Source organism: Sycon ciliatum, chromosome 11, assembly GCF_964019385.1.
Source record: "Sycon ciliatum chromosome 11, ocSycCili1.1, whole genome shotgun sequence".
Taxonomy (NCBI): Eukaryota; Metazoa; Porifera; class Calcarea; order Leucosolenida; family Sycettidae; genus Sycon; species Sycon ciliatum.
In genome coordinates this window covers 5,442,878-5,587,056 of record NC_088653.1, presented here as the reverse complement: position 1 = coordinate 5,587,056, position 144,179 = coordinate 5,442,878, and the positions used below count along the sequence as shown (strand labels likewise).

General features: G+C 46.3%; 3 protein-coding genes and 3 long non-coding RNA genes across 6 annotated transcripts; 2 read left to right on the top strand and 4 right to left on the bottom strand.

Annotated features, from left to right (window-relative positions):
- Nucleotides 1-43,823: 43,823 nt before the first annotated feature.
- On the bottom strand, nt 43,824-87,607 carry LOC135827299 (mucin-19-like). The gene is made up of 18 exons (XM_065339827.1): nt 87,383-87,607; nt 86,240-86,563; nt 79,182-79,399; nt 77,475-77,622; nt 74,305-74,586; nt 72,077-72,253; nt 71,522-71,593; nt 70,148-70,330; nt 68,214-68,426; nt 67,426-67,704; nt 66,698-66,994; nt 65,866-66,159; nt 61,592-61,900; nt 54,808-55,053; nt 54,285-54,455; nt 51,838-52,695; nt 49,573-49,714; nt 43,824-47,530 (listed from the first exon to the last, which is right to left on the bottom strand). The coding sequence occupies exons 1-18, from the start codon at nt 87,567-87,569 to the stop codon at nt 44,494-44,496; spliced, it is 7,437 nt and encodes a 2,478-aa protein (XP_065195899.1). The 5' UTR covers nt 87,570-87,607; the 3' UTR covers nt 43,824-44,493.
- A 1,152-nt stretch (nt 87,608-88,759) lies between these two features.
- On the bottom strand, nt 88,760-95,538 carry LOC135827023 (uncharacterized). The gene is made up of 5 exons (XM_065339543.1): nt 95,279-95,538; nt 93,359-93,420; nt 92,634-92,663; nt 89,544-89,813; nt 88,760-89,115 (listed from the first exon to the last, which is right to left on the bottom strand). Exons 2-5 carry the CDS (start codon nt 93,414-93,416, stop codon nt 88,760-88,762), a joined length of 714 nt encoding a protein of 237 aa, XP_065195615.1. The 5' UTR covers nt 93,417-93,420; nt 95,279-95,538.
- A 10,238-nt stretch (nt 95,539-105,776) lies between these two features.
- LOC135827021 (uncharacterized) lies at nt 105,777-107,820 on the bottom strand. Its single transcript, XM_065339542.1, has 2 exons — nt 107,814-107,820; nt 105,777-107,110 (listed from the first exon to the last, which is right to left on the bottom strand). Exons 1-2 carry the CDS (start codon nt 107,818-107,820, stop codon nt 105,777-105,779), a joined length of 1,341 nt encoding a protein of 446 aa, XP_065195614.1.
- A 7,499-nt stretch (nt 107,821-115,319) lies between these two features.
- Nucleotides 115,320-118,083, top strand: LOC135827324 (uncharacterized). The gene is made up of 2 exons (XR_010555391.1): nt 115,320-115,746; nt 117,612-118,083. It is a non-coding gene; the product is annotated as an uncharacterized LOC135827324 (long non-coding RNA).
- Nucleotides 118,084-119,416: 1,333 nt separating this feature from the next.
- On the bottom strand, nt 119,417-122,407 carry LOC135827473 (uncharacterized). The gene is made up of 2 exons (XR_010555461.1): nt 122,164-122,407; nt 119,417-120,142 (listed from the first exon to the last, which is right to left on the bottom strand). It is a non-coding gene; the product is annotated as an uncharacterized LOC135827473 (long non-coding RNA).
- A 204-nt stretch (nt 122,408-122,611) lies between these two features.
- On the top strand, nt 122,612-123,831 carry LOC135827302 (uncharacterized). The gene is made up of 3 exons (XR_010555379.1): nt 122,612-122,753; nt 123,412-123,485; nt 123,593-123,831. It is a non-coding gene; the product is annotated as an uncharacterized LOC135827302 (long non-coding RNA).
- Nucleotides 123,832-144,179: the final 20,348 nt, after the last annotated feature.

The following is a 144,179-nucleotide window of genomic DNA, read 5'->3' as shown; positions in this document are numbered from 1 at the left end:
CCTGGCCTGGCTTATTTCGTTTCGGCGCTGCTGAGACTTCCTTTCGCGGAATATTACTCAATATCGGCTGGTGAGTTGACCAGTTACCTTTGATTCTTTTGCTTGTGTTGACTCTTTCATTTACGAAAAGTGTGCTCATTTTGGGCGGAATGCAATAAATAATGGAAAAGCTGGCAGGATCTCTTTTCTAAATTTAGCTTTTCCGCTACCGAGGCCCCCTTTTACGGAATACTCGATGACAGGTGATCTCTGAGTTGACCGGTTTCCTTCGATTCATTTGCTTATGCTCACCCTTTCATTTACGGAAACGTGTGCTGATTTTATTCGGATTTAGATCCATTTTTATCTCTTTGCCCTTGTCTACAGTGTGCGAAGAACGCGAGTTCACCTTCTTGACGGTAAGGCTTATGTTAGATGTGTTGTCGAAATACTCATATTCATTGTACATTGGTACGTTACAAGTAAGGCACTGGTCAGTGGGATACTATCGTTGGCAGTTCCCAATCTGGAGGGAAAGGTTCAAGGACCCATTGACCGAGTTTGCAAAATAAATTCGCATATCAGGGAAAATCTCCATTGTGGAGAGGTTCAGTAAACTTGTATGATTAGATTTGTTTACTCGTCTGGGCTGTTTGATTTATTATTTGTGAGTTCCGCCGAGATTGCACTGCCCCAAATGAAGTTTCGTGCCGCCAAGGCAAGAATTACGATCCGCTGCAATCTGTTTGTAGTACCTGCAAGAATGTGCTGTACATGTATCGTACTTTCTCTGTTGCTGTTTCAGTTGCCGTCATGTTGCTAAAGAAACGTTCAGTAGAGAAGTTCTGCAAAACGAAAATTCGAACGAAGTTTCGCGACAGTCATTGCGAAAGTGTGTACGAATTTTTGCACAAGCTTTGCGTTCTGCACGTTTTCGTAGTTTGCGCGGGCCAAGTGCACGTACGCCATGACCCGATCTCACGAAAGTGTGTACGACTGTTCATTTCGCGTTCCCTGCAAGTTTCGCGTCCAAAGTTGCGAAAGTTCGTGCGAAGTTTCGCACTTCAGGACGTGGAACGACTGTTTGTACGCATTTTCGTTTTGCAGTACCTCTCTAGTGACTCATTTGTTTCATACGAGACGAGTCAATGAGTTGGTGTGGCTTAGAATCTTTCGCTGTAGAAGAAATCTATTCGTATGTCTATTGGAGAAATAATTGTATTCACTGGTTATAAAATAGGTTAAGACAAACTCACAGAATAAATACCATCGGTCCCTTGGTGTTCGTCCTAAAGAGGTTCGACTGGATATCATTCATATTCACCAAAAATGTGTACGATTCTATTATTATGGAGTGCCTTGTTTATCTCTCAGTACCTCCAACCATAGCCTTGCCCCTTTTATCCTCAGGATCAGTGTAGTTGTTGGAACGAGGTGTCGGACTCAGCAATGTATTTGTTTACATTTTAATACATGTTTATTGTTCCTCCTTTGCTGTGTTGTTTTAGAAAATCGTGGACTAACAGTTCGAAGTCATTGAACTACTTCCAACAGTTGTATCGACATCAACAGGGTTACGATTTCAGTGCAATATGGTGCAGGATGACCTTATCACGATAACCCATGATTATAAACCATTATAAACACAGAATCAACAAAAACATCTGCGACACGCACCTGGTTACATTTCTCAAATAAATCTGATCGAGGGTGGGGAAATCTGAAATATCTGAAAGGCAAGACAATTTTATGACAGAGTCATGAAATTCTGCTACAGCAACATGCACAGAATGACCTCCGTATAAAAAAGGTATCACCACGGTCCACCACTACTCACATGTATCCCCGCAGAAGGACATGTAAGTCCCATTTTCTGCAAGAAAAGGCTTGCACATCAATGCGTATAATACGGTATTGATATGATGTGAAGGCCATCATTTACATATGCCAACGCCAAGTTTGCCTTGCCCGCTGTGTACAAGCGACATGAGCAGGAGAAGCGTCGCCGCTACGAGGAACGGATCACCAACGTCGAGCACGCCTCCTTCTCACCAGTTGTCTTGTCCTGCACTGGAGGGTATGGCAAAGCTGCGACAGCACTCTATGCTCGGCTGGCATCGATGCTCGCCGACAAGAAGCAGGAGCCGTACGCTGCCACAATGTCCTACATCCGATGTAAGCTCAGCTTTGCCCTCATCCGTGCGACTGTTGCCAGTCTGCGAGGCCATCGGCACCGCGTGCCCTCAGATGCAAATGACTCGGCCCGATTTGCGGTTGCCATGAGCAGCATCGGTTAAAGCTCCCTCCCGGGGCTCCGTACTAGACTGTTTTCACAGCCATTTTTGCTCTCAGCCTTTTTTGCTCTCTCGACTGTTTTCACAGCCATTAATTTTTTGCTCTCTCGACTGTCTTCACAGCCATTTTTTGCTCGTTTTTCTTCCGGTGCTGTTGAGGTTGCACTCGTAATTGTGTTTATTTTGCCCCGGCGTATAAGAGCCTTGGCAGTTGTAAAAAAAAAATTCATGTTTTTATTTTTGCTTTCTGCTGCTCTCGATTATTTGAAATTTTTCCACGTATGTAGTTTTGATTTTTCAGCGGCTGGTTTTGCTGCTCTCGCTGATCTCACCATGTTGACTAATCTTCTCACACTCCATCACACTCTGGCTTCCTTTGCCATGGAGCCTACTGACAGTACAAGACAGTAGTTCGCCAACGTTAAAAAAAAAATCATTTACATATTGATAGGGCATTTCATTGATTGGTGACAGAAAAAACAGAAGAAATTATAGCAATAAAAACTGCTTTATGGCAGTTTTCTAAAAAAAGTTATTGTGTTCTAGTCCATGGACCCCGTCTAAAAAGTAAGAAATTAACGAAATGTGATAGCTGAAAATTAAAATTTCACACAAAACCTCACAATAATCACACACAGAATGAAAAGCAACATGTAGAAGACCTTTTCTCCTCGTGATCCTCTTTCCTATGCATGCATGTGGCCAATTGTTGGTGGAGTACAAGTTTAGTGTTGAAAGCAGCATTTCAAGTGTTGTGATAATTGTGAGGTTTTGTGTGAAATTTTAATTTTCAGCTATCGCATTTCGTTAATTTCTTACTTTTTAGGCGGGGTCCATGGACTAGAACACAATAACTTTTTTTAGAAAACTGCCATAAAGCAGTTTTTATTGCTATAATATGTGTGCGGCTGTGCCAAAGCCTAGAGTGTTCATTTGCGGCTGTGGCAGGGACTTCCGTCGGCCCAATGATCTAACTCGCCACAGGAAATACTGCAACTCCTGATGCAATCATTGCACGGAGCAATGGGCATCCAAAGGTCCAAAGGTGTATGTGTGTTGTGCATTGGTGGTCGATTCACATGGCTTTGCCAGTTGTGTTGATTATCTGGTGCAAGTCTTGATCTGTCTCATTCAGATCTTGTTCGCTATCGTTGCTATAAGAGAAAATCTGTGGGTGCACATCCAGTGCATTTGCAGACTTGCGTTCTTCTCTTGCGACGGGCGTATGCATGGTATGTGTGTGCGTGTGTGTGTGTGTGCGTGTGTGTGTGTGTGTGTATGCTTCTGTGATATGTGGATCAAGCAGTATACAGGGTATTCACGGGTATTCGCCTTGAGTGCATTTGCCGATAGTGTGACTTTCGTCGCAGAGAACTTTGCTCAGTCGGTCAGGCGACTCGGCCTTACGTTTCCTGAAGGCAATGTGTTCAGAACACAGTTACTTCAAGTATAAACAGCTATGAACAGTTAAGAAATGACAAATATTATGTGTAGTTCATGGACCATAATGTGAAACACTTTGAAATTTGAATGCAGAAGAATGAGGATAGTGGCGTCAAATGCTGCATGGATTCTGTTTGATATACTACTTTTTTTTCTCTTCCATGGAAAGGTGAGTTTATCATCGATCTTCATCTCGAAACTTCACACAAACCGAGAATGGAACTTGGACAACATGAAGGGGCCATGGGCATGGTGTGTTTAGTGGAGAACTATTCCGAAAACAGGGTGTCATTCGAACTTACTCAATTCAAATTTGAGTACATTTCGTGAATAACTTGCCTTGACATTCCGTCGTCTCCAAAGCAGTGAACTTCCCGAAAAAAATTAAAAGCCACGGCTCAACCTAAGGTAATGCGTGGTACGTATCAGAAACAACCAGCTTTCGCTCTGGAGATCCAGAATAGGCCTCGAAGCATAGCAAAAACAATTGAGAAAAAGAAGATGACGACGACGTTTCAATCACGCATCAAATTTCGCGGGTCGAGTGCAGCAATCCTCGGATCGTGAAATGTGTGGCGTGTCGCCTCCCGGTATTTTACGACTCCCTGGCGCCGGTATAGCTGGGTGGAATCAAGAGTACATGAAAACCAGAGTGTGCAGCTCGGATGGGTTGCTGTCAAGGCGAAATTCCGTGATTACATCATTTCATGTACACTTGGTGGAATGCACTGGACGTCTGACGCAGAAAGTCCACATTTATGTCACCTAGCAACACAATATTCTCACCGTCCAGCTGCTCGGTGGATGTAGCGAGCCGATTCCAAAACTCTACCGGCTCGGATGGGGGACGGTATATGCAACCAAACAAGGTACTATCAAGAGTCCATAACCCCTTTGGACTCTTGGTCCTATCTTTGCCTGTGCCAGCTGTAAGCCGCATAGTCCAGCGGCCCAAACTTCAAAAAAAATTCCGTTTCAGTCTCAAGCAGACAACCTGGGTTCTTCACTACGGCCTAAAGTATGTATACCTGACCTGGATTCCGCTTGTTGTCATCTTCAGAGTTAGGGCAGAAGCTCAGGAGAAGCCAATTTCTCCGCTCTCGTCGGCGATACTGCGCACCATCTGGGGGTGCACAATTCACGGAAAGGAGCGCCTTTTTCAAATTTTTGAAGATGACGACGACACCGGCAGGATACTCTTTGAAATGTAGAATTGCATTTTCGTTTGGTAGTTGCATAATAGTTGAGTTTCGCGCTGTTTGAGTGCCTCCTGCCCTCCGCTCACAGCATGGTAGACACCGACACCTTTTGACATGATGGAGGAAGAGGCTGTGAAGCTTCTTAGGCCTCGTCCTGGGAATGGCGTTGTATCGCGGGAATTTTGCTTGTACCATTGATTGATTTTGATTGATTTTATTTTACTTCGCAAGTTCAAACGGGTTCCTGGCCCAGTTATATGAAAGCGAAGGATAGAATTTGCCAAAATCCTAATGAGCAACAGCATAGGCAATATTATCATAGAAGTGGAGTACTATGCGAGCGAGAATACTGAGACGAAAGAAACATGTCAAACCTGACGAAACCCAACCTATTTCAGGCATACATAAGGAAGGCAGGCTAGCTTAAAATCTTGCAATCTGGATACGGTGCGCACCTCTCTAGGCAAACTGTTCCACAGCAATGCTCCTGCGGTGGCGAATCTCGTTTGGCCACACCGACTGCGAGCTGGCTGGCTGAGCAGACCATTGGCATGCTGATGGCGCGTACTTCTGCCGCTGCATGCTGCTGGTTTGAGAAGCTGGGCTAGAGCAAGGCTAGTGGAGTCATTTAGACAACGCCAGATGAAGATCAGGAGCTTTTGTTTGAAAAGTTCAGTGACGCGGTAAATCGAGTTGGCAGCCAGGAGGGGCTGCATCGCGGAACATGGCGGGCTGCCATCAATGCATCGGATCGCCCGGTTTTGCATGGCTTGCAGACGCTGAAGTTGGGTCACGCGGAGGGCTGCAGAGAAGCTGCAGGCACCATATATCATATCCGGCATGACAATAGCCTTTACATATACCTTGCGCGAGCTGCGGGAGAGGCATCGACGGGCTCGCCACAAGGCGCCTATCTTCCTCGCAACTTTGGTCACTATGGCGCTGACGTGTACATCCCAACTCAGGCGGTTGTCAAGAAAGACACCAAGATACCGCGCAGACTTCACTATCGGTAGAGAGGTATCGCAGCACACGATAGAGACCTCAGGCCCGGCATGTTGCGGTGAGATAGTCATTACCTGGCTTTTGGAGGCGTTTAAAATTAGGCCGCGTGACTTAAGCCATATGGCGAGATCAGTGACAGCTGAAGAGACGGATTTGGAGACTTCCCCAGCGGAAGCTTTTGAATCATACAGAGCAATGTCGTCTGCGAATTGCACGCTGGGTATTGGCGATGAGACCGATTTCACATCACGGGTGTAGACGTTAAAGAGAACAGGCCCCAAGACGGAGCCTTGGGGCACACCACAGGTGCAGTCAAGAGCACGACTTGTGGCCGAAGCGACTGTAACTTGCTGCCTGCGATCTGTCAGGTAATTCGCGAACCACTTCAGGGCGACACCAGAGATACCAACGTCAAAAAGGTCTTGGATGAGGATACCATGCCGGACTTTGTCAAAAGCCTTGGACATGTCGAGGAGGCACAGCCCAGTTACCAGACCACTGTCCTTCGCCTTCTGCAAGCTGTCCGTGAGAACACAGAGGGCATCCTCAGTGGAGCACTTCTTCCTGAAAGCAAACTGAGAATCAGGTAGGGCATTACTCAAGTCTAGATGGCGAACTAGCTGACGCTGCACCACTCTCTCCAACAGCTTTGAGACAACTGCGTTCAATGCATCGCAGGAAAAGCAAACCGGATTTACTTTGCAGAGTTGGGAAACTTTGTTTGAAGCTGCTAAATGCAGGCAGGACGAGCTATACCTTCTTGTGCGAGAGCCACTGCACCGAGGAGAGCGTCCGCGGATGGTACCACCGCAAGTGCTACAGTACATGCACTAACAAAACGTTGCTGGGTCGGCTGCCACTTGGACGTAGCCATGACTTTTCAAGCCATTCTGAATTGGAAGAGATACATGTATGTGATGATTGGACACCATGTACCAGCAAAGCGTAGAACAAGGAGAGATGTACAATGATTGAATCCACATCTGCAGACTTGTGCCTCATGACATGTGCATCTAGCAGAGTTGGAGAACAACGCAAGAATTTTGGCTTTCGCTCCAGAATGGCCCAGATTGCGTTGCAGCGGAAATCCACTATCAACGTCGGAGCATGCTACAGTGCCTTCACCCACCTGGCCACTATGCACCGGTACGAAGTGGCAAAGGGAGTGACCAGCCGTCGTCCTACGAAACACTTGACAGCCTGGTGCTGTATATACAGTCCGAGTTGAAGTCTGCAAGGGCCTTGCCCATGAAGCTTCTCACGGATAAGTACAATAACTGCAAACGGCACCAGCTTCGCCGACCATCACACTCCGCCTTAGTATCCAACTGTCATGCTGAAAAAGAAGATAATGATATACTTGGGGACCAGGTGAGTTCTTGGCATTGTTGAATGTGTAGACATAATTTGATCATGTTTTATTGTTTGGTCATGACCAAGGAAATCCAAATAACACATACGCTCAACTACAAGATCACATGACCGCATGTACACACCAGATCATGAGTCCAGACTCAACTCATGCACAGCAACTAAAAGCCGCTAAGTTCATTTCACACGCGCGCTCGGGAAACGGCACATGCTGCATGCATAACATAACACGATGCGCTACTATCATGAATGTCTGGGTGGCCAAGGAATGCCACAATGTGTATGTAGACGTGAACACTACAGTGCCTGACATCTACAACATAGGAATGTATTAAATGGAATGCAAGTGTTCATAGAGGTTGCGACTTCGGCGGTAATAGTCATGAAGTTGATTGCAAGTGTTCATGCTCATGTAATGTGGTAGTCTTCTTTGGTTGAATTACGTTCGTGGCTGTTACACGTATTATTACGACCAGCTTGGCTCTCGCGCTACTTCACACGGTACACATGTAGGTCAGAATAAATCAGGGCTTGTGGTACGAGTCAGAGTAATGTCCAAAGCTGACGTCAGTATTCTAGGCTGACTTTAAGCAAGAAGAGACAGAATTGTAAACTGGTTGTTTTCTAAACACAATTGTATTGCCCGTGATAACGCGGACATGCTTCCCTTTTTTTTTAAGGATCGAATTTCATTGGCATGTTTCATTTGCGTTTTGTGTTTGAACTGTGTGTTTCCTTCAGCAATTGACATGTATGGTAAGTGGTATGGGTATACAGGCGCACTCTTCACGGAGCAACCACTTGTCTGTGTCGTCTGCAAACGGTCCGATGGCCGGTAATACCCAGTCATTGCCGAACAGTCATACTAGTAACGTACCTGGCCCGACTCCAACCACCCCAGTCCAGCCGGTCGCCGCAGATTTCCTGCCCGCATCCACGTCCACTCCGCACCCCAGTGTCCGGCAAGAGAACGGGCCCAATGCCAGGAGTTACGACGGGCCCACTGCCAGGAATTACGATAGGCTCACTGCCAGGAGTTACGATAGGCCCGCTGCGATATCCGCTGGGCTTGTCCCCGCCAATGTCGTGTTGCCCACTCATTTCGGCTTCAAAGGATCCGCTACTCCGCCGCGTCAGGTGAACACCAGTGGATCAGTTTCATTTCTGGGTACTACATCAGCCTCCAGTACAGATGTGAGGGCTAGTACGGCTTTTACTACAACCTCGTGTGCGAGGCAACCAGTGGCGGCTGCGGTGTCTTCTACAGTGCCATCTCAACCACAGTCGCAGCAGGTTCTTGCTGATCTCTAGCGTGCTATGTGGTGTGTGAGTGTGTGCGCGCGCGGATGCGCACAGACAATGCCATGTGTTGTGCGGTGTGTGTGCGTGCGTGTGGGGTTTGTGTATGTGTGTGTGCGAGCGCGCGCGCACAGTGCCATGTGTTGTGCGGTGTGTGTGCGCGCGCGTGCGCGCGCATGCACACAATGCCATGATGAGGGTGAAGGCAGTTTCGACAGTGGATTGGACTGTAAGTCCGACTGTGAATCGGACAGTGAGTCTGAAAGCTAAGGATGGTGGACCGCACTATTGAAGTTTTTGAATTGATTTGAATTTGAATTGTACTTTTCAACTCTGCAGCAAATGACAAATACACTACTGCGCTATTATTTACAACATCTTCCATATCGCTCGTTTGCTAAGATCAGCTTATGATCGCTATCACTCTGCCGTTTTCCGGTGTCCTTTGCTTCGCTCGTGCTAGCTCTCTTCCGCTGGTGTTGTCGAGATAGTGTCCCAATAAATGAAATCCTCTCATACGAAAGATCCATGTTTGGGGGTGATTTTGGTCAAATTTTACAACAAATCAATCTGTGCCATCTCTAATCATCATCAATAGGAAATGAACGCTCGGCAAAGGGCAACCATGATCTACAAATCATCCAAACACAAGAACAAATTCACATCGACTGCACTAATTTTCAATAAAATATCGTATCACATGCTGCCAATTTCAATCAAGGAGTCGTAAAATAACGTAAAATAACGACTTCCGTAACGAAACCTAAAATTGGTTCTCCCCAGCTTATGCCCTAGTTCTGGACATGACAACAAGCCGTTTCGACATCCCTAGGACATGGTCTTTCCACCCATGCGAAGCTCAGGTTGTCTGCTTGAGACTGAAACGGGACTTGCAAAACAACGTCTTTTAGATTTGGGCCGCAGGACTATTATGTCTTTCGATCTCCGACACGTCACACCTGCTGTGTGGGAGGCGGTCAATGCAGACCTAGACTCAGTACCTTGGAACTCATTAATATCCTCAGACGTGGACAGTGCACTTAGTAACCTGCACAGTGTCCTGCAGACTGTGCTGTCCAAGTATGTTCCCCTTCATAGCTCCCGCAAACCAAATCGAACTCCCTCAACCCCAGGGTCTACACGCAGATATCATCCATGGGTTTCCACTGAACTACGCAAGGCTATCAAGTTGAAGCGTGACCTATTCAGCCTCTCCAAGAAATTCCCTACGGACTACAACCTATCAGCATATAAGGCACAGCGGAACCAGGTGAGACATCTCTCCCGCTGGTGCCACCGCCAGTACATTCGTTCAATCAAAACAACACTTACCTCAGGCAGCACTACGCTTCACCAGTTTGTCCGCAGTCAGCGATCGCACAAAGTAAAACCTGGCATCCCTGACATTGCAAGCCCTGATGGGCTGCTGGTGTCTGACAGCTTCCAAAAAGCAACCATCCTCAACAAGCAGTTTACCTCTGTCGCGGTGCCTGATGACCCACGTTTAGTAATACCCCCTCTCCAATATGACACTCGTCTTACTCGCCAATTCACCCGCGTTCATATCACATCAGCAGATGTTCGTAAAGCCATCTCAAACCTGAAATCTGGGAAAGCGCCAGGGCTAGACGGTATCACGAACAATATGATAAAGAAGCTAGCTCCTGCGATTTCTTTTCCACTTAGCCGCCGATTTAACCTCTCCTTTACCACAGGCAAGTTCCCTACTAACTGGAAACTGGCTAAAATTGTGCCTAATTACAAGTGCAAAGGCAGCAAATCTCAAGCTAGTAACTATCGCCCAATTTCCCTCCTGTCCTGTTTTTCCAAACTTTGCGAACGGCTCTTCTTCAATCAATTATATAATCATATTTCTCCTGCTCCGCGCAATCTGGGTTTCGTCGTGGTGACTCGACCGCTCTACAGCTCACCAAGCTGATCCAAAACATTGCCGACCATCGTCATATGGGGCGGAAAGTTGCCATGTGCTTTTTCGACCTCGAGAAAGCTTTCGACACCGTGTGGCACCGTGCATTACTTGCCAAACTTTCCAACGTTTTCGGTGTGTGTGTGACTCAGCGCTGGAGTGGATTACAGACTACCTATACGACAGAACGCAAGTTGTCTTTGTAGGTGGACTTCTCTCAGATGCTTCACCTGTTCTGTCCGGAGTGCCCCAGGGATCCATCCTAGGGCCCCTCCTTTACCTAGTGTATATGTTGGACTCAGTAGAGCGTCCAGCCCCTATATGATGTCCAACCCCTATATAGAGTCCATTGGTCCAAAATCCACTGTACAGTCCAAACTTGGAATCAACTGTGAGCTCAAAGTTTAGATGGACATCACTCTCTGTATAGAATCCAGCCAATTGGCTTCACCCCTATATAGAGTCCATTGGTCCAAAATCAACTGTACGGTGTCCAAACTTTGAAATCAACTATAAAGAGTTTTTATGTGGACAACACTCCCTGTATAAAGTCCAGCCAATTAGGCATCCCCTATCCAGAGTTCCAAATTAGACATAGGATCTGCTGTAAGCAGCGAATATTAACCAGAAAACGGTCTCTCCCTTTAATCCTTTACATCATTCACTTCTCAAGATAAAAAATAAGTATTGAGGCGCCACTGCAGCCACTACATTACACGAAAACCCTACAAACACCATCCTCAAATCAAGTGGTCTCTTCGCAGACGCTGCAAATTACAATATCTCAATCATGTAGTGTTGCAAAATTATTGTCCACCCACACACACACACATGCACACACCCACACAACGCCATGAAAATACCTAGAAAAAAACCAAGAATCGAAAAAGAATAATGGAGAGCCAAGGATTAATTATTTGTTTTCAAGTTATTGTGCGCGCGCGCGCGCGCGCACACACACACACACCTCAGACCTCAGACCTCAGACATGCCCATCGCGGGAGCGATGATAGCGAACAGCTATGTTAGACATAGCAACTTGTGCTGGGATTACACCATTCAACAGCTTGCAAGGCTGATGAATTGACCGCCACTATTTTTAGCCTGGTATCCACCACACAGCTGTTTGAAGTGACTTTTTCTGGCCAGTGAATCCCTATTTTTCATTTTTCCACACACACACACACACACACACACACACAAACTTATACAACGCCAAGAAAACACCAAGAAAAGAGTAGAGACACAATACACACGCAACTCCAACAGCCATGCAAACGTCCACCCATTTACACGTAAAGTCAAGAGGGATAACAAATAATTATACGAAACGAATGCATACGTGGGCGGATGCACGCACGTTTACATACATGTAGTAGTGTAAGAGAGTAACATAGTGCAGTAGTCAGCATAATACTAGCACATGCTGAGAGTGCAATAGCAAGCTTCACCATTGCTCATGGCCATGCAAATGTTCAGTAGCACTCAGTTCCACAAGCGTCTGAAGATCAGCACACCTGCAACAAATAGATTGCACAAGGATACGCTTATTACCGTAATGATGCATGGGAGCACACAACTACCAAGTTCTCAACGAATGTGATGCTCAATGAAAATCCATCCACTCAAAGACCTGTGAACAGGTGACGGTGGGGACAATAATCTATTAGTAATACGAGGAATAAGATCGTTTGTGCACACTCAAGACGCACAAACACACCACCATACATATAGTGTACACAGTGTTTCACTTCACTGCAACTAAATTGATATGAGATGATTTGAACAATCTGTACAGCGTTGCCGTCAGTCAGTCTTCCCCAAGATGGAAATGCAATGATTTGTTGTCACGAGGCAGTTTCACTGACACAATGTCATGTTTGTGACATCAAAACGGTTACTTCATGGAATACGAGTACATGTATTAGCTTGAGAAGCTTTTTCTTGTCATCGGCATACAAGAAATCCTCCTCCTACTACTACTAGTACACTGGCACTGCGTTTGTGGATCCTATTGTATTTGACATCATACTAGAGCCTACAACAGGAAGAGTGTCGTGGAGTTCACATAATTATCACAGGGATAAAAATACACTTCTCATGAAATAAAATAATAATAAGATGATAGCTAGACGATCGTATACGATTGATCTTGATGCAAAGTCCTTGCAGTCCTTGAGGACTATTACGAAGTGGTTGATTACTTTTAGGGCATTCATTCAAGCAACATCAAACAAAAGCGATACGCTCTTTGAAAATGTAAACAAATTCAAGCATAACGACAGAACAGCAGACCAATCGAAACGAGTATAAGCTTCCTTACCTCAGTCATCGTCCTGCCATGTAGTTGGACAGCCTTTTGATTTTGGACCAATGGACTCTATATAGGGTGCTGGGAGGAGGATTTCTTGTATGCCGATGACAAGAAAAAGCTTCTCAAGCTAATACATGTACTCGTATTCCATGAAGTAACCGTTTTGATGTAGTGCATGGACTCTATACTGAGTCCTACATATATAAATGATCTTCCCAGTCATGTTGAAGGTGTGTCCTTATTTGCTGACGATACTGCACTGCTCCGGTTCAATGAGTGTCTAGACAGGCTGCGAGACAGTCTCCAGCGCGGTATCAACGAAGTACATCAGTGGATGACTACCTGGACACTAAGACCTAATATCGCCAAGACTGAGATATTATTCCTGCTGAACTCAGAGCCAACCTATGCATTCACTCTTCCCGGATCCCTCACAGACCTCACAGTGGTAAAACAACATAAACATCTTGGTTTGGTCATTGACTCAGACTTATCGTTTAGTAGACATGTCGACTATATCTGTAGCAAAATCAGTAAAGCTGTTGGCTACCTCGTGTCTCACTGCTCCCACCTACCGCTTGAATGCATTCGCCTTTTTTATCATTGCTATATTCTCCCCATTTTTCTCTATTGCTCAACCGCCTGGTCATCCCTACTAAGTAAATCGTTAATGAGTACCCTGGAAGTCCACAATAAGAGGATACTCAAAGTCCTTTTCCGCAAACCATCATACTTTCCTTCTGCCGAGCTGTATGATATGTTTAACACCTTCCCTATCTCTAGTCAAGCGGATCGAAAACTGTGTATTGTTGTTCATTCTATTCGTCTTGACAAAGCCCCGCCACACTTGCGTAAATATAACTGGTTTCTTCCCACTCGTCCTACGCGCAATCCCTGCACTTTACCTAAAGCCCGAACCTCAGCTTATACCAGATCTCCGTTTTTTTGCTGCCTATTCTCTCTGGCTGGCCCTGCCTCTATCAGTAAAATCGTCTTGCACGCTAAAGGATTTCAAGGCCAACATGAAGCTCGTGTTCTAATAACTGCTAATTCTTCATCCAGATTTGTTTCTCTTTGCCTCCAGTAATGTGTAATATTTATTTATTTTTGCTTTGTTTTTGTTTACTGCCATGGCTGGCTACCGCCGCCCCCCCCCCCCCCCTCCCTCCATATTGGCCTATATTCTCTGGCCACGGAAAGGTGAAATAACTAAATAAATAAATAAATAAATAAATAAATAAATGACCATGAACAGTGCCGCATCGCTTCACTGTACACAATTGCAATGCATGTACCCTTTTTTTTGGATGGCTTTTTATTTTTTCGCCCTCCCTCATTGATTTCATCAAGAGTCCATAAACAAGAGTATGCAACTGTGATCTCTTTTCTATGGGCCAGATGCGCGGCGCGCTGCCTTCATTACATCATTCAGCTGCAGTCCGCGCATTGCGGAAAATCAAACACCGCACTTTCCCTCCAGTTTGAAATGAACTTTCGTACGGAACTGGAGTTCACGCGCCAGAATTCAGAGACCGCGTAGGTACTGGAACGAATCGAGCAAAAACGGATGGGCTCGTGCGAGAAATTGAGAGTTTGAATGCATGCTTTCAGAGCGTGATGAAGGCAAGTTACGTAATGAAGGCAGCTCGCCACGCACTGACCCATCACGGCAAGAATACATAACCCCCCAGAGTGTGCAACGCCTGATCCAGCTCTGCATAGGGTCTTGGTCGAGCGGAATCGGATCTTTGAGTCATAATACCGTACACATCTGAGGGGAACCCGGGGAGTCGCGGGTACTCTCGGATCAAAAACAATGGTGCCCTGCCTCGAGACCGGCCTTGCGCTGGTGTGGAGTGTACGCATGACATCAGAAGATCCGATTCCACTCGACCAAGCGGGAGGATGGCATCTGCACTGCGGGACCTCGAGGGCCCACCGACAAAGGGCCACCTGAACCTGGACGACAAGATCGATGATACAACCGTCCGGGAAGCTTTGAAGGCTAAACATCCAGAGAGCGCCCCCCTCGCCCCAGGGGCACTTCTGCAAGGCGAAATTCCGGCACCACCTCACCCGGTGCGGTTTGACGCTCTCACGCGCAAAGCCTTGAGGAAGGCGGTATTGAACACCCATGGTGCCGCTGGACCATCCAGCGTTGATGCTGTGAACTGGCGCTGGATGTGCACGAGCTTTGCTGATACATCCGATTCTCTGTGCGACTCACTAGCCCTGTGTGCACGTCGCCTAGCAATGAAATTCGTTGATCCGAATACCCAAGAGGCCTACCTAGCCTCGAGGCTAATCCCTCTCGACAAACACCCGGGCGTGAGGCCGATCGGCATAGGCGAGGTGCTTCGTCGTGTAGTGGGGAAGGCGATTCTTCACGTCATCAGCGCAGACATCCAGGAAGCTGCTGGTGGTTTGCAGCTGTGTGCCGGGCAGGATTTCGGTATTGAGGCCGCAATACACGCTATGCATGATGTGTGCTACCAGGAGGACACCCAGGGCATCATCATGGCTGATGCAACTAATGCGTTCAACAACATAAATCGCGCCGCCTGCCTACGAAATGTGCAGCACCTATGCGCCCTCGTTTGCCACAGTTGTAATCAACACCTACCGTCAGCCCAGCAATCTCTACGTGGATGGTGAATGTATTCATTGTTGGAGTAGGTTGCACTTTTTGAAGCTCCCGTAAATCTTTTTTGGTAGAGCCCAGCCGGCATCAGGCCGGACTGGAGGTAGTTTCCGTAGGGTAGCAGTAAGGTTTTTTAGTAGTGCTCGTAGAAATTGGTGACCTCCGCCATGCCTGGGGCCACCACGAGAACAAACACTCGCGCGACTGCCCTGAGTGATGAAGAGCTGAGGCTGATGGCGTCGTTGCCGGGCATTGAGGTATCTGTAGTAGAAATCCTGAAAACATTGGCCGCATTTGTCTCGGAATCGGCTGATCGGGAGACGCGCCTCAACAAACGGGTTGACGAGCTGTCAAGGCAGCTCAAAGATGTGAATGAAGAGTTAGTGTCTCTCCGAGAATCCGCCATTGCCTTGCGAAAAGCTACCCCAAGGCCAGTTCAAACACAGCAGGGTACGGGTGCGGATCAACCTTCGCGTAGGCGTACCAAAGCAGGCAGTGCGGGTACAGGTACTCGAAAGCATGACACCACGATGTCCCGTAGCGTCCCCAGCAACATTTCCCGTAGCGGTGACGAGTGTGAAGAGGATGGCAGCGTCCCCTGCAACATCTCCCGTAGCAGTGACGAGTGTGCAGGGGATGGCGACCAAGATGCCATCCCCACCAAGTCCCAGACAGATGTGACAGAATCCAAGCCAATCTTCCATGTTATTGAGGATGACTCATGGAAGCTTGTCTCCTCAGAACGACCCAAAAACAAGCGTGCTGTGGTGTATGTGGGCAATATCGCCACAGATAGCACTGAGAGCCACTTCAGGCAATTTATCAAAACCAGGAGTGAGTTTCTGGGCGCCTCCATTCCTGTCCACACCTGCAGTATATGGCTGTCAGAAAGTGGGCGTGCTTCCGCAAGAGTGACCATCGATGCCACTTCACTCTCCACAGTGACAGCGCCCAACTTCTGGCCAAGGCCCGTGTACTGCAGGCCATGGGGGTTCTTAGAAACCAGCTCTGAGGGCAGCACCAGCAGTCGCAGCCACAGCAGCAGAAACAGCACCTCTGCCAGTGTTCTGACTAAACAGCAACAACAGCAGCCGGGTTCAACGTCCTCCTCCTCCCCGCCGCCACCACCACCGCCGCCACCACCACCGGCAGACTTCATCTCCACTCCACTACACAGTGGCCAAAAACGGAGAAACTCCCACCTTTCCCCACCAGAGGCTGGAGACCTGAAGAGATCAAACGGATCTGCGCCACAACATGACCAGCATGATGCGCAGCCACCCCAGCAGGATGCCCAGTCCTCCCATGCCCAATGATGGATTCCAGACCTCTGCGACTGCTAGTGACTAATGCATTCAGCCTGAGCAACAAGATAGGTGCCCTGCAGCATACAATCCTGCAGTATAATGTAGACGTGGCAATAGCAACAGAAACGAAGCTCTGCTCAGATAATTCCTCCCATGAGTTGACCATCCCAGGATACTCACCCCCTATAAGGAAGGATCGAGATGCCCATGGTGGCGGTGTGGCAGTGTGGGCTAGGAGTGAACTATCCATTACCCACCACGACGATATAGATTGCCGTGATCACGAGCTCTTATGGATTTCCCTGGCAATGCACTCCGGAACAAAGATTGTTCTGGGTGCGCTCTACCGGCCTGGCTCTTGTGCAGAGACAGACACCAGCCTGATGGACTACCTAGACAACACTTTGGATGATGTCCGCCGTCTTGGCAGCAATGTGATAATTGCAGGGGACTTCAACGTGCATAATTCAGCCTGGCTACAGAGTAGCAAGACTACCCGAGCCGGTGAATGCCTGGAGGAAGTCTGCGCAGCACATCATCTTGTCCAGCATGTCACCCAGCCAACCCGCGGCAACAATACTCTCGATCTTATCATCTCCGATTTCTCACACCCCGTATGCACCACAGCCTATGCACCACTTGGACGATCTGATCATGCCGTTATCATTGCCGAGTTTCTCCAACAGCATCCACGACGCGAAGATCCTGCTGTTCGACAGGTTTGGAAATACGCCCTTGCTGACTGGCACCGCCTGAGAGCCTACCTCCGCAACATAGACTGGCCCGCCAAGATCCATGGTTGTGCGGAGCAGTCCTGTCAGCGCGTAACTGATGTCATCATGCATGGAATGAAACAGTTCATACCATCCAAAGAGCTTGTGGTGCACCAATCCAACCCTGTATGGTGGACACCGGACTGCTCTAATGCCAATCATGCCAAGGAGCGGGCATGGACGCTGTGGCGACGCAATCCCCGCAACGATAACCACAAGGTCCAGTACATCACAACTGTTAACCACGAAATGGAAGCGTGTCATGCAGCGCGATTAGCACATCAACGTAGAATTCGCAACAAGCTTACTGCAGGTTCCCTCCGGGACAAAGAGTGGTGGTCAACCATCAAGAGCGCAGCAGGCAAGGGACGTTGCTCTGACATCCCCCTGCTGACCAACCCTGCAGGACAAGAGTTCCACTCTTCTCGTGAGAAAGCCGAGTGCTTTGCAGCGCATTTTGCGAACAAGTGTAGCCTTGGCAATAACGACCTCTGTGCTGCTGACCTGCCTGACCTGCAACGACCTGCCTATGCCACGCTAAAGCACATTCACTTCCGCGCAGCAACGGTCAAACGGCACTTGGCGAACTTGGCTGTATCAAAAGCAACTGGACCGGATGGCATCTCTGCTCGTGTGCTCAAGATGTGCTCATCTGAACTTGCAGACCCACTGGCAAAGCTCTTCACCCTCTGCTTCTTAGCCGGTGTGCAACCCGGGGCATGGAAACTTGCCCATGTAGTCCCAGTTCACAAACGGTCCTCCAGATCTTTGGCATCTAACTACCGACCAATATCACTGCTAACGATCATGTCGAAAGTCATGGAGGGCATTGTAAACACGCAACTGGTTAACTACCTAGAGAAGCATGAGGTGTTGCCAAACAGCCAGTTTGGATTCCGACGTGGTAGAGGAACCGCAGATATCTTAACGGCTCTCCAACATGAATGGGTCCACACCATAAGTACTGGCGGTTGTGTCCAGGTCCTCGCCGTGGATATTGCCGGTGCGTTTGACCGGGTATCGCACACAGGAGTGCTGTACAAAGCAAAGCAGGCCGGCGTCGACGGACGCCTGCTTGTATGGCTACAGGACTACCTCACCAACCGAAACATCCGCGTTGTGGTTGGAGGCCAGACGTCAGATGCTCAACCCATCCAGGCTGGAGTCCCCCAAGGCAGCATCCTAGGACCCAGCCTCTTCCTTCTATACACCTGTGACATTGAACAATGTTTAACCCCAGGAACGCAGCTGAGCAGCTTTGCAGACGACACCACACTCTACAGCTTAGTACAGCCAACTGACGATCTCCAACAGTCCACCGCCTCCCTCCAAGGGTCCCTCAACAGTCTTGAGGAGTGGGGCCGCAAGTGGCGTATCTGTTTTGAGCCAGCCAAGACACAGCGCATGACTCTACATCGCAAGCACGTTCCCCCCTGCACTCCACCAATCACCTTTGGAGGTGAAGCACTCCAGGAGACAGATACCCTGAAGCTTCTGGGAGTCATGCTCGACCCCACTCTCTCCTACAGAGCGCACACTCGCAGTGTTGCACTGCGCGCCTCCCAAAGGCTGGGTTTCCTACGAAAGGCAGCACCCATCCTGGACGACCATGGTCGAGTGACGGTCTACAAGGGATTCGTGCGACCCCTACTTGAATATGCCCCACTGGCCTGGTCGAGCGCAGCCGCAACTAACATGGCCCAGCTGGACAAGGTTCAGCAACGTGCCCTGCATTTCCTGGGACCTGGAACCATCCTCCAAAGTCTTCAGCTTCGTCGGATGGTGGCAGCCCTGTCATACTTGTTCAAGCTGCACTACATTCCAGGGCCTCCCCAGGTAAAGGCCATGCTGCCACCAACCAAGCCCCCTGCCGTAGCTAGCATGTGCACACGGCAAACACGTCAGACGCACCATGCCTTTCAGCTGAAGTGGACACCCCCTCGCACAGCCCCTGACTACCTCCTGCGATCCTTCCCCTTCTTCGCCATCACACCCTGGAACAACCTGCCTGCGGACCTCCTGCTTCACGAGCCTCATTCAAGACGCCTCCAAACCTTCAAGGTCAACGTATGTAAGGATCTAATCCGAAAGAGATGGCTGTGGTCCACACAGTACCTGTGACGATGATATTGAGATTTGAGACCCATTTAGTATTTACCTCTCTACTACTACTTGCTTGTTATGATTACTGTCCTCTTTCTTCATTTTCCCTTCTGGTTTAGTCATTACACGTATTAATTTATATTATTTGGTGCAATACTAGCGCCCCTTTCTCGCACCAAATTATTATTTTTGCTACCTGACCATGCACCCCCCCCCTTTTTTTCGATGCCAGGTTGCAACGCTAACGCCGAGACCCCTGGTCGGTCGAGTTGCTCCCTGTACATCGGCACGTCGTCCCTACATCCCCTGTGTCTTGTCTTGTGTTTGTCTCCACATGTCTCTTTGTAGGGCTGTGTTCCCAATAAAAAAAAAAAAAAAAAAAAAAAAAAAATTCCAATGAGGGCACAACACAGGGCGACCCCATTGCGGTGCCGTTATATGCGATCGGCGTAGTCCCTCTCATCCGGGAGATCGTAACACCCGGCGCCTGCCAGCTATGGTATGCGGACGATTCGTCCGCAGGTGGCCGACTCGTTCCTCTCCGAACCTGGTGGGACAAACTGCACGACAGAGGGCCTGATTTCGGATACTTCCTCAACCCAGCAAAGTCCGTGCTCGTGGTGAAGCCTGGCGACTACGATGAAGCTGTCCAGCTGTTCGACGGCACAGGCATCCACATCACCGCCACAGGCAACCGCTACCTGGGTTCAGCCATAGGCACACCTGCGTTTGTCGAAGACTACGTACACGAGAAAGCCCGGGACTGGTGTGGGCAGGTCGAATCACTGACATCAACCGCCCTGCCTCAGCCACAAGCAGCTTTTTCTGCTTTCACCCGAGGCCTCTCCAGCCGCTGGTCTTTCCTCTGCCGGGTACTCGAAAGTGCGTCTGCTGGCCTTGCTTCACTGGAGCGGGTCATTGCCACGAAGCTCCTCCCAGCTCTCACAGGCCAGGAAATCAGCTCTGAGCTCCGCACCCTTTTCTCCTTCCCCTGCCGGAACGGAGGTCTAGGAATATTGTATCCCACCTCTCTGTCGCCCAGTACCAATCCTCGCGTGCCATCACTGCTCCTATGGTTGCCAACATCTTCACCCAGAGTTTCAACCTGGGAGACCCTTTGGCAGAGGTCGCCAGCCTGAAGGCCTCTAACCGCAAGGATGTGAAAGCAGCTGCCACGGAAGCCCTTCGCCAATTCACCGCCCGAGCCTCCTCTACCCTCCGGCACTCCATCAACCTTGGCAGTGAGGCGGGTGCGTCCAGCTGGCTCACATGTCGCCCCCTCAGTCGGCATGGGTTCAGCTTATTGAAGTGTGAATTTCGCGATGGTCTGGCATTGCGGTATGGCTGGCACCCGGCACGGCTCCCTTCTACTTGTGTCTGTGGTGCCACCTTCTCTGTTGAGCATGCTATCTCTTGCCCAACTGGTGGTTTCCCGACGCTTTGCCACAATGAGGTACGGGACATCATCGCTGGCCATCTGAAGAAGGTGGCACACAGCGTAGAAGTAGAGCCTCATCTCCAACCCCTCACCGGCGAGCTTTTCCGCTACCGGACGGCGTCCACCGAGGATCAGGCCCGACTGGATGTGGCGGCGAGTGGCGTGTGGGGAGGACGGTTTGAACGCGTTTATCTTGATGTACGGGTGTTTAACCCTTTTGCTCCTTCAAGCCGTTCCTCTTCTCTCGCTGCTCGCTACCAGAGCCATGAGCGCGAGAAGCGTCGCAGGTATGGTCAGAGGGTGCAAGAAGTTGAGCGAGCCTCCTTCGTGCCTATCGTATTCTCAGCCACAGGTGGAGCCGGTCGAGCTGCTTCGGCTCTTCTCAAGCGAATTGCAGCTCTGTCTGCAGAGAAATCCGGAGAGCCATACGCAATGGTGATGGCGTTGCTGCGTTGTCGTCTTGGTTTTGGTCTTCCGCGTGCCAGTGTTGCCTGCCTTCGCGGTGCCCGGCGAATGCGCCGCGTCAATGATCAGTCTGCTGTCCTCGCAAACGCGGAGGCTGCATTGATTTAACTTTCTTTGCAACTCCTGCAGTCTAGGTACTGAGCATCATTGTTATCTTCTGTGTGTGTGTGTGTGTGTGTGTGTGTGTGTGTGTGTGTGTGTGTGTGTGTGTATGTGTGTATGCGTGAGTCAACAGCTTTGATAAAGTTATTGTGTTTACAATTCCGCTCGACCAAGACCCTATGCAGAGCTGGATCGGCATTGCACACTCTGGGGAGTTATGTACTCTTGATATGGCCCGGCCATAACCACAGTTGCATACTCTTGTTTATGCACTCTTGATTTCGGCGTGGCCTTATGAATAATTATGCTAAAAAAATTCTTTAAAAAGATCTGTGACTATTGCGTACCGAACACTGGGGCTTGAGCACCTTTAGAAATGAAACATCGGAGTCATTTTAACTAACTCCTAAACTTCCAGTGCGTAGCTCTTGAGAGGAGAAGAAAGACATGCTGATGTGAAGAAATCCAAAAAAGAAACAAAAAGATCGTTACGCTACAAAACAATGTGAAAGAGCACCGGAGGTCCCAGAGGGGAAAATCCCATAATTATGAAGAGAAGAAGAGACAACATGTACTAAAATTTAGTATGTGTCTGTGAAGAGAGTACAATAAAATGGTCACTATTCAAAAAAATGTGTTTTACAGAAGCGCAGCAGCAAAAGTGGCGGGCAGCGCTTGAATTTGTTTTCCAGGGAGAGGCTAGGGCTGAATGACAGGGTAGCAGTATGACATGGACAGAAGAGGAGGGTAGATTCCAGGAATTTTGCATTCACCCTGCTACTAATAATGGAGCAGAAATAATGCACCGTGGTTTGTATTGCTATGGGAGAAATGTTCGACAGACTCAATGTACGAGTGTAATGCACAGCCTCATGCAAGCCACCCGCAGGGAGAGAGAGAGAGAGAGAGAGAGAGAGAGAGAGAGAGAGAGAGAGAGAGAGAGAGAGAGAGAGAGAGAGAGAGAGAGAGAGAGAGAGAGAGAGAGAGCGAGAGAGCGAGAGAGAGAGAGAGAGAGAGAGAGAGAGAGAAAGAGAGAGAGAGAGAGGAAGAGAGAGAGAGAGAGAGAGAGAGAGAGAGAGAGAGAGAGGGAGGGAGAGAGAGAGAGAGAGAGAGGGAGAGAGAGTGTGTGTGTGTGTGTGTGGGGGCGCACGCGCATGTGTTTGATTCTGCGTAAGCATGTTAGCATTGTCCAGGTTTGCATATAAGAATATTTTCACCAAGGGGTGTAGCGGTGTGTGCATGCGTTAGTGTCATGTATAGATAGAGAAATAGATCTCAGAGTAATCGTGCGAACATGCATTGTAAGGCAAAATCAGATATAACAATTGACAGTGCATGTAGTTCAGAAAAGATAGAGATTTGTTGCAATTGTGGACTTGGACAGTATTGCGGTATTCAATTTTGGCCAGGGGAGGGAACATTTTTGTATGATGGACGTAACGCTGGGTTCAAGTCTCTGCAAGGCCTTGTTGGGACTTGAACTCACTTGTTTGGCAAAATAGTAATCTTGTAGAAAGGTTCTGCACTGCTGCTGCTATGTCACTGATCCTATCGTGTCTGGAATCGTCGGTTTGTGACACCATTTGATATGTGTAGTTTTTCTAGTGAGTGTGAGCTTCTGCTTCTGCTGCTGCTGCTTCTGCAGATTAGACCCTCTCCAATCATATGTGTCCTATGTTGACAGGTCTTGGGATGGTAGGGGCCCATCGGCAACGCTGTTAATCCCCTCGTCTCCGTTGCTGCTGTCATTCACATGCGTCGGGTGGGAACAGTGCATAGACGATGTGACGTTCTGCTTACATCAGCCACCGTTTGATTCTGTTTCGTGGTTTGTGTAAGGGGCTTTGGTAATCGTTTTCAATGACCTATGCAGTCCACCATTCACCGGGCTGGTCATGTTCTACTCCGATGACATGCCATTGTTAGTGTGGGAATACTCGAGTCCAGTGCCATTGTTGGTGTAGGAATACTCGAGTCCAGTGCCATTGTTGGTGTAGGAATACTCCAGTCCAGTGCCATTGTTGGTGTGGGAAGACTCGAGTCCAGTGACATTGTTGGTGTGGGAATACTCGAGTCCAGTGCCATTGTTGGTGTGGGAATACTCGAGTCCAGTGACATTGTCAGGCGCTTCCAGTAATATATGCGATGAGGACTTGCCGGTTACTTTGTGTTTGCATGAAGAACCTTGCTAATATTGATCACTGCGTAAACTGTCGTCGTTAATTTGGCCCGCAGTCTTTGCGGAGCATGTAGTCAGGGTTTCGGGAGGCATTGCTGGATCAGGACTATCGCATGACTGTAAGCAGCCAGCGGTAGTGAGAGGCTTGGTCACATCAACGACTCCTTCCTTGCTGGTGGTCAAAACTGATGATGGAGAGGACTGACAAGTGAGGCTGCACGTGGTCACCGCAGAACACACGGAGGACTGCAGGACATCCGGCAGCTCAGAATACACCGCGTCACTATTGACCTGGCATGCGGAAAGTGCTTTGCCACTAACTACAGTCGCTGCACTGTTAACCTGAGTCTGGATATGATCATAGTCAATCGTGCCCTGGCCTAAGCCGTGCAGTGGGAGATAAAAACCATCGTCGGAGCCCGTCGCTCGCTGCTCTCCAGGCCCGAGTGAGCCCAACTGCGAGGGGCGAAATGATGCGGCGTCATATAGGTCCAGTCCTCTACTGTTTCCCGTCTCGTACTCGTTATCACCAATGAGGCCAATACAGTTAAATCTTACCCTGTCGGCAAAGTCACCAGCAGAGCAATTTTGCTGCTGCTGCTGCTGCTGCTGCTGCTGCGAGGATTCACCTGGAATTTCTCCATAGTGATCAGTGGAGCTGACAGAGTCTCCTGCTTTGGATTGTTGACCACCATTGTTTGTAAGCGCAGCATCGTAAAGGTCCAGGCCTCTTCTGCTTCCCTTCTCGTACTCATTATCACTTTGAGCCGAGTGGGCGAGGCCATCTAAGTTAAATCTTGTGCTGTCGGCAAAGTCACAAGCAGAGCAATCTTGCTGCTGCTGCGAGGGTTCGTCTAGAATTTCTCCATAGCAATCAGAGAATGTAGCATGGTCTCCTGCTTTGGATTGTTGACCACCATTGTTTGTGAGCGCAGCATCGTCAAGTTCCAGGCCTCTTCTGCTGCCCATCTCGTACTCATTATCACTTTGAGCCGAGTGGGCGAGGCCATCTAAGTTAAATCTTGTGCTGTTGGCAAAGTCACGAGCAGAGCAATCTTGCTGCAGCTGTGAGGGTTCGTCTAGAATTTCTCCATAGCAATCAGAGGAAGTGGCATGGTCTCCTGTTTTGGATTGTTGACCACCATTGTTTGTAAGCACAGCATCGTAAAGATCCAGGCCTCTTCTGCCGCTCATCTCATATTTATTATCACTTTGAACTGAGCAGGCGAGGCCAACTAAGTTAACCTATGTATCCAGCAGTGCAGTCTTGCTGTTGCTGCTGCTGCGAGGGTTCGTCTGGAATTTCTCCATAGCAATCAGCTGTTGAGGCATGGTCTCCTGCTTTGGATTGTTGACCACCATTGTTGGCGAGTGCTGAATCCACACACGAGTAATACAGCCCCGGCTCACCATCAGTAGTTTCATCTTCCTTTTCTGCTTCAGCGATCATTCCCACGTCACCACTTTCGTCTTCCAGATCCCAGCCACTCGCGTCGAGGGTGCTGTCAACGGTGTCGCTACGACTAATAATCTTCGGCCCGAGGGTTGATGCGCGGGACAGGCGCCTTGCCCATATCTTCCTTGCAATGTTGCTAAAGATCGTCATGCGACGATTGTCAGGTGGATGAGTGACCTCAGTATCTCCTTCATCGTACCGCTTCGTCGACGGCTGTGTGTCATTTTGGCCTGAGAAAGACTCTAAACCTCGGTCACCATCGGCGCACTCCACAGCCATTTTCTGCCAAGCAACAGCGCTAACAAATTATTCTGGCTGCAAGTCCTCCTCGCACTCCACACAGTGGCCAGGCATGCACCCACCTCCCACTGATGTGGGTCCGGTGTCATGGCATGAGGTATGTGAGTTGTTGACATCGGATGAGGAAATCGATATGCTTGAACAAGTGGGAACATCCGTGAATATGTAGCAATAGCTAGTGTCATTCATACTTTTCTGGCAGGTTGGATTTGAGCACTGGAAAGCGTGAAATAGTCTGTCACCAACAACTTCACTGATCTCATTCTGCATATCGTGCATATCATCATCGCCGATTTGGCCAATTGTACCTGCCTCGCCATTTCGAAGTTTTTTGGTAGTTTGTTTCCTTGGAGTGGATGCAGTGGGATGGCGCTGGTCAGTCACAACACTATCGCCTAATGTCGAGCAGGTTGCGTCGCTCTCACTAGTGCTGGTCATGCTGTTGGTACTGCCGGATCTGTTGGTGTTTGCGGCCACGGTGGAAAGTCGTTTGCGGCTTGGCAGATTCAAGCAATCAGGCGGTGAGTGTTGTTCTTCGGAAAGCCCATCAGCGAGTTGTAGAGTGTAGAATGTGGATGCACTGCCGCACTTGCTAGCTACGGACGTCACACAGCCGATGCTGCCCAAGCTGTCAGGCTGGATAAACGGATGCGACGAGTCAATGCTGTTCGTGCGATTCTTCTTGCGTGCCATGGCGAATTCGCCAATGTCATCCACTGCACTGCTAGTGATACTGATGGGCTGACTGATCTGTTCTTCAGACTCTCGACTTCCTGTCTCGTTCAGAAGAGACCAGTCATCAGCTAGTGTGGTGCGAGTAGTGGACTGTTGCAAATTACTTGATATCGTATCCATCGGCCTGGGCACACAAGAAAAACACAACACGGATATCAGCAACCTTACCAACCTCACCAACTTCACCAACATCATGAGCAACAACACGAACACCAGCACCAACAGCATCACCAGCACCATCAATGGCAGCAGCATGGAAGATAAGGTATAGAACAGATATGTTATACTACAGTCCATTCATAAAAAGATGGGCCCTGGCTCTGGCGAACTCCCGGGTTTGGTGATTTTTCGTACATGGTACAGTGACCCAAAATTTGAAACTTGAAAAGGTGTACTTAAAAAAAGTCCTTCAAGCGAGAACCGCAAAATGTACGGCTCCAAGTAAAGTGAACGGCCTGAATTTTCCCAATTCAGAGCTTTTGGAGCAAAACTTCCCGTTTTGGTTGTGAAACCAAAAAAAACTTTCAAGATGTTCGTAAAGAGCCTGAAGTGTGTCCTTTTTCATTTTTGTCTCAGAGGAAACTGTTTACTTATTTGAAATCTAGACATAGTAGTGAAGAGGTAGAGTCCCTTAACCAGGTATTGTCTGTCCGTGGTCGTCGCAACAATGTCAGATATAACTTGTCATTCCTGTTGGACTGTCTTCATGGTAGTGTCACCCCGAGAAGGATCCAGAGGCGGGTTCAGCGCTGTAAGCCGCATGACGTTGCAAGGATTGAGAAGGTATTGTTGCGTGATGAGATAGCAAGGGCGATGATGGATCGGGACAGGTTGTTGTCAAGTTAAATCCACTGTTCCTGTTCCTTTTCCCTTGCTTGTATTTCACCTGATGAGAAGGCTTGAAAGTATACTTGTGAAACCATAAACTTTCGAGATGTTTGTAAAGAGCCTGAAGTGTGTCCTTTTATGAGTATTATCGCATTTTTGTCTCAGAGGAAACTGTTTTGGTTTTGCTTAGGGTTTGTTTTTGGAAAAGTTTCCCCACTGTTATAAAATGCTATTAATTGTCAGCCAATTGACATTGGCTACACAGTGGCAGGTCCAGCATGTCAAGATTAATAGGCTGTCGAACAGCCGACGTCACGCTGCCTGAAAACTCGTAGTTACATGTCGCTGCAAGGCCAAGTGGTGACAAACAAAGGTCGCGTCACCTGCGCTTGTCATGATGCTGTAGCTGTGTTCACTGCATGCCGCTGCCACTGGAAACACGACGAGTGCCGGTGACGCGACTTTTGTTTGTCAACATTAGGCCAAGCACCTACGCGTGGTCATGAAGCAGTGTCGTCACACATCGATTGCCTACATTTGTATTTTTCTGTTTGGTGCAGCTGAGTGAGCAATGTTGATACGGAGGTCATTTCTCACTTTAGCTACCACCGGTACATGTTTCCACATGCCGTTTTTGTTGGTGTTTCCACCATGATGGCTTATGGCTATCCTTTAAAGCAAAAAACGAAAACTTCTTACCATGCTTTTGTCCGCACTGGTTTGTGACGACAAAAGACTAGTAGAGCGGTGATGGTGAGTACAGCGGCCATGCATGCGCCAAGCATACCTATCAGCCATATATGCCCACTGGACAGTTTACGTGGGTTGGACCTCTCTGCAGAGTTCAATACACACACACACACACACACACACACACATACGCGCAGACACGCACATGAAGATGCACAGACATGCAGCCACGCACATGAAGATGCACAGACATGCAGACACGCACATGAAGATGGACAGACATGCAGACACGCACATGAAGATGCACAGACATGCAGACACGCACATGAAGATGCACAGACATGCAGACACGCACATGAAGATGCACAAACACAAACAGTCACAGTTACTGACACAGGCACCGACACACACAAAACACACACACACACACACACACACACACATACGCACAAATAGGCACAGTCTCTGACACAGGCACCGTCATACACACAAAACACACACACACAAATACAATGAAAATTACACGAAAACTGGAGGTCCAAGTAATCACCGAGCTGCGATATTTGCACAATAAACGCTGGGTACAGAAGTTTAAGATTGGAGCAGCTGACGATGAAAGCGGCCAAAGCCGTCTCGGGGATCCCAACTTTCATCCCACCTTCAACGCAGCTTTCATCACACTTTACGTCACACCTTCCATCATGCATTTCTTCATACCTTTCTTCACACATTTCATCCCAAATTTCACACCTGTCATCCCAACTTTCATCACACCTTTCAACCCAACTTTCATCACACCTTCCATCACACCTTTCATCCAAACTTTCATCACACCTTCCATCACACCTTTCATCACACATTTCATCACCCCGTTCACCACACCTTTCTTCACACATTTCACCCAACTTTCAGTCCACCCTTCATCACACCTTTCATTCCACCCTTCATCCCACCTTTCATCCCAACTTCACTTTTCATTACATCTTTCATTACTCCTGTCATGACACCTTTCATCACGCCATTCATCCCACCTTTGACCACATCTCCCATCACACATTTAATTACCCCTGTCATCACATTTTTCATCACACTTTTCATCACACTTGGCAACCCACCTTTGATCTCACTTTTCAACCACCTTTCATCACACCTTCCATCACACCTGCTATTCCACATATCACAGCACCTTTCTTCTCACATTTCCTCCCAACTTTCATCATCACACATTTCATCAAGCCTTTGACCACTTTTCATCTCATCTTTCACGGCAGTTTTTATCCCACTTTCATCCCAGGTTTTATCACACATTTAATCAGGCCATTCATAACACCTTCAATCACACATTCAATCACAACTTTCATTACATCGTTCATTGCACCTTTCATCCCACTTTCATTCCACCGTTCATTCCACCTTTCATCACATCTTTCATCACACCTTTTATCATACCTTGCAACACACCTTTCAACGCACCTTGCATCCCACCTTTCATCCGAACTTTCATCCAACCTTTCATCCCACCTTTCATCTCACTTTTCACCACACCTTTCATCTCTCCTTTCATCCCACATTTCATTACATCTTTCATTCCACCTTCCATCGCACCTTTTATCATACCTTTCATAGCACATTTCCTCTCATCTTTTATTGAACCTTTCATCGAACCTTTCATTGAATCCTTCATCGAACCTTTCATCACACCTTTCATTCCATCTGTCATCGCAGCTTTCAGCTCACTTTCATCCCACCCTTCATCTCAGCTCTCATCAAACCTTTAATCGCAGGCAACCATCATCTCATCTTTCATTTTCCCTTTCTTTACACCTTTCATCACACCTTTTATCCAACCTTTCATCGCACCTTGCAGCACACCTTTCATCCCACCTTTCATCAAACCTTCCATCAAACTTTTCATTGCACCTTTCATCACACGTTTTCATCGCACATGTCTTTAAACACTTCTCATGACATGTTTCATCAAACATTTCATCACACCTTTCATTCAACCTTTCATCCCACAATTCAACTGATCTTTCACCCCACCTTTCATTCAACCTTTCATCCCACAATTCAACTGATCTTTCACCCCACCTTTCAAATTCATCCCACAATTCATCACACCTTTCTTCGAACCTTTTAAAGAACCTTTCATCATACCTTTCATTGTACACACTGTTCATCGCATTTGTCATCACACCTTTCATCCCACATTTCATCCCACATTTCATCCCAACTTCCATCCCACGCTTCTTATCATCATTCATCACAGCTTTCATCACACCTTTTATTGAACATTCCATTCCACCTTTCATCCTACCTGTTTCATCACACCTTTCATCACACCGTTCAGCACGCATTTAATCACACGCACGGCTTGCTAAGCTTGCAGAACAAAATTGTATGAGATTGATCAAGGTAGGAGATCATGGTGGACATGTTAACAGAGATTACGGCAGTGCACTATTAGCACCTACCACCATTGTTGAAGAGAGAATTGTCGTCTCCTGGAGGGCTGCTAACAACATCAGTCACTGACAACCCCGGGTTTTTGTTTATGCCAGTGGTATAAGCTGTGATGCTTGATTTCTGGCCAAGTTGTTTCGTCGTTACTGGAATCACTGCATCAACATGCAAAAGAAGAAAGACAAGCAAACTCGCGAGCTAATTTGAAAACTGCACAACACGAGAAAACCAAATTCCATACGCGTACCTTGCCTTCTCGTTCACGTAAGGTCTAAGACATTGGGGAAAATTTTCATGTTTCGGTATGAGTATGAGGGCAGTGTCATGGTATCTTGGTGGAAAGCGGTGGTATGGTATGCTAGAGTTGCTCAGTCTGGAAATCCTGATTGGCGTCGACAATGATTGCCCAGCACGGCAGGAGTTCCCGATGCTTGGTGACGTGAGCAGCACTACAAATTAACGGTTGTAATTAGGGAAGAAGTCTGCATTTCATGCCCAAAAAAAACATTTGGATGTGGCTGATACTCCAGTGCGGTTTTTACTCTCAGGCCCGTCGCACCGACTTTGGAGGTGGGGAGGCCATGGAAGGGAGGTGCGGGGTCCTCCCCCGGGAAAATTTCAAAAATTGAAGCTAATTGCAAGCATTTCCAGGTATTTGGTGCCATTTCAGTGTACGGTATCTACAATGAAAGTCTTTTTGATTCTGCAACAAACGAAGAAGACGCTACGATCGGGGACAAACATTACCCTCCCCGGGAAAAATTTCAAAAATTGAAGCCAATTGCAAGCATTTCCAGGCATTTGGTGGCATTTCAGTGTAACTGCGATGAAAGACTTTTTTCTGCAACAAACCACGATCGGGGACAAGGATTTGTCACGTTTGCGCTAAGCTGCGATCATGCATTGTGCTTTGTTGTAATGAACTCCAAAAAAAAAAAAAAAAAAAAAACCGGCCGAAAAAGTGGGGCGGCCTCAGCCGCCCCAGCGGCCCCGGCTGTGACGGCCTTGCAACAGCAGAAACTGTAAATTCACAATTGTTCCCTCCTTAACCCATTGAACGCTGACGGCGTCACTTTCTAGTGTCGCTCTCATTATGTTATCCTCGACCAGACCTCTCCTAGATTGACGCCGAATCATGATGTGCTGTCTTATCCATCGTATTCGACTTTCCAAAATACCCCCCCCCCCGCATTTAAGGAGGCTCCAACCTTCTGCGCTGCGCAGCCGGTCTGGCGCTCTGTTTTTTTGCAGGCAAAAGTCTTGTTTTTGCCGATAAGTGCGAAAAGTTGGGAAATTTCCATCTCAACTTACTAAAATTTGAACTCCGCGATCGGCAGTCTTATCAGAGAATATTGTTTCATTCTTCACCTGTAGTCTTCCCTGGGCCCCATCGAGGTTCCTGTAGTTTTTTCCTCTGTTGTGTCAGTGGGTATCAGGGCATGTTTTCAAAAGCATCGCTGGTGTGAGCAAGAAGTCGACTTTACAGCTCGATTTCTCTAGATCCTGAATAATTTTGCTTGACGAAAAAATGAACAAGGAGAACGGAGCCAAGCGTCTCGATGGCTGTGTAACACCAGGGACCAAAACCTACTGTAAGCGCGTTTTGGAGAGAGAGACTGAAGTGGGTGCACAGACTCTGGTAAGTGGACCCACTTCTAATTCTCAAGTGGCGAAATATATTGCTACGCTGAAAACATTGCAGTCTTGAGTGAGTGGTAAATCGTTGGTGAGCTACTGCTCAGTTACTTGGGCTATTTACGAAAGCTGTGACAGTGTCAGCTGCCAACGTCGCCAGCAGTAAGTCATCACCTGCGTCCACTTGAATAAAATGCAGCACTGAAAATTGAGTACGTTGTTTTGCAGTACTATTCTCTATTGTCAGTGTGTGAAGTATTTGTAAATGTTGTGTTGTACAGCACCAGTGATTTGAAAATATTCCTACACTACTCGCACCAGTTCTATTATGATGAATACATGCACCTCTACCCATAAGCACTATGTGCATGCACATACGCAGGCACGCGTGTGAGCCTAAATGTTGTTTGTGTGTGCGCGCGCGCGCGCGCAGTGCATGTTGTGTGTGCGCTCGCGCGCACGCGTGCACAAGTGCATGTATTTGTGCGTGCAAGGGGTACTTGCTTGTGAGTGTGAGTATGTGCATGTAAGCGTACATGTATGTATCAATGTGTGCAATGCGCATGCACCCACATACACTTGTGGTTGTTCCATGTTATTGGGAATAGTGTATGATTATACCTAATGGGTGCTACAATTACTAGCAGTCGTTCATTGCCAATATTGAGTTGAACCTGCATCTACATTGTACATGTACTACAAACATGAAACTGCCCCCCCCCCCCCCCCCCAGAATACAATAATAATTGTTATCCTCCTCAAGCTCTTTGCCTGTTGCTTTATGAGAAATACTAGGAGTGAACTAATGCAAGAGTTGTGATGCAAAGCTGGTCTGAACTGTGCTCAGGGTCAGTAGGCCTCGAGTAACATGGGATGATATAGAGCACACTCATCCACAAAAAGGAGAGGGTTTATGAAGAAAAAAATCACCCCCAAAGGGTTGGAGCCTCCTTAAACCATTTGACTGGTTCCGACGGGATAGCTCCACTAGGAACCAACTCTCCCTTTCTCTGGCCCGCTCTTCTGCATTGCTACACTCCCCCTTTTCAATGGCTATTTGCATTGGCTTAAGCTGCACCAGGAGACAAAGGGCCTTTCTGCTTTAACAGCATTCAGGAATGCCTTGCTTTACCAGTAGACGACAACTTTAGTCCATATTTGTTTCTTTCTTCTTTTCATTTTCTTTTTTGACTTCTTACTCTTTTCCTTGTTAGCCATGGTTGGCTATAAAAACTCTGCAATCACCACGCAAAGTGGTCATTGCCTACCCCAGCCATGGATTGCTTGGAATGAAATAAATGTTATGAAGGCAGCGTGCCATACATCTGGCTCATAGAATAGAGATCACAGTGGCATACTCTTGTTTATGGACTCTTGATCATATGTGCAAGCGCAGAGATCTGCCCTAGACTACTGTAAAAGCCATAAATAACGAAGTGCTAACTCTAACGAGTTAACGAGGAGAAGTCTGTCGTTAAAATAGAAATCGTCGTACAGAAATCGACACATATACTGTCCTATTGAGCGTTGAGAATGAGTGAGAATCGTTACCTTTGGTACACGTAAACTAGTCAATTTTGGAAAATCGTTATATATGCGCCTTGTTAGGATAATGGCTTTTACAGTATATCTTTACAAGTTCCGGAGAGTGAAAGGCCTTCTCGCTTGTGACATTGTGCTCGTGTCAATGCAGTTGTATCCCGACTCCGCCGTACCGCTGATGAATACGACGTAGTATACGCTACATGCGATATGTGCGGTTTGCTGTGTGCGCTGTAGTTGTATGTTGTTTGTGTATGCTTTTCTCATATACGCTGTCATTTTCACGCTATAACTACCTGGTGGTTTTAGTGTTAGTTATTCAGTTGTTCATTCAGTCATTCATTGTTCATTGTTATTAGTCGATGGAAGTGAAATATACTGTTGAGAATAAATAGTTGTCCTCGTGCCGTGTGGGGTCGTTCGTTCCTGACACTTTAGAGAACCAGAGGGTTCAGAACATTTGGCGACCACGCCAGGATACGAAGCGAGCATGGCACAGGAACTATGGATCATTGAAGCCAGCTTTATCGCTAACGGAATTCGGTATGGATTTAAAGGCGGTAGGTTGAGAGAATACGTGGAGAAGAGGCTCCGACAGAGCGAGGAGTTTGAAGAGCGCAGTGCTAGACGGCAAGAGGGTGCGCTCTGCACAGAGTTTAACGAAAAGCTCAAGAAGATTAACGAGCGCATCGCCAGCAGTAAAAAAAAAAGAAAAAGTATGAGGGTGCAAAGCGAGATTTGCTTGCCTCACGCGAAAGGACGCCGGACAAGGCGTGGAAGACTTTGCTTACAGACAAGCAGCGGTCAGAGGAGTATTCGAAGCCAGTGGGAGGATCAGATCCAAGGCCCACTGGGTCGGTACAGTGCATGGCGACATCGGTCGGAGACGCTCTGAAGCAGCTGGAGTCTCGGCCGAACAACGTAGAAGCGCAAGACGTAGAAGCGCAAGACGTAGAGGCGCAAGACGTAGAGGCGCAAGGCGTAGAGGCGCAAGAGTTGGAGGCGCAAGAGTTAGAGGCGTAAGAGGTAGAGGCGCAAGAGTTAGAGGCGCAAAAGTTAGAGGCGCAAGACGTAAAAGCGCAAGGCGTAGAAGATAAGGAAACGAGAAGGGCGATACTGGTTAGCACGGAAGAAGTAAGCGGCGAGACTGTGTGGAACACGGAGATAGAATGTAGGTTATCTGGTCCAGCGTCCGCCCCATGAGGCAGTGGCCCAATGACTGTGTTGTGTGTGACAGCCCAGATCGGCAAGCTTGGTGTTGAGACTGTTGAGGTGAAGCCGTTCGGTGCGGAATCAAGCCAACGGCGGATGGACAAGTTCGCCATCACGATCCCGGGTAGCTCCGCAGTCATTCCGGTATGTGCTCTCGTGAAGCCAACGTTAGAGCTTGATCTGAAATGCGCGAGTCTGCAGACCATTGCTCAGTTGGCAGAAATGGTGAGCACTGGTAGTATTCTACCTTGGCCACCCCCACAGCAGCGGATGACTCGTTCTGGGCGTGTAGTCAGAGCCCCCATCGTTTTTGACTTATGAGTTGTAGTACGGCGGTGAGAAGCCCTTTGGTGGGGAGAATGTTGTGAAACCACAAGTTCTGGAGAGTGAAAGGCCTTCTCGCTTGTGACATTGTGCTCGTGTCAAGGCAGTTGTATCCCGACTCCGCCGTACCGCTGATGAATACGACGTAGTATACGCTACATGCGATATGTGTGGTTTGCTGTGTGCGCTGTAGTTGTATGTTGTATGTGTATGCTTTTCTCATATACGCTGTCATTTTCACGCTATAACTACCTGGTGGGTTTAGTGTTAGTTATTCAGTTGTTCATTCAGTCATTCATTGTTCATTGTTATTAGTCGATGGAAGTGAAATATACTGTTGAGAATAAATAGTTGTCCTCGTGCCGTGTGAGGTCGTTCGTTCCTGACACTTTAGAGAACCAGAGGGTTCACAACATTTACTTACCTATTGCTCATCACTTCTTTTACAGCTTTGTTATTATGGCAAATCTGTAAACCCCCTCGATACGCTAACGCCTTTGGGGGATCCTTAAACAATAAAACAAATTGCAACTTACATTCGCAGGGAGTAACACGCCGTGTATTTGCACACACTGGTCCATTCCCAGGGTGCGCAAACCCATGCTCGCAAGTCACTGAGCCACCAAGTGATATATGCGTGATATTTTCTCCAGGAGTACGGACACAAGCTGCAAGAATTCAAGCAGACCAAATGTATTTTTGGCACAAGATTCAAAGTCAAGTTCAACAATTCCTAACCTAACAAACTATTTGGACTAATTCATTAGAAATATTGACCTGACCATCACCTGCAGACGTCCAACAACCTAATACACTCTTACATCGTTTATCCGGGCATTCCGGGACCGGGGCATTCCGGGACCGGGTATTACCCCCATAATTTTGAAATGTCCAGAACTCCAAATCACATGCAGTCCTGGACCTAGGCATTCTCCCCCCCCCCCCCCTCATGCAGTCCCGGATCGGGCACCCCCCCCCCCGAAACTTTTGAAATGTCCAGAACTCCAAATTACATGTAGTCCTGGACCTGGGCATTCTCCCCCCCCCCCCTTCCCACCCCCCCCCAAGCTTTGAAATGTCCATAACTCTGAATTAGATGCAGTCCCGGACCGGGTATTTCCCGCCGTAACTTTGAAATGTCCAGAACGCCGGATTACATACAGCCCGGGACCGGGCATTGCCCCCCCCCCCCCCCCCCCCCCCCTGTTACTTTGAAATATCCAGAACTCCAAATCACATGCATGCTGACAGGGAATGGCCACAGGCCACTGTTTCCACAAAAAGTGACAAGAGAGGGGAGATGATTCCACTGAAAGGGTAGGGAAAAAGGAAGGGTACCCAAAGGAAAGAGAAAGGACCAAGGAACTAGAAGTCAAGCTATTCTGTACAGTAAGTGGACAGTCAGGTGATTGGTTTATGGGATGCAATGGTATTGCATGAACTGATTGTCCAGTAACTTGTGCTGCTAGTAGACAGTATAGCGTAACTTGTAGTTCTTGGTCCTTTCTTCTCCTTTAAATTCTTCCCTGGCTCTTCTTCCCATCCTATCAGATTGCCATCCGTAATAATTTTGTTAGACATCAAAAACGACGATTATTAGCTCCTGTTTGGAGACAAAGTCACTGGGGCATTATGCCACTGATATATGAGACTCAGGCGACACACGCATGCGGTGACCCATCCTCACCAGCTCCTCAATTCCCTACCACCAGCTGCACTGGAGTACATCAGGCGGTCCTTCCCGTTTACCCACAGCAGTTTTTGGAATCAACTGCCACCCTCCCTATTCCAGACACCAATGTCCCTGCAACGGCTGCACCGCTTCAAGGCAGCTGCATGGAAGCACTTGCTACACACTGACTGGCTGTGGGCTACAGACCACCTCTGAAAGCCACTGCTGCACACACCTGCGACGAAGTTGCCAGCCACTCTACCCTGCCGTATCACTCGAGAGCTACCCACACATCTCTCAATCTCCCCCTTTTTTCCACTATTATTATTCCCTTCTAGCTTTTTTGTCTTATTTTTCATTTCATTTTTTTGGCTTTAGTCACTTTCTCATGTTGGCTCATTATAAACTAATGATTAATTTTGATGCATACATGGCACTGTGACGCCGAGACCCATGGTCGGCAGAGTCCAGGTATTTCACCAGCACAGCTATTAACTGTCATTTTGGATAGCGCCTACCCAGTCCAATGTACTTTTTGTCTTTCAACATGATTTGTAGGTTTGTGTTGTCTTTAAAAAAAAAGCTACCGTCATCGCTGACAACTGCTAAAGGCAGCACATCTGCTCCAGAGTGCGATTTGAGTGGCCAGTCAGGAATTCTCTTTTGAAGGTTTATTCGATGGATAAGTTCATCATCACTGACTTATCAGATAAATGCAGTATTGAACTGTCGAATGGTATGGTTCGTAACTATATTGATAGCATAGACTTCAGAGATTTTTGGGTGGACAATGGTAATCTCTATGTCAGGCGAAATAGCACGTCATAGCACATTTGAGATCAGCGGGAAGAAGATGACGACGTCCACTAATTTAGTATCTGGGCACACGAATCTGCTGTGTGTGTGACTCTGTGTGTCAGCTATGGCATCATCCCCTGTGGTTCCATGCCTAGCATGTACGTCTGAACCATCCTGCAAAGTTTGAATGACGTAGGTTGAGCGATCGCTCCGCGAAACATACTTTTTGAAATTCTCTTCATAGTAATAATAATTGGGCCGTCCAAAGCAGAAAACGACCTAAGGACCTTGATATCAATTATCAAGTGATGACGTTTCAAAGGTGACGTAACTTTCTGGAAAAGCGTGCGCGGCTTGGAATTGGATTGTTTTTCTTTCGACTACATCCTTGTCGTCGACAAGAAATTTTAGAAAGCGAATGGGCGACTAGCCTTTGAAGATGAAAGATAACAAGATAGTTGGATTGAGTGTAGTGCACATGCAGAATGAGTCGTCGTCACAGTTTGGAGCCCATTGGGCTGGCTGCGGAAGAGCGAAATGCACTTGAACCGCTTGACGCGAGCTACTATCAAATTTCCGAGTCGGGCGAGTCGAGGTCCGCTGAGGGTCAAGTACAGCAGGCAGTTTCCGCGGAGGAGCACTCAGATGGCTCATCTGACAGTGATAGCAGCATCGAGATTCAGAAAAAAACGCGTCGACTACGGAGAAGCCCTCAGCGGCGATTCCAGTGAGTCTGTACACAGCAAACTTTCCGCTGCTTCCGACAGCGATGACGGCGCCGGCGCGACAGGGCAGGGATCAGCAGATCAAGAGCGTGCCCTAATCGCTGCAGATATTCGAGACCTGAAATCATCCGGCTGCAGCTGTAAGGGCAAGAACCACTACGAATCGCTGTCGCCCAAGCTGCTGGAAGAGCTTATGTTCAGTGCGAAGCAGCTACACAAGTTCAGCGCGAAGCAGCTGAAAAGGAAAGCAAACAAGTTTTCATCGTGGGCGTACTGACAACTCTGCTTCGCTCTGAACCTGGCTCCTTGCGACACCACTGTTCACTGCTGGGATCTCAGGTTTATCAGTTTGTGGCACTCGATGTGTTTGGTTTCAGTCCTTACATGCTGAAGTCACTACAGGGCATTGGGGAAGATGCAAAAGCAGAACCACCCTTGCATGGCTTGGCTGGCAAATCGCCTGTGAATGTGACTCCTGTGGATGTTGCTGAGCATGGTGTGACCTTCATTAGGAAGTATGCATCCGTCCATGGGATGCCACAGCCAGCTGCACCACGGGGCAGAGCAGGAGTAGCCCCAACATACCTGCCAGCATCACTGTCCAAGCTCCTTGTGTACAAGTGTTCTGCAGCGCGCGAGGAAAATGATGCAGTGTCCTATGACGTTTTCAGAAGGACTTGCGTCAATCAGTGCTCTGATGTGGAGTTTATAAAGCCGCAAACAGATGTATGTGCAATGTGGCAACAGTGTGGGTGCGCGAGATCTGCGATGGTCCTGAATTTAAGAAAAAATTTATTGAAAGCCAATGCTGGCGTTCCAGTTGGTCGCCCTGCCATCCTTGCGCCCAGTGGATCGTGACAACAGCGCTGCTCCTACCTCAACAAGGAAGTACTGCCCTATCTTAGCCAAGGCAAAGAAGCAACTTGGGCTTAGAAAACATCGTGTATGTAGAACAAACGACAGTGAAAGATGAAAATACTGTTTGCGATAGTAGAATATGGACCCCAAGACATTATATAGTGATTTTAAGCATGATTTATGTGTCGTATCAGTCTGAAACTTTGTACAGATGTTCACTATGTCCATATAAACAAATTCCAATCAAAAAACAATTTTTCAAAATTTGACCCCTTAGGTCTGTTTTTGCTTTGGATGGCCCGTATATCTTCCACCATTGAAATTTCGAATATCTTGCTGAGAGGGGTGCGTTGCAACCTCGATATGGCTTGTTCCAGGCATGCTTTGGAGCCACCCCCTGTTGAAGTAGTGGCCGGGATCTGCCCTGCAACTGCTACAACAAAAAATGATTCGATCTGAGAAAGGGTGAGACCGCGAATCTCGGTTGAATATTGAGTATTTTGAGCCTTTTCACGATGAAGATGGAGTTCTTTTTGGAGATGGACGTCGCGGCAAAGGACATGGTGTCCGACTTCTGGCGTCCGGTGAAGCCAGGGATCATTTTCCAGTCAGGTCGGCAGCCTAACCGTTGGTAAGCTTGTGTTTGGATCCCGTTCTGCTCGATGTGGTAGATCACAAACAATTTGATATCGCACAAATTGATCTCAGCATCGTGCGTACGGTATTTTATATTCAGAAAATCCCAAAATGTCTCTGTGTGGCCATCCTATGCCACGAGAAACTCCAATCAGGCTCCTATGTCCTCTGTTTTCATGATTGAATGTCCACTTCATTTGAACAACGAACACAACAATCGAGGACGGCTTTCCAATGAAAAATACAGCTATACTGGAGCTGAAAAAAGAAGAAAAAATACGGGCTCAGGATGAGATTTGAGTACACGCATACTCTCCCAGCAGGTGAAATGCATTTTTTTGTGAAAAATGCGTGTCGCCTACTGACCAGTAATTTCGCCTGACATATTTCGTCTTTCATATTTTCCACCTTCTACTTTATAGGTGGTTGAGCAGCAACATTCGGCCGTGCACAGACCAATCACTACTTCAAAACTCCACTCTGCCCCCCCCCCCCTCCCTCCTTCTCCCCCTCCCCCCCCCCACAACTCAATCAATCCTTCGTTCTGTGACAACGTCCTGAGCTTGGCCGAAGAGTGTAGTTGTGGTGTGGTGTTTGATGACAAAAATTATCTGCTTCTCTTCTTGTAAAACTGAAATGCATAGTAAAGTGAGGATAAAGTGATATCTGATATGCATAACCCAGATGCATAACCACCCATATAATTTGTTTCTCTGAGCAATATGTGACCTACACTATAGCTCAGTGGTTAGAGAATCTCTGGCCTCAAGCGAAAATCTCTGGTTCGACTCCTGGCGGGGACAGTCATTTTGTTTCTTTAGACTTTTCCTTTCTCCAATCCCTCAACTAGTAAATATGCGACCTGTTAAAGTATTATTAAAGTGATAGTTGTTTATGAACAACACAGCGGAGTGTGTGATACGTTCACTTACGTATTTCACATACGACAAATGCGTTGAAATTCAGGAAGCGGGAGCTTCCCGTCGTCACAAACACTGTCTTAGCAGTCTCCTTTTTATTGAGCCAAGCCGTCATCGATGAGTTGAGCAGATCGTAGGTGCAATGATGCTGGAAAGCTCTCTTGCTGAGAAGAGTTCCATTCATCCTAGCACACAGATCCAGACCTGTCGTGTAGTTAAAATACTCTCCGATCCGAGTGCGCATGAGAGTAGTTTGTGTTGCAGCACAGTAGCGGTAGCCAGTGAATTCTGAAGAATGAGCAAATGAAATAAAGCAAATCGTCAAAGCAAAAAAGACAGCAAGGAGAAAAGTAAAGTAAATTATCGTATCCGTTCCCGAAGGGAACTCACGACGGCCGCTAACACCCGATAAACCCTAGCGGCAGATGCAGCGCCTAACGGTGGGGGTGAGTGGGTAAGTCTCACAACCACTGGCACAAGTGCCGAAAGCGACCCCATTAGCTGCATCCATGTACCCCTTGTGCCTGGCCACAAGTTCCCAGTTGACTGAGGGTAGCAGCACGGCTGAAAAAACCGCTCCCAGGCAGGACTTGAACCAGGTACCTCTCGTATCTCAATCATGGTCTTTGACCAACCCACTGTGCCTGCCTGGTTGCAAGGAGAAAAACATCATCAGAAAACGTCCCTCGTTTGATTCGCATCCGTCTTCTCCGTGCCTTTTTCACATGGTTTTGTTTCCCTCCTCTTTTTCATGTCAGTACCTTTAAAAATATTTTCCAAGAACAGTGGTAGCATGGCCAGTGAGAAGGCAGATATTGCCTGTGTGGTTCCGCCCACCGCCCGATCTATAACCCTCAGGGTAAGACTCTGGTGTCTTTCCTTGATCCTCCAACACAATCCCACACATGTGATAATCACCCCCGAAATTTACATATTGCTCACATGGGGTAGTGCCCTTGCTATATGCGTTATGCAGAGCTCACTGTCAGTTGTCAGTTTGAGCACTCTGGCAAGAGACGTTCGGGCCTGGTTTAAATCTGACTTTGGAAAATTTATTTTTCATTACTATCAGGTTCGGCGCCATTTCCTCTGTGCTGCACAGATGATTCCACAAAGGACGAAACAGTTCTGTCCGCAGATTAAGTATTCGTGGCTTTCCTGCCGACTTCAATTCTAACTTGAGTATTGCTCACACAAATATATGCAGTTTAGGTAACAAAGTGAATGAGGTATATGAAATTCTCTAGGATAAGCAATTTGATATACTAGCTGTTTCTGAAACACTCCAGTCTCCGGCACAGATGTACCTATTCCTGACTTTACCTTACATCATCTCGACCGCACTGGACATAGAAGTCATGGCGGTGTAGGTGTCTATGTAAGAGAGACCCTTTCCTCCTGCTCAACTCCTTTCAACAATCCTCAGCACTTAGAATTTGTATTCATCAGTGTGTACACCAACACCTGCCGTCCACATCACAAGGCCCATATCGGCTGTATATACAGACCACCATCATCACTAGCTAGCTATTGGGAACACCTAAAGCATTGCCTTGATAATGTTCAGGACACATTGCATACTGATTTCATGCTACTCGGTGACCTCTCGTAGACATGCTGCAGAACAGCGCACATCCCATGCATGTCAGAGATCTCAGCTCAACTTCCAGCCTGGAAGGTGTCATCCTGGCCCCCAAGCTCACAGAAAACCATTCCAAAACCAAACATGCGACTCCCCTTTGTGTTGTTGTCCAGTATCACTTCAGTTGTCCTCTTCCCCTGATTACTAGTAGAGCTGTGTTTCAGTAAAGTTAAGTAAATTATCGTGTCTGTTCCCGAAGGAACTCACATTGCTAGCAGTATGCAGCGAGAGTATATGTGGTGGGGCATAATTATGGCGCAGAGAATGCGCGAAGAGTATATGTTTAACTTTAAAGCGTGAAAATAATGTTGGCCACTTGATGCAATGCAAAAGGTGGGAGTGTTCTAAGTGTGTGTAAAGGGGAAGGTGGAGACATATTCTGGCGGCTTGTTGTTGTTGTTGTTTATTTTACTTCACCAAATGAACAGGCAGAGATGCCTTCTCACCTGCCCATAGGACAGGTTCTCACAGAATGATGAAGGGATGATATGCAAGGCAAAACAAGAAAATGATAATAATATAAGACAGAAAGGACCAAAAGAAGAAAAGGAAAAAATTATATAAAGACAATTTCATGGAGTCAGAAATAGAAAGACAATAATTTCATGGAGTCAAAGAATAGAACCTGTTATTGAGCACTCCTGCTCGTTTGGTCTCGCGAATCCAAATAAAATCAATCAATCTATCAATAGAAAGAAAATTTCATGGAGTCAGGAATACGTGGTTGATTTTATAGACATGCATGCACAAATGATTGCTTTCGACATGTCCCTTGTTATTCCATATCCAGGAAGAACTTGTTTGTTGTTAACCAGACGTACCTACGTGATTTTTTCCAGGCAACTCATACGGTAAGACGGCAAACTTCGCGGGAGATCGACAGGATTGCTAAACATTTGGAAACGCAGTGGAAGGGCGCCATCAGGCAAAAAGGTAAAATCCAATCAGAATAGAACCACTTTAACAATGAATACAGTCAACTTTGCTTATAACGACACTCGGTGGGGCGTCAAAAAGGTGTCCTTATTCGCGTAGTGTCGTTATACCTGAAGTCTCATTATATGTATTACAGTGGGATGGGACTTTGCTCTGGGCCAGGAAATTCTGTCGTTTATAATATGCGAGAATTGTCATTATATCCGCAGTCGTTATTAGCAAAGTTGACTGTATATCGGGCTTTGCAATCAAATTATTCGGATGATATTTCATACTCATCACACCACTTACCTACACAAACTGGCAAGTTTTTTTGTGAGCAGTAGCGCAGGTGACTGAAGGATTCCCCACAATGTGAGAACCTGGTTTGCATGTGTAACGGACAGCTTGAGAATAGGTAATAGAGGATGCACTCGTATTTACATAAGCATTGTTAATAGCCGGAACATTGCAAGTAGTATCTGTGCAGAAAAGGAGACAAAAGTGGCAAATTAAAATAATATCGCAACAAAAGGACACACTGTACAGTAACTATTATGTGTTGAAGATGTATAACTGAACTACAATCTTATTATTGTGTCTCCTTTATTCACTTCTTTCGAAGTCAATACGTCAGACCCACAGGGAAGATATTTCCATGGGTGAGACAGCAAAAAGAAAGTGAAAAAATCAAAAGCTAAAAACCAAAAAAAAAAACTTTTGCAGCGACAGGTATTTTACAAGTGATAAGGACGTTGAGATCGGCGGTCAAAGCTTGTAACTTGGTGAGCCGAATGATATTATGGGGATTATTAAGACATTGGGATTTGGAATCGGTACCAGTCTATTACTGAAGCCTCTAGAGTCCGCAGTAATATGTAGATATGTAGACTATAAATTTAAAAGACAATACCAGGTGGAAATTATTCAAACTACGGCCGTTTAGATAAGGGAAGAAAACATTCAACGGACAAAAGGAAGTATCTTATGACTTGGTGATTTGATTGTTTGGACTTGCGCCGTAGCATGGGAAGGTGGATCGCGAAATTAGTTTAGATCTAGACTTAGAGAAGATGAATAATTATTTTGATTTTCGACCGGAATAGTAATTAGAATCCAGCAAGGGGTTCGGAGAGAGAGAGAGAGAGAGAGAGAGACAGAGAGAGAGAGAGAGAGAGAAAGAGAGAGAGAGAGACAGAGAGAGAGACAGAGAGAGAGACAGAGAGAGAGAGAGAGAGAGAGAGAGAGAAAGAGAGAGACAGAGAGAGGGAGAGAGTGGCACCATTAGTATTCCGACTTGAAGTTAGTTCTTGACTCGGGACTCTGCACGGCGGCGCTGCGACTCCACCTCACTCGTTTGGCAAAGCGCAGCCCTGGAGAGTTTCTCAGCCGGTGCGGCAATGCTACCGAATCCGACATAGATGTAATCATCAGCATTGGAGGCATCACTCCCAGCCATGGTCGGTGCTGCCTGCGAGGCTGAAAGCTGCTGGTTTTCCTGATTCGACGCTCTCCGAGCTTCTTTGCCTCTGGTCGATAGAGCTTGGGACGGCAGGTGCGTATCTGCCACGCTGTATATCCCCTCATCGTCTTCAACGCATTGGTCGGTGCTGCTGCAGCCTTCCACATGTGTCGGCTGAGAAGAGAGCTTATACGATGCGACATGCCGTGTAGAATCACCAATGGTTGATCCTTGTAGCAGGTTTGCGGAAGAAGACTTGGTGACGGTCTGGGTTCGGCCACGGTTCACTTCCGATTTGCTATTCTTACGAAGAGCAGCCGTTGATGCATTGTGCCACCCTCCAGACAGCTGCTCGAAGCCGACGTAGTTGTAATCGGATTCCTCGGCGTTCTCGCCAATCGATTGCTCAGTGTTTGGGGTATGGCCAGACTGCAGGTGAGTGTTTGACGTGGCTGGTTGCTGCTGTGCTCTCGCTGTCTTGTTGCATTCTCTGCTGGATTTTCTCACTGTTTGGCGTATTCCGCTATCGTTCAAAGTCAATTCGCTGTCCATGTATAGATCTTCATCCTCATTAGCAAAGCTACTGACTATATCCACTACGCTGATTTCTGACTGGGGTCCACGTTTAGGCATTCCGTCAGCAGATCCGACGTAGGTGCTTGTGCTCTGCTGTGCTCTCGCTGTCTTGTTGCATTCTCTGCTGGATCTGCTCACTGCTCTGCGTGTTCCACCGTCACCCAGGGTCAATTCACCATCCATATACAAATCCTCATCGTCAAAGCCGCTGACCATGTCCACAGCGCTGATGTCTGACTGGTGAGGTTCCTTAGCCATGGAATCAGCGGTTCCAGCATATGTGTTCGCACTCTGCTGCATTGACGTGTGTCCGTCTGCATTGGCAAGCTCCTGATTGAGTACCTGCGTTGAAGATTGTGGCATATCCTGGCTGTTGGGTTTACCACATGGCTTGCAATACTCAGAGGAAGACAGAGGTTGGTTCACATCCACGAGACACTCCCTGCGTGTGCTCGGGCTTGACACCACGGCAGCAGATTGACCTGCTGGCTTGCGAATGCGTGGTGCAGGGCGTTGTGCTGCCGGCAGTTTAGAATACCCGCTCACCATATCAGCCTGGTGTGTGGCATGTGAGCTGGCACTAGCAACCGTCGCCGCAGCTGACGTGCTTCCCTTGTTTGGGAGATGAGAGTAGTTACTCGTCTTCTTGCTAGCGCTGTCCAGTGTGAGGTAGGAGCTATCTTCGGACTCTGACAGAAGCCGGTCTCCAGCCTTGGGCGAGGCGAACGGCGAAGGGTCGAACGAAACAGAGTCGTGGAGTCCCTGTCCACTGGCCATGTCTTGCGTGAGCACGCTTTCTCCTAGAGCCAAACCAGTGAGATTATTGGGATTGGATGGTGTACTGTCCTGGCCGCCAGACTCGTTGGAATCTTGCCAGCCAACGTTGCCCCTCGGAATGGCTCGATAGTGTTCATCGTCAGGCGATGCAGTCCACACTCTCAGTTTGCTGTGCTGGTCGGCAACATTGGTGTGTGACGAGCCCAGAATCGCGCACAGCCCTTGTACGCCGTCATCAGTGCTGGTTTCGGCTCTCGCCCTGGCCTCCCTAGTCGCTGCCGTGTCGTCATCCCCTAGGTCCCAGGCACTTCCGTCCACCGCGCTGTCAATCGTATCGTTGTTCTGCTCGTTTGCCTTCCGGCCGGGGCTGGGTGAACGGGACGATTGGCGCGGCCACAGCTTCTTTGCCAGGCCACTCAGAGTGGAGGTGCGTTGACTGCCACCCGACACTGCATTGATGGCGGTAAGAGAGTCTTCGTCGGCAGTCAGACTGCGATTGCACCGTGCATTGACGTCGTTTTGGCCTGCGAATGTCGCGGGCCCGTTATTGTCCTTGTCCACGCAGTCCACTCCAAGATTCTGCCAAGCCATCCTGCTGGCATACTCGTCTTGCTGCAAGTCCTGATCGTCTTCCATTAAGTCTTCAGACTGGCGCGCAGCTTCCTCCGACGATGACCCGCTGGCATGTCCGGCGGCTTGAGGGCTGTTGGCATAGGCGGTGGATTGGAGCAGGTTCGGATGAGCGGATGCACCCTGAGCGTAGTGGGAATATTTACCTTCTCGGCCGTTTGCGCCGTTTGTCGTGCGACCGCCGCGATCTGCAAAGTGCTCATTGTTGGTGACTAGGTCAAAGTCGAGCATCGCGCTGGCCGCACCACCTAGAGCGAACACGCGCTCTTGGTGCGTGTTCGTGTTCACATCCGTGCGTACAGTTCCGTACACGTTGGCATTGGCAGTGGCAGTTCTTGCCCGCCTGCTGCTGCTGCAGCTGCTGTGCTTCCTGGGGAATGCCTCGCTGGCGGTGGTGGTGGAGTAGATAGCGTCGCAGTTCCCAGCGTCACCACCGGTGTTGTCGCTACTGCTGCTGGTGCTGGCGGATTTGTCTGTGCTGGTGCTGCCCGCCACCGTGGACAGACGTAGTGGATTCAGATAACCTATGGCTGGGTCGGTGTTCGCCGCCACTGCGTACACATCGTCTCCTGTCTGCAGAGTGTTCAGGGTGGACGAGCTGCCAGAGCGAGCAGCCGAGGACGGGAAGAAGCAGACACCGCCGCAGTCCCCGGCCTCATAGAACGGATGCGACGAGTCGATGCTGTGCATGCGATTCTTCTTGTATGCCACCGCGTATGCCTTGTTGTCCTGAGCTAATGACTGAATCCAGGCACCGACTTCGCCACTGTTGGGATTGCTGAGGTTCCCCTCGATGAACGAACCCCGGTGGCTTTCTCGTCCGCTGTATAGGAGCGACGAGTCATCGGTCACCGTCTGACTGCGCAGGGTTTGCGGTGGCTTGACGTTACGCAGCCTGTGCAAACAGAAAGAACACCACCGCCACCACGCATGATGGCAAGACAACCGCAGCAACAACCACAATGGCAACGGCAACAGCAACCGCAGCAGCAGCAGTGGCAGCAGCAACAACAATAGCAACAAAATTTAATATTCAGTCAAATAGAATGTAGTAACGTAGAAGTTGCGACTCCGGCGGTATTAGTGATGAGGTTGATTGTTCCAACGAGGAACAAGCGCTTCCTGCCGAGCGTGATATGTGACTGACTCACAACTGCCATTCGCTGCACACAACGAGCACACCACACTTGCCACTCGGCATACCTGTAAGGACGCACCACTCCCTGCTCAATACACGGTTGATTGTTAGGCCTGGAGAGCAGTATGTTAGTGGTACTTTTCAGGCACAATCTTCCTCAGCCTACTCAAGCTCAAGGGATGAGAGGTGAATTCCGGGAAACAACTGTATATTGAGCGGGAAGTGGTGCTTCCTTGCAGGTTTGCCGAGTGCAAGGTGTGATATACTCATTGTGTGCTGTGAGTGGCAGTCGTGAGTCAGTCACTTGTCACGTTCGGCAGGAAGCTCGTCTTCCTGGTTGGAACGATCAACTGTATCACGTATAATGTCACATTATCGTACGAAAATATCATGTAGCAATGCACAGATAACTAGCATGTTCTCACGCACTCCATATTGCGCTACACATTGCATGATACAGTAAGACATGTTATTATAATAAGTCGCAAATTCAACGAATGTCCAAAATCCATTGGTTGACGAGAACATACGATAACGATCTTGCAGTCTTCAGCCATATCCACACATGGTGAGATGTATTCGTTATAGTAAGTTCTGTCGGGGCCTCATATGTGATGTCTTACTGTAATTGCTACACTGGGCGTGCCACATTCATGGCCGTAAAGTCTTGTACAAAAGCCGCGGCTTCTATGACTTTCTTGGTGAAATCTTGCAGGCTTCTATACTAGACAGGTATTTCTATGTATGTCAACACTAAAGCCAGGCTTATGCGTGATTTGATGGACCCAAAACTGCGGCTTCTATTCGAGGGCGGCTTCTATTCAAGTGCGGCTTTTATACAAGACTTTACTGTAGCTAGCAGCACTCTCAGGACAGGGTAAGTATCGATTTTCGCCTGATGATCGATTCAGTTCGTGAAACTCGGAGCAGTGTCAGTGTGCTCCATCACATATCAGGGGTGTCGGAAGGTACTTCAGTGTGGTACGGTCAGCCATTGGAAGTAAAATTCACTTTATTGATGTATGGGGTACCTGGGCCAAAAAGTGGTACGGTCAATACCGTAGTGACCGTACCATGTCCGACGCCCTTGCATATTCTTTTTGGATAATTCACGAGCCACGCTCACCCGCACCCCTGTTTAGCTCGCTGCAATTCCAAGCATTCTAAACCCGCCATGTGATGCAAACCTACTAGTAATCCCTGACAATTGCCGACTTCATGGCAGTAAAGTACTTATGTTATGGCGAAAAGGTACTCATTTCGCCGCAATAAAGTACTGATGCCATGGCAATAAAGTACTGATGTTGTTGCAGTAAAGTACTGACTTTTTCCTGGCAGTAAAGTATTGATTTCATGGAAATACAGCACTGATTTCATGGCCAAAAAATACTGATTTCATGGCAATAAAGTACTGATGTTATGGCAATAAAGTACCTCCTTATGTGAATATGTTGTAGTGTTGCGACATGACAGCACTGACTCGCGGCGCCCTTTTCCCTTTTCGTTTGTGCTTTGCCCGATTGGGCACCCACTGTAAAGAGCACGATACAACACTTTTCCATACATGTCCGACTCACTTTGCACACTATTTTTCCTATAATCACACAACTCCCGAGGACAGGTAAAGATCAATAAAGAACACCTAACCCACAAGAGAAATTAAGAGCTTGTGTCTGTGACGAGGGTTGTGCCACGGGGCACTAGGATCTCACGAAAACATGTAGAAATAGTTTTAAAAAATTAAAAAAATTCTTCGGCGACCGACAGTACAGTAGAAGATTAAGGGCAAGCATACTTACGGCTGAGGAAACAGTACGGAACGGTTGCGGCGGAACACCAGAATAATGGCAATGGCGAGTGCAAACAGAAGACAGCCGACAAACACCGCTATCAGCCACAGGTAATTGCTGTGTCCTTTGCTGGGGCTGGCACCGGTCGGGTCTGTCACAGATAATCACACAGCAAACGTGCATGCAGAAGATTAAACGTAGAGCAATTGCCGGGCAGCCAGTGGCGGCCACATCAGTTTATCATGTGAATAAAGTTATGCAGAAAGTGATCATGGCATGTGGACAGTGGAACCAACATGGCCACCGACGTCATGTGACCCATAGAAACCACTCTATGCACACGCACACACACCAAAATAGTCTATACACCAGGGGCGTAGCACCCGCTACGACTGGTACGACCATGGCCGTACCACTTTTCGAAAAGTGTGGTCCGTCCGGAACGTGCAAAACCGTAATAAAAAAATCAGGATCCATCGATGCATATGCGCATCAGACTTTGACCTTTTTCTAGACTCGTACTCGTAGATCTGCCATGCATCTGTGCATGTCCATGCACGTCTCTTCTGCCCGTGAAATAATTCTATGACTTATAAACTGTGCCAGAAGTGTGCCAGAAGTTCCCAGAACGCAGGATTTTGTGTCTTTTTTACAAAATTTTCCCGCGGGAGGTCCCCGGACCCCCCTCCAAAACGGCCTTTGGCCGTGCCGACCTTTGGTCGTATCACTTCCAAAACCCCTCTTACGCCCCTGATACACGGTGAAAAGGGGAACCCCTGGTTTGAGTACAGGCCTGACGTGAATAGAATCCTAACCATCGACGTCGGCTGATGTGAATAGAATCCAAACTCCCGACATCGGCTTCTACAGGAAGAAGTCTGGGTTTAATACACGACATTACGGTATGCCAACACCCATTAAGTTACCGTGTTCACGCACTTAGGGCCCTTTGCAGACTACGTACATAGAACATCCAGTACAAAAATCACATAAAACCTAAAAGGCAACATTTTTCCACGCCTGCATTCATACACATTTTACATGCAATATACAGGCAAACTTTGACCGTACACAATTGCACAAGGGGCCTGGGATGTGTGAAAGCAGCCGGCAGTCGTACAAAGTTTGTACATTTGTACGATGGTTGGTGAAAGTACGATAAATGCAGGAAAGTTGCCTTGTACAAGGGTTCGCACCCTGCCCGAAAGGATTTGGCAGCTTTTTAGGCTTCCCGCCAGATTCTTGTTGTTGCCTTAGAAACTTTTATGTAAATGTGACTTAGGCCGCAACCACACTACGTAAAAATCACAGTACAAATTTTCATGCATATCTCAGTACAAGTCGGTACGCAACCACACTACACTTTTTGGTCTGCATAGATGACGTTTTCACGCGACCAGCACGTGACGTTGTCGTACCAAAGCGTGTGCCATGCGCTGGAAAAGACCGGGAAAATTCAAAAACAATGCTGATGCTGATGCTATGTACGATGACCCGGTACAAAAGCAAAGTTGTACACAGCAGAAGGAGCGCGAAAACGACAAACGTGGCTTTCTACAGGGGTGCGCCGGTTGCTGAAAACCTACAAAGCGCATTTTGCATTTCGCACGCGTCGGCATGACAATTTCTACTGTAATGCCGTCCATGCGCTTTCTTTGCCCCCAAACACTGGTGTCTTCTTCTGATCTGTCTTCCTGGTGAAAGTAAAGTGGCACAGTGATACTGGTGGTACCGGAAATGTGAATTCTGTTCAATTACAAGCCCATGCAGAAGATAGGCCCGTGCGCTTATATGCGCGTGAATACGGTAAGTTGCCAAGAAACCCCGGCGTGGCTACAGTCCCGGACAAGACGGTACTCCAGAGCGGCCTATAATGTGTAAAATACGTTATAATGGCATTTTTTTCAGAAAAAAAGAAAGGACCAAGGAACTACAAGTTACGTTAAAACGTCCACTAACACCACTGACATCATGTGGTCATTTTTCTTTTCTATATTCAAATTTATCCTTGGATCTCCATCCGAGTCCATTCTTGCACACCTGATGGCATTGTTTCATTGTACTTCACTCAACTCGTCCATTGACCAATTGGCCCACAACGTGCAAGAGAGAGAGCGAGAGATAGATAGATAGATAGATAGAGAGAGAGAGAGAGAGAGAGAGAGAGAGAGAGAGAGAGAGAGAGAGAGAGAAAAAGCGGTGATAACTTAGCCAACCATTGCATTGACTCGATCAGCATGAAGACAATGCATTAAAACTATCACTAGCACTCACCGCCTTTGTTGAACAGAAGGAAGCTGGCTCTTGTCGTGCTGTTAGGCAGACCAGTCGTCGGCAAGCTGTCGTTGTATCTCCTGTCAATGGAACCTGCCGTGTGGTCAGATCCCCGGTCGGTTCCATTCTCCTGGGATGTAGTGGGTGGAGAAGTTGCTTGCGTGATGGATGGCTCAATCCGGCGCTGCATTGTTGAATCGCTTGGGTTGGGAGTTTGGGTGTCGTTCGATGTGGCGGCTGGAGTACTGTTTGGAATCGTTTGCGGTGTGGTGGCTGGAGTAGTTGTTGCTGGGGTGGTTTGAGTGCTTGGAGCTTCGGTTGTTGCTGGGGTGGTTGTTGCTGGGGTGGTTGTTGCTGGGGTGGTTGTTGCTGGGGCGGTGGTTGCTGGGGTGGTGGTTGCTGGGGTGGTGGTTGCTGGGGTGGTGGTTGCTGGGGTTGTTGTTGCTGGGGTGGTTGTTGCTGGGGCGGTGGTTGCTGGGGTGGTGGTTGCTGGGGTGGTGGTTGCTGGAGTGGTGGTTGCTGGGGTGGTGGTTGCTGGGGTGGTGGTTGCTGGGGTGGTTGTTGCTGGGGTGGTGGTTGCTGGGGTTGTTGTTGCTGGGGTGGTGGTTGCTGGGGTGGTGGTTGCTGGGGTGGTGGTTGCTGGGGTTGTTGTTGCTGGGGTGGTGGTTGCTGGGGTGGTTGTTGCTGGGGTGGTGGTTGCTGGGGTGGTGGTTGCTGGGGTGGTGGTTGCAGGGGTGGTTGTTGCTGGGGTGGTGGTTGCTGGGGTGGTGGTTGCTGGGGTTGTGGTTGGAGTAGTTGTTGGTGTGGTGGTTGGAGCAGTCGTTGGTGGGGTGGTGGGAGTAGTTGTTGGAGGAACCACTACATGAAAATGCAGAAAATAAAAACAAATTAAACACGAGCGTTAGTAGGAAACACAAGAAATAAACAGATTGCACCTAGAGGCAGTGCCAATGATTTATCAGCGCATTTTCTAATGGGCGTTAACCCTTTAAGAGCCACAGGAAAATTTCAAAATTCTGCATTTTTTCGTGTTCCTTGGATCATAGCTTCAGTTCTACTCACTCAATCCTCACTATCTAGAGCTTTCTGGAACAGTCTCCGCGAGAGGAAGAGAATGAGGTCGATCATGATAGCCAGCACACCGTCTATCCAGCGCTAGATCGCTGCAACAGTACGAAAAATGCCCGGAATGCGTCCAATTGCGTCCCGCTCCAGGTATTTCATTTTAGTCGATCGTGGAGTTCCAATTTTTCGCTGTGTACTCTTGACAATATCAACAGTGAAACCCCTGCAAATTCGAGTAAACCAGCATGACGAAAAGTCTCAAAACTCTCAATACTAAAGTCGCACTGCGCGCTTTTGAAATTGCCGCGATCGCAGGGACTTACGAGTGGTTTATCTCATGAACCGTTGCTCGCAGCGCGTCACGGATTGAGCGAGATTGGACCGAGTTACGATCTTTTGAAGTTTTGCATTTGAATGCGTCGTTTACGACGCATTCAAGTATGGGCGGCTCTTAAAGGGTTAAGTACACAGTGTGATTCAGCGGATTTTGGAATAGGCGCTAAGTATGCGGCATGAGTCGCTAGTGCACTTGCAGCTCCGTGCCGCGAGACCGCGGCTTCGCCGCAGCATCTGAACTTTAAGGTCACCTCACACGGTTATGACCCAATCCGACAACAAGGGACACACTAATAAACGGCGCAGAAGAAAGTTGCCCGTCTTTGTTGTTTTAGCTATTTTTCTTTGTCCTATTTCATCATCTGTCTACTGTACTAAATCCATTGTCATGGTTCCGTGTCTGTTTCCTGTTTTCACTTGATAAGAAGTATTGACAGAACACTGTACTCGTGCGATTAGTACCGCTTGTGTACTATTTTGTCAATGTCCATCACAGATGAGGCACTATTGAAGAGAGGGCATAACGCTGGTTTATTTATGTCATCCCTCATAAAACAAAGAAGGCAAAGAAAAACAGAGCCTAAAGTTTACAGTAAACTATCACGATTCAACAGAAAGGGCAACAAGAACTGCGATTTTGATCCTAAGACCACCAGTTCAATGACTTGGACAAGAACATTAGCAAAAGAACACGAAACTTGCACATGCGCTTGGTTACAAACCGGGGGGGGGGGGGGGGGGGGACAATTCAAGAGTCGGCTGTATTAGTTCACTCGCTCCTAGACACTGGGGCTCTATTCGAGATAAAGGGCACGTTTCAAGAGAGGGCTCTAATCCACCGTCCATGGCCCTTCATTTGTATCTGTGTGTGTGTGTGTGTGTGTGTGTGTGTGTGTGTGTGTGTGTGTGTGTGTGTGTGTGTGTGTGTGTGTGTGTGTGTGTGTGTGTGTATGTGTGTATGTGTGTGTGTGAATATCTAAAAATTGGTAGGACCACGTACTGTACTTGCCTTTTTTCAGTAAATATGAACACACAGTTGTACTTACCGGCATCGCAGAAAGGTACGGAAGTGAGCGTTCCATCTGCTTGGCAAGTTGCCGTCGACTTCCCCACTAGCGGGTGGCCGCTGTTGCAGGAATAACTAACATCTTGCGTAACTCGGACCGACTTCTTGTCGGCTTTTCCATCAGCAATAGCGGGTACATCGCAGTACAAACCTGTACGCAAGAAAGGAAAATATGATTTGTTTAAGAAAAAAGATATAGATCTTTGATAAATACCCACACTCCTTAGTGACCACACCATTACCACCCTCGCACAGAATTTGAACTCAAATTCAAGAGCGTCCGTGTTATCTCTCTCTCTTTTTGGCGTATCATCCCTCACACCGTTGCAAAGCTTGTTCTAGCTGCTTTCCAACTAGCCCTCGCTCAAAGAACAATGGAGTTACGACAATCTGCGCTTCACAAGCTGAAATTTGAAAATGTATAATACTCGTCTTTAGAAATGCAGCTATACATTGAAAAACGGATTTACTCGTCTTTTGATCATCTAAGCCGCTGTCCTTACCTTTAACACAGATGATGACCAGCGGATTGCTATAATATTGGTTACCAACTCCTTGAATCCAAACATTATTTACATGCGATATGGCCAGTATGCGCAGGAATGAACCAAGACATTCGTCTGCCCTCGACTTTGGAAGGGACATCTGTGTGTCTTCACATCGTTTCTTGGCATCATCACGGGATTTAGATCTTGCATTCACGACATGGTAAAAGTCATAATTACGACACCTGTGCACCATTGCTCGTCCTGTATGAATACAGAAATGAAGCCAGGTATACACACATACATACTGTCAGAAAAAGTCAGAGCATTAGAACACTTGCCCTGCATCTATACAACACTTAAACCTGTGATCACTCTGCGCTGGGCCCTCGGGTTTTTTTTATATCTATGTTTCGCGTCGTTCGGGCGCACATGTTTCCAGATCAGGCCAGGATCGATACCCTGATTTTGCGCAGGGCGCAATATTGTGGAAACGGGACATCTTCTCAATCCAACAAAGAAACAAACTCGTCCTGAGCTGCTAAAATTTTACCTTGCCAAGGCAGAAAGCACAGTGCTGTATGATTGTGAATTGGACCCCATACAAACATGTTTCCACTCAAAATGGCGCTGGGTTGGAGGCAGCGAACATGATCGCTTCAGCCCCACCGGCACTATGACAGCCGATGCCGGTAAGAAAACAACTGGCCTGTCATAATAATTATAAACTCATCTATGGCTCCTTAAATCAGAAATCAGAGAAACCAGAAATCAGTATCAGCAGCTACTACACCTAGCTGATGATGCTCACAAGACAGAAGCGGAAGAAAACACTGAATTTCTTTATTAAGTGCTCTACTACGCGAAATGTGCTATTATTATTATTATGGCTCCTTAAACTCTTTAGCAGGACGCTACCAGAACGCGCCGCACTGGAACACCTCTAAAAGTCGCATTTTCCCATGAAAGTGCTAGCTGTTCAAGGATCGATATCTTTACTTTCCCTTGGACGAATTCCACCATCTTGAGCCTCCTGGAAAAGTCCTGAGATGAGAAGAAAATGGTGTCAAACCCAGCTTGGAGAGAAACCAAAACCCCGTACTACAGTCTGGCAAATTTCATCCACGCACTCGACAGGCTTGAGCCTGGCCAGGACATAAAGAGCTCAAATCTTCAGCTGCCTTTTCCTTGCTTGGACAAATTGCATGATAGTGAATGAAAAACGTAAACTATTTGCCACCTATGTAATCAGGGAATGGCCCACGCCTGGTAAAAAATCAATGAGCAGCTAAATACATTTCCTTGCTCGTATCGAGTTCTGCGAGGACTCCCATTACAATCCATGACGACAAGAGTCCATAAACAAGAGCATGCAACTGTGATCTCTTTTCTATGGGCCAGATGCGCGGCGCGCTGCCTTCATAACATCATTGAGCTGCAGTCCGCGCACTGCGTAAAATCAAACAACGTGCTTTCCCTCTGGTTTGAAATAGAACTGGAGTTCACGCGCCAAAATTCAGAGATTGCGTAGGTACTGGAATGAATGGAGCAAAAACGGATGGGTTCGTACTAGAAATTGTGGGTTTCCGTGCATGCTTTCAGAGCGTGAAGGAGGTGAGTTACGTAATGAAGGCAGCACGCTGCGCACTGGCCTATAACCACAGTTGCATACTCTTGTTTATGCAGTCTTGAATCTGATTTCAATGGCAGTGGGTCACGCAAAATGACCCAAAATGGAAACTGCGCACAAAAATCGAATTGAAATATTTCAGTATAATCATGTCAACAACCGGTTGTCGTATCGCTTATTATTATGATTCTTTATACCCAGCTCATATTAACCCCCACTTATTCCTGTGATCTATACCTAGTGAATATATCTCCATATTCACCACTTTAACTTGGGGTATATACTTTGCTATATTACCCACTTAGCGGTTGTAACTTTTCAACTTTCAAGGGACTTGGAAATTTTCTCTCCAATTGAAAAAGAAAAAATTGAAGAGAAGAAAGAAGTCTCAGCAGGAATCGAACCTGCAACCATAAGATTCCCAAGCACCTATATTGACCACCCAGCCACCAGGGTGTTGATGCAGATCTTGGTTGAAAGATAGGTCTTAGCTCTGGAACACGCAATGCTACCTACACATAATAGTATACTATAGTATACTGGGATACTAAAATAGCTATTTCGGACCAGTATTTCAGGCCAAAACGAAGCTAGGTATAAATAGAATAAACACCTCTGTCTTGTGTTTATGGGAATATAAACACTGTCTATAAAAACCTCGGCTACGCCTCGGTTTTATAGCAGTGTTTATATTTCCATAAACACTACGACATCGGTGTTTATTCTATACATAAACACAAGACAGAGTTGTTTATTCTATTTTATTCTATACTTATTCCACTCCAAATTGAAAATAAAAATAAAAATTGGAGGTATTACACTAGCTCACCGGACTTATCATAGCCAAAGGTAAGCAGCACGGAATAATATATGGAAAAGGTAAGGTAGAGAGAGAGGAAGGGAGAAAGGCGCATGTACCATCACAGGCATTAAAGCCCAAAGGTATCATGACAACAGGTATTGCAGAAAGGGGAACATCAGAAGTTGGCGAAAAATTAGAATGGCCATCGAGCCAAGGATAGCAGCCTGTTGCAGCTCGTGAAGGTGCCGCTCTTCTCCACATAGCTGCTTAATTGAGGTAGCCGCTTCTTTTGTCAGGCCACCAAGAGCACCAAATATGATGGGCACTACGGAAACTGCCTCTCGCTGCCAAATCTGCCCAATTTACACTGCAAGGGGCAAGTACTTCGCTCTCTTTCCAACATGTTTTAGTGCTACTCTATGATCCAGTGGCACACTGACATCAATAAGTTGGACTGACTTGCCATCGTCCCACACAAGATCCGGCCGATTTGCTCCAACCATCCTATCTGTAGGGATTCGCATTTCCCACATTAACTTACGGCCTTCACTATCCTCGACGTAGTGTGGCAAGTGGCCAGGGGGAGCAGGAGATACCAGTTTGTAGCGATGACAGAGTGCCCGGTGGACTATAGCAGCAAGACGATTATGGCGAGCCGTCCGTGCCAACATGGGGCAGTATGAGAAAATATGGTCAACAGTCTTCCCGGACCTCCGCACTAACAGCACACGTCCACCACGGAAGTGTCGCCAATAACCGATCTCTGGTAGTTCCTGTTATTAACCAACTGATCCTGAGCAGCAAATACGGATGACTCAGTGGATGGACGCAATGTTGGAGACTTTTAGAAGTTGAACGAGAGAGGCATGTCCAATACACCGCCACTCCTCTGCCAATAGCGACCCTCAGGGGCTTCTGCCGCAGAGAACCTTGGGTGGTGGTTCTAATAGCAGACTTAACAATGTCAGTTGTTGCACCTCCGATGTCCAGGATGTTGAAGTGCTCCATTGCCGTGGCCGCCCGGGAGATGATCGATTTTGTTGGCGGAAGATTTTCATGATGAACATGCAGCGCAGCAATCAGCGGCAGGTCAGAGTGCGCCTGGAGATACCTAGACAGGCGGATGTATTTCCTCTCCAGCAGGTGCTCAACCGATACAATCCCTCGGCCGCCCTCAGATCTCGGCAGGTGAAAGCGGATGGTGGAAGATCGAGGGTGGTATGCTCCCACTACACGGAGATATTATTATGAGTCTTTATTCCACTCCAAATTGAAAATAAAAATAAAAATTGGAGGTATTACACTAACTCACCGGACTTATCATAGCCAAAGGTAAGCAGCACGGAATAATATACGGAAAAAAGTAAGGTAGAGAGAGAGGAAGGGAGAAAGGCGCATGTACCATCACAGGCATTAAAGCTCACAGGTATCATGGCAACAGGTACTGCAGAAAGGGGAGCATCAGAAGTTGGCGAAAAATTCAGGCCGGCAAAGCTGGGCACAACCTCCAATGCGCACCCGCAGAAAGATCAAATACGAATACCCACAGAAATACTACAGTGTTTCAATTACAAACTAAAACGAATACAATAACATACAGAGCATAAAAAGCCCACCAGGGACAGCGAAGAGCCCTATGCTGCACCCAAAACAGATCTTCGAATGGCCATCGAGCCAAGGATAGCAGCCTGCTGCAGTTCATGAAGGTGCCGCTCTTCTCCACATAGCTGCTTAATTGAGGTAGCCGCTTCCTTCGTCAGGCCACCAAGAGCACCAACTATGATGGGCACTACGGACACTGCCTCTCGCTGCCAAATCTGCCCAATTTACACTGCGAGGGGCAAGTACTTCGCTCTCTTTTCAGCATGTTTTAGTGTTACTCTATGATCCAGTGGCACACTGACATCAATAAGTTGGACTGACTTGCCATCGTCCCACACAAGATCCGGCCGATTTGCTTCAACCATCCTATCTGTAGGGATTGGCATTTCCCACATTAACTTACGGCCTTCACTATCCTCGACGTAGTGTGGCAAGTGGCCAGGGGGAGCAGGAGATACCAGTCTGTAGCGATGACAGAGTGCCCGGTGGACTATAGCGGCAAGACTATTATTATTATTATTATCAGACTTTTCCCGTTTGTCTCTTTCCCTCAAAACCAGTTAATATTATCATTATTATTATTATTATCTGAAAATCGGGTATCGAGCCAATAATAAAAGTAGAAAGGAAAAGGACATATGGAAACGAGTTAAGAGTAACTCTCCACCACTGTAACTAGATACTATATACAGTCAGAACGTGCAACAACTAGGCACAAAACTGACAGAGTACTGAGACATTCGACGTCCTGACACCTAGCTTCAACACATCTCCGTAGCGCTAACCGACAGCCTTCCAACTTGGAAGGTTCAAGGTTATGGAAAGACCAAAGAGGGGAAGACAAGCGCAACGAAAACGAGCACAAGCTACAGTCCCAACGGAACAAAGAATGTCGATTGTCACTTCCAAGAGTGACTTGGTCATGGCCACGGGAGCCAATGGTGGACTTGCCGCGTGGGACGCTAGGTCCTGTGTTGGCAGAGGTAGTGGTTGTTTACGGGGTCTTCACCGCGTGGGACACTCCAGTTGTGCGCTACGTGGGATAATGTGTAAAGGAGTGTGTTGCTTGATGCGTTCGCTCAGGTGCTGAACAGTCTGACCAACATACCGGCTAGCACAATTCCGGCATTCAAAGTTGTATCATTTTCATAGGTGTTGTTTCTTCTCACTCCATTTCTCTTTTGTGCCATGGTCATTTGTGCTGAGGACTCCTGGTCTAGTCTGCATATGTGACCGAGTAGTCGCATCCGAGCAGCTTTTATCAGGACAGTTAGTGGCTGTGTCTCTGTTCTGCGGCGAAGATCATCGTGGCTCATTATCTTTGGGTAGTGGATACCCACAACGACTCTCGGGTGTCTCCGATATGTCGAGTCAAGAGTACATAGCTGAGAGTCTGAGAGGCCCCATGTGCCAGCATTGTACACGCTTTGGGGTTGTTTCTATACAAAGCTCGGAGTTTTCCCTTGCAGATACATGGTTCGATTGTGAGAATCAAACATGGATTGACTGAGGTATGATAATTTGAACGAGCCACTAGGGACTCAATACGGACCCATAACTATGAGATGCAGGTTCATTGTACAGCATCGTGCTAGTACGACGGGCGTGGGACACGCAACTCGTTTGCGTCGTACTAGTGCGACGCTCACGCTAAAGAGGCTAAGAGAGCATGTCTGAGAAAACCAGAACATATGTGCAAGTCCATCTCTCAGATTTCGCTCAAATTTTGCAGGTAGGTTTGCTTTCGGGTGTAGGTCGACATTCCAAAGCACGCGCAAAATCTTTTGAAGGGAACCATGCAATTGGTATACCCCTCAATATTGGCCCAATATTGGCACAATTTATGGGTCTACAAACGAGCCACGGCACAGTGTACAAGAACAAGCTACGAACAAAACTCCATCAAGCAAACATTACCTCACCTTAGAAGAATTCTTGGGGCAGCACCACTTAAAGCTACACGCAAAAATTCAGTCATCTTTGCCTGAACTGTTGCACCGAAAAATGTTGCTGGCGCAAGGAGAAGCTTGTCGTTTGGAGTGATAAGTGATCACCGCTGCTTTTCCTTGTCAGAGTCAACACTACACTTTGTTCTGCAGTGTTGGGAGTGGTGTTGGAGTAGAAATTGCTGACTAGATGTCGCGGAGGGGCGAGCTTTCCTGCGCAGGTATGAGTTTGGACGTATTTCAGAATGGTCGAGTGGAAAAATTCAAAATTGTTTATTTCAAGAAAACCCAAAAAGGATGATGGGGGACATGTCCTCAGTGCTAGAAGAGGTGTTCTACTATCTGCCGGTGTATAGTGTTTGCTAATTGAGGACGTAGCTCGCTGTTTTATCAGCGCTTGTAATTTGGCTATTTTCAAGACGATCATTTGCGGCGTCAAGGGATGATCGCCCTCGTCTTCTGGAATGCTGGCGTGGCTAAGTGATGCTGCCCCAAAAACTCTTCTAAGGTGAGGTAATGTTGGCCTGGTGGAGCTTTGTTCGTAGCTTGTTCTTGTGCGCTGTGCTGTGGCTCGTTTGTAGACCCATAAATCGTGCCAATATTGGGCCAATATTGAGGGGTATGCCAATTTCATGGTTCCCTTCTAAATATTTTGCGCGGGCTTTGGAATGTCGATCTACACCCCAAAGCAAACCTACCTGCAAAATTTGAGCGAAATCTGAGAGATCGACTTGCACATATGTTCTGGTTTTCTCAGACATGCTCTCTTAAGTGCTAAGAACCCGGGTCTACCTCAGCAATTAAACCAGTCATTGTTCTTACGTTTTACACAGATGACGGAAACAGGTTCATCAGCCAGTGCTGCTTTCTTCTGTAAACCAAGGTCACCCACTGTATGACCGTAAGTTTGAATGTTAGTGGTCCATCTGCCAGAGATCCAAGCTGGTCTTATTCCACGTTCTGTGATAAACCGGAAAAGGCAGTCCTGCAAATCTTCCTCTGGCAGGGCCATGAGTTTCTCGGAACATTGTGCTTGAGACGAATACTGAGTGTAGTCAGTAGAGCTTGGCTTGAGAAGGTACAGGTCGTAATAATCACCACATTCATACTTCACATCATTCCAAGTGCGCTCTGCACAGAGATGAACACAGTGAATTGACACATTCCACCAAAAAGAATGTGTTACAACAAGGTCAAGGGTCATGAACTCGGATGTTGAGCCAAAGATAACACGGATAAAAAGAAAGGACAACATGTTACGAGTTATGACTAACTGTCCACCAAAGCGTCGAATGTCTCAGTACTCCTTGTCAGTTCGTGCCTTTTTGTCGCACTCGTTGCCTGTATATGATCGAGTTACGTTGGTGAACAGTTAATCATAATTCGTAACATTTTACCTTTTTTGCCTGAAGTGTGTCCTTTTTATGAGTATTGTCGAATTTTGTCCTTTATGTATATTAGTGCTGATGTCCAGTCAGAAATTTCCAGTTTGTAGCCTAACCGGCACATGCAGTTGCTTCTGACGAGGGAGGGGTGAATTCCCCAAAACACTGAGCAGGGAGTGGTGATTTCTTGCAGGTTTGCGCAGTGGACGGTTCGACGGACTTCTCGTGTGAGTCAGTCAAGTGAGAGTTCAAGTCGGCAGGATTAGTGCAAGCACACACAACTCCCCTACAGTCCATTTCAAAACTATAGACGCGTAGTGTTTTGCAAAATTCGATGGGAATCATTTAAATATTTTCAGTTTTTTCTCCAGATTCCGTCTCTGCATTGCTTCACAATTCTGGCTATATACTTTGTTTTCGCTACAATTGAAGTATATTTTTAGGACAGGTTTTCCGGTTTTACATGTAATATCTGTTTTGAAGGGTTTGACCAGCTTGTTTTAAGGGTTTGACCAGTTTGTTTCGGATTTTTGCTCCTGCTGAGACAGTGCTGCGCCCAGACAATCGCGGGTGCATTTTTGTACGTGTCCTGGTAGCCTCGTGGTTTCGATCCGTGATTTCCAGTACAAGTGTGGGGCATTCGAATCTAATCACGCCTCCTGCCTTTTTTCTCTCTTCTTTTCTGGATGTTTTGGATCTTGTTGGGTGAAATACAATAGAGATGATAATTATATTTTCTCTTTTTGATTTGATTTGAGCTTCCCTGTTCCCTTCGCCTGACACAACGAGTGACAGTGGTTTCACTCACGCCAGTTTCAAGTTGAGTTTGACGACGAGGATTTCGGATACTCAAGCGTCAATCAAAATTCAGCTCTTGTTCGAAGAAACAATGAACACGACTAATCATATCTTTCTCGGCATCACTGAGATTCTTACGGGCGGAAGCCATTACAGTCGGGCACTCAGAAAATGCAAACAAGAAGAAGATTCATTTGAGGCTTACATTTCTTTTGAGCCTTTCCTCACACCTTTTCATTTGCGACTTTGTGCGTTTTTTGCATTTTTGTATTTCCCGCGGCGACGAAGAAAAACCTGAAAACACATCTGAAAACCAGAAAACACTCATGCAAAACTCACGGCTGTCGTGCGCTACAGCACGTGCGGCTCGTACGTATGAGTTCACGCGTCTATAGTTTTGAAATGGACTGTAGTATTGCCTAAATCTATACAGCAGTTTGAATTTTGTTTGGTGCCTGGAATACATCAATTTACCTTCCTAGGTACTTCACATTGATTCATTATCGAATATCTAATGGTTTGTGTATGAACCACATAGCTGGCTGTACGTCTTGAGGAAATGAAGAAAACTTATGGGGCCAATTTCGAGAAGCACCCCGCGTGTACCGATATCCAAACCAAATGAGATTTCTATTTGAAAGGATTGGGAGAACTTCAAATTCACAGGATCAATCGGGGAAGTGAACCGCCTGAAAAGAGAAAAAAACGCCAAACCCACCAGAACTCGAACCCGGGACCTTGATTGTCATGAGCAATGCTCTAACCACTGAGCTATGGGACCAGGCAAGTGTTTCACTCCAAAGGCGGCTCAAAACACGTGCCACACATACTGGTGGCATTTGGGTCTTTTCCCTCCCCCAGGGGACCAACCACGGTCAGTTTCTGGAAAAAAGAAAGTGATTAATTTTTGAAAGTATTGGGAGAACTTCAAATTTAAAGGATCAGTCGGTTAAGTGAACCGGAGTGAAAAACTACAGAAAGAGTAAAAGAAACAAATTGGTTGTGCCCTGCAAGGCTTCTTTTTTTTCTACGCTTTCTTGGTACAGAAGCCAGCATCTGTCACACAGTAGGACACCAGGTCGACATTTTACACAGGAGCAACCGTCCTGAATCCACAAGGGAGTCATGCATTGGGTTGTACCCTTGTCCGCAAATAACGTTACTTGATCGAGCTTCGAGACTCGGCACTTGTGCTTCACTAGCTGCACCTGCGGCAACAGCAGCAGCAGCAGCAGTCTGCGATTGTTCCAAGCAGTTCATACTCGCAGGATTCAACTACAAACTATCCCGGCCGACATCTCAATCGAAACAAGAGCAAGAAATAATGCCAAAAAGCCACTCACGTCACTCTTCTTTGATGTAGCTTTGATGTTTGTTTGTTTATTTTACTTCACCAAGTGAACAGGCATTTCTGCCTTCTCACCAGGTCCGGAGACCTAGTTCCAACAAAATGATGAAGAGTAAAATGAAAATGTGTGTATAAAATGATTAAAATCATGCAGACGTCATAATTATATTTATCTCAATTCAGCTTTTGAAAAAAAAGATGTGTAAGATGATTAAGGATGAAAAATCGAGCTTGGGTCGTGCTGAGGTCGTATAATATATAATAATTATGACAGAAAGAACACACGAAGAAAGGGAGAAAATGAGTGAAAGTGAGGGGGAGAGAGAGAGAGAGACAATGAGAAAGAGAGAGATAGATAGATAGAGGGAGAGAGAGAGAGAGAGAGAGAGAGAGAGAGAGAGAGAGAGAGAGAGAGAGAGAGAGAGAGAGAGAGAGAGAGAGAGAGAGAGAGAGAGAGAGAGAGAGAGAGAGAGAGAGAGAGAGAGAGAGAGAGAGAGAGAGAGGGAAAGATAGGTAGATAGATAGAGGGAGAGAGAGAGAGTCAGATAGATAGAGTGAGTGAGTTAGTGTGTGAGTGTGAGTGAGTGAGTGTGAGAGAGAGAGAGAGAGAGAGAGAGAGGGAGAGAGAGGAGGGAGAGTGTGGGAGAGGGGGAGTGTGTGAGAGAGAGAGAGGGGGGGGGGGGAGGGGAGAGAGAGAGAGAGGAAGAGAGAGAGAGATTGAGAGAGAAATCGATCTGTATGTCTTGTTAGTCTGTTGTTTTGTCATTTCCTGCTTCTTTCTTCTTTTACGAATTGGGTGCGTGGTTTCAAGTAAAAAAAAATGTGAGAGTAGCTGATCGAGTTATTGCTCAGATGCAATCGCCTCTAGATCAAGTACACGAGCGAGTGCCTGGAAAGAGCATTCCACCGGACACTTGCCGCGAACCGGATGGAACCTCTCCCGAATGGACCGCGGAGAAAAGGCACACGTAGCAGATTGGACTGCTGCCCTCGAGTTGCCCGGATGTTGCTGGGGACGCCAACTGGAGAGATGTTCTTACTTTGCTGCCTCAGCCTGCCTGTGCACCAACATGGCCGCCCACCCTGCGATTACATCAGGACATTCGGGGTCTGCGCTGTTTTGGCGGCATGTGCAACCATTCGACCAGGCGGTAAATACGCGCCTGCCCACACATGCTCTCTAGGCTGCAGCGGTTTGGCATGGAGACTAGGCGCCAAGCGCAAACCGATGGGAGCGTGTATGGGCAGGCGTGTACTTACGTATTTACAACCACAGCAATAGATCATAATTACAGCTGCAGTGGTGTCAACAAATTCATTCTCCCTGGAGCATATGGACTAATGAAAAACCAGAACCCCGCAGCAATCAATCATAATTACAGCTGCAGTGGTGTCGACAACTTCATTCTCCCGGGAGCATAAGGACTAACAAAAACCCAGAACCCCGCAGCAATCAATCATAATTACAGCTGCAGTGGTGTCGACAACTTCATTCTCCCCGGAGCATAAGGACTAACAAAAACCCAGAACCCTGCAGCACTGTCTGAACAGGTCATTATTCTTACCTTTAGCACAGATTATGGAATATTCTTTGCCAGTTAGGCCTGGAATGTTTTCATGATCACTAGCTCTTGCCAAACCATGTTCATCGCGATGGATCCAAGCCGGAGATATGCCAAGTTTCTTGACAAAGAACGAAAGACACTCCTTGGTCTCAAGCAAAGGAAGTTTCATTTTTTGTACTCTACATAGATAGTCGGCAGCATCGTAGGTGCTCCGGGTTCCGTTTATAATGTAGTAAAGATCATAGTTTTGACATTCGTGCTTCACAGTACCTGACAGGGGAGACCAGGGGCGCTCTGTGTGGACAAATATAAACAGCAGCAGGAAAGCCAATCCACACACGAAACAGACCATACTGAAAAAAGCTCTCTGAAGGCTTATCAAATTATTACAGTCGTGGTTAACTGAAGCATAACTCGTTCCCATGTGTTTCACTTCTTCATTTTTTATTGAAAATATGACTTCAATTCACGCAGCTTCGTTACAGCAACTTGTATTGTGGCAACACTGGGCAACACTCAGATGCACTGCTTCTTCACGTAGCTGAACAAATCTTCACGCAGCTGAACAATTCTTCACGCAGCTGAACAATTCTTCTATATGTTATAAAGTAAAATACACAGTCGCAGCAAAACTGACTGAAGCCATACTGACGTTCAATAGCATGGTGGTCACCTACTTCACGTCTTGAGTGCACAAGGCTGTGATGAACAAATGAGTTTATTTTAATTATTATTCTCCATCCAGGTTGAAACGACAACAAAGAATGAGCAACCAAAACGGAAGCAGGGTTCTAGATGGCTGATCAGAGCCTGATCGCAAATATGTACTCACTTTGCAAGCAGATTTTACGCCGGGCCTGCGTTGCAAGATGCGTCTGCAGATCGCTGGCACGGACAGAATCGAGAGGACCTTGGCTCAAGATCCAATACGAGTCGTAAGTTGCTGAGTATCGGGTCAGCGAATCAAGGCAGTAGTGCAAGTAGGGCAGAGGGATGATGGCATTGATCTCATTTGGATGCTCACAGTTATGTATGGCCGCATAATAGTTAGAATAATCCTGCAGGGTCTGCGTGGGATAGAGGAGGAACTTGTCAGCCGTCCAGCAACTTGCCTTCTTTTCAAGTTTGGCTGCAGAGACAAAAAGAAAACGCAGTTTGCTTGAGACTCGGTTAGAACGGGTTTTTCAGCATCCACAGGAACGCCACCACCCTACAGACTGAGCAGTAATAAATGGCATTGGGTAAAGCTGATAGCCAAGAGTACAAATAGGGATGGTTGTGAACGTTTAGAGTTTGCATTTGCAACAGCCGGCAGCTCGTCATTGTGCAATGTTGCTGCACCTTCATGTGCTAGTAATGTTCCCAGCGGACTTGGCACGCGAGCATTCTGTTCTGGCTTCACAGCAGGCACCGAACTGCCGTGCCTTGGCAATGTGGTCCAAATATGCACGTACTGAACGAAAATGTTGAACGATTTTAGGACCTGAACAAGATCCAGGGCTCCCGCACCAGCTAAGCAACTGCCTGTTGCAACATATAATGCTCAAAGTGAATACTCACTTGACGACTTGCACAGGACATGAGCAGCAGTGGATGCGCGAATGTTCTGCGTGTTTGCCTTCATATTGAAACGGATGGGGGCTCTTGAGACTGGGTTCAGCACCCAGATGAAACCATCAGCAATGTTCAAGTTGTTTTCGAGAATGAAATTCTTGATTTCGAGCACTTCATCCATCGTCATCAGTCTTGTGCCTCTGTCCTCACACGCCATACTAGCCCGGTCAACTGTTGTCTGGTGTTGGCTAAAATACCAGTGGTCTCGGCCAACTGTCACCGAGTCTACAATACCCACACAAAATGGAACAGATGAGAACACAAAACATTGTCCAAACATCAAGTGGTGAGTGAGAACCAGATGGGAATTATCCCTTGCGCAACTGCTCTGTCCTCTCCCTCCACAGATATCACTTCCAAAAGAGTATCTAGAAGCTTTGTCCCTCAATTTCCGGACAGGGAGCAGCCGGAAACTATTGCCATCGCTTTCAGCAACATCGATTTCTTTCTTTGCATCCAAAGCCAGGCGATTAGTTTTTTTTCCGGGAAGAGCAAAACCTTGGCTTTTTCATGTTTGAAGATTGTGTCCTCAGACTTCTCCACTAACAAAATGACATTGAAATGGTCAGCACGATGCAATCGCTGACCAACTAGAAAGGCAACACAAAAACAAGACTGAACTTTGCTCGCGATCTCGGTATGATTTGGCAACACAATGTTATATGTTTTAACTTAACACTAATGCAATCGTGGGGCAACACGGCGCCAGCAACCTTAACACAATGAAAACTCACCAATTGCCTGGCAATCCGGCAGATTTCTGTACCTGTATTGGTTATTCAAGTACACAGAATAAAAAGGTTTTAAAAGCGCAGAATTGTGGTATCGCCCGCCTGCACATGGAGGATTGGTGCAGCGTTCAAAACGCGGCCAAAAGCATTTGAATTTCGCCGTCTCCCATTCCAGGTATCGGTTCGGATCATTCCTGTTTTCGACTGTTAGTTGTGCTGTTGGGCAGAAAGAAGAAAAGCAGAACAGGCTCGTACCGCACTAGTCAAAATAGGATTCAAACGCATGAATAGTGTCGCAGACTGTCTATACACAACGGTGTGTAGCGCTAATAGGCCAAGTACAACGTCTAGAAGATTCGTCCAGAGGATTTGTCTAGAGAGGGCTGCGAAAAGCAATCCGCACTGACATCGGTCCCCGTCTCCGCTCCACTCTGCTACATTCTATGATCACCAGGTGGAACTCCCTGCCTACCGAGATCAGGATATCTGACACCCGTGGTGTATTTAGCACGCACATGTAAATGCTAGGCAATAGATTATGTCACGTCGAATCAACGTGAAGTACTCGGCAAACCCTGCAAGAAAGCACCACTCCCTACTGGGTATTGAACAGGGAGTGGTGCTTTCTTGCAGGTTTGCCGAGTCGAAGGTTCGATGGACTTCTCGTGTTCTCTGGATGGCGGTCGTGAGTCAGTCAAGTCAAGTCAGTGGAATAGAGCTCCGTTGGTTTCAGGTAGAAATACAGCAGCTAACAATGTTAGCTGCTGTATTTCTACCTGAAACCATATTAGCTACATGTATATAAGTGTGTGTTTTAGTTCTTACATTTTTATGTGACGGCGTTCCACTGATGACAGTCACAAGAAAACGTTATGGAACTTGACTTTCTTCATTTTTGCTGTTGTTATGAGTGCACAATTTATCTTATTTATTGCCATTTTACGACTATTGTCTCCTCGTCGATTGTTTAAATATATATATTATAATATTATTATGTACTTGAGCCATGTAAGAATATTCTTGCTGATTCTCTACCCAGGAGAATGAAGCACCACTGCAGCTGTACTTAGAGAAGGAGAGCTCTGTGCCAGAACTTTGCAGCCTAGAGAGCGTGTGTGGGCAGGCGTGTGTTTACCGCCATATTGCCAGGTGTGTCTTTACCACCATATTTATCAACCATGATTCTCTACCCCCAATATAAATTCTGGCTTCGTTTTTGTTATTGCTTATTCCCATGTAACCACTGATGAAAATGGGTGAAAAGCTTCTGGTATGAAATTGTGAGTATAGTAAACATTCAATAGGGGAACTTGTGGCCAGGCACACGGGGTACATGGATGCAGCTAATGGGGTCGTTCTCGGCACTTGTGCCAGTGGTTGTGAGACGTATCCACTCACCCCCACCGTAAGGCGCTGCATCTGCCGCTAGGGTTTATCGGGTGTCAGCGGCCGTCGTGAGTTCCCTTCGGGAACGGACACGATAATTTACTTTTTTAATATATGTCATTGAGAACGACCCCTGTCCACTAATGACTTCTATAGTACATGCGTTATCAGTGGACCGGGGTCATTCTCAATGCTAGTGGGTCCTACAAACACAGGTGTGCAACATGATGCATCTAGCTCATGGTGAGGGTGCTAATGTTCTATTTCGAAAATTCAAATCAAACTTTCTTCCGAATACCAAGATAGTGTAGAACATATCATTGCAGGACCCACACGCACTTCTGACCGTGTTTCAAGTCATTATTACTGAATCACGCAACGCACAAGGACAAGGGGTTTCTCGAGCACTTCAAAGATCTCAACAAGTTAGCAGCGACACACACACACACACACACATACATCCATACAACTGAACATGAACACACATACACATTCCAGCAAACACGTGCTTACACGTCCGGGCTCACATACAAACACGGCGAAAAACTTACCATTACAGGTGCGATAGTTCTTGCGCGCAGTGCCGCTGCACACTGGTCCTACTTTGTGATCATCATCCGCACTTGGACAACCATCGTCGTCTATACACCGCCAAAAGTTCCCATTAAGGCAAGGGTCTGTACCATCAATGTTGCTATCCTGCCACACAGTAGCCTGTAGAGCACCACCACACCCTGCAAACAGTAGCCGAAGACGAAGAGGAGTGAAATCAAAAAGAGCAGATAAACAAATGCCGCTTGCATTGCGCAATTACACTATCCCGATGTGACCTTGTCCCGAGAGCCAGTGAGCCTGGTACGGAGTTATGAAAGAAGATTTTTGGGAAATTGAAAGATTGGCGGAACTTCAAAATTCAAAAGATCACTTGTTGAAAGGAAATGCGTGAAAAGAGGACAAGGTGCAAACCCCACCGGGACACCAGGACACCAGGACTCGAACCCGGGATCTAGGTGGTCATGAGCAAATCTCTGACCCTCTTGCTAACAAGTGACACTTGTTTCACCACGTCATCAAGGTCGGGGTCTGCAGCGTGTGATGCTGATCACCATGATGTCAGAAAGTCAAGTCAACATCCGTTGCTTCCAGCTTCCAACTTTCAACTGCCAGTGAGCAGACTGCACTGTGATCACATGCGATTGGCCAAATGAGGGCTAGCCTGCGAATCAAGAGGTCCCTCACGCGAGGGCAAAGCTTGCAATGGGAACATGAGCTCTATAGATTCATTTATAATCTCCGTACATGTGTATGTACTCTCCAATTGGGATCGTGCTGGTGCTGGTGGGTACTGCATTTCTTTCTTCAATTTTCGAGTATACAAAGACCACTTTAGAAATTCTTAATATGAGCTGCAACAAGGGAAGCACGCACAGCATTATTATTTATTCTTGTTTTACTAGGGAATTCCCAACAGGCGGCAACGCCTTCTTACAGGGAACCCTAGGAACATTCTGATGGATGCGCGAAATTCAGCTGGTGACCTAGGCGTACGGCAAGCCGGTGGCAGTGCATTCCACCTATCAGCACCTTAGTAAGAATTTTCACTGAAACCACATCGGGTGTCAGCACGGGGAAGAACAAGGGCAGCAGAAACATAAATCCTTCACATGCAATCCACGCTGTTGTGTGCACCTGAGTTCTTTCTGCTGGTGCTTGCACCACGACGGCTTGTTGCAATCGTGTCAGCAACACGCAAACAATTATCAAACACACGTGCATGCAAACAAACACACACTGGCACAAGCACACCTACACACACGCGCTGACACGCCTACACACACGCACATACACGTATGCACACACATACAACGAGACTCACCTACACTGCACACACACACACATACGCACATACATACACAAAGACTCACCTTGAAAATGATTCCTGACCCCGTCTTCTCTTACTAGAGCGAGTTGGTAACTCTCGCGCCTACGTACATACTCTAAGCAAGATACAGACACACAAAACACACACTGTTCATTCAACCATGGTTTGTGTTCAGGAGAATACTGCCGGGTCCACAACATCTACTGCAGTTGTATTATCTTATTATCATGACAGCGTTTTCTAGTGTTCTGTTATCGCAGAGTATTCTATGTAAGTTTCCAGTGTACAGTCCATTTCAAAAATATAGGTGCATGGTATTTTTGAAATATTTCAAATTTGGCTAAAGCTTTTTGAGAATTTTTTCAGAATGTTGCCCAGGTTCTTCTCGCAATTACTCTTATATAGATTTTTAGGCGATCAGATATTAAACATCCATTTTCGAATTTGTTGTGCACAAAACGACAGAATTGCCACCCATCTTCCTATAAATCCTCAATATGTTGATGCGCAGTGATCAACGACAAGTTGACAAGTTAATTGTTCCCAGCGTTTATTCTTCGCCTCGAAACTGGCTCTCGACTTATCCGTGTGAACTTACTGTAGCAACCAGCAGTGTTCTGCCAGATACCCTTATATGGCTTGGCGGGGATGCTCTCACGCAGTGATGTTCTGTAGCCCTCTAGACACCTTACACGACCGCTCTCCTCAACATAGCGGACGCCTTCATCTCGGCGAATACCGCGGCTGGAGATGGCACCGCCTGGCAGACGTGCTCCTGACATTCACAAATCACAACACCAAAGAACAGGTACAAGTCCTTAACCAAATAAGTAGACATTATGTTTTTTTGGCTGTAGCATACTTTTTCAGCATACACACACGTACACACACAAACCCCACCACTGATGCCACACCTCAACGTACTTGGTCCGGCTCATCGCAATTGTCGCTTATCTCCCACGCACTTTTTGACAGGTAAAACCCAGGCCAATCTCGATATCTAACTTACTTTTGCTTGGGAGGTTGTGATGGCAAGATCAAATGAGGCACCAAAGAAAAAATGAGCGCGACTAGCGCTTTGAATCGCGATGTGTTCAACTTTTTTGGGAAGTGGAAATCTGGCCATTCACTGTCTGTGTTGCCAAAAAATCCAAGCGCAGCGACCCGAAGACCGGAACTGTAGCAGGGGCAACTGACATCCTGGAGAGCGTGACAGGCACGCGTGCACGGCAGAGGAGTATGAGCTTTATGCTGAAGAAGAAAGGTGTTTTCGATGCGATGCGCGCATGCGAGGGAAGTTTTGGTTGTTTCTTTTGTTCCTTCGTGGACCTGGCAGCAGCATTACAAGAGTTGTCGTCAGCGTATCCAGTGGAGCGTATGACAGCTGTCTGGAGAGGCCTGTATGCCTCATTCGAAGGCTTTGTTGAAACACACTGTGGTGACACAGAGGTCACACTGCCCACGGTTCCTTCAACTTCTCAAGCACCGAAGTGACAGACACAACTGTTCCTTTTCCATTGCTGCCATACGACACTCGACAGGCTGACAAAGCAAGAGATACTTCACCAGTCTACACCAGCAGCTAGACACCAGCAATCTAATGTCAGCTCATGTAACGGCGGCAGCTCGAGTGATGGAGAGTTGAATAAACCGTCTGGACCTGTAGGAGTTTGAGTGCAAGAGCGCTCCTTCGCTGATTTATTTCGTGCATTTTGCTTACCTTGCTTCCCTCCTATGACTCGCTTCACCTGATTCCAGGGCTGAATTTTGTTTCTTGTGGCGGAGAGTATTCATGTATCATGCTTCCTCACTATGCCTATTGAAAATTTCACAGAGCGGCAACAAAACTCCTGTTCTTAGTTGCGATAGATAAGCGACAATTGCGATGAGCCGGACCAAGTACAACATGACGTGAACTCAAAAGATCCTTGCCCATCAGGGATGTTATAATACATACATCGCGTTCCAAAAAGAATGAATACTCTTTCCGTATGTCAGCGCCTTTAAAGCCATAGCCTTATGTTGGAAACACCGCTGCTTTCCTAGATATTATAGATTCCAAATGACTCACCCACTGTGCCATGCCATAAAAGTCTACACAGAACTTTCAATCTAAATCTACTTGTTCACCCTTCCTGCTAGGCTGTAAGTTTGTTAGCATAGTACGGTCGTCCCTCTCTAATCCGGCACCTTTTGCAGCGACATTTTCTGCTGGATAAACAAGGGTGCTGGGTTATCAAATCAAGCCCTCCGACCCAGCCCACCTATTAACATACATGTTTGTGTTGTACGTCAAAACGCAGGGATTTTCAATCTAAGTACTTTGTAGAATGCATGTCTATAAAGTGGATAGGATATTCCCAAGTGTATGTCACATGTGAATAATGCTCCCTGATAAGTTAGTTCATGCACGTCATGCACTGACCAAACTGACATAGCTGTGCACGGCCGTACGGTATGCGATGTACAACTGCTCGATTATAAAATCGAACTATGTACAGTTTGAGCGATTTGTTGAAGAAAATTGCTGCTGGAGGCGGAATTCAAGTGCCGGATTAAAGAGTAGGAAATGAACTGAAACAATCCGTTTCGCCAGAAAGTGTGCTGGTTTGCAAGGGTACTGGATAAACAAGTGCCGGATTAGAGAGGGACCACTGTACTTATTCCTTAATTTTTACAAAACATACTTCAAAAGTCATTTCATTTACGAAGCCCATGATGGCTTTATGATCGAATATACCGCTATGGCTTTTAAGGTGCAGACATATGGTACAATGTACAAATTGACATGAAAAAAAGGATATGCATTCTTTGACCTTCACTTACCGACACAAACCGATGAATACTTTGCAAAGTGTCTTTCTTTCCCATGCCTTGTGAACCAGAGGGGGATTTTGTCAAAGGTTGCGGCAAGTTCTCTGCACTCGGGAGTGCCTGTCTTCATTTCACCCAATACCGTATTCCATAGCGCTTCGCTTGGCAGGAAAAACCCAACGTTCTTGCGGCACGCATCCTGGGCTGCATCATATGTTACCTTTTCGAAAGTCTGGGTGTGCAGAAGAACTTTCCAATGTCCGCACAATGTTTCTGACTTGCGAGTAGTCCTTCCTGGAGGACAAGAAAGGTGAGAATACCCACATACAATTACCTGATAGAAAAATGGGTGGGAATTTGCAAATCAGCACTTGAGAAATAGTGCTCCTGCGGATGAGTTCTTTCACCGGAAAGACAGAAAACTAATCGAGAAGAAATGTAGAAATGTAACGTGAAATGTGAATTGTATCAAAGCATAGATAATCAACACTAGTGTTCCGTCATCCACTCAGTCTAGTGTGGTCAGGGCCATGGCTTCAGCACCATGCACTCTACAACATACATGACGTACATCCCATTGGGCAAACAGTGTTGCCTCCCAGGCTGGTTCACAACATTCATTTCTTGTCTTCACCAGAACATTTTTCACTCCTTTCTTTGCCAGATTGTCTGTCCAAAGGAAATCGCTGCGTCCCTTTGCGACTTCTATCACATCCCATATATTAAGCTAGTGAACAGATGTATTGTGACGAGTAACTTACCAAATGCAGTGTAGCTATTATGTCAACATGCAGGCAAGGTGATAGCATGCAGGCAACAACTGAAATGCTACAAGGCTACCATGTAACATGCTCTGTGATGCAATGTATGATGCAATGTGTGATGCAATGTATGATGCAATGTATGATGCAATGTGTGATGCAATGTGTGATGCAATGGATGATGCAATGGATGATGCAATATCTGATGCAATGTATGATGCAATGTATGATGCAATGTATGATGCAATGTATGATATAATGTATGATATAATGTATGATGCAATGTGTGATGCAATGTATGATCCAATGTGTGAGAACTGACCTGCCATACCACAACACCTACACTTCTGTTAGAGGCACTTCAACCTACCCATTGTCCTCGTTCCTCAGTATTGTTAATTTCCCCTCCTCCTCCACTCCTCGTGGTTTTACTGTATTACGGCATGCTTTCTCTGGGTAGACGCCGACACGTTTAAGGTCGGCAGAGCAGCCTGGCCCCACCACCAATTCTCGCACTGATTCGGGAATATATTTCAATATAGTGGGCTTTCGTATAGAGTTGTTTGTATAAAAGGTGTTTCATAGTCAAAGTGGGTCGAGCTACCAATTCCGTACCTTCGTCAGACAGCACTTCAGTATCTTCCAGTAAACAAAGTCACAGTCACCGCTTCCGCTGCATAGCTCACGGGGCATCCCATTGCTTTGTAAGTTGCTAATCCCTACCCCTTTTGTGTATGTGCCTTCTTTTCTTTTTTTCTTTTCTTCCGTGGTTGGTCTCACCCTCTCCTCAATTCAATTGGCTGTCTTGACATGCTACGATGCGCAGAAATAAATAAATAAATAAAATACCACTGGAACTGCTATGCTGAGCATACAGTCCATTTCAAAACTATAGACGCGTACCTAGGCAAAAACCGTTATGCCAGCATCTATACCACATAAATCTGTGATCTCTTTGTGCATAAAAATTTCCAAATCGGGCGTCTGTTATCCAATCGTTTAGAAACTATATGAGAGTAATTGTGGAGCGGATCTGAGCAATATTCCGAAAACTATTCCCAAAAGTTCCAGCCAAATTTGAAATATGAGCCCGGATCAGCGAAAACCATCACTTGTGTTTGATATCAAGTTGATCAAAAAGTGACGTTGAAGTCGAGCGAAAGAAAAGTCGCGGACCTAACAACTACCCATCACCTTTCTGTCTTTCTTGTCACTAGTCTTTATTTCCGCCTGACAAGCCTGTGTTTTTTTTGTCAATTACTAGCTAGCTAGGCAAGTCCCAGGCAAGTGAGGAGACACAGCTGGGAAACCCCACGTACCTGAGCTTGGCTGGCGAATAGGTACGATCGCGGGGCGCGAGCATCGCACACACATTGATCGTCGTTGACGCCAATCACGACACGACATTTTTGGTGATGACTGGAATGGCGATTGCTCATCAAGGGAGTCAGTTGAAAGCCGCGGAGCTCCAGAGGACCACTCTCTCCTGCCGCAAAGCGACTCGGCGAGGCTGCAGACTTCGTGTAGAAGAAAGCAGCGCTGATGAGAATGACGACGACTCGAGTGGATAGTGTTGAGCGATGAACGACTCCTTCACTAGTAAGTTTGTGGGATATCGATATTGACGATGCAGAGCAAAGGCGTCTCGATTCACGACTGGAAGAGCAGCAAAAGCTAGCGCCAGACAATATCTGCTTCGTTGGCTTGGAGGATGAGCAACTTGATACATTTATTTGGTCCATGCAGCAGCTCCCAAAATAATCCCAAAAATATGTTCCTGTAGGGTCAGGTAACCGTTGAATGTATCTGCACCTAGTACGTACCTCATGCTGCTGAGCCTGTGTGCTGAGCAGTCACAGCTACTGTGATTGCACTCCGTGTGTGCAGATTATGTTTTCATGGAAGTGAAGGGTTTGGACAGCATCAGTACAGAGCCTGATGTGGATGCAATATCAGCCCCTGGAACTTGGCCATATGCCATTAGCTGCGCGATAGTCAGTGAAGGCAATGATTTACTTGGACAAGCCAGTGTCTGAGTACACCCCAAGGACTATAAAATTCCTCCTTGTTAGCCGGCTGAGCGATGGCAATGCCTAACAGGATCAGACACATACCAACGCTCATACTTGCATCCTACACAGAAATGCCACTTCCAACATTTGCCATACAGCGATGTGGTGTACCGCATTTTTTGGTCACTTACGGTGCTGCGATTGATCTAAAATTTCTTGAGACTGGTTATCAGTGGTTGTGGATCAATTTGGAGCACAACATATTTTTCGAAAATTTTGCACATGTGAGGGTTTTTGCTTATCCAGGCTCATATTTAAAAACCCTACGCGTCTATAGTTTTGAAATGAACTGTAGATGATTGGTCTGTCACTACCCAATCAGGGGGAGGGGGGAGGGGAGCAAACTTACTGCCGCAAAGCAAAGCCGGTTGTTCGCCGTTGCAGAGCAGGTACCAGTCATAATTCTTTAGCACGTATTTCACCCAATACCGTGCCTGTACGACATGATTAGGGCCACAAGAGCATCTCCGCGGTCCGCTGAACAGGTACATTGTTCGCTGCAGCAATCCACAGAGACAATATTCAAGCAGATGATTAGAGCCAGCAGTTGCAGGGCGAACACAATAAGCTATGTTTGAGCAATCCACAGAGACAAGATTCAACCCAGCAGTCATGGAGACCTGTGCTTATAATAGAGGATATACGGTAGTCAAGACTACATCACCTTGGCACTTGCACAGTTTTACAGGTACGGGAATCGGAAAACGAGATATGCATGTCAGCATGCTCAAATCCAGCACCGTGTTGAAGCTAGGAAAAGTGTAAAGGTCTCTCATGATGAGGGTGTCAGATCTGAAAGCGCGTGTCTTCGAGAGTTGTCTGAAGTTTAAACACCATCCAGCCTGAAGGTGTTACTTGGACCCATGACCTCAATGCGTTCGTTGTACATCCTAACTAGACCAGTCTCTGGTGACTGTAGGCCACTCAGTTCAAAATGGAGTTTGTCAAAAGGCCAGAATCTTCACAGAGAATTGTGATTTTGTCCTTTGGCACATTTCAAACAGAAGCTAAGAACCTCGGAAGGCATTCAGAAAACATTTCGCGAAGTGCTCTGGCATCCTGTGCCTTTATATCCCAGCTACCCACAGGGAAAGTCCCAGCTACCCACAGGGAAAGTCCCAGCTACCCACGGGCAAAGTCCCAGCTACCCACGGGCAAAGTCCCAGCTACCCACAGGGAAAGTCCCAGCTACCCACGGGCAAAGTCCCAGCTACCCACGGGCAAAGTCCCAGCTACCCACAGGGAAAGTCCCAGCTACCCACAGGGTAAGTCCCAGATATCCAGAGGGTAAGTCCCAGCTACCCACAGGGAAAGTCCCAGCTACCCACAAGGAAAGTCCCAGCTACCAACGGGGAAAGTCCCAGATATCCACAGGGTAAGTCCCAGATATCCACAGGGTAAGTCCCAGCTACCCACAGGGAAAGTCCCAGCTACCCACAGGGAAAGTCCCAGCTACCCACTGGGAAAGTCCCAGCTACCCACAGGGAAAGTCCCAGATATCCAGAGGTCCCAGCTAGAGTACATAACCAAGAGTGTTCAACTCCTATCTTGAGCTGCAATGGGTTCACCCACGGCGGAATTTGATTATTGCGTCATTCTTTGGCAGAAGCATGATGAAGAGGGTATGCTTTCCCGCGCTTGTTTTGTAGATACGGTGAGAGTTGGTCAGGTTCAAGACACGTACACAACGATCTATCGTCCGTTGTTCATGTTCTGCTTCGACTACCATAGCTGTAATGTACAAATCACTTGTACTTTGATCTCTGGCTACGCATGATGGCATCAGCGAGCCAAACCGCCGCCAAAGACTGATGTCATAAAAAAAATTCCGCCGCGGGCTGGGGGATCGTCGAGTTGCACTCTTGGTTATGTACTCTTGGTCCCAGCTATCACGCAGGGAAAGTCCCAGCTTGATGCTGCGAAACACTGCACACAGAAGTCATTGACGGTTGGTAATCGAAATCTGAATGTAAGGCTGCAAATGGTAAAGGCTTCACCAATTCCGGACGGGTCAATTGACTCCATGCAGTAACTAAGTTTGGGATATTTTCCTTACTTCTTGTTGAACTACACCGGAGGTGTCATACACAAATGAGACATGGCGAAGATTTGAGGTCTCCACAGCCCGCTGATATTGCGTAATTGTGGTGTGAGTGATATGCTCGGTGCCTATGGGGCAGACGTGGCTGGTGGCATAGTGTGTGCTGGAAAGGAAGTAGGGCGCAACGACCAGATCCATCCCATCAAAGTGATAAGCTGAATTAGCATGGTACTCTGAAAGAAAAAACGACAACACAAACAAGCTCGTTGAGCGGCCTGAGCAAATGTTAGGAGTGGATGTGTATTATGTTGATTTGTTGATTTTTGTAGTAACACACCATGATGCAACACGCGGAGAGGTAAAATTAATAATATTAATAATGTAGAAAGGAAAAGAAAATATAGATACTGTGGGAACCAGCACACTCATGCACATGTACATAATGTGGCCTGGCCTGCGCGACACATGATGCGAGGTCACCAATTATTGTGCGCAATCTAGCTGCACATGCACAGATTGTGACAGAAGCTCCTATACCACATACTAGTTGCTAACTCAAGAGTTCATAACCCCCATGAACTCTTGATGCTATTTTGCATGGTGTATTGGTGGATTTTAGTGTGAACACAGGCCTAATAAACTTTTTTTATTTTTCGGTAATTTTTTTTATTTTTTTCCACCTCTCGCATACGTTTTTAGGGTGCGTTCTTAAATTCTCTAACTTCTAGGAGAAGAAGAAAAGAGAAGTCGAAGAAACTGGGATTCTTCAAGAACGGGTCTCGAAGAATTCGGAGATATTTTGCAGATGTCAAGCAAAATGAAGCGCCAAAGGGGCCGCGATCTTGAGTGCCACGAATATAGTATGCGCTGTGCGTATGTGAAAAGGGAAATGCGTACACTCATGATCAACACGTGGCCTTTAGCCTAGTTCGCATGCGCTGACCCCAAACCGCGGGAATCTCCAAGTTTCAACCACCTCTGAAGCTTGGAGAGCTTGGAGAGCTTTGGAGAGCCTCCTAAAATTCGGAGAGGATATAAGAACAGCTCTCGAACTTTTCGGAGAGTCTCCAACTTTTCCGAGAGGATTTAAGAACGCACCCTTAGATTTTCAGGTGACGAGAAACATGGAAAAAAACGTGTGGCCTAATAATAATAATAATAATAATAATAATGTAGAAGAGAAAAGGACATAATGGATACGAGTTAAGAGTAACTCTCCATCACTGTAACATTATTTTATATACATTTATTCCCGTAGCTATGCAGACGTTACTTAAGTAACGTCTGGCGCTAGCCAGGGTCCACACAGCTTTAATTTGGTGTTTGTTTGTTTGTTTGTGCCACGCCTGGCGCTATCCCGTATCTGTCCCGTACTGTACCGTACCAGCAAAGACAGCTGGCCACAATAGTTTTGTTTTCTGTGCCATCGCCATGCCTGGCGCTATCCCGTACCATCAAGAGAATGAGTATACAGTGGTCCCTCCATAATCCGGCACCATTTGTGCCACGGAAATCTGCTGGATTAGGGAGGGTGCTGGATTAACAAATCTGATCTACTGCTGCAATGTGCATGAAGAGGACATTTGGCTACTGAAAATTGTGCTGGTTTATCGAGGGTGCTGGATTATAAAGTGCCGGATTAGAGAGGGACGACTGTATATGCGAAGTGTATCGGGGGGAATGCATTCAGTGCAGTAACATTTTGTGTGGATTTGTGTGCGAGGCCGAGATCCCACTAGCAGCCTGGCTGGGCCGCCTGTCGACCAGCCCGGGAATCGCATGTAGGCCGATAGCATAATGATTATAGCGTATATCCAGTCATGTAGATGTATAGTAGGGAGTCATATTATTTAAACGACTCCCTGCTGTATGGGGAGATTTTCTGGGAAGAAATACGAAGTAGGGAGACGAGTAAATGCAATCAGAATGGATGTTAGTTGCCGTCAGTATAATAATAAGAAGAAGAAGAACGCCCGTGATCGGCAGAGTCAGCGCCGGTCCCAGGAAACGTCAGGACAGACATCCCGTCGACTCCAGAACGCCCGTGATCGGCAGCGTCAGCGCCGGTCCCATAGCTATGCAGAAGACGTTACTTCAGTATCTCATTGAAACGTTTTTGCAATACAATGATGTAGCTAATCAAAGGAAAAAGCATTTCCATCAGTTCTAACAACATGCACGATGAGCTAGGCAACAAAGCATAGCGCAGGGCCCTGAGCTTCCAAGCTCTCTCGTTTCCGAGTTTCAAATAATAATAATAATCTTCACTAGTTTGAGGGAAAGAGACAAATGGGGAAAGTCTTAAGAAAAAATTGACTGTTAACACCAGAACTCGAATCAGGGACCCTCGCTTGTAGCTAGCGATGCTCTAACCACTGAGCTATGGTGTAGTCGACATCCCAGCAGAGACTGTTCAACATTTTCCTCAGACTTCGTAACTCACACTTCCTGTGAATCCGCACAGGCGGGTGGGACGCAGCCCTCACTGTACCCACACACGTTACGTACACTCTAGCACGCGGGGAGCCCCAAGTCATAAAATCTTCACTAGTTTGAGGGAACGAGACAGCTATGGTGTAGTCGTCATAATAATAATAACGGCTACACCATAGCTCAGTGGTTAGAGCATCGCTAGCTACAAGCGAGGGTCCCTGGTTCGAGTCCTGGTGGTGACAGTCAATTTTTTCTTCAGACTTTTCCCGTTTGTCTCTTTCCCTCAAACTAGTGAAAATAATAATAATATTAATAATTTAAAAATTCGACGAGGAGACAATAATTTTAATATGGCAATAAGTAGGACGAGCTGAAGCGACATGTGGACTACTTTATTAACAATGTAAGCGATGGAGACGATGCAAGAAACAACCTAAAGGGTAAGGAAAAATACATGTAAGAAGAAAAAGGGCAATGGAAAAAATAGATGATTCGAACAAGTTTTCGTACAACACTCTTCAGGAATCACCGTTGTACTAAAGAACAAAATGAGAACAAAGGAAATAATATAGCAATCAAGGTAGGGTGACACGATACAATGACAGCACTAGAATATCGAGGTGCGATTTCTCACAAAAGTGTGCAGAAAACAAGGGTATACAAGTAAGAACTAAGCGTGACAAGTGTGTATCAGCAACAAAAAACAAAAAAGTGAGAACGAATGATAATAATAACAATAATAAACAAGAAGGTGACAAAACACATTTAGGCACAAGTGGCAACAACGTTGCCACACTACACAACAGAACATTATTTGAACAATTTTAGGGTAATAACACTATCTTTCTGGACACACAAATTCGGCTTATGAATGCGCTGACAAACAGCTTCCAAAACTTGTAACTGCAAAAGATAACCATGACGAGCACGGCACAAAACAGAAAAACAGGAATCAGAATAAGTACGACAACAGTCAGTACTAGAAACCAAATGATTGTATACTGAAGACTTGTTATTACGAGACGGACGCACACAATCTCGACTCACGCGCACACCCTCACACTCCCTCTCACCCTCACTCAGCTCACCTTCTCCCTCACTGTCCGAATCAGAACCTGCTCCGTCATCCACCGCGGTTTGACTCTCCTCCTCACTTGCATCGTCCTGCGTCTCACCTTCACCACCCACGCCAACCCTGAATGCCGTTGCCTTCACGTCAGTCGTCGTCCTTTCCGATTGTTTCCTTTGTATTTTTACTGTGAATTCATAGGTCCGGTTGTAATCTGCTGTAGATCTCCGTGGTCTGTCATTTGCTGCTTTGTTTTGTGGATTAGTTGTTGTTGTTGTTGTTGTTGGATGTGAACCTGGTGTTGTTGTTGGATGTGAAGCTGGTGTTGTTGTTGCCGCCATGGTTGTTGGTCTTTCTGTTGAATCCAGCTCTGGTTCCGGTGGGACAAATCGACCACCACGGGTGCTCCCCACCAACACAGACCTCGAAGGAGGAGGGTCAGGGGGAGGCAGAGGTGCTGTCACCACTCGAGGCACAGCCCCATGCAAAGCATCCAGAGGCAAAGACCTAGGCACACCCGAGGGCTGCACCAGTGGCGGTTCCGCACGCACCTCCAAAGAGCTGCCAAGCTCCAGCCCGTCCAACACAGATGTCAGAGGGGGAGCGGCAGACAGCGGCAGGGAACTATCCTGCCGTCTAGGTGATGGGTTTTTCCTAGGCCTCCCGCGTTTGGGCCTCTCAGATTGCGCACTGGGTGGAAGGATGTGAAGTGGAGTGTGTTGTTTGATACGTGCGTTCAGGTGCTGAACAGTCCTACCAACATACCGACTAGCACAATGTCGGCATTCGAAGTTGTAGATAACATGACTGAGGTGGAGGGTTGGTAGGACGTCCTTCCGCACCGTGAACGCACGCATTGTTGTGAAGACTGGCACAAAATGTACTGCATAATAAGTACGACGGACGATAGACTTGACTGCGTGACACACTTTGATCGATTCCTGCCCCTTCCATGGCAAACATAGATAGACGGGACAGCGAGGTGGACCAATCAGCACCGATTTCGGTTTCTGCTCCATGGACAGAAACTTACGCAACAAGAATTCTGGGTAGCCATTCTTCAAGAAAACAGATCGAAGGAAATCGAGCTCGGCCTGCAGCTTACTGGGCGAACAAATACGTTTCGCACGGTCCACGACTCTGACATCTGTGTTGGACGGGCTGGAGCTTGGCAGCTCTTTTGAGGTGCGTGCGGAACCGCCACTGGTGCAGCCCTCGGGTGTGCCTAGGTCTTTGCCTCTGGATGCTTTGCATGGGGCTGTGCCTCGAGTGGTGACAGCACCTCTGCCTCCCCCTGACCCTCCTCCTTCGAGGTCTGTGTTGGTGGGGAGCACCCGTGGTGGTCGATTTGTCCCACCGGAACCAGAGCTGGATTCAACAGAAAGACCAACAACCATGGCGGCAACAACAACACCAGCTTCACATCCAACAACAACACCAGGTTCACATCCAACAACAACAACAACAACAACTAATCCACAAAACAAAGCAGCAAATGACAGACCACGGAGATCTACAGCAGATTACAACCGGACCTATGAATTCACGGTAAAAATACAAAGGAAACAATCGGAAAGGACGACGACTGACGTGAAGGCAACGGCATTCAGGGTTGGCGTGGGTGGTGAAGGTGAGACGCAGGACGATGCAAGTGAGGAGGAGAGTCAAACCGCGGTGGATGACGGAGCAGGTTCTGATTCGGACAGTGAGGGAGAAGGTGAGCTGAGTGAGGGTGAGAGGGAGTGTGAGGGTGTGCGCGTGAGTCGAGATTGTGTGCGTCCGTCTCGTAATAACAAGTCTTCAGTATACAATCATTTGGTTTCTAGTACTGACTGTTGTCGTACTTATTCTGATTCCTGTTTTTCTGTTTTGTGCCGTGCTCGTCATGGTTATCTTTTGCAGTTACAAGTTTTGGAAGCTGTTTGTCAGCGCATTCATAAGCCGAATTTGTGTGTCCAGAAAGATAGTGTTATTACCCTAAAATTGTTCAAATAATGTTCTGTTGTGTAGTGTGGCAACGTTGTTGCCACTTGTGCCTAAATGTGTTTTGTCACCTTCTTGTTTATTATTGATATTATTATCATTCGTTCTCACTTTTTTGTTTTTTGTTGCTGATACACACTTGTCACGCTTAGTTCTTACTTGTATACCCTTGTTTTCTGCACACTTTTGTGAGAAATCGCACCTCGATATTCTAGTGCTGTCATTGTATCGTGTCACCCTACCTTGATTGCTATATTATTTCCTTTGTTCTCATTTTGTTCTTTAGTACAACGGTGATTCCTGAAGAGTGTTGTACGAAAACTTGTTCGAATCATCTATTTTTTCCATTGCCCTTTTTCTTCTTACATGTATTTTTCCTTACCCTTTAGGTTGTTTCTTGCATCGTCTCCATCGCTTACATTGTTAATAAAGTAGTCCACATGTCGCTTCAGCTCGTCCTACTTATTGCCATATTAAAATATTAATAATAATAATAATTATGTAGATGCACATCTGCTGTGTTTTCATGTTCAATAGCCAAGAGACTTGAATAACGACTGATAAAGAGATCTCCTTTGGTACTCCCTTCATTGGTTGATGTACTTTGCCTGTCGCATCAAATTCTTTATTATTGTTTTGATGTTGGAGTTCGGATTGAATTTCTTTCCTTTCTTCCTCTTCTTTCCCCTATTTCTTGTCCGTTTGTTTTTCAGCTTTTTTATTTTTCACTTTCTTTTTGCTGTCCCACCCATGGAAATATTTTCCGGTCGGTCTGGCGCATTGCCTTTGAAACAAATGAAGAAAGGAGACATAATAATAATAAACTAGCTCAGGCATGTGAGCACACACATACACGCACACATACACGCACACATACACGCACACATACACCTGCCCTGAACATTGCTGTGAAACGGTCAAATGTTCTCTCATGGGGGGGGGGGGGGGGGGGGCACCGACAGACAGACACCATGGATGCGCCAAACCGCCTATTCACATCATCCTAATACCAAGAGTATAAAAGCCCCCAAGAGTGCAGACCGCCTGCATTGCCCAAAGCATTTCCGACGACAGATGTGTGTGTGCATGTGTGTGCATGTGTGTGTGCATGTGTGTGTGTGCGTGCGTGAGCAGTTACGGACAGCTCGTCCTGCGAACGCTGCAACTTCCACTGAGCCTGCTGCAACCACTGTATGCTATTGCGCCAAGGCATGAAGCGTCTCTAGTGCAGCCATGACTCGGCTAGACCGTAGCTCCATTTGCATCGTTTGGATTTGCGGTCGGCGTTTCAGAGAATATGGCCTATTCTGCCATCGCCTCTTTTGTTCCGAACGTGCCCTCCCCCCCCCCCCCCCCCCCGTGGGGTCTGCAAAGCCAGAATATTTAGCCGTGTCCAAGGTCCAAAGTGTGTGTGTTTGTGGATGCATGCGTGCATGTGTGTGTGTGCATGTGTGTGTATACAGTATGTGTGTGTGTGTGTGTGTGTGTGTGTGTGTGTGTGTGTGTGTGTGTGTATGTGTGTATGTGGGTGTGTGGGTGCACATGCATAAGGCTGTGGGTATACATGTAACCACGGTATGGCACTTACCGACGGAAAGAGAGCATATAACGTAATTGAGATCCGGCCCGTTTTCATTGTAAGAAGCACCGGAAGTGGTTTGAATTTTATCATGCCGGTCACGAGCATCGATCCAGGCAGACTTTTCGTGATCAGTAACTGTGAATGGAAAGTTATGTGAGATACAGTTCGCTTCGAATTGGGACGCCAACCGTCCTTCAATCGACACATGCGGTGGCGGTCCTTCAGCTGCACTGGAAATTACTCTCTTGCAGTGATCTTTTGCCTGAACATAGCTCAACTTCTTCGGAAAAAATTTGAGCATCCTGTGTGCGACCAGACAAAATTTCTCACCTATCTCGGTTGATGGACAAACACAGAACACGTGTGTGCATATTCACACATACACAGACACGCACGCACAAAAAACATGGGCACACACGCATGCACATACACAAACTCCCGCTCATGCAAAGACACACGCACACACATATACACACACGGACACCCACCCACACAGGCAGGAACAAACACGTTGACACACAAACACATATGCGAGCACGTTATTGGAAATTTTGGATGTCGCTTAGATAGATAAGAAATATAAACAGTGTAAATTGGGTATTCACGACAAAAGAAGAAAAAAACAGCGAACAGCACTAATGGCCGGGTTCCACTGCAGCTCTGCTGCTCGTCATCAGCGGCTTGAAATGTCACAATTACCATAGTGACCGCGGCTCGAGCTGGAGCAGCGAGGCCGAAGCTCACGACGACACGAGATTTCTCTACGATTCTTGGTCAAAACTGCGAGCCGCGGCTCGACCTGTTTCCCGTATTTTGCATTGTTTTGCACGCGAGAATTTTATAATCAAATTTTAACTCGTTTCACAAACCACAACACAAGGATTTTTTATATTTTGCGCACTTGCGCGCAGGCAGGTAAAATGATCATCTCTTGACTGCGTATAAGATCATTTCTACCGAAATGTCCGATCTGGATCATTTTTGTTATGCGACGTTGCCATGGAAATCATGGCGTCTGAGTTAATCCTTTCCCATTTAGTGCAAAATGGAAAAACATCACCTAAGAATCTCAACAGCAAAAGGTAAGCAGCGGCAAACACACATCTTCACTAGTTCTGAATAAAGGGGTGGATCGACAAGCCGACTTACGCGGATCGAAAACGCACACCTGGTACTCCAGGCCATTTTCCAAGTGGCCCGTCTCTTTGTAAATCAAATCTCTGAACTCCAAAATACAGCGCATCTCGTGGGTGCCGGCACGGCGACCTATTTTCTCCTGGCAAAACGCGTCGGTCTTTAAAGGGTGGTCCAATGCTTGGTACGGATAGTGGACCATTGTAACACCACCCGCCTTATTAGCTTGCTCGCAGAAGTATTCCCCTGTCCGGCAGATAGGAAGGCAAGGAGCAAAAAAAGAACAAAAATTAGCACACAAACAATACATTAAACATAAAAGTAATCCCATGGAAATGAAGCAACTACCCACGCCTGTAAGGGGTTAATGAGCAGTCACAGAGTGTGATAACAGGGCACAATACTGACGGGCTACTGAGATATTCAAGCTAGAGCAACATCTCAGGTCGTGGAATGTCTCAGTAGCATGTCAGTGTTGTGCCCTGTTATCGTAATTTAAAACTGCTCACTAACTTGTTACAGTCGTCGATAGTTGCTTCATAACTCGTTTCCATGTGATTTCTTCTATTGTATTTATATTCACTGGTTCAGTATCAAACAATACAACCAGCAATACACCAGACAAGCAATAATGCCAACCATTGAAAACCATAGATCTGCAATACACTGTTTAACACCCCACACAACCATAGATCAGCAATACACTGTCCACCATTCTACACAACCATAGATCAACAATGCACTGTTCAATACGCCACACCGACTAAAAACATGCTGCTTAAATATATCTGATGGGTCTCTGTCATGGCAAACATTCGGGGTTACGTCATTTCAGCGTTGTAATGCATACAGGCAGGATTCAAGCAGGTCTCTTTCTGCGCACAGCTCATTTGTATGCACTACGCCACTTCACGCCTCAGGCCTACACCCAATATGATGTAATCCCGGAATTTCTCCGTGAACGACAACCATGCAGAAAAGGTCAGAAGCTGCATGTGTGCAATCGAATGTCACGAGTATGGCGTGATGTTTGTGTGTGTGTGTGTGTGTTTGTGTGCATGACAGTATAATAGGGAGTAGGGATTCACTGGCCAGAAAAGCCACTTCATAGCTATGTGGTGTAGACGAGGCTGAATAGTGGCGGTCAATTCTTCAGCCTCGCGAGCTGTTGAATGGTGCAATCCCAGCACAAGCTGCTATGCTTCTGCTGTAGCATCGCTATCATCGCCTCCGGCGATGGGCGTCTAATGGTCAAATGGTATGACAGTACACATGCCTGAAGAAGCACGCACAGCCAGCCTAGTCCAAACATCGGTACCGATATTGTAAGGCGGTGCAGGAGCCAGAAGTATTTTTTTTAACTTCTCGGACGGCTGCCCCATCATAGATTCACTAAAACAAGAGATTCTGATCAACACATGTGTTCGGCTTACTGAAATTGAAAGCACAAGCCACAGTGGCCAATAGTTTGGCGGTCCGGCCTGCTCTTTTGCTCTCATGCAATGTGTAGCTAGCTGAAATCACGTTGAGTGGTTGGTCCTCAAAGTCTTCTATCCAGGGCCTGGCTCCTTTAGCAGGCGATGTGCTCGTCGCAACATGCAGAGCGTGATTCAGGCAATCGCCCTCATCACTTCCAGCCGGTAAGCGCCCGCCTAGGCGTCCGCACTGTTCTTTCGCTTGTGTATACGTTCCGGTATTGGCGTACACGGCAATGTGAGCTCTAGTTTTATTACACGTGTAGCTGACCTCTGCACACAGAAAATAGCACATATTCACACATACAGAGAAACTGTGGGCCTGGAAAACAGAGAGAGAGAGAGAGAGAGAGAGAGAGTGAGAGAGAGAGAAATAAGGAGAAATGGTGAGTAAAAAGAGAAGAACAGAGAGCAAGAACAGAGAGCAAGAAAGACAGCAAGCAAGACACAGAGGAAGTGGGAGAGTGGAAGGACAGACGGAGCTAGAAATGCTGCAAGCAAAGATGAAAAGCAATTCCTCCTATTTCCCACTGACCATGCGAACATTGAAGAGAACTGCCCTAGCGTGTGCACACACACACACACACACACACACACACACACAAATGTAGATGCACAAAACACACGTATAAGCTGGCTGTGAACGCACAGAAATCATGTGCGTGTTCTTCGGCTGTGGGAAAAAAAAGGACCAGGCTTACCCGGTTCAACTTCACACACAACCTTGAGCTTGGGCGCTGGTTGAGATGCTAGATTATATGCTTTCCCGTCACTGGCAGTCTGCAACACCCCTCTCTTCTGGGCCAACCAGGCAACGCTGTCAGTGGGCCGAAGATAGTCCTGCACGCACGAGACCTTAGACGCGATATGTGCATTGAACTTCTGGCAATGAGCGGTTGCATCAGCGAAAGTCATCTCCACGGAGAAATACTTTATGATTGTTGATGGGTGGTACGGACATCGTATTTCCGCTGTTCAGTCAGAAATTGAACACAAACACAAACACATGCACGCACGCACACACACACTCACACACACTCACAAACATGCACACACACACACCAAAAATATAATTTTTGCAATATCTATGGTACGATATTCTGTGCGTAGACCACCTCTTTATTGCGTCACGTATGAACGAGAACACCGTATTTATAACAACCCGTCTACGGACTTCTTTAAGTCTCGGAGCGTGTAGCACCACTAGAGAAAAATGAAATACACCGTTCCGGGTGGAAACAAGAGTATGACACAGCAACCAATAGAGGAAGTTTCTACCATAACCTGGAGGTCAAATGCAAACACCCCCGTGTGCCTTTGCCTGTGAAACAATTGTCCAAACCCGGCACAAGCAGAAAACCACACCTGACCCGGCCCAAGTCGAAGACTAAAACTGTGGCACTGGGGGAAACCCCTACCATTGCTATACCTAATGAATGAGGGGCCATCCGTAAATACCGTAAAGTACTGTTGATCCGCCCCCACTCTAATTCCCCCCCCTTCGATTTTCTGAAGCGACTTCAGAATTATACGGTAGAGAAATTATGCGTCTTTCTGTACTCATGTCCATATGCATACAGCCAACCTTGTACCACTTTCTAGTGTGCAAACAAACATTCGGGTAAGAGTCTGTGTGAATGTGTACGTCAAGTTTGACCTTCCTCACCTGTTTGCGTCTGAAAGATACAACACCGCATTGTCGTACGACACTGCACCCAACAGCCTTGATCGAATTCCCGTTCCCCCCCCCCATGAAAAACAAGCTGAGAAGCGACTTGGCGTGGGGGGGCGGATCAACGGTACTTTACGGTACCGGCAATTATTTTTTGGTTAGAAACAACTGGTTTGAGGGAAAGGCGAAAACTAGTCGTTTCTCTTCAACCCTCCCCCCCCCCCCCCTAACTGAAAAACAAATACATACAAACATTCCGTAGTAGCGATGTTTATTTCGTTTTTTTCTGGATGTGCCCAGAAAAAACGAACAGGCGCTACCGAAATGCCTAGTTTTCGTTTCTAAATAATTATCTATATTAATTTTACGGATGACCCCTTAACCCATTGAACGCTGATGATGTCTATAGACGTCGCTGAAAATGACCCCCTCCCCCCACATGCGCGGATGGCGTTTATAGACCTCATGGAATTTATTGTGATTTCTCGCACTGCACAGTCTAGGGTATAGCGTATCCCTGTACAGTAGCGTATCCCCGTACATTAGTGTACGGAGTCTGCCTGTGTATAAAAGCTGCTGCTCACGATTCTTTTCTTTTCCAGTTATAGTCACATTTGAATTAGAGTTACCGTTATTTCAGTTCAGTTTTAAATAAACAACAGTGTGTTCACTGAGACCCTTGTGTTTTTGCCTCCAAGAGACTGCGGCCGGCTATACACAGTACTGTCGAGCGTCGAAAAACTGGAGGGTCCGGGTTCTAGCTAGGGGTGAAACGATTAATTCGAATATTCGAGTATTCGTTCGAAAATTTCAAACGAGCGAGTATTCGAAATTTTGCACTCGATCGTTTACTTTATATTTTTTTATTTTTTTAGTATTGGCATTGTATTTTTCAAAAACTTTTGTTGTACGGCTGGTCTACTGGTATGCATGCCTTATGCATGGCTTTGAGTCAGTATTTTAAGACTTGGACGATGCGATCACCACGGCAAGTAACGTTCTGAGATATGAAAGTACTGATGAAAATCGTTACTTTACACTCTGTACAAGACGTTGGCGACTTTTGTTCTATGTTCACAGATAATTTCTTCCGGATTGGTCGAGAACTCGCAAATCTAGTGCTTTTGAATTTTGATAAAATACTCGAATAATCGGATACTCGATCGAATATTATGATGATCGGTTGGTCAAAATAGATACTCGTTTCACCCCTAGTTCTAGCCTAGGCCGTTCTTATTTTTAGCGAACACAGCAGTTTCGTTCTTATTTGATGGAACAGCCTTACATGTACATTTATGCAGAGTTATACGTCCGAGCGTACATTACCGTAAAACCGAAAAGTCCAACGAGTCACAACGTCTAACGTTTTAGCGACCAATTATTTTTCGTTATTTGTAGAAAACGTTATCGCCAGATGACTGTTTAAGATGTGCATACAGATGGGTGGCCAGGTAGTCATCGTTAAACTTTCTGGACGTAATCATGCCAAACCTACAAACATGTTAGACTTTCTGGTTTTACAGGATAGTAATTACGGCTTCCACTCTTATCTGCAAAACATTCCCTAGACCGTTCTTAAAAATTGGTGAAATTCTAGCCAGGCCGTTCTTTGGCGCCTGACAGTACTGCATGGTGTGTAAAAGCACTGTTAGTCAGTTGGATCGCAATCTTGCCTCTTGTACTATAGGTCGCGGATACGAATCCCGCTGGGAACACCACGTGTCTTTTTTCTTCTCTTTTGAGCGATCTATCAGCTGCAATTGCGTGCATTTTAGCCATTTTAATAGCGTATTTCACGCACTTTGGGCAAACATGCGTCTCCTGTTGTGCTGGTTTTTTTAGGAACTGTATCTGTTACCCTGTGGTTCATCGTCTTGGTCAACATTTCCCTAAAAGTCAAGGTCCACAGTTGCCAGAATCCTGGAGTTTATGAACTTGCTATTGGTCCTGTTTTCTAGCATTTATATGCAGAGTACCATAGTCAAGGCCCAGTAGCGCTGAATAGGTTAAAAGCAAGTTGCGCAGTCAATATACACCACTCACACAGGTCAGGTGTCCTTAAATGTTTTCATTGCTATTTCTGTCTCCATGACAACTCCTAATTAGCCGCTATACTTACGTATACTTGGCGAGGCATCCAGCAACAAGGCTGCACATACAGAAGAGCAGAACATACACGTTATAGTGAAGAAAAAAGGACCAATACACTATAGTGTTCACTAGAATCTGCGAAGTAAAATAAACAACAACAACACCACCAGCAGTTACTAAACAATCGGCTCACGCGATGATGATATTGCATGCACGAGAGTACTGACGTCCTACAATCAACTGGCTAACAGCTCCTCATGTTTATGAACTTCAGTGAAAGAATTCCCATGCATATCCAGTCATCATCTACAACGCAACGAAACTCCTTCGGGAGAGAACAAAATGTCACTATATTCGATCTGTCACTAAACCCGACCTTCACAAAACACTTACTAAACGACTTGGGCAGCAGAATTGTGTCGTTTAACTTAATCTGTCATTCTATGCAAGGTCGTTTTATCCGATGTTCACTGTATCTTCCTTGTCGTATTTCAGCCAACTTACTCAAACCCTTGAAACAAACGTGTATCGGGAGTGCAGTGCGGCCAGCTTAGCTGAAAGGCCGGCAGCATGCGCTGAGGGACTAGAGTTCAGAGAACCCAAAGCGCTCCTCTGTTTATCACCGAGAGTCTACTCGTTGAAGTCCTCACCTACACACCCACCCACTCACCCACACACTGACAGCACCAGCACCTCTTAGCATGTGGAACAAATGCAGCAAATGACTGAAAATCACAGAGCAGCTGTACTCACGAGTGCAGACAGTGAGCATCAGGAAAATTACAGTCGTTAGTCCATGTCGGCGAGCCATATTGCTGGAAACGAGAGAGAGAGAGAGAGAGAGAGAGAGAGAGAGACAGAGAGAGAGAGAGAGAGAGAGAGAGAGAGAGACAGAGAGAGAGAGAGACAGAGAGAGAGACAGAGAGGGAGAGAGAGAGAGAGAGAGAGAGAGAGAGAGAGACAGAGAGAGAGACAGAGACAGAGAGACAGAGACAGAGAGAGAGAGACAGAGAGAGAGACAGAGAGAGAGAGAGAGAAAAACAGAGACAGAGAGAGAGACAGAGAGAGAGAGACAGAGAGAGAGAGAGAGAGAGAGAGAGAGAGAGAGAGAGAGAGAGAGAGAGAGAGAGAGAGAGAGAGAGAGAGAGAGAGAGAGAGAGAGAGAAAGAGAGAGAGAGAGAGAGAGAGAGCAAGGAGAAACACATACACACACAGAGTTTGGACAAGCCAAAAATATTGATGAGATTGGCTTGACCATTGGAGCATAGCAGCGAGACGTCCATCGTACTCCACAGATCCTAGAAAGGCGGCGGGTCATTGTTTTGAATTGTGCTGGGATATACATGTATGCACTAACAGTCCATTCATCGGAAACGTTCCCACTGGCTTTTGAAAGTCCTATTTGGGCCGGATTGACGATTAAATCCCCATTTTAAATCTCAAAAAGCTGGGTTTGGAATCTGCTTCTCCACACATTTTGCCATGGAATACCGGTCCTAATTTTAGGAAGACGGGTTGAATTTTTATTTCCCTATCCTTGGACTTTTCTGGCCTCAAATGTGGCAAGGGGTCATACAATGCAGGATGTATTGTTGTTTTCACGATATCTACAACTATGTGCCGGAAACACCAAAAGGTTAGGATGCCAGTTTCCTAAGTTTTTTAAGTGCCAGTGAAACAATAAAGCCCTCTCTTGAATAGTGCCCCCCCCCCCCCTCCCTCGAGCTTGTAACCAAGTTTGATGTTCTTTTGCTAATGTTCTTGTCCATGTCATTGCACTGGTGGTTTCAGGATCAAAATCACAGCTCTTGCTCTCATTGTTTTTTTGAGCTGTGATAGTAACCTTTATGCTCTATCTTGCTTTTGTTATCTGCTGGATGACGCAAATGCACCAGCATTGAACAAAGAGTGCCCTGTCTTGACTAGTGCCCTTGCTTGACTAGTGCCCCATTTGTGATGGACATTCAAAAATATTGCCCCAGAGGCATTTATCGTGCGACTACCGTATACAGTGTACACTGCTTTCCAAAACAGATCAATATAATACAGATCTGTCCCATGGGTCAAAACTGAGAAAACATCCAAATATATGGACATTTTTTCTGCATACTTTTCCCGTTTGTATCTTTCCCTAAAAAACAATGGACATCTACCGAAAGAAGTATTTTCTACCCAAACCTGTAGATCAAAAACGAACGCCCCTAACTCGAACTTGAATCCTAGGACTTCCAAAGAACTCGGATGGTGAGTCAAGTGGAAATTGCAACATGGACACATGTGCACAATCGACCACATAACTTGTGAGCTCATTTTTCCATGTTACATTTCCAAAAGAAAGTGTTTGCAAGTTGTACTGGACAAATTTCCTTGTTCTGTACATTCGAAGATATCTCTGGAGTTCTATTCCTCCGAAGCTAACACCCTACCCCGCTGGTATTGTAAGCGTCCGAGTGGCCTATGCCCGATGCAGTTTTTTGTATTAATTTGAACGGCTCCGCTCCTCGCGCCAAAGCTAGTTCGGGCGATGGTGGAGCAAGCTTATTTGGATGCGGAAGCATTTTCGAAAAGCCGCGCACGACTGGAATGGGTCCAGGTCAACAACCATGCAGTAGACACACCCGCACCTGCGCCGAGGCAGTCCTGAAAGTAGCAATGCAGATCATGCGCTCTTACCTGTGTCGAGTGGACTGAGAAGGAAGTGTGCATGTAGGTCTTCGGATCTTCAGCGGGAGTAGAGGGCGGCCGTCACTCACCAGCTTTCTGGAAAGTTCGGCAGCCGAGGAGCCGCCTGAAGGAACAACTGGATGGTGGCGTGCTGGGAGCTACACCCACCCGAGCACTATTCTGATCCAGGAAGGATTCAGGGCTCAGCGAAGCGTTGACAGAACACGAAATAGGTGAAATAAGAGGACACGAATAAATTAGCAACTGAATACTTTTGACTTCTCCAAGAACTGCTTGCATATGGGCTGAAAAAGCAAGGTTGATGAAAAGCACGAGTACAGCAGCAAGTACAATGTAGTACTGTAGTACAGTTATAGAACCTCTTGCAGCTTGTACATGTACAACGTAGTAAAGTCGACGAGTCGTCCCTCTCTAATCCGGTGCCACAGTTGTACAGTGGTGGCAAGTGAAATCCGACAGTTGGCAAAAATGAATGGGGATTGGATACCAATGCTCCTTATGTGTACCATCAAGAGTACATAACCCCCCAGAGTGTGCAACGCCGATCCAGCTCTGTGTAAAAAATAAAAAAATAAAATCCAGCTCTGTGTAGGGTCTTGGTCGAGCGGAATCGGATCTTCTGATGTCATGCGTACACTTCACACAAGCGCAAGGCCGGTCTCGAGGCAGGGCACCATTGTTTTTGATCCAAGAGTACCCGCGACTCCCCGGGTTTCCCTCAGATGTGTACGGTATTATGACGCAAAGATCCGATTCCGCTCGACCAAGACCCTATGCAGAGCTGGATCAGGCGTTGCACACTCTGGGGGTTATGTACTCTTGGTACCATGTTTCTGAACTGTGTGTATCTACGCTGTGACCTTTCGATCTGTTTGGGATGCAGTCAAGAGTACATGAAAACCAGAGTGTGCAGCTTGGGACCTTTTCTGCTATTTCGGTGTTTTGTGTGACTGTGTACGCTGCGTACATCCACCGACAAGTAAAGTCACCAGGCTATCCGTCTCAAAAAAACGAAATCAGGACAAACTCAGTGAACTGCACCACCGCGACTGGTTACGCAACTTTTCACCGTACCTGTGGCTTACAATGCCGTCAGAAATGACGTAGTGCACGAATTACGCTCCCACAGGAACCATCCCGAGTTGCACACTCTGGTTTATGTACTCTTGGTGTCTGTCACGGCGGAATTTCGTGATTACATCAAATTTGGCGCAGATCTGAGGCGGGAAATGGCGTAGTGCGTACAACTGAGCTGCAGTTGTGCAGAAAGAGACCTGCTTGAATCCTGCTTGTACGCACTACATCACTGAATGATGTAATCACGGAATTCCGCCGTGACAGCTGCCCTTCATAGCTAGCTGCACACTCTGGTTTTCATGTACTCTTCTTGCCAGTCTTGGTGCAGTGCATTACATATAGAAAAGCGATCCTGTCAGCTTTTCTATTACTAGGGAGGTTCTGCTATACTGTAAAAGCAGAAATTTTCGGCGGTGTAATATTTTCGGTATCCTCCAAAATCGGCGGTTCGGTAGAGGGAAATTTTCCGTAAAACCCGTTTTCCAGGTAAGTGTTCTAGTACTAAATGTATACAGCACCGGTAGTACCGAAATTTTCGGTGCGTTTTATTTTCGGTAAAAATTGTCGGCACCGAAGTTACCGAAAATAAAACACCACCGAAAATTTCTGCTTTTACAGTACGTGAAACGTAGAGAAATCACGTAGAGAGCAGATGTCTGGGTTAGAGTCTACGGCTTCGCGTGTTTTGGCTCCAGATTTCTACGCGGAGATGAGGTTCTCTACGTTGTGGCACACGCAGAGAAAATGCGTACGGATTTGCTGGGTATCGATCACTGCATGCAGAAAACTGCCAAATATGGAAGGGGAAAATCCCAGTACACATTCCACGTGACTTCTCTAGGTGAAACGTAGAGCAGAACAGGATTTCTTTACGTTACGGGAACGCGAAGAAAGTTCGCGTGATTCTTTGCGTCGCGTTCCCAAAACGTAGAGCAGAACCTCCCTATTGTGTTCACATGGCAAGAAAAACGACACCGCTATGCTACGTAAGTTTCTACGTAAGGTGCTCGGTATTTCACTTAGGCTACGTAAGTCTCTACGTAAGGTGCTCGGTATTATCTACCAACGGGTGGTAGCCGCGTGCTGTGCACGCGCACGGCAGACATTGGGGAGGTTCTGCTATACGTGAAACGTAGAGAAATCACGTGCTGCTGAGACCTCCTTTCGCGGAATATTACTCAATGACAGGTGAGTTGACCAGTTCCCTTTTAATCATTTGCTTGTGTTGACTCTTTCATTTACGAAAAGTGTGCTGATTTTGGGCGGAATGCAATAAATAATGGAGTTTGCAAAATAAATTCGTATGATTGGATTTGTTTACTCGTCTGGGCTGTTTGATTTATTATTTGTGAGTACCGCCGAGATTGCACTGCCCCAAATAAAGTTTCGTGCCGCCAAAGCAAGAAATACGATCTGCAATCTGTTTGTAGTACCTGCAAGAATGTGCTGTACATGTATCGTACTTTCTCTGTTGCTGTTTCAGTTGCCGTCATGTTGCTTAAGAAAGGTTCAGTAGAAAGGTTCTGCAAAACGAAAATTCGAACGAAGTTTCGCGACAGTCCTTGCGAAAGTGTGTACGAATTTTTGCACGAACTTTGCGTTCTGCACATTTTCGTAGTTTTCGCGGGCCAAGTGACCCGATCTCACGAAATTTCCTACGACAGTTCATTTCGCGTCCAAAGTTGCGAAAGTTCGTGCGAAGTACGCATTTTCGTTTTGCAGAACCTCTCTTGTGACTCATTTGTTTCATATGAGACGAGTCAATGAGTTGGTGTGGCTTAGAATCTTTTGCTGTAGAAGAAATCTATTCGTATGTCTCTTCGAGAAATAATTGTATTCGCTGGTTATAAAATAGGTTAAGACAAACTCACAGAATAAATACCTTCGGTCCCTTGGTGTTCGTCCTAAAGAGGTTCGACTGGATATCATTCATACTCACCAAAAGATGTTGTGTTAAGATTTTATTATTATGGAGTGCCTTGTTTATCTCTCAGTACCTCCAACCATAGCCTTGCCCCTTTTATCCTCAGGATCAGTGGAGTTGTTGGAACGAGGTGTCTGACTCAGCAATGTATTTGTTTACATTTTAATACATGTTTATTGTTCCTCCTTTGCTTTGTTGTTTTAGAAAATCATGGACTAACAGTTTGAAGTCATTGAACTGCTTCCAAAAGTTGTATCGACATCAACAGGGTTACGATTTCAGTGCAATATGATGCAGGATGACCTTATCACGATAACCCATGATTATTAACCATTATAAACACAGAATCAACAAAAACGCGACACGCACCTGGTTACATTTCTCAAATAAATCTGATCGAGGGTGGGGAAATCTGAAATATCTGAAAGGCAAGACAATTTTATGACAGAGTCATGAAATTCTGCTACAGCAATATGCACAGAATGACCTCCGTATAAAAAAAGGATCACCACGGTCCACCACTACTCACATGTTTCCCCGCAGAAGAACATGCTAGTGCCATTTTCTGCAAGAAAAGGCTTGCACATGAATGCGTATAATACGGTATTGATATGATGTGAAGGCCATCATTTACATATTGATATACATGTTTTTTTTTTTTTTTTTTTTTTTGATTGATTGATTTTTATTTAAGGATTGTCCAAAGGCCGCAGATGATGAGTGGTATCAAGAGTGTTTATCTACTCTTGGTGGTATGATGAGTGGTATGATGTCTGGTAGATTTTCCAGCAGGAAAGATACATTGATATACATGTACACTGTAGTCGCGCGCCCAAGAAGTTTCTAGGGTACCCTGTAAGAAGGCCTTAGGCCTGTGGGGATTGCCCTATCACAAATTTGATAATAATTTTTGATAATAATAAGAAGGTTGTTTCCAAGGGGTTAGACTGGGATGTTCTTATTTTGTCAGCAATCTTAGAAACAATTCGTCCTGGATGATATGTATCCCATAAGCTGCCAGAAAACCAACACCGCCGTTCTTAGATTTAGGCTGAGGCGTTCTTAGAATTTCAAGCTGGACGTTCTTGGGCTCCACGTTCTAACTTCTTCAGCGCGCGACTCTACTGTAGGGCATTCCATTGATTGGTGACAGAAAAACAAAAGAAATTGTAGCAATAAAAACTGCTTTATGGCAGTTTTCTAAAAAAAGTTATTGTGTTCTAGTCCATGGACCCCGTCTAAAAAGTAAGAAATTAACGAAATGTGATAGCCGATAATTAAAATTTCACACAAAACCTCACAATAATCACACACAGAATGAAAAGCTACATGTAGAAGACCTTTTCCCCTCGTGATTCTCTTTCCTATGCATGCATGACATGCATGTTGCCAATTGTTGGTGCAGTACAAGTTTAGTGTTGAAAGCAGCATTTCAAGTGTTGTGATTATTGTGAGGTTTTGTGTGAAATTTGTGAGTTCCGCACATTTTCGTAGTTTGCGCGGGCCAAGTGCACGTACGCCATGACCCGATCACACGAAAGTGTGTACGACTGTTCATTTCGCGTTCCCTGCAAGTTTCGCATCCAAAGCTGCGAAAGTTCGTGCGAAGTTTCGCACCTCCTGATGTAGAGGGAAAGTTTGTACGCATTTTCGTTTTGCAGAACCTCTCTAGTGACTCATTTGTTTCATACGAGACGAGTCAATGAGTTAGTGTGGCTTAGAATCTTTCGCTGTAGAAGAAATCTATTCGTATGTCTATTGGAGAAATAATTGTATTCACTGGTTATAAAATAGGTTAAGACAAACTCACAGAATAAATACCATCGGTCCCTTGGTGTTCGTCCTAAAGAGGTTCGACTGGATATCATTCAAACTCACCAAAAGATGTGTAAGATTTTATTATTATGGAGTGCCTTGTTTATTTCTCAGTACCTCCAACCATAGCCTTGCCCCTTTTATCCTCAGGATCAGTGGAGTTGTTGGAACGATATGTCGGACTCGACAATGTATTTGTTTACATTTTAATACATGTTTATTGTTCCTCCTTTGCTGTGTTGTTTTAGAAAATCGTGGACTAACAGTTTGAAGTCATTGAACTACTTCCAAAAGTTGTATCGACATCAACAGGGTTACGATTTCAGTGCAATAAGATGCAGGATGACCTTATCACGATAACCCATGATTACAAACCATTATAAACACAGAATCAACAAAAACATCTGTGACACGCACCTGGTTACATTTCTCAAATAAATCTGAAATATCTGAAAGGCAAGACATGAAATTCTGCTACAGCAACATGCACAGAATGACCTCCGTATAAAAAAAAGTATCACCACGGTCCACCACAACTCACATGTTTCCCCGCAGAAGAACATGATTGTGCCATTTTCTGCAAGAAAAGGCTTGCACATCAATGAGTATAATACAGTATTGATATGATGTGAAGGCCATCATTTACATGTTGATATAGGGCATTACCATGATTGGTGACAGAAAAAACAAAAGAAATTATAGCAATAAAAACTGCTTTATGGCAGTTTTCTAAAAAAAAGTTATTGTGTTCTAGTCCATGGACCCCGTCTAAAAAGTAAGAAATTAACGAAATGTGATAGCTGAAAATTAAAATTTCACACAAAACCTCACAATAATCACACACAGAATGAAAAGCTACATGTAGAAGACCTTTTCCCCTCGTGATCCTCTTTCCTTTGCATGCATGACATGCATGTTGCCAATTGTTGGTGCAGTACAAGTCTAGTGTTGAAAGCAGCATGTGTTGTTCAAGTGTTGTGATTATTGTGAGGTTTTGTGTGAAATTTTAATTTTCAGCTATCACATTTCGTTAATTTCTTACTTTTTAGACGGGGTCCATGGACTAGAACACAATAACTTTTTTTAGAAAACTGCCATAAAGCAGTTTTTATTGTCCATTTGTGGCGCTGTCCCCTATGGCAAGAGTCGGATTTCACTTGCCACAATTGTACTATTCCCCCCCCCCCCCCCGCGCTTTGCCCCCGGGAGAAAAGTACTATGCACCGGAGCAGGGAGTAGTACAACTACTCCCTGCAACTACTCCCTGCCAACTATTCCCTGCACCGCCTTCTGTTCATGCATTGCTCTGCTCTACAACCATTTCAAAACTATAGACGCGTACCGAGGCAAAAACCGTTGTGCCAGCATCTATACCACATAAAATCTGTGATCACTTTGTGCATAAAATTTTCCAAATTGGGCGTCTGTTATCGAATCGTTTAGAAACTATATTTATTATTAATAGCAATGAAAAGTATGAATGCCGCAGACATCACCACGCAACATGACAATTTGTTCAAGGTTTGGTTTTGTGTGTTTCCAAAATCGATTTTCACGTTGCGATCATCAGTGGAAATACGCAACTAAAGAGATCAAGGGAAAAACAAAGGTTAAAAATCCAAAGAAGTGTGACACATGACGGGTAACTTGTGGTAAGTATTACAAAAAGTGAGAACTAAAATAAAGAGTAAGTGTGACAAACGGGCATGAACAGTGCAGAAACAACTCATGAACACGGGGTGCAAACTCACGAAAATAACCTAAGTGCTAAAACATGTTCTTTTTGCTTACACAAATCGGGCTTATGCGTACGAATACAAACAGCTTCAAGGACCTTCAACTGCTGGACATAACGGGCACGACACAGTACAGAGAACAGTACAGAGAAGTTATGTCCAGCAGTTGAAGGTCCTTGAAGCTGTTTGTATTCGTACGCATAAGCCCGATTTGTGTAAGCAAAAAGAACATGTTTTAGCACTTAGGTTATTTTCGTGAGTTTGCACCCCGTGTTCATGAGTTGTTTCTGCACTGTTCATGCCCGTTTGTCACACTTACTCTTTATTTTAGTTCTCACTTTTTGTAATACTTACCACAAGTTACCCGTCATGTGTCACACTTCTTTGGATTTTTAACCTTTGTTTTTCCCTTGATCTCTTTAGTTGCGTATTTCCACTGATGATCGCAACGTGAAAATCGATTTTGGAAACACACAAAACCAAACCTTGAACAAATTGTCATGTTGCGTGGTGATGTCTGCGGCATTCATACTTTTCATTGCTATTATTAAACTTTTATCTCCACGTAGATTATTTGTATATTTATTATTATTATTATTATTTTTAAAAAAATGTATTATCTACGCATGCATCTACGCAAGAGTCACCACCAGCCAATTAGGACATGTGTCAAAGTATTGAACGTTTTCGTTCCCTTCTTGTCAAAATACTACAGGGAATGATGGAAATAAGCTAAAAGACTACAACTATAAGGAAAAGAAATTCAGAAATATATCACTCCAATTATGTGTAGAAGTGACACGAAAAAATAGATGTGAAGAATCAAGAAAACAGCATGCAAATCCAATAAGTGACAAAAACGTAGTGACAAGAAAAAGAGAGAAATATCAAGAGATCTATTTCGCACCTTCACGACGAACAGTGCCAAACAACTGCAAAGACAACATATTCTCCTTCTGAACACAAAGCTCAGGGTCTAACTTACGTATGTACAAAGCGTCCAACACGGCAAGATGTAACAAAGACCTACCACGCGACAAAACAGAGAATACATCATCGGAATACCACTCACGACAACTAGCACTGCCCGACAGGTGATACTTGATTGCCGAGGTACCGTTTCTCTGACCCGACGACTTGGCCGTTGTCACCTCCGATATTGCCGCTTGCGAATCTCTCCCATTACGCCCTGCGTCCCTGCAATTCCGATTGCCTCGGTCGAGATCAGTGTGCTGCTCCACGTCCAGTCTGTCCTGCTTCCGTGGTCTACCTCGTTTCTTCACATTAACCGTTGTGGTCACTTCCAGTATTGGTTCTTTTGATTCGTCATCAATTCGTCTCCTCAATTGACTTCTGGTGACTCGTCCGGGGCTCGATTGTCCAGATGTCAGTTTCGGTGGTTTCCGCATAGGTCTCTTCTTCTTGTTGACTGTTGTTTGGGTTGGCTCCAGCCCTCCGCGCGACGAAAAGGAGGAGGCGTCGGCAAGCGTATCCACAGCGGACTTGGACAAGTCCACCTCAGACACATACTGCACTGGACACTTCGATGGACGACCACGCCGAGGTCGAGAACCACGTGCAGCTACAGGGACAAGATTCAACGGTACATGTTGACGAATCCGTGCGCCCAGGTGCTGAAAGGTTCTACCTACGTACCGATTTTCACAATTTCGGCACTGAAAGAAATAGATTAAATTAATTTTGCTTAGGGTAGGTAGAACGTCCTTCTTCACGCTGAACGCACGGGTCGTCCCAAAGATGACATACAATTTGACACACGGATAAGAGGAACAAACAATATTCCGCACCTCCTTCTCGACGCGCGAAGAACCGGCACCAACCCATGGCAAACGTAGTACCACAGGGCATCTCTCTGGTCCAAAAGTAATCGTCTTTTCCAAGGTCGGTTTCTGGTTGATGAGTTTCATTAAAAGTGTCTTTGGATAGCCATTCTTTGTCATTATGGTTAGGAGTCGTTCTAGTTCCTCGTCCAGCAGATGAGGGGAACATATCCTATGTGCACGGTAGACAGGGGCCTTGACGAGGTGTGTTTTGGACTTATTTGGAGTAAAACTTGACCATGGGATATACAAGCCTGTGAAAGTGGGCTTTCTATAAATGGTCGTGTCCATGTTGTGCGTATCCATGTTACAAGAAATACTAACATCCAGGAAAGAAAGGGTACCATTGTTTTCACCATCTGATGTGAATTTTAATGCTGGATGTAAGGAGTTGAGAGTTTTTAATTTAATTTTTTTATCACAGGTTTCCTACATTGATGGCCAAAGTGAAGGGTCAATAGACGACTCGCAGAAGCCAACAAATATGTTCGCCAAGACTGGTCCCAAAGGCGATCCCATGGCGACTCCATCATTCTGTTTGTACATTATATTGTCGCACTGTTCGTCGTGAAGGTGCGAAATAGATCTCTTGATATTTCTCTCTTTTTCTTGTCACTACGTTTTTGTCACTTATTGGATTTGCATGCTGTTTTCTTGATTCTTCACATCCATTTTTTCGTGTCACTTCTACACATAATTGGAGTGATATATTTCTGAATTGCTTTTCCTTATAGTTGTAGTCTTTTAGCTTATTTCCATCATTCCCTGTAGTATTTTGACAGGAAGGGAACGTAAACGTTCAATACTTTGACACATGTCCTAATTGGCTGGTGGTGACTCTTGAGTAGATGCATGCCTAGAAATTACATTTTTTGTAATATTTTCTGCCTCCGTCCTACTTTCAAATTATTATTATTATTATCAAATATTTGATAGGGCAATCCCCACAGGCCTAAGGCCTTCTTACAGGGTACCCTAGAAATGAAAGTACTGAATTACGGAATAGGTCCAGTGAAGAGCATAAGCGGACTGCAGTGGGGAGTGCATTCCAACGGTCGGAACCGATGAAAGAAACTGAAAAGAGACCGAAACGAGTTTTAGCTTTTGGTAGAGTGACAGACGAAGATACCTGAGAGCGAGTGCAGGAATTGGTACGAGTAGAAGTAGAACGAAGGCAAAAGCAATCAGTAAGGAGAGTAGTAGTTAACTGATTCAGGACACGAAACACTAAGATATAGAGTTTGAACTGATAGCGCACAGACAAAGGGAGAATGTGATGGCGTGCATTAACAAGGGATACGTCAGAAAAGCGAGGTATACTGAACACAATGCGTAGAGCTCTATTACTAAGACGGACTAGACGGTCATGAAGAGTTACTGACAAGCAATGATCAAATGAGTTACTCCCATACTCGAGTACTGTCTGAATGGAACAAATGTAAAATGCACGCTTCGCAGTTACCGTCATGTGATCTCGGACCTTTCTGAACATGGGTAACTTACTTCCAACTTTCCGCTCTAGTTGGCTAACGTTCTCTCCGAAGGAGAGATGTTCGTCGAGTACAACGCCAAGGTATCGAATGTGTGCACTAGGGTTGATTGTGACCTCACCCAGCTGTAGAGCGACGCTGGGGTCAAGGGGCTTGCACTTTGACCTGAACACGACAAACTGCGTCTTGGAAGGATTCAGCAGTAAGCCTCTGGCCGCCAAGAACTCTTTCACTTTGACAATGTCTTCCGTCAGCTCCTTGCACAACTGTTCAACGTTCTTGCCAGCTTTGTAAAGGGAGACATCGTCCGCGTACTGTCGAGCCTTGCAGTGCTGGGGTACAGAGGGGAGCTTTCTGACTGACAGATTGAAGAGAGAGGGTCCCAAGATGGAGCCTTGCGGAACCCCCCTGTTGCTGCTATATTCTAGCCCGTGTTGTGTCTTGGTGACTACACGTTGCTTCCTGTGGGTAAGGTAGCTACAGAACCACTGCAAGGCAGTACCACCGACACCGATCTCCAGAAGTTCACTCAGTAGAACTGCATGACTAACTGTGTCGAATGCCTTGGACATGTCTAGAAAGGCAGCTACGACATAATCAGTGTTAATCACCTTTGTCCAAGGAGAGCATCCAGTCGTTGATCACGGGAGTGAGCAAGTCCTCGCAGGAGTGGCCTCTGCGGTAGGCAAATTGCTCAGCAGGTAGGGGTACCAGTGGTGGTGGTGCATTATAGATATAGTACATTAGTTGGTCGTGCACAATATGTTCCAGTAGCTTAGACATGTGGGACAGGATTGATATTGGTCTATAGTTAGATGGGACTGACTTATCTCCACGCTTGTAGATAGGCCGCACATTTGCTAGTTTGTAAGTCGATGGAAAATCGCCAGATGTAAGAGACATGGTAAATAGTTTGGCCAAAGATGGGGCGATCTCATCATTGATGAGCTTGTAAGCCTGGGCGGGGATGTTATCATGTCCTGTGGCTTTACGACTGTTCATTCTCTGGATATGGAGTTGGACTTGTGGAACAGTGACTGGTGTGAACTGTGTCAGTGAGTATTCCGATAAAGGGCCATTGGGAGTGCGTAGTGTACTGCCAGAAAGTGATGTATCGTTGACAACGGCTGTAAATGTCTTTGTGATGTCGGCTACTTCGGCAGCAGGTTCCCGGTTGATTTTAATTCTACCCAGTAGATTGTTCATGACACTCCATTGCTCTCTTGGGTGGTTTCGATGATTGATTAGTTGTTGCTGGAAGTATGTAGACCGTTTCTTCCTAGTTAAAAGTTTACATTGTCTTCGTAGAGTTCGGAATTGTTGCAGCAGGTCTGGGCGATCAGGACGTTTTATCATTGCACAGTGTGCTCGTTTACGCTTGAATAAAGTCTGCCGGAGCTCATCGTCTATCCAAGGCGATGGAGTATAGCTCTTCTTGGCGTTAACGGTCTTTAGTGGGCAGTACTCATTCAAGGCATCACTGACTGCATCCTGCCAGTGTTCAGTATAACTATCTAGAGACATCTGTGATGAACTGCGTGTGATCTGCTGGTGGAGAGTAGACATATGCTTAGCAGCTGTCTCTTGGAATCGCTTGATCTTCAACGTGCGCAGCGGTGGCTTTCGTACTTGTACCTGTCTGTTTGTCTTGAGTGTGCTGGTGGTAGCATGGATAGTGTAGGTCACACGAACAAGTTGGTGATCGGAAATAGCACATGGAATAACATTGCAGTCTTTGTAAATCAGTTCATCACTGCCTGGTCTTGCAGTGGACGTGGTGGAGGAGGAGCTTGAGATCAGTGCTAGGTCTATGGTTGTTGCATTGGGGAATTTAGTTGGTGACGTAACAACGTTTCGGAGATCAAAATCAGAGCAGAATGTTCGTAGGTGAGGGTAGTGTGCGTGACTAGGGTCTTGGACATTGACATTGAAATCGCCTAGAATTATGCACGCGGAGGAGGCCGGTGTACAATCTAGTTTGTCATCAGTTAGGCTAGATAGGCTTTGCCAAAATGCCACAGGTACTGTTGGAGCTCTATATGCACAGAGGATAGTGAGAGGCTGGGGCCTGGGGGTGAATGTTCACGTGTAGAGTAATTGTGGAGCGGACCTGAGCAATATTCCGAAAACTATTCCCAAAAAGGTCCAGCCATTTTTGAAATATTTCAAAAAGCCTACACGTCTATAGTTTTGAAATGGACTGGTTCATGAATCCACCCAGTCCACATTCCTTCTCTGTTTCTCTCTAGTAATGGTTCATGAATCCGCCCAGTCCACATTCCTTCTCCGTTTCTCTCCGTTTCTCTTTCCTTTCAGTTGCATCTTCCTCTCTGCTCTGTTTTATTTTTTCTTTTCGTTCGTCCCTCTTGATATTTGTACTTTGTACAGTTGAGGCAACGAACTGAAATAATAAAAACCAGGGAGTCGTAAAATACCAATTTTACGACTCCCTGATAAAAACCACCGAAAGCAATATCGTCAGCAAATTGTTTGCTAGGGGTCGGGTGAGCTACTGCAGCTACCGCTCGGGTGTATGGGCCCCAATACAGATCCCTGGGGTACTCCACTTGTGCATACTGTGATGTTGCTCAGTTCGCTACCCATACGGACTTGTTGTGTCCGATTTGTAAGGTAGCTAACGAGCCATTTCATCACCGTACCAGTCCGTGCGCCAAGGCCCTTGAGAGACCGATTTTCATTTTCTCGCGGGAATCGTAGCCTCCAAGGCGCCGCACCTGCGGGCTTGTTTTCTGTTGATTTCGCCTATCTCCGAATGGTGAATACTTCAATGAAATTTGCAGCTTAGAGCCCTTCTAGTCTCGTCAGGAGACCTTTCCTACACTGGAGAGATGGCTCGGTGTGATGTAGACACCTATCGCCGTACCCTGGAAAATCATTTTGGAGCTTGCAGTTCGTGAGCAGCCACCAAGGACGAATGTCTCACTTTTGTAATTGCTGAAACGAGGAATATGGTCACCAATTTCACACCAGGTAAGGCATTTACCCATCGCGGACACTAAAGCCGCTTTGTGGGGTGATAGACCAAAGCTTTATCTTTCGAATGCACGAGAAATTAGAGTGATACCTATGTGCCCCACAATTGCACCCGAAATAAACCACGCACAGGCAATATTGTGATTTTATGAGAAGAGACAATTGAGCATGCTCTAAATCGTCATGACCTGTTGTGTTACTTTTCAAACACCACTCCGAGTGAGCATCTACCTATCCTTTATCAATTTTACAGGGAAATTTGAGCATAGGGGATAGAGGTGGGATATTTCACCAGCTGGAGTACTAGATTTTTTTCTGAATTTGTTGACTACTAGGTTGCATAGTGTAAATATGTCAGTATTATGTGCATTATTGTGGTGAAATTCTGAGCATCTAATTATTACAGGCACAACAGCACTGGTGCATGCCCTCTCCTAGATCCTGCTCTCTGACTTTTTTCTTGTATTGCACGACTCAAATTCGTCGAATGAAATGAAGGAGTAAATTTGTTGCTGCCAATTAACTGCATCAGTTCTGTTTTCCTCTGCTGTTCTTCTTTCAGTGTGGTGACTTCTGATCCATGAGGCGATGGCATGAAGTCAATAGTTTGCAGTATGTGCAATATGCGGCAGTCTCTCTGTCAATGGACCTGTGACAGCTGAAGCCCAGATGTTGCAGTTTGATGTCTATGGCCAGCAGCAATCTAATGTTGTTGCACCTTTCCTTCCACACACAGCAATGCGGAATATGTCATGGACAGACATCGCTAAACTGCCTCTTTTGAAGAAGCATCGCAATTCTTGTCTGCCAATAAACAACAGACTAGCCAGCTATAATTACAATTTGGAGGTCGGAGACGCAATCCCGTGAACGTATTGCGCCAACTGCAATGAAGAAGGCCTTAGTGATCTGGATTTATTACCATTCTCGTGTGGATAACTATGGCGTTGTGATCCAAGTCATGCAGACTATGAAATGCCTTAGACGTGAGATAGTGAAAGTACTGCCGACAGCAAGCCAACAGTGGATATGAACCGCGCCGCCAGCATCATTCTGCACACCAGGAGAATCCAATACATATAGCTGCCAACTCTGATGGTATAGACCCGATAACTTGTTTTCTTACTCTAAGATTGGTATACAATTATACATGTACTAGTGCAATCTCTATCCATAATATGCGTAATGCACTGTATTTGTTTCCGGTGACTGGAGGTAGTTTATCGTAGCACTGCTTTATGTCCTGGTTTTGTTGAAGATAAGCATCATCCACTTAACTTGCTAGGTACCGTATCAGTCAGCTCTTTCAGCATTTGGCTTTGTGTCAGGGGTGGTTGGCGGTGTCGCGGGTCATTCCACAGTCCGCAAAGTTGACGTTCTCGGCAACGGAGCGACCCAGTAGGCAATTGATCACCGATAAATATACTGTCATTGGTATCACGGTGCACCACAATGGCATATGGTGTGAATATCATTATGTTATTCTGCAGCGTGTCCTTGTCGTGTAGCTTGCGAAAGTTATTGCATATGGTCATTACGTGCATAATGCATAGTACTGTCTGTGCACTCAAGTTTCAAGTCCAGTCCATTTTTTGGAAATATGGGCTGGACACTAACGAGGGCCTGGTGACGTGTTCATAGGGCTGAGTTATGCCAAATGGTGCCATTGGCTGGGAGTGAAAGCCTTGCCCCACGCCTGCACCCTAAAAAATGTTTCGAAAATACTCAAATTCGACGACGGCTGAGAATCTAGGAAGATGCCGGACCACAGCGAAACAAGTCATCTGGCTGAAAAACGGAATACACCATTGCGTTGCCACGGCTAAGCGCAATTTCTAGGCTCACCACACAGGTAGCGAAATGCCAAAACAAACGAGCCATAGACACAAAACCATTTTCCAAAATTGTCCACCATTGAGAATGCGACTCAAAAAGTACCCGCAAACTGCCCAGTGCGGAAAATGAAAAGTCAACTTTTAGACGACTTTTTTGAATCTGGCGCACGGACTGGTACCGCCAACTCCAATTTCAAAGCAGTCCTGGATCATAATTGCATGCCGCACTTTGTCGAAGGTCTTCGACATGTCAAGGAAGCACACTCCAGCGGAGTCCTTCTTGTCGCGAGCCATTTGCAGCTGATCAACCAGTAAGGCTAGTGCATCACCCGTCGAGTGCTGCAGGCGAAATGCAAATGAGTTTCCGGGATAGCGTCGGTGTGGTCGAGGTGCCGTACAAGCTGCCGCTGGACCAGCTTTTCCAGCAACTTTGACAAAATCGAAAGTAGCGACACTGGCCTATAGTTTGTCGGCTAAGACGGATCTCCAGACTTAAACAGCGGGCTTACAGCCGCCAACTTGAAACCGGCAGGCACTGCACCAGATTTCAGTGACAGGTTGAAGAGTGTGGTGACAGATGGTGTGAGGACCTCAGCACAGGACTTCAGGAGGAATCCTGGGACACCGTCGCTGCCCGTTGCTTTCGCAGGGTTGACTTGACTTAGTAGACGGTAGATTACGGAACAAGAGGCTGGCTGGAACGTGTGCAGGCTATCCGATGGAAGTGGGCCGACGGGAGAGGCTAGGCATGATGGGCGCTTTGGATCCGTCACAATGTCATGAAACACGTTGGCTACCTCTTCGATGTTGCAGGTTGGTTCGGTTTTCTGCTTCCCGCGTCCGGTGACGGTATTGATGACTTTCCAAATCTGGCGGGGGGTTCTGGAATGTTCTTGGCATTGACGTGCGAAGTACTCATTCCAACAACAGCGATACATGTTCGTTGCCTGAGTTCGAACCTTCCGGTACTGCTGGTGGAGTTGAACATTTCCTTTGTCGGTCAGCCAAAGGCGATGATACCTTTTCTTTTTCTTGTCCAACTGATAAATGTCGCGGTTTGACCAAGGCACAGGTTCTGCAGATTTCATTGCCCCTTGCACAAGCGGGGCATGTGTGTCCAACACAGTCATAAACCGATCGTGCCAGAGCTCCCAGTAAGTGTCGACATCGGCATCAGAGGGGAAGTCTTGCGCAAAGCAATATTTAAGGTCCTCGCGAAATAGCGGAATGTCGATTTTGTGCTGCTTACGTGTTGGTGGAGCACGCACGCACTTCTTCGTCTGTACAGCAAAGGTCATAGTAGCACGGACGGTAAAGTGGTCACTTATGGTGGACGGAACAACCCGGACGGTAAAGTGGTCACTTATGGTGGACGGAACAACCGTGCACGTTGACACTGAGTTCTCTGTAGAAAGGACTAAATCTATGGTGCTACCTTGGGGACAGAGAGGTGTAATCCTTGTCGGGGACAGCACGTGGTTTGTGAGGCTGTAAGCAGATGCGACATCTTCAAGGTGATGTCGTTGCGCCATTCTCTGGCCTCGGAACATGTCCACATTGAAGTCTCCTACAACGGTCATTGATGATGTCACCAGAGACGCTCTATGGAAGGCAGAGTCCAGGAGAGTCCAGTACGCGACAGGCTCCTGCGGGGGACGATATACACATCCGAACAGGGGCTTCTGGGACTTCGATCGCAGCAGTATCCAGACGGCTTCCACGCCGTCTAGGCGGAGATTTGGCTGTGGCGTGATGGGAAGTGATGATTTGTAGTAGATACACCGCCTCCAGTCCTGTTTTCGCGGTCACATCTGGTAAGGTAATAACCTGGGATTTGTACTTCTCCGTCAGAGATCGCGCTGTTTAGCCATGTTTCGGCTATACACAGGATGTCGTACTTGGGGATCAGTGCGGTTAGAGCATGGACCTTGAAGCGGAGACTGCATACGTTCATTATAGCAATAAAAACTGCTTTATGGCAGTTTTCTAAAAAAAGTTATTGTGTTCTAGTCCATGGACCACGTCTAAAAAGTAAGAAATTAACGAAATGTGATAGCCGAAAATTAAAATTTCACACAAAACCTCACAATAATCACAGCACTTGAAATGCTGCTTTCAACCCTAAACTTGTACTGCACCAACAATTGGCAACATGCATGTCATGCATGCATAGGAAAGAGGATCACGAGGGGAAAAGGTCTTCTACATGTAGCTTTTCATTCTGTGTGTGATTATTGTGAGGTTTTGTGTGAAATTTTAATTTTCGGCTATCACATTTCGTTAATTTCTTACTTTTTAGACGGGGTCCATGAACTAGAACACAATAACTTTTTTTAGAAAACTGCCATAAAGCAGTTTTTATTGCTATAATTTCTTTTGTTTTTTCTGTCACCAATCAATGGAATGCCCTATCTCAATATGTAAATTTAAACTAAATGATGGCCTTCACATCATATCAAGGGATCAATACCGTATTATACGCATTGATGTGCAAGCCTTTTCTTGCAGAAAATGGCAAAATGCATGTTCTTTGTGCGGTGAAACATGTGAGTACGTAGTGGTGGACCGTGGTGATACTTTTTTTATACGGAGGTCATTCTGTGCATGTTGCTGTAGCAGAATTTCATGACTCTGTCATAAAATTGGCTTGCCTTTCAGATATTTCAGATCTCCCCACCCTCGATCAGATTTATTTGATAAATGTAACCATGTGCGTGTCGCAGATGTTTTTGTTGATTCTGTGTTTATAATGGTTTATAATGATGGGTTTTCGTGATAAGGTCATCCTGCATCATATTGCACTGAAATCGTAATCCTGTTGATGTCGATACAACTTTTGGAAGTAGTTCAATGACTTCAAACTGTTAGTCCACGATTTTCTAAAACAACACAGCAAAAGAGGAACAATAAACATGTATTTAAAATGTAAACAAATACATTGCTGAGTCCGACACCTCCTTCCAACAACTACACTGATGTTGAGGATAAAGGGGCAAGGCTATGGTTGGAGGTACTGAGAGATAAACAAGGCACTCCATAATAATAAAATCTTACACATCTTTTGGTGAGTATGAATGATATCCAGTCGAACCTCTTTAGGACGAACACCAAGGAACCGATGGTATTTCTTCTGTGAGTTTGTCTTAACCTATTTTATAACCAGTGAATACAATTATTTCTCCAATAGACATACGAATAGATTTCTTCTACAGCGAAAGATGATTCTAAGCCACACCAACTCATTGACTCGTCTCATATGAAACAAATGAGTCACTAGAGAGGTTCTGCAAAACGAAAATGCGTACAAACTTTCGTTCTACGTCATGAAGTGCGAAACTTCGCACGAATTTTCGCAACTTTGGACGCGAAACTTGCAGGGAACGCGAAATGAAGTGTCGTAGGAAAATTCGTGAGATCGGGTCATGGCGTATGTGCACTTGGCCCGCGCAAACTACGAAAATGTGCAGAACGTAAAATTCGTGCAAACATTCGTACACACTTTCGCAAGGACTGTCGCGAAACTTCGTTCGAATTTTCGTTTTGCAGAACCTCTCTACAGAACCTTTCTTTAGAAACATGACGGCAACTGAAACAGCAACAGAGAAAGTACGATACATGTACAGCACATTCTTGCAGGTACATGTACTACAAACAGTTTGCAGATCGTAATTCTTGCTTTGGCGGCACGAAACTTTATTTGGGGCTGTGCAATCTCGGCGGTACTCCCAAATAATAAATCAAACAGCCCAGACTCCAGTAAACAAATCCAATCATACAAGTACAAGATCTTCACGAGACGAGACTGCACCCATTGGCTTGTTTCGTATGAAGCAAACAAGTTACTGATCCTCTCCACAATGGAGATTTTCCCTGATATGCGAATATATTTTGCAAACTTGGTCAATGGGTCCTTGAACCTTTCCCTCCAGATTGGGAACTGCCAACGATAGTATGTCACTGACCAGTGCCTTACTTGTAACGTACCAATGTACAATGAATATGAGTATTTCGACAACACATCTAACATAAGCCTTACCGTCAAGAAGGTGAACTCGCGTTCTTCGCACACTGTAGACAAGGGCAAAGAGATAAAAATGGATCTAAATCCGAATAAAATCAGCACACGTTTCCGTAAATGAAAGGGTGAGTATAAGCAAATGAATCGAAGGAAACAAAGAGATCCTGTCAGCTTTTCCATTATTAATTTTATTGCATTCCGCCCAAAATCAGCACACTTTTCGTAAATGAAAGAGTCAACACAAGCAAATAAATCAAAGGGAACTGGTCAACTCACCTGTCATTGAGTAATATTCCGCGAAAGGAGGTCTCAGCAGCGCCGAAACGAAATAAGCCAGGCCAGGAGACGAAATATCCGAAACAGCTCATACAAGAAGCAGTTCCAAAGAAGGAAGTTCCTCGCGCATGCACATCCGAACGTTCGAACACGGACTGCACTGCATGCATGCAACACAATGTCTGCCATGCACGTGCACCGCACGCGGCTACCACCCGTTGGTAGATCTAATACCGAGCACCTTACGTAGAGACTTACGTAGCCTAAGTGAAATACCGAGCACCTTACGTAGAAACTTACGTAGCATAGCGGTGTCGTTTTTCTTGCCATGTGAACACAATAATAGAAAAGCTGACAGGATCGCTTTTCTAAATGAACCCTAAGGACAAGTGGGATGTGTCGTGGTTGGTACATGATCGCAGATTTCGGTTGCTCATTGGCATGAAAGATGATGCTAGGGGATTTAGTGATGTAGAGAAAAGGAAGAACTACTATGTGTGAAATTTCCTATCATTTTCAATGTAATATACATGACTATTATTTTTGTTGAATGAGGATACATTATGTAGCAATGGTGTACGTACGTCCGAGGTCGGGGCTTGTTAGCGACTGCAGGTGTCGTTAGCCGCCTGGCTGTGCCTGCGGGCGTTAGCGGCTCCCTGCCTGGCTCCCTGAATAATGTTGTCGGCTAGAACCTCGTATATTAAATGTGATCCTGTCCGGTGCAGAACACTACTCAAGGCATCATCCAGGATCTCACAATTTGCAGCTTGGTTACCTGGTCTCTGGTCGGCCATTTGTTGACTCTTCTTTTTCGGCCTACGGGCTGGTGTGAAGCCATCACTATCGTCATCTTCTTGTGCCGTATCATCTGTAGGAGTGTGCTCAGCCCTGGACTTGCCACGCACGGCGGGGGTTGTCTGACCTGCCCTGGGCTGAGGTATATTATGCTCCGCAGGCCGCGAAAGAGAGCCCGTTACCTGGACCCCTACTCGCGTGGGTAGAGCGAAACTGAGCACCCTGGGATGCGAGCAGCTTTTTAGTACTCCCGGGTCCAAAATCTCACCACCAGGCCGGGATGATCAAAACGTCTGCCGGGTCTGCAGCCTACAAACGTGGATCTGCCGACACTGTGCTGTCGACGACATGTCCGGCAAGGCACCTCCTTGCGTGAAAGCAAGGAACGCTTTTTTTTTAGAAAGGAAGCTTCTTCTCCAAAATTTAAAATTTTTGAAAATTATTCCTTCTGAAAATATCATCGCGTTCTTGACCTCGAAGCTGACTGCTGAATGCGATTAGGAAAGAAGATTCCTGAAGATACACCAGACTGATTCTGGCAAGCCGTCTGTCGTCTAGATATGCAGTTGTTCGTCATGCATGGTCAGCAATCTTCCTCGTTCGTCCTTTCGTTTTCCTGACCACGATGATGACAAGCAGCTCTCATGCTCAGGTTAGTGCTGTACTTGTATGTCTGGGCACACAACACATCTGAGATTCACCCACTGACGTTATCGAACTGAAGAATGCAGCAAGGGTTCCTCGGATTCTCTTGATTTCGGAACAAATTTCCTTCACTTTCACCCTCTCAGTCTCTTCCCCATGCCCTCCATGCATGCACAATCGAGTTTGCATTTCAAATGTTGTTTTTACTTTGGCAGTGCGTTCGATAACGTTAGGACAGTCTAAGTTAGGTGTTCTTCTCTTCAGGCTTATTGGACGTGTACAAATTCTAAAAAAATAGCTTCCATATGCTAAACGCAGATCCCTGTGAATACGGTTCTGCTGGGCAATGATGTTTACACCAATCTACACTCTATGCTGTCACAGCATCCACAACTGATCCTCTCTCTCTGAATTAACTATTTGATAAAGCCAATCTTTAAATCGCTGTTGCATAGGATCTCGGGTGGGAAGAAGCGATGAATCGATACATGGCATTGTGAAGAAAAGAAGAACAAATTCACATTGCACGTGAGACTCGGTTAGAAAGACTGAGTTTCTGCATTCATAAGAATGTCACACCCCGGGGATCATGATAAAGAAAACATATGTCGTGAAAATGACTGAAAGAACCAAAGAAGTATTTGATCTTCCAGCCAGCTTAGCCTGGTACTACCATACTAGCAGTGCTACCAAGTACCAGCCCTCCATATTTTCTGGATTTGTACGGAAAATCACTCCTTGTGCGCACTACAGAAATTGAGCAAATGGTATAGAAAATCGGAGAGGATCAATCAGCTGTGTAGAAGCATTGCAAGTGTAAGCTGAGTGATGAATAGTCTTGTACCAAAGCGAGTGCATGCCGTACCACAACAACATGTACATGTAGCACAAAAATAATAATGTCGTGAGTGCAAGTCACACATGTTTTACACTACCAAATGCAGCCACCGACATGCATGTGCGTGTCAAAAAACATTACAGTGCAAGTATGCATGCAATGTACACGGCAGTACGCAAAACACTGCAAGATACGGAAAATCAGAAGTCTGAGTACGCAAAACAGACTCAATTGGTGGGCAGCTCTGTACTGGCCTGTACGGAGGGAGTGAATCTCAATGTGTGCAATGCACGCACTTTGGCCGACAGTGAAAACTATGCAAGTCGTGTTGGTTTGCAGGATGAATGTGAGTCCTTTTAGACAAGCGCCTTAGTGGAGTAGCCCACCGAAAGAAGAGTACTTGACACCGCGAAGTGGAGTCTGCGGATACAACAGTGAGGGGGTAAAATTAGCTATGACTGATTCTGCATGTGTTCTGCATGTGTGTCACATTACACTAGCAGATAGGCACACCTGTTGTTCCAAAAAGATGCTTATGTCAGTGTCTGAATATGTCGTGTACCAGGTAATATTGTTGCCAGGATCTCACGGTGAGAGTCAGACTTGAATATGGTATCAATAGATTATCAATATCATACATCACCATGTACCACCCAAAGTATAATAGCCGAAGGACCCGTTTGTGTGGTGGTGTATGATTTCGTGAGCAAGATGAAGTGGCTACAGATGTGTCTTATATAACACCCTAAGAAAAGATCATCAATTCTGGGGAAAGTGATTCTGGTAGCATGTTGTATCCAGTGTGGCATGACAAAGACTCCCTCGATTTAGCCTGTGGAGAATCCGTAAATACATAAATACAATACATACAGGCATCGCAACCTTCGGATTATATGCTCTTTTGCTTGCCTCCTGGAGTGTGGTTGTACCTTGGTTCACTGTATTAGAATAATAGTAGACTTTGTTTTTCGAATTCGTTTCTATAACATTAGGTTTCTTTCTGTTGCTGCTATGTCTTTTCATGTGTTTTACAGGATTGCAATCTGTTGATGAATACCACTCTGAGGCACTCTCACGAGCGAAGGTGTTTGAAAATCCATGTCGGAATGATGGTCATGTTGGCCTAAAGGTGCATTACATTGCCGATACTCGCCACCTCCACCCTGGAACATGTTCAATTTCTGTTTCTCGTATGGAAGGACCGAACAGGTTGTTTTCCTGTCTCAGTGGACCACTCAAGACTGAACAGCACTGATGGAAGAAGATTTGCCGTGAATCTCGTTCACATAATCAGCCTGTTTAATTGCTGTACTGAGGTGACTGCTTCATAACAATGACCATGCAGCATTAATTTTGGATAGTATTGCAGTGCCCCTAAAATTGGAGAATATCGAATTTCTCTGATAGCATTGTGATTCATTTGTGAATAAACATCACTACTCTTTTTGAGTAGCATAGCAATGACAGAGTTGGTTTAATGTATGACAAAATGGAGCCGCTTTTTAACTTAAACCTGTACTATAATCAGTACCGCCGGAAGCAGTTTTTGATTGGTCCGGTAGTTTCATGGCGGGTACACACGTCCTCCACGGTAGGAAACGTTTGTTGGTGGCCAACAAGTTGGTCTGGTGATAACCTGACCAACCAGACCGGCGGGCCTGATAATTGTGGGGCTCATGAGCAGCTCAAGTACTTAGTATGGTTTTGGACATATCCCCAGTTAACCAATGAGAATAACCGGAAAACAAGGGGGGCTTTAGATACCGGGCTGACTTAACAAGAGGCAGGATAAGCGCGTTACGGGTTGAGCTTGTCGAAAACCAATTGTACTTCATTATGTGTGAAGGGGTTTTATGAAGAAATATTTTATGAACCAGTGTACAGAGATGGTGCTTATGACGAAAGGAGAGAGGAGAAGTGTGTGAAAGTCGATAAAGGGCATCCGAAGGAACACATCGATCCTTGTTGTAAAGAATATTAAGTATAAATCTATGGTTGAAACCTACTTCCCCAAGCGTTCTCTGTTAAGTATAAATCTATGGTTGAACCCGACTTCCCCAAGCGTTCTCTGAGGGGACCGAGGTCTACTCTATCAGTTCATATATTCTGTGAAGTGACATGACCATTCGTGGGGACCTTGCTCATAACTGCAAAAGTCCTCGTCTGATTTTTCCGCATCAATTGAACGTTATACATGTGCATGTAGTGAAAGCCACATGCAAAAGGCTGTTCCATGGCACTCATCTGCCACCAAGCTCTGGGTTCATTGGCTGAAAATATTCTTCGGCACAGTAAAGTCGTGCGCCCAAGAACGTGGAAGCCTACAGAACATCCAACCTGGAATACTAAGAACACCACAGCCCAAAATTAAGAATTGCGGTGTAGGTTTGTGCTGTTGTCAAACACCGGGATTGTTATGTTGCACATGTATCTGAGCTTTACCGCTACATACACGTCTGTCTTTACACAATTACCAATCTGCAGACAGCATGCTGTTTCGTCCTTTAGTTACTAATGGACTCATCAATGCAGCACAGAGAAAATGAGGCAGGTGAATGTCCTAGGCTAGAGAGCATCAAATACAGGTATAGAATCATGCCTTGCAGATCTCGTTACGGCCCCTTCGATGCATGTCTGAACATTAGATGGCTGTGTAGCTTCAGTTATCTCAGAATATGTACTATTTATCCAGCAGCAACAACGTTGGTCACACAACTATTCACTATAATGAGTATGCGTTGGAACACTTTACCCCGAGTCATACTATAGCAGTGTATGCCATGCATGGGTTTACCTCACACACTGAATTTCATAATTTGACATCCAAATCACAGAAGAGTGGTGTTCCAAACTTTACGTAATTGCACTCCATGTCCTGCGAGCTACAGTAGAATACTTCAATAGAAAATTTCTTATAGCACGTTCTTAGAAACAAATCGTATAGGTTCGAGGCTGTCAACCCAGAAATTTGTGATTTCACAGCCATAGATGTTACCAGTCAGGTCACTGTATACAGTAGGTATGCAGAAGAAAATACTAGTAACTCTTTGTGGAAGAGCTGTGCCAAAATGTGTACAGTACAGTAAATTAATAAAAAATGAGAAAAGCAGTGACAAGGCTGTGCATGATGTAGATCTACTCGTACCAGTAAGTACAGTGCACCAGTGAAATTGTTGGTGTAGTACCGGTATACTATTATAATTATGGCATGGCCCATGCCACTACAATCTATTTGCAGTGGGCCGCAGTAGGCCAGTGCAACAGAAAGCATTTCAGAAGCTGTGTGCAATGTTAACATCTATGACATACAAGTAAACTGCCATATAGCACAATCGATTACTCTCAGCCCACATAAGTACAATGTAGGCCAATCAGTAGTATAGATACATAGAGCACACTCTACATCATACATAGTCGGCACCAAATCTATGTTGTCGATGTACTTTGCAATGACGACATGATGGCAAGCGTGCTTGATTCATCATAATATTGCCTTGTACTTGGTTGGAAGTTAGTTGTAAGTTCAGTGGTCGAGGTAAGCAGAGCTGCTCCAGCTTTCAGAATCCTGCATGAAAAAGGCAGAAAGCAAATGTAGGTATAATAGTAGCAAGCTGATGTAAAGAGCCTGTCTTTCAATGCAATAATTCTATCCACTGCATGGACAGACCTGGTGCTTCATTCACCTCTGTTTCTTGCTTTCTCAGAAAACCTACTTCCTCCTTCAGCCATCTAGCTCATGATATACATTAATTTTTCTTTATGCCTTTTCAGCCGTGGTCGACTTTCGCCCCTCCTGTTTGATTGGCAATTGCAGTCAACCTGGGGAATACTGACCCTCGATTGTGAATGAGAAAAGTGTCGCTATTCGCATTGTTGTTACTCGTGAGGTTGGAAGTATGCAATCAAATGTTCACTAGATCTGAAGATTGTGTCGTTATTTGCGAGTTGTTTTGTAAACCCGAGGTAGATTATTCACAAGGTTGATTGTACATGCTATGGGATGTACAATAACTAACCAAACAATAATGGTGTAACAATGATTTGAGTCCATATCCAATTGGATGTACCTAGAGTGCATGATCCATTCCAGAAAGGCGACTTCAGTGAGTCTTGAATTGTCAGCAGCATCATACTTCCATCGAGCTTTTTTTCTTTTTCGAAACGACCCTCTCTTTTCAATTCGAACGAAGGTCAACATACGATTATGGCAGGCATCCATGCACTGATCTTCACTGTACACATGTGCATGTATACTGTACTGTAGTCTGTGCAGTCAACTAGTCGTGTTCCACTTGGCTTACGGTAAGTATCACTACAAGTGCATAGTAGCCCCCCCCCCCCACCCTGGGGAGTGCGCGTGAACGGCAACTGTGAACTGGTAAAAGAATTATTCGACACCTTCGTTCGTTTCGATGGAGAAGGTTCATCTGGCAAATTGAGGCCTTCGTTTCACTCCTAGCCCCAGGAGCGAAATTTTCACTCCTTGGCTGCCTGTTTGAGCCGTCCTTGTGGAAGGGTTGATTTATGCATGCCCGCATATACATGTAGACCTTATTCAATAAACGTCACAATCACGTGAACCAGGGTCCCGGGAACCAGGGAGCGGCAAGAGACCTGCACTCAGTGCACAGTGGACTCGGCGTGGGAACATAGGAGTAGAAAATACCGGTATTTTACTACTCCCTTGTACGAACTGGGCCTTTCTTGCCACTCGATTCACGTACGCGTGCCCCAGCTTACAACAAATCCCTGGAGGCGAGTCCAAAAATCACGTTATCGAATAAGGTCTATAGAAACACAGATCACGTAGAACTACCCCATCCGGGGTCACAACTCACAACGTTTTGGGTACTTAGGTCTCATGTCGTCTCCCCAGGTGCTATGAATCCCTGATGCACATGTATCTACATATACAATGTAACCGTAACTCTACCAATATTGCGGACGATGACCCTCCCCCCCCCCCCCCCGGCAAACAGAAAGTCGCTATGTCCTGGCCGAGTTTATCTTTTAATTAAATGGTTTTCTCGGTTGGGATTTCATACCTGACAACCATTCCGATTTGGCCGGGACCGTCCCGATATCGAGGGCGGTAATAGGCACCCAAAAGTGCACTAGTTCCATGCCTCACCGCGAGCTTCTTTTGTATACATTTTCATGCCTAGGTATGTCATTGGATCTCAGGTTTGCAAAGGTTGGCAGGTATGGGATTTGTAGAGTGACCAGTTTTGACTATTGCCACCTGCTGTGCAGAAGTGTCATTCCTACATCCTGGCTGCAAACGTACCCCCCCCCCCCCACACACACACACCACCACCAACAATGTTCGATCCTATTTACAGGACCTCACTCTATATGAAAGTGTAGCAGAGGCACTGCCAAAGTATAAAAAACAGCAATTGAAATGCAAGCTGCATTGTGCATGCATGGAGGGCATGGGGAAGAGACTGAGAGGGTGAAAGTGAAGGAAATTTGTTCCGAAATCAAGAGAATCCGAGGAACCCTTGCTGCATTCTTCAGTTCGATAACGTCAGTGGGTGAATCTCAGATGTGTTGTGTGCCCAGACATACAAGTACAGCACTAACCTGAGCATGAGAGCTGCTTGTCATCATCGTGGTCAGGAAAACGAAAGGACGAACGAGGAAGATTGCTGACCATGCATGACGAACAACTGCATATCTAGACGACAGACGGCTTGCCAGAATCAGTCTGGTGTATCTTCAGGAATCTTCTTTCCTAATCGCATTCAGCAGTCAGCTTCGAGGTCAAGAACGCGATGATATTTTCAGAAGGAATAATTTTCAAAAATTTTAAATTTTGGAGAAGAAGCTTCCTTTCTAAAAAAAAAGGGTTCCTTGCTTTCACGCAAGGAGGTGCCTTGCCGGACATGTCGTCGACAGCAGGGAGCCCTACACATACCGGGAGGTGACACGGGCACAGAAACTGTGCATGACGTTTGACTCATTCAAAAAAAAAAAAAGTAGCTGAGAGTTCTCATCACACATCAGTACAGATATTGATATTGATGAAAAGAGTTAATCGATGCTGAATATCGTTTGTGAGAGTCATCTTATCATATGCTGGCTTGCTGTGACACTTCAATATGGCCTTGAGTGGTCATTGACGCAAGTAGGATGGCGGCCAATGTTTCCCAGGCTCAGCTTTTGGGTAAAAGGTAAGAGTGTTTTGTGATGTCAAAATTTATTGAAAATGACGATCGAATGAACATGTTTCCTGAAGTCTGACCAAGTTTGAACACTCTGAACGAGTATTTCCGGCGAAGATAAAGGCTGTCGCCACACACTAGCACAGCGATCTAACTAAACTCTGCTGAACGTCGTGGTGAAATCAGAGCCTAAAAACATTTTCAAGTTCGTACTTTTGTATAGCTGTAACAAGTGGATAGACTCTTTGGATTCGCTGTATCGTGCAAATATAAGTTAACCTAATTACTATAAGTCGGAAACAGGGACAATTCGTGTAGTTATTGCCTGTTTTCAGAATTTGTTGTGAATGCACATTTGCACATATTGAAAATACATCATGTTAGCAAGCATATATTTCCACTCGGCAAAGACGTGGATTTATGAACTGTTGATTAATAGCATCTACATAACTTCTCGTTTTATCCCTAAAAAAATGGAAACGTTAGGAGGCAATTTTGATTGCCAAATTCATCTTCAAATGTCACTATTTTTGGGACGAGTAAAGCACCGCGGTTTTCAGTACAACTATACGAAACGAATGTATAGCTGCAGTGTGCCGAGCACCATACCTGGGTACTCAAACACCAAAGTTCTGTCTGTTCTCTTTCTGTTTATATGTCAATATAGGACCTCACGTGGTGATGCTGATCCGCCTTTGAAGCGAATTTTAAGAGAACATGAAGATACGAATAGCACAACAGGTACGATGGTCATGCTCCAGCATTGCTGTCCTGCATGCACGATGAAGTGGGGAGTAGTTCATATGTATGGGTGAATGGGTGAATTTTCTTCTTGCTTCTTGTTTCAGGAATTCAATCGAAAGAAGCTATTGTTGGTGACAACTCACGCAATCATTGCATCGAGGCTGAGCTGCACCCAGCATGTAACCCAATCACTTGGAAAAATGGTGACCCACCATGCTGTAGGGAACTTGTGCTGTACAGCATATTGCAGACCAGCTTCCCCACAAACTCGTTTAGAGCGCGGGACGCAGCATTGCTGGCCTTTGAACGTGCAGTGAACGGTGCAAATCGAATTTTGAATTGCAAGGATCAACTTTCGCCTTCACAGGTAACCTCTTACCTGAAGCGAGCTCCGACAAAGTCAACGAACTCCGGAAAGTATCGTGGGCGCGTCAGGTGGGCCAGGTTTAGTGACTTGGTTTCGAAAATCATTCAGGGGCATGGAGGGACTCTGCACCATGCGTTGAAGAATTGCATGACCGAAGCGGACAGGAGTGCGCTTCTTCGCGATATCGATTTAGCTTTAGCTACGTGGGAATTTGCACCCAATCAGACTGCGGATCATAAGCCTTTTGGATTATCTGAAATCTCGGAGTTCTTTTATTCGCATGCCTCAACCTTTTCGCTCTGGCGGTTGGATAACGAGGGAAATGAAGGGTTGCATTTATTTTACTTTGGTGGAAGTCCCGCACATGCTGTACGTAGCATTAGAATCCTGCCTAACCTTTCCTTTTCAACATTCATGTATGGGATACAAGTGCCTTTGCAGCTTGATGTATCTGATAATGTAGTGTCATCAGCTGACCACTTTTCCAAACTTCTGCATATGTTGGCAACTGCCAGTGAATGCTCTGGGTGTTCTTACAATAAGTATGAGAAGGTAGTGGAGACGCGTCCTGAAGGTGGTATCTTCCGGGGTTCAGATGGTACGGTGGTAGCGAATCTTGAAGAAGCCTGGGTGCCACAACGCTGCATTCGAACTGTTGTCTGTCCCCACCTGATAGCTGCTGGGTCCAGGTGTGCAGCTTGTAAATTGTTTGACGGAACGCTGAGGAAAGCACTCTCTCGGCTTTCGGACACACCCGTTTCTCCGCACACTGCCTTTATACATTTGTCACGTGATGACTTAATTCTACGCCTGCGTTCTGAGGCTAAACGGTTTGAGGAACTCAGCCGAAACTTTCATCGGCTGCAGAAAATGAGGGACGAAATGATTTCGTCTGTGGATGATGGTTTTTCAGAGGTTTTTAAAAACCTTCAAGACGGTATGGACATCATACACGACAGAGTGCAAAACCCAATATGCATGTGGGAAGGCTGTAAAAGGCATTTTTCGGAAATAAAAGATCTTGTGCATCATTTGAAATTTGACCACGTTCGAAATAGTGCATTGCAATTGCACCCATCCTACACTTGTAAATGGAAAGATTGCAAATCCGGTCCTTTTCGGTCACGAAAGTTGTGTGAAACACACTTGCTTTTGCACACAGGTAAACCTGAAGATGCTTTCTTTAGCCTTTTGTTGGCTGACCAGGCACGTGCCCTAGTGACACCTAGTCATCAAATGCGCTGGCACCCATCAGTGCTTCGCTGGTGTATGCAGCAACATGCGCTGTCTGCTCAGTCGTACGAAAGTATGCGGGAGTCTGGGTTTTTGAAACTTCCGTCTGGCAGGACTATATTGAGGTACCGGAACTTCAACCAGCCTCAAAGCGGTTGGCATGAACATTCACTCAGAAATATGAGAGAGAGCTATGATGAGTTTCTTCGCCAGGGAAAAGGCAGACATGACCGAGCCTTTATGGGTGGACTTTACTTTGACGAAGTTAAGGTGAAAGAAGGCCTTGTATGGGACGAACGTTCTGATACCCTTGTAGGCTTCGTGGACAGTGGGTGTTATCCTGATAGTGAAGAGGGTGAAGTGGAAGACCTGTTAGCTACCCATGTTCTGCAGTTCTCCTTCAAGAGCCTCTTTTCTAAATTTTTCTTTCCATGCTGCTACTTCTTCACTAAGTCTATGAAGGGGTATCAACTGGAAGATGTAATTGATGCTGGTGTTTCAAGCCTTCACCGGTTTGGGTTTGATGTGCTTGTCCTTTGTTGTGACGGTGGTGGTAGCAATCGTGGTTTTTTGCGTAGCTTTCAGGATAGCTCCGGTGCATACTACAACAAGAAATCTTTGCACCCTATATTCGTCATATCAGACCCTACACACATTGTAAAGAAGTTCCGAAACAACCTTTCGAAAAGTGGTCAAGGAGCGTCTTTCACGAGGCACCTGCAGGTTGAAGGGTATAGCATAGTGTGGAAGCAGATTAGGGAGGTGAACGAGAGGGATAGTCAGCGCCAAGTGGGTTTGACAAGAATCACAAAGGAACATGTAAACCTTTCTAGCTACAGCAAAATGCGTGCTGGGCTGGCATTTGATGTCTTCCAGCAGTGTGTCATTGATGAAATGCAGACCAGTGATCCTGCTGGAACGGTAGGAGTACGGAAGTACTTGGAAAACGTTAAAATGTTTGTGGATATCTTTTCTTCAAGCACCAAGTTGGTAGACCCATCAGACCCCCGCCTGGTCAAACTTGCATCCGTAAGCCAATGGCTGAATGATTGGAAAAGCAATGCAGGATCTTCTGGTGGCTCCAAATCTTTTGTTTCCCCTCAGTTACATGAGGATGTGACTTTTGCAGCCCAAGGCTTGCAGAGCCTTGTAGCATTCATTGCCACAAAGTTCCATAGCTTGGAACCACCTCTCTATGTGATACCGAAAACCATAAATCAAGACTTCCTTGAAGGGTATTTTGGACTCCAGAGGAGCATTGGCGGTTGCAATAGCAACATGACATGCAAAGCGTATGGGTACAATGGCCTGTGTCTCAATCAGACTCATGTCATGGGTAGAAATCTGGGTACGGGTGCAGCTCAAATGCCTCTCAAGCCTCATCATGCAAGGACGGTGGCAACTTCTAAGGATTCACACCAGAAACAGTAAGTGACTTGCGTGTGTACTTCAATATACACGGATATTAATTTTTTCACCAATTGAGGGAATGGAAAAGGGAAATTGATATTAATTTTAATATTTCATTTAGACTCGGATGGAGAGCCAATCATCAGCTATCACCTCTAGCACGTCAAGTTGGAAGGCTGTTGGATTGCGCACCCAAGACGTGCTAGAGCTGTTAGCCAGTTAGTTGTAGAACGTCGGTACCGTCGGTCAGTGTCGTGCAATGTTATCGCATTAGCTGATTGTCAAGTAACTGGTGGTGTTAGTGGACATTATAGCCTAACTTGTAGTTCCTTGATCCTTTTTCTTTACTATAAATATTTCATTTGTACTTTGTCGATTGATGGATCAATCGGTAGATTCGGCTCTGTTTTTCTTCCCTTTCTTTCTTGTTTTGAATTGTACGTTGAACTCATTGGATTTCTTTGTATTCTGTATCTCGTTATCGTTATATTTCCCTCTAGCCCTCTCGCTTAGGATGAGCTTTCTTTTTTATGGCAGCTTAAGCGAAGGCTATATACCTGCTTTATGCAGGTTGATGCCAACGCGAACAAGCAAAATAATAATAATAATAAAGGGAAAATGACCTGTAAGTTACTAGTTAGGACGAACAGACGAACAGTCCACCATTTATTTCATTTGCTTGGCATTTAGATGTTTGGAGCTTAAAGAAAGGGTAGAGCAGGATTGTGGACTTTAACTTTTAACAAAAGGCTGTGAAAGGCAAAAGTAGAAAATTTGAGTGTCCATTAGATGAATACAGTATGTTTGTTTTTGGAAAACTTAAAAGTGTACCAAAAACGAATCGAAAATGACAATATCGACGCAGGAAAAGGAAGGCCTCCTTAGGCCTTAGCAAATAATTTACAATGCAAGCATGATGGAGGCGGTGCAGATAACAGGAAAAACTTGTAATCTATTCGAATCACTATTCATAAGGTTGAGGAAATATGAATGTTCAGTGGGAAAAATACTATAATTATGATACGATGTGATATGATGAAGCCCCCAGGGCAAAAAATTGGGGAGATATTTACGACGATTGCAGCATAACACCGTGGTGGCGAAGACGGAGATTGAGACATAAAATAAATACTACTTATCTGATTCATTACTTTGGCTCGCAGTTCTCCTTTTCCAAGGAGGTTAGGTGGGAGGAAAGTCTGCTGATCAGGTCAGCTTTCGTCCCTCCCACGGGCAAACCATTACTGCGCAATGCGTCTTTAAGTTGCTTCACAGTACCAGTTGTGAGGATGCTGGCAGAGTCAGGATTGGCTGTCTTGCTGGCAGCATTGCTCCCTGGCTTGACACTGGCACGTAGGGCCTGGGAGGATTTCCTTGGGGCCAAGTTGAATCTCCTCAGCATCTGCTTCTGTTTGCTTTTGACAAACATATCGATGATCGCCACCAACATTGATTTGTCATCAGTGTTGGTGAGCCTGTGGAACTGCTTCCAGATGCCTTGATCTGCAAGAAGGTTTGCTTTCAGGAGAGGCAGTGCAGTGCTGCGCTCTTTAGCCAGAAGAGCATGGAAACTCGACTCTGTTAACTCGTGCATTTGCTGGAACATTGCTAATGCATCTGACTTCAGCTTGAAGACGTGCTTCCCTTGATTTTGCTTCTCTTCTGTGTGGTTGCATGCCTGCAGGAGTGGATCGTCTTCTATGTCATCAAACGATTCGAATACATCTGCTGCCAACACTGCTGACAAGCTTCTGGATGTTTCATCATTGACCGTCACAACTTCAGCAACCGCCACATCGTGTGTTACGCTTTCTTCGACCACCTCTTCTACCTCTGCAACATCCTCTTCTACAGACTCGGCTGGCTGCCCATTTCCATGAAGAACTGAATCATCCTCACTCGTAAGTAGTTCTATCTTAGACACCCGGCAGCCCTGCGCCAGACGCACATCCACTCCAAATTGACTGAGTACCCGCAAGTTTTCTCGTTGTCCTTGCTTGTGCCATATCCTTTTCCGCACAGCTACAATGCACCATCCAGCATGGTATGCTATGGCTGCAGCCTCCGGTGCATCATGTCGTTGTGGCCGTTCTTTTGTGGTGATTTGCAGGGTTCCGGATTTCTGCAACTCATGCCATATTGTTCGGACTAGCTCGTGGAATAGGGAAGATGACAATCGATCGGTAACTGCAGCATTCAAAGCAGAGAAGAATGGATAATTAGCCAAGTGCCGCATACTCTTGAGATTATAAATTACATATAATATATTGTCAACTCTGCACAACTGCTGCATGTTCTGCTGGTGCCGTACCTTTGTTGTTGCCGATGTGTCTGTTAATTAAAATTCCGCATACTCTTGAAATTATAAATTAAATATATATTGTCAACTCTGCACAACTGTTGCATGTTCTGCTGGTGCCGTTCCTTTGTTGTTGCCGATGTGTCTGTTAATTAATTCTACATGTTAGTGTGCAGTCAACCAATCTAGCTCTAGTATTAAATGAAGTTAATGCAGTTTCAATTTTATGCATTTGTGTTTGCTGTACGGCAATATCTAACTTATGCTTCCTGCTGCAATCTATTTCACGACACGTTTCAGTTGTAATTTGCTTTATTTCCTTTCCACTCACGTGCTTGAAATATGTCGGCAACTACAATGTTTCGATCCAGGACACCGGTACGCGGTATGCTATAATAATACTTGTTTTTTCATTGTCTAGCGAATTTATTTCCTCTCTCTAGAAAATGAGGGCTACTGATGAGCTCCAGCCGAGAGCACCATCAATGATAATATTATTATAATGTACATGATTGTAGGATGTATAATGATGACTATTTACTTTCATTATACGAGTAGCAAGATATTGTTCGTGTGTAATTCTTACCTTTTTTATCATCTGGAAAATTCGCATCCTCTCTGCTGCAAATAACCAATTTGCGAAATCTAGTAAACGATGGCTGCTTGTACATGGCTCTCAAGTGCTGACGTATTTCTGTTTGGGACCTTCCAAAGCAGTTGTTCAAGTCACTGGAGAACTCAATCAGGAATGACTGAGTTCCCCAGTACGTATGATCCCCGCCCTGCATGCATTTCTCAAGCAATGTGCAAATTGCACGCGCGGTGGTCGACTCCTGTGGCTGGTGGGCGGCTAGAACTTCGTCCTCAGCAAGACCTGCATCCAAAATTCCGCAACATTGAATGGCGCTGCGTCGATATCATCCATTATCAACACAAACTCATTCAACAAATGAAAAACTATCATCACCAACCTCGAATCCACTTCACAAAGCGCTCTTTGTCCAAACAAAAGTCTTCCTTGCACACAAGAATGTCTTCGGCCACAGCAAGGGGGCTAGGAAGATTCGACATTTCATCTCCCACGACAGATCAAAGATGTATCAAAGATATAGCACTTAGTACAATAATTCAATCCAATCGATCGATTCAAAATTTCAAATGAATACTGCACTAAAAATTCATGAAACCATCCTTGTTTTAGCCTTGTTTGCGGTTTCAAAAAAGTTCGATGGTTTTTTGAAAAACCACAGGGTTCACCCGTGAGGCAACCATCAAACAGGAGTTATGGTTCCGTGTCACCTCCCGGTATGTGTAGGGCTCCCTGGTCGACAGCACAGTGTCGGCAGATCCACGTTTGTAGGCTGCAGACCCGGCAGACGTTTTGATCATCCCGGCCTGGTGGTGAGATTTTGGACCCGGGAGTACTAAAAAGCTGCTCGCATCCCAGGGTGCTCAGTTTCGCTCTACCCACGCGAGTAGGGGTCCAGGTAACGGGCTCTCTTTCGCGGCCTGCGGAGCATAATATACCTCCTGGGCTTGACTTCACTGGAGTTCAAGTTTACCGTAGCGTTGTTATCCTGAATAGGTTCAACTGTTGACGTAGCATTGTTATCCTCAACAGGTGCTGTTGATGTTTTGGTCAGTTCTTTTTGTATCATAGGCGGTGTTTACATGAGGCGTTTCAACCCGGGTTGAGTTCGACCCGGGTCAGATTTCAACCCGCCATGTGCACAAAGTGAATGGCGCGTTTACATGACGCATTGCGCTTGACCCGGGTTGAAATTTCGCCCCGGGTTGATTTCAACCCTCCCCCCAAGGGGAGGGTTGAAATCAACCCGGGTCAAGAAAATCGTACAAACGTACTTCTGTGCGTATCTCGCGCCAGGTTTGCACGGCACTGCAGATGCAAATTTCGCGCGAACTGATTCACGTGACCATACAAGACTGTAGAAGTGGACTTTTGGCGGCATATCAGTATTTGACCCGGGTCAACTGTCTTCATGTAAACGCTCACCTCTTTTGTCTATCGTACAGACTTTCAACCCGGGCTGAACTCGACCCGGGTTGAAATTTCTCATGTAAACACAGCCATAGTGGTCTCACGGGATGTCTGGCGGCGTGGGCAGGTACGGGATTTGTGACCCGGCTGGTGACATTCCCAGCATGGCGATTCTTGTCCCTCGTGCCAAAGGCGCAATCTTGTTTTCATTTCTGGTACAACTAGCGTGCTGGGGATTGACCTCAGGGGCGTACCGAGTATGAACCGTCTCCCCCCTCTGCATGCAAGGCAGACTTTCTGCCGTGATGGTCCATGAACAATTTTCATACTACCTCCGACAAGCGAAACTTGGCGCGTTTTTTTGATTTTTCGTGTTGATACCAAAACTACTTCACAAGGCTGTGTGGTACGACCTACTTAGTGGTTGTAGCTCCATGCGACCGGGTGCAGAAAGCCAAGCGACGAGCTGGTGAGTGGCACATGGCTAAGACTTAGTCAGAGGCAAGCGTGTCTCTCGTGTACCAGGAAAACTGTGCGCGCGTCCATTGTGCGAAGGAGAATTGTCGTGCTTTCGCATGGCAATGCAAAACCAAGGAGTTCTCTCCCTCTCTCCTCTTGGTCACTCCGCCAGCACAGAGTCCATGCGTCCATAGCAAATAATCCTAGCGTTTTTCAACAGCCACTGAAGCGATGCGTCTCTGGTGGCTAAGGAAAATCGCCAGGAATTGCTGCAGTCAATTTTGGACAGTTGGCGAGAATACCCTGCAAAAGAGTTGGAGTCCAGGCGCTTGTGGAGGTGTTGCACAGTTCTTACCACGTCAATCCGGATAGTGGCGGCGGAAACGACTACCCTCGACACCGTGGCTCGAGCACAGCACACAGGAGCGACTTCGAGATTTTCAGAGAGATTACAACAGAGGTACTTGCTGCAACTGAATCCGCTCTAGTCGCACTCTCGTCTCAAAACAGGGACAATTCCTCTCCAGAAGAAACTGCGATCTCTGAATCAGAAGACAGTTGTTCAGCCTAACAGATGTCTCTAATGTCTTTGTTGAGCAATACAAAGTTGAATTTGTGTTGAGTCAATCATTAGTTTTGATTGTAAGGCCACACTTTGTTTTTTCTATGTTTCTCGTCATCGCCCGCGTAGGTTTTCAGAATTTTCGGAAGAAAAAAAAGTTCATACAGTGGACTACGTACATGTACATGACTAGTATGTTGTACTCTGCACATGCTGCAGCAGCTAGATGTAGGCGTCAATCAAAATCGTAAACGTTTGCACCACAGCAGGAAAGGAGCGCTCCCCGTCCTATCCATTCTCTGCGATAAGGCTGCCATGACGAAGCTTTCAGTCGTTCACTGCCTGAGCCTCGTGGGTCCCAGGAATACCGTAAGTCGGACGAGTTCCGTGGCAACTGGCGACTGTGGAACGATGTCGTGGGCAGAAGATCCAAGCAATAGACGCATGGCGAGGGAAAGATGAGCAGCGTGGAGACAAGAGTTTGATAAGCGGACACAAGAACGTTGAAGTAACAAACCAAAAATGACCAGTGGGAAAGCGTTTGTTGATGCGATAGCAGATAAATGTATGTTCTCTTCGCCATCTCGTAATCATCAAATGTATACTCTCATTGTTGCAGTGTGCCTGATATTCGTGGGCTGGTGTGATAATGTAGTGCAATCATGTACATGTATGGGACTACATGTACATGATTGTACAATGTAGTCCCATACTAGTACAATCATGGTATACACAGTGTCTTGTATCAGTCACGTATATACATGTAAAATGTATCCAGTTTTCAGGAGAAATTGTTCTTGTTTTTTCCTTGGCTTTTGTTTTTTTTCCGCCCGCCCGCATACCTTTTGTTAAAATTTGCCGACGAGAAACATAGAAAAAACAAAGTGTGGCCTAAAGTGTGATTTATTTCGAGTAATTTGAAGTAAAAGAACGCGCCAAGTTTCGCTTGTCGGAGGTAGTAAATCGTTCTAGTATGGTGACCAAAGTGGCATCCTCGAGGACAAAGGGGCACCCGATAGATGACTTGCACAAAGATTGTCTGGGTTCGAGACGGGGCAAGTGGACCTTCTGACTCTGACTTCCCCACCTTTTGAGTTCGTGACTTTCGAAGTTTCGCTTTTTGCCTGACGAACACTGAGCTAGTTTTTTTGGCTAGAGAGTAGAGTTGTTTTGATTCGGCTTGTATCGTCATGCCGAAGCGCTGCTACGCTCCTGAATGCACTAGCAGACGAGAGATGGAACTGAGGCTCCCATTCCATACGTTCCTTTTCGAGCCGGCCGGCCGGGAGGCAGAAAAAATGAGGGAATATTATTTTAGTATCATTGGTGTAGGCTGCAACAAGCACGTCGTGGTCCTGAAGTGTGACTACTTTTCCGCAGTGGAAGCGAAGTCAAGCACAACGAAAGTTTGTGGACGTCTGAGAAAGAACTCGATTCCCTTCGATTCGGCTGCACTAGCTCCAGAGCGACCCCAGTCTCCTGAGGACAGACTGCGGAGAGGCCAGGAACCTGTCGAGTCAAGAGTGGAAGCCCAAACCACGAAAATGAGGGGTGGAAGGACTGAGTGTGTGAGCCAGATGGCCTTTAGTAGTACTTCAAGAAGTATCTGAGTTGAAGGAGAGAACAAGTGTGCTGGAGAAACGCTGCGAAGTCCTCAGTCCTGATGTGTACTAGCTACTGTTGAAGTCTCACTTCCGATATGAACACTTCATCAGCCCTGACTCTGAGCAGCTGTATCTAGACTTGGACTTAGGCCAGAGACATAGCATTGTAAACCTTACTGAAGCCATTATGTATCCAATGCCTGGCTCTAGTGAGAAAGCAGTTTGGCGCAGGCTCGCAAACTATGATTGAATCAGGGAGTGGTGGAAAGTCACATTATACCTCCCGATGATTAGCTGGTAATGACGACGATGCGGCTCCGGCTGGGTCTCAGTCTTAGAAAGGATTTGTTGGAGCATCATCAAACAGTGCATTCGCCTTCATCATACACTGGCTCCGTTGCCTACAGTAATTCACATTTTGACGGGGCGCGCTGGGACGATACGGAAGGAGCGGCGGGAACCATTGGAGTGCTCATGATGCTGGTTAGCGGAGACCGATGTGTCAGGAACGGGAACGCAACCGCACTACTGTACAGATCAGGAAGCGATGGAAGAGTTGAAACTGCTCAGCCTTCCATGCCGTGTACAGGGACACAAGCGTAAAAATGGCTACATTTCAAATGTGAACTGGCGATGGCATTGTGTGGCGACGAACACAACTGCAACTGTTCAAATTTCAGCATTTCGAACATTATGCTTCCCATGATAACTCACCGAATGGCTCACATGACGGAGTTGGACATTACCAGGCTAGGATTATCATGTGCTGTATTTATGGATAGTCCTTGAGTTTTCAGATGAAGTGCTTTATCTTTTACCTGTCGTTCCTTTAGTATGGCACAATGTCCATGGCTGCTTCCTTGTCTTCATAACAGACTGGTATAATCAGCATGATTTTGCTTTTTTTGAGAAGAAATAAAACTTTCCTTTCGGAAAGGAAGCCCAGAAACGTCAACCCCCATGGACTGTGCTTTATGACTCTCGTCCGTCGACGTTAACCGTCGCAATCAAAATAATAGGAGATCCTCCAGATAGGCGTTAGCCTTTGGGTAATCCTGAAATAAAGATTATTATTATTAATAACTGCTGCATGTATGTTGTGCTGTGCGAACCGTACAAGATTTTACAGCTCACCCACGCCTTCCTAACAGGCTCCTATATCCCGTACCGTTGGCGTTACATTGAATATGAACTAGGCTAGCACAGTTATCCTTCGTTCTTTTGATGGCGGCGGGTAGCATGGAACTTGACGTGTTCTTGGGATCCTCGTGTAACACTTGCTGTTCCCGGATGCCATATTATTGGGTGCATCGAGGTTGCTTCTATGCTCACTGTTGTTTAGTAAGACAATTTTTTATAACTATTTCACCGAAGAATAAGGCAAGAGTATTTTGGGTTGGTTTGGACGCCTGGCTTCTCTTCACATAATGATACAGTCATGTACTTCCACTCAGGGAGTAGTACAATACCTGCTTCCACTAACCCTACAAGTGCACATGCATGACTCATGAGCTGCTGAAGACAGTGACGGTACTGATCATGTACATGTACATGCCGTGGACCGTTCATTCATGCTGACAAAAAAAGTACACTGCACTAGTCTACAGACGGTGTAGGGTGCCCGCAGTATAGCCTGGGTGCACAGGGTGCACTTGCCCCGTCTCACTCGCGGGTCGGATCTTTGTGCAAGTCATCTACATGTATTACATGTAGCCGGACAACATCATCACCATAAAAGGGACGTACCTGCACAGCAATGTTCCTGACGGTCAAGCCCTTCGACAGCAGCCTTTGGAGACACTCTTCCTTATCCAGAGTTACTACGCAATGTCCCCGGATACGATCAAAATTTACCTGCTTGATGCAGTCAGGGCTCCTTATTTGGGCTGCCAAAGCGTCAAGGTAGGGCCGAAAAGACTCTCGGCCGTAGCCATCTACCGGAAAGGAACAGTAATGGTACATGTCAGCAGCACTGCTCGATCTGACCAAGGATGGATCAGAGCACCAAAATTCAAAACCGACTTCAAAAGCTCAAAAAATAGCGTCAAGTCGTTTGCTGGATGCGCTGCTGCTTGGCTTTCTCTCTAGCTAGGTCTGCGATCCGGTGCGTTCGAGGATCACGCTCCGTTCGGCGCCGTCACATCAACCTTGTGCCTATCGACCTCGTTCAGGCTGAGGCTCGCCTTGCTACGCATTAGACTGTCTTCACAGCCATTTTAGCTCCCTCCTTATTGGACTGATTTGACAGCCATTGTAGCTTCCTCCGTATAAGACTGTTTTCACAGCCATTTCAGCTCATTTTTTCTCGGTACTGAGCTGTTGACCTTGCACTTGTGTTTATTTTGCCCGTACAAGAGGCTTGGAACTTTAAAAAAAAAAAACAAACAAACAAACCAAACCAACCAACCAACCGGAGTCTAGTAATTGGACCCCCGGCCCCGGGGAACTTTACTATGCAGCGACGACTGACGATGTGTTCACAGACACTGAACTCAGTTTCCAATGATAGCGGCGGGAGATCGTTCACCACAAGTCATGAGCCAGGCTATGCTTGCGGTATCCTTTCTCAATATATGTAGTCTACAGAGAAAAGTCGGCGAAGTGCAACAGTACCTTGCTGTGCGTGGAATCCATGTCCTCGGCCTGGCTGAAACTTGGCTGAAGCCATGCATTAGCGACGGCAAGATTTCGATTCCGAATTGCAAGCTGTTCCGAAAGGACCGTTATCGTCAACATGGAGGGGGCGTCGGTGTGTACTGTCATGATTCTATCCATGCCAGAAGGCGCATGGACCTGGAGTGTCCAGAGCTAGAGATGATGTGGATCGAAATTACAAGCAATGGGCGCACCCCTGCTCTCGGGTGTACATATCGCCCATCAAACAAACCTGTATCGTACTGGGATGGTTTTGAGAATAACATTGAGCAAGCTTGTCAAGGACGGCAACATTCCACAGTACTCGTTGGTGACTTTAACGTGGATTTCAGCATGCCTGGTAATTCTGCCCACCCTCTTCAGCATATTCTGACGAGATTTGATCTGAAGAATTACGTATCCTCTGCAACACGAGTGACAGCACATTCACAGACCATTCTCGATCTTTTCCTCTCAACAACAGCTATAAGTGGAGCATGTGAAATAATTTACCTCGATATAAGTGATCACTATGCCATACTCGCTCATCTACCGATTCTGTCTAAACCTGCTCGCAAGGGAACATCAACTGTCACGGGTCGTCGTCTCCATCAGATTGACTGGGGCTGCTTTCAAACTGATTTACATGGCATAATGTCTGTCGCCTTCGATGATCAAGATGTTGACTCCATGACAACTTCCTTTAACAATGCTATTCTCTCCACCCTTGACCAACATGCACCCATCACCACCCGCCGCCGTGCAGACCGGCGTCCATGTCCCTGGCTGACTCGCGAGCTGGTTGAGTGTGTCCGGAACCGAAACAGACTGCACCGCCGTCTAATGCAAGATAGAGCAAACGAGGCACTCCAGCAGGAGCACCGAGCTGCACGTGCCAAGGCCAGAAAGCTAGATAGACAGTTGAAGAATGCTTACTTTATGGATCAATGCTATACGTCTGATCAGAGGAAACCGTCCATGATGAACACTGTCACCGGACGAAAGAAGACCCGCCGAGTACCCCAGGTATCAGCTGGCCAGCTGGGCGACTTCTTTGCAGATGTTGTTCATCAGTCATGATCCCAGTCGACCTACGCACCTACAGATGCCAGTTGGCCCTACGAAATCTGATGCCCTTACAGCCTTCCAACCGGTGTCGTTGTATGATGTCGCGTTGGCATGCTGTCTGTTTCACAGAAGCTCGTGTAACAGGCTCACCGTACAGCTATGAATTTGCGCAATGTAGCGTGTCGAAGCCACTTCGGTATGACCTAATCTGAACGCTGCAGCTTTCCGGCGGCTATTCCGGCGGCTATTCCGGCGGCTATTCACGCCAGTCTGAACGCGGAACGCGTTCAGACTGGCGTGAATAGCCGCCGGAAAGCTGCAGCGTAATCCCGGGAATCGCAATCACACTGCACGTGTATCCCGCTGGAATGGCCAGTACATGTGAAGCCTCGACATTTGAAAAATTTGAGTTGACTCAGTTTGAGTTGGATATCAAAATAAACTAATTCAGTCTGTTGAGATACTGGATCATTGTACTTTTGCTTGTCGACGGAAAGAATACTATGTCCGGAGTGTTTGGTGCTTGGGTGGCATTCATCCGCTCCGCAATCAGAGTATGACTTCTCGTTCTAAGCGTTTTGCCTGCAGAGCGGCCCGCAAAAATCACCACGTACAGCTCCATGAACTCCCTCTCCATTGCTGAGTCGAACAAAGATTTCGGCATGATGGGAGAAGTTGGCAGTCTAGAAGTCAAAACTCGAAACTCAAAAGTCAAAAGCATGCAGTCAGACTGCAAGAGTAGAGGCTGAAATAAAACGAAAAGACGGAACATGTGCTGCAAGGATATCACGGAGGATTAGCAAGACGAAATTCGCGTTCGCGTTCGCAAACATTTTTCAGTTCGCGAACTGGATTGCGAACTTTCGCATTTTTCGTTCGGAAAAGTAGTCGGAACACGAATCGTGGATTCGTGTCAGGGCAGTCATAAATTTACCACGCTGTACTGCCTACGTCGTGTCAACGTCATGCATGTGCGAATTCTGTTTGCTAATCCTTCTCATAACGCGAATTCCGTAACTGAGTTCGACTTTCTTTGGAGAGCGAACGCGAACGCGAATTTCGTCTTGCTAATCCTCCGTATCAAAAGCGCTCCGCGTGCCGCCGGAATCTGCATTCCACTGGCCTGCAGAGTGGTGGGAAACCTTTTCCGTGTTTACGCTGGCGAGAACGTCACGTAAGCGATTCACCTTGACAACTTTCACATTCCGCTTAATTTTTACGCCAGTCTGAACGCGCCCTAAGCGTTTGCAATGTGTGGATCCACAGAAAGCTACCGGAAGTGATGGAATCCCTGGTATTGTGTTGAAACGTTGCTGGGACACCCTCTCCCCATACCTCATGAAGATCGTCAACTTATCTCTTGCGTCTGGTATAGTGCCATCAACTTTCAAACATTCTCTTATCAGCCCATTGTATAGGAATGGCGACCCACTGCCAGGTCGTAACTATCGGCCCGTCTCGCTATTGCCTATTGTTTCTCGCATACTGGAATACTTTGTCAAGAAACAGCTGACAACTTTCCTAGATGATCACTCCTTGTTATCTTCAAGTCAATTTGCATACCAAAGAAATCATTCAACAGAAGATGCTCTTATCCTTGCCTCCAACAGTTGGAAATTGGCCAAATCGGAATGAAAACACACCGGGGTAGTAATGGTAGATCTATCGAAGGCATTTGATAGAGTCCAGCATGCCAGGCTTGTGCAAGTGCTGTTTGACCTTGGCATTTGTGACACACCACTGGAAAGGTTCCTCAGTTATCGCTCGGAGCGGCAGCAGTGTGTACGGGTGGAACACTCAGTTTCGCACTATTTTGGATGCTCCCGAGGAGTGCCTCAAGGCAGCGTTCTGGGCCCTCTTCTTTTTGTACTGTACACCAGTGATATGTCGTCAGTTCTACCAGGTAGTGCATGCCACCAGGAATTCGCTGATGATGTGGCTCTGGACTACTCCGACTATCAGCCTGATTTAGTGTGTTCTGTTCTCTCTAACGCTGTAACACGACTCGCTGAGTACTTGGACAACATTGGTCTGTTATTAAATGCCAGTAAAACCAAAGTTATGTTTGTGAGACCCCGTGGGTGTCTGGATGGACCATCTGAAGTGAAGTGTGGTACCACAGTGCTTGATGTTACTCCAGTCACGAAGTATCTCGGTGTCATGCTTGATGACCAACTGTCCTGGAAGCTCCAAGTGGACGTTATTGCCAGCAAGACTGCTACTACAATCGGGCAGCCTTCACTCAAAGCCCGCCGGGCCTGGTACATCAGTATGATCTGCTATGCCTCAAAATGTTTCTTTCCCGCTCTATCCAAACTGCTGCTACATCGACTGCTATGCATTGCTAAGTCTGGCATACGAGCCATCTTCCAACTCCCCAGAAGGACCCCCACTGCTCCCCTATTTGCCTCAGCTCCACCAGCTGTACGTGCAACGTCTGCTTCTCTTCGTCTTCCGCTGCCTTCATGGCAGAGTCAGCTCACTGTTCACATCCTACTACTCCCTCATTGCCACGGATGTGGACAGAAGTTGTGTCAAGCGTGGTCAGGTCAGCCAGCTGCTCAGAGTGCCGTTCCTACCTGGTTCCTCAGGCCGTAGCCCTATCGCCTTTGTTGGCAGTACCACATGGAACTCTCTCCCTGCTGATATTCGCGCTTGCGACGTACGCCACACGTTTCAAGCATTGCTGTCTGGCTATGACCTTATCTCCCTCCTCAACTAGCTCTCCGATGTTGTGCCTACTATGTCTTCTTCACAGATTCTGCCTGAACAGATGCTCATCAATTATGTTCTTGTCCTCTATCCTAGTCCAAATCCTGCCGTGCCCATGCATGACTCTCATGAAATGCCCGTACTAAATAGTCTATAGAACAAGAATATTGGATATCATACTTCTCTCATCAACTATGATAATACCCATTTCATACCCCCCCCTTCATAAAATTAATACCTACTGTTTTCTTTCCTATCCTTTCATCTTCATTTCCGTTCCTTTCTTCTTCATACATATTTTAAACATTTTCATCATGTTGTGAGAGCCGGGGGCAATAGCCCCGGTGAGAAGGCAGTCTTGCCTGTTCATATGGTGAAGTAAAATAAAGAAACAACAACAACAACAAACAACAAGGAATGCACATTGTCAATCTGGCTTTGAAGCGGCCGCAATATTTCTCACCAGCTCCACCACCTGCTAGTACCGGTACTGGTAGTATCAACACTTGTGCGCTCAAGTTATGAACTCTTTGTGTTCCCTCTGTTGATGCTTCAAAATCGCTCTATTGACACTGCAAAATCGCTCTGTTGACGCTACAAAATTGCTTATCATCTCCCTCCCTCCCTCCCCCCCCCCTCTCTCTCTCTCTCTCTCTCTCTCTCTCTCTCTCTCTCTCTCTCTCTCTCTCTTTCTCTCTCTCTCTCTCTCTCCCCGTAGCTCTCTCCCTTTTGAAATTCGCTTCCATAGAATTGGGCACCATTGCCCGTTTGGCCTTGCGAAGCAAAATAAAAATCAACAACAACAACATTGCGTCATGTACTCTTTGTATTATTCGACATGATCAATTCTCCAGTGGCTGCTCTCCATTGCAACTTGATGCAGGGCTGTAGCAGAATACTGTGGGCCGCGTCTCAAATATTTCCCCCTCATTATCTATTATTATTAGTGAGAACACCGGCCAATACAAAGAGAGAGGGTGTTAGCCAACCACGGCAAGGAATTATCCTGGTAGTGAGAGATGAAAACCATTATTGTAGCAATGATATGCTGGTGATCATAGCGATGCTGGAAGCCTATCATGGCAAGTTGTATTCCGGTCTGCAGACACGCTGTCACTGCTTCCACTCCGTGAAAAATCCTAATCCGAAACAGCAGACATTATGCCAGTTCGTGACAGGTGATGCCGGATAGAGGGCCCTACCATTTTGCTTAATTTCATTCCAATGTTCATACCACCTTTATCAAACGGCTCACCGCACATGTCATCACACATTTCAGCCCACCTTTCATCAGATCAAGAGTACATAACCTGGTTAGGTACTGGAAAAGCCATTATTCTAACGAGGCGCATATAATAACGATTTCCCAAAATTGACTGGTTTACGTGTACCAAAGGTAACGATTCTCACTTATTCTCAACGCTCTATAGGACGGTATATGTATCGATTTCTGTATAACGATTTCTATTTTAACGACAGATTTCTCCTCGTTATTAACTCGTTAGAGTTAGCACTTACATATGGCTTTTACAGTACTCTTGATCTGACCTATCATTCAATATTTCGTACCACACTCTCACCTTTCATTTCACTGTTCATTGTTTTTTTTTACAGAATGCACCTCCTACTGATAGACCATAACAAAGAGAGGAGAAGAAGAAGACAAAATGAAATACAACCTGCGATAAAATGATCAGCTGTAGCACCTACTCCACTTTTATGTTTATGTATCTATGTCATTCGGATCTTCCCAAGTTGTACATTGTACTGTTGAGATACCGAATTCAAATAAATCAATACCAAATACCAAATCATGATCGAGACAACAAAGGAGAAAGACAGACAATGTACAAGTAGGGGCTCTCAGGGAGCCTGTGAGGCGGGACTAGCAATGCCGACCTAGGGTCTCGGCGTTAGCGCTATCCAGCGCGCCATGGACGGGATTACGAAACACATGTAAATAGATATCCATATAAAAACCGCTCTGTGAGCGGTTCTGAAAAACCTTTGCTGGTGCTGCCCCGTCGTAAAAGTAAGAAATTAGAACTGGCCCATTGTCCCCCCAAATGCGAACTGATCCACCTAAATCGCGAATGACGGGACCCGAACGCACCAGTAGCGCGAGGTCGGGAGGGCGCAGGATCACACATCATAGGGAAACACCACCTACTGCTAGTACAGTACATGGTCTGTGGTCCGGACCAACGACCCCATCTGCATTCACAGGTAGGATTCAGTTCGCATTTGGGGGGGGGGGGGGGACAATGGGCCAGTTCTAATTTCTTACTTTTACGACGGGGCGGCACCAGTAAAGGTTTTTCAGAACCGCTCACAGAGCGGTTTTTATATGGATAATTTCAGTTCTTTTTCCGTTCCCTCCCACCCCAACCCCGAAGGTAAACATGATGACCACGCGCGCGATGTACTGTATGTAGCCATGAGACTGCAATAACACACTGATACCGCCCTCCCCGCCTCGCTACCCCGCACACAGATACACAAACATGCGTATGCACATGACACACGCACGTGGCCACGCAAATATACGCACATGCACACGACACAAACAGGAAATGAAATTCTTCATGTATAATGCCATGCGAAGCAGTGGCCACCGTACTTGAGGAAGTCAGTTGTGAAACAAAATAATTCAACTACAACGTGAAGACAAGCTGACGGCCAAAGCACAACATAGCAGACATGACATTTGCCCAAGGATTGCAGTTTGCAGACCACGCCATGGAAGCAGCGAATACAGAATGTAATATCATACAAAGTGACAAGCAAGGAAGTGGCCACCATACACCAGAAACTTGCAGAAAGTCACACATCCAAAAGATAGAGAAGTGAACAGCAATCTGGTACAGCCCACACAAAGCTGACCTGATACTCGTCCCAGAATCGCAAGTGGCAGATCCTTTTCAATGCATAACATGCAGGTGTGCGTTAGACACATGGACAACATCTGACCGTGTCGCCAGCATACAATGTCATCACATGTTTACCCCACAAGTTACACACATGCACAATGGAAGCGCAATGAAAGCAATGGAAAAGTACGATGTGGTTGCTGAAGCATCTTCACACTTCAAATTCAGACTTCAGTGTGGTCGTCACGGGATGATATACCTGCAAGATACAAGTGATGAAGAAAGAAAGCAGAAGGTCGTGAGGTAGGCTATGAGACACCACAAACGGGTCACCTACATGTCTGTTCAGGGCTAGTGCACTCACACGCAGAATTATCATAATCGAGCATTTCCCAAACTGAGAAGTGCAATGAAATCCATTTGCATGCACAGGAGCAATTTTGCAATATGATGCGCAATTCGACACGATCTGCGATGCTACGTGCGATGTGCCCTGCTGTCATGATGGTGACAGTCACCGCGGTATGTTTTGTCAACGTCGCCCGTGCACTCTCCTGTCAAGTCCAATATGCTCACATACTTGGTAATGTAGAAAGGAAAAGGACATTATGGAAACGAGTTAAGAGTAACTCTCCACCACTGTAACTAGATACTATATACAGTGGTAATGCCTTTGCAGTGATTAACTTTTATCCTAGTTATGTCACGGGTAACTTTAATGAAGTACCCGCAGACTGTGTCGATCCGCACATCGTCCACTCTCTCTGCATCGTCCAGAAGACGAGCAGGAATAGCGTCACGGATCATGTCTTGGTGACTTCCTTTCATGTCAGCAGTGAAAATGTGCAGTGGTGGTGAAATAGGTGGAAGCGGAGTGCTGTCGGGGAACAGCGCGTTCGGAAGGATGCCACGTGCGGAGGCCAAATGCAGCGTCCGGAACATCGTCCACAGTGCCAAGAATGTCACATACCGGGTATGTGCAATTTTGCACGTGTTTTTTTTTCTCGCGGACAACGATTTTGATGTGTGTCTGTTCCTTTGCCCGTGTTCTTCCAGTTCGCATTCGCTTTCGCTGGGGCACCTTCGCCTTCGCCCTCTTTGTGACTGGCCCATGCCCTTTTCCTTTCTTCTTCGATGTCTTAATGTGCGCGGCCTGGTCTTTCCCCCGCGATCTCTCCATGTACGGGGCCTGCTTTGCTTTCTCCCGAGATGTCACCATGTTAGCGGGCTGCTTTGTCTTTGCGTGTCCAGGTGCAATTTCTGTCTGTCGCCTTGATGGTTCATCACTGCGTGTCTTCTGGCGAAATCTCGCCATGTACTTGGCCTGCTTTGTCTGTGTATCCATTTCATGTGCGGTCCGCAAAATCGCAATGCACTAACAAGGAAACGTGAGTATCGCATGCGCTCTACCTACGTGCACAGCTCTACCATCCGACTGTCCCCTTCATCATCCCTCGGTCACCATGGACTATTG

Coding starts and splice junctions, on each gene's coding strand:
- LOC135827299 (XM_065339827.1), bottom strand. CDS start 87,569: ATGGTCCACTATCCGTACCAAGCATTGGACCACCCTTTAAAGACCGAC. Junction 74,587..77,474: donor ACCGGCTTTGCTTTGCGGCA/GTAAGTTTGCTC, acceptor CTTGTCCTCCAG/GAAGGACTACTCGCAAGTCA. Junction 68,427..70,147: donor GAACTATCGCACCTGTAATG/GTAAGTTTTTCG, acceptor TCTGCCCAACAG/CACAACTAACAGTCGAAAAC.
- LOC135827023 (XM_065339543.1), bottom strand. CDS start 93,416: ATGGCTCGCCGACATGGACTAACGACTGTAATTTTCCTGATGCTCACT. Junction 92,664..93,358: donor GATGCTCACTGTCTGCACTC/GTGAGTACAGCT, acceptor CTGTATGTGCAG/CCTTGTTGCTGGATGCCTCG. Junction 89,814..92,633: donor GGATGCCTCGCCAAGTATAC/GTAAGTATAGCG, acceptor CTGACTGAACAG/CGGAAATACGATGTCCGTAC.